This window comes from Leucoraja erinacea, chromosome 24 (genome assembly GCF_028641065.1).
Source record: "Leucoraja erinacea ecotype New England chromosome 24, Leri_hhj_1, whole genome shotgun sequence".
NCBI lineage: Eukaryota > Metazoa > Chordata > Chondrichthyes > Rajiformes > Rajidae > Leucoraja > Leucoraja erinaceus.
In genome coordinates, this window is record NC_073400.1 from 29,878,015 (window position 1) to 30,005,109 (window position 127,095).

At 40.8% G+C, this 127,095-nt stretch overlaps 1 protein-coding gene across 3 annotated transcripts; it reads right to left on the reverse strand.

The window, feature by feature from the left end:
- Positions 1–8,004: 8,004 nt before the first annotated feature.
- On the reverse strand, positions 8,005–112,416 carry LOC129708898 (AMP deaminase 2-like). Of its 3 annotated transcripts, none has more exons than XM_055654948.1 (18): positions 112,182–112,416; positions 51,048–51,178; positions 48,967–49,097; positions 45,621–45,689; positions 43,246–43,357; positions 42,102–42,288; positions 41,304–41,445; positions 40,313–40,402; positions 39,631–39,760; positions 37,740–37,934; positions 23,015–23,146; positions 20,906–21,069; positions 18,188–18,314; positions 16,985–17,148; positions 15,503–15,623; positions 14,392–14,565; positions 12,650–12,760; positions 8,005–9,597 (listed from the first exon to the last, which is right to left on the reverse strand). In XM_055654948.1, exons 1-18 carry the CDS (start codon positions 112,189–112,191, stop codon positions 9,397–9,399), a joined length of 2,391 nt encoding a protein of 796 aa, XP_055510923.1. In that variant the 5' UTR covers positions 112,192–112,416; the 3' UTR covers positions 8,005–9,396. The 3 variants fall into 3 exon arrangements, with proteins under 3 accessions (XP_055510923.1, XP_055510922.1, XP_055510924.1); XM_055654947.1 differs by lacking the exon at positions 112,182–112,416 and adding an exon at positions 95,891–96,113; XM_055654949.1 differs by lacking the exon at positions 112,182–112,416 and adding an exon at positions 74,090–74,339.
- Positions 112,417–127,095: the final 14,679 nt, after the last annotated feature.

Sequence of the window (127,095 nt, forward strand, 5' to 3'; positions counted from 1 at the left end):
CCCAGAGAAGCAATCCTATTAGTCCCATTTTGAATCTCCTGATTTTCTCTGTATTCCTGTAACTTATTCTCTCTCGCGCATTCCCATCAATTTGATTTGATTTATTGTGAAAGGTGGCAAAAGATAGGTGGGAACATACTGAAATATTTCTGCCATAGTAAGAATACCAAATGCAGGGTGGGGTACTTGTACATGTGAGTAAGCCCACCTGTTCAATGAAGCCCCTGCAGGAACCCACGAGGAATGAGGGTGGTTGAAAACAAAACCACACATTGCAACTGTATAATCACCAGCCCATTACTTGTCAAGGAATATTTAACAAATAGAGTTGGTAGTTAAAAAAGTGAAACCTCCTTATTCACCAGCAAACCCCCCCCCCCAGAAAATAATGAACACATTTTTGGATACCAACCCATTGAGTGCAAAATTGCAGATGGCACCATCAGAGTGAGATGGGTCTCGAATAATGACGAGACAGAGTAAATGATGGAGATAGAGGGGGTTGTAAAATGGTGTCATGACCACCACCTCTCCCCAAGACAAAGGAGATAGTTATTAATTTTGGAAAACGAGGTAGTGTACAAGCCCCAGTAAGCATCTCTGGTGCCGAAGTGCAGATGGTCGAGAACTTCCAAGTTCCTGTGAGTAAACATCACCAACGTTTTGTCCTATACCAACCATATTGCAGCGACAGCCCAGAAAGCACACCTCTACAACACCTCAGAAGACCAAGAAGGTACAGCCTGTTTTAACATCTCCCACCGATGCATCATAGAAACCATCGGTCTGTGTGCATCACAGCTTAGGAGGGGACTGCTCTGCCCAAGACCACAAAAGATTACAAAGAGTTGTAACCACAACACAGTCCATCGGACAAAGCAGCCTCCCTCTCCACCCTTATCAACTCCGTGTACACTCAGAGCTGCTTCGGGAAAGCAGCTAACATTATCAAGGACCATTTTAACCTCTGTCATTCCCTTTTCTTTCCTCTCCTCCTCTCGGGATAAAGATACAAAAGCTTCAAAGCATCAGAATCAAGAACAGCTTCTTCTCCACTGTTCTCAGACTACTGAACAGTCCACCTATAAACTGTGCCCCCCGATCTCCCAAACTACCTCTTGGAACCCTGGCACTTTTGTTCCCTGCACTTTCTCTGTCACTGTAACATTGTATTCTGCACTCTTTCATTTTTCTTTGCACTTCTTGTTTGATTTATATTTTGGTACACGTGGCAATAATAAAGAAATACAAGTTTCAAAAATTATGTACGAGCTACTGATATGAAATTTGCACCACAAAACTAGCTGCTTTGTACCAAGAAGTCAATAGACAATAGATGCACGAGTAGGCCATTCAACCCTTCGAGCCAGCACCGCCATTCAATATGATCATGGCTGATCATCCACAATTGGTACCCCGTTCCTGCCTTCTCCCCATATCCCCGGGCTCTGCTAGATTTAGTCTACATTGGAGATACAATGCACAACTGCATCCCAGGTGAAGACACCAATATTAACTACAGCTCGCAATACTTCCATTGTAGTTTACAATGCTAACCATGTTGAGCAAATTACGGAATACTTCAACAGAGAAAGCAATTAAGCACACATCTTGCTGTGGCAGGCTTCAACAAAGACCAAGACGTCAATTAGATATCTCTGCTATAGTTGACCGTTGAGATCGAGGAAGAATTTATTTTCTTTGTTGCTTTGTAAACATACTGGGTTGGTGATATTAGCAACAGTTTTTCACAATTCCCAAACAGAAATATTATGCAAAGCATCACTCTTTTACTATATGCAATTGACAGTAAACTGTATGGTTTAGCTCTAGTGCAACCAGAGATCCTCGTGTTTTCACGAGCAGCCTTTTCCGATCATTAGGTAAACAATAAAAGGACCGACGCCTTAGAAATTCATCCCCATCTTGGTTATACTAAATACACTATGTGGTGGTGGCTAATTCCATTGACTTCAAGGGAACTAATTTCAGAAGCAGAATTGGAATCTGTAGAGCAAATGCATTCCTAGTGAATCATCATGCGAGTATCTGTTGCACTGTCACATCTATGGGCAGGTTCCAAACCCTATTCACATTTTATTCTTCACGAGGAAATGGGGTAACGTACTGAGAGTCGCTCAACAAGTCTGACAGAAGTAAACCTACTGAAGTGGAAGTTTTGTTTTGTGTTAAAAACACATTGAGTTTAATTTTGATCATTAATCACAAAGCAGGAAGATTAAACTTCAAATGTATTTAACACTCGATAAGCAACTTGGAAGATGAGGGAATCTCTTAACAACCCTGCATGCCATAAAGCATCAAAACATCGTATGCACAAGTCCAGAAATGGGATAGAATATGTAGCAAGGAACTGCAGATGCTGGTTTACACTGCAGACACAAAAAGCGGGAGTAACTCAGCGGGTCAGGCAGCATCTCTGGAGAAAAGGAATAGGTGACGTTTCGGATAGAGATCTTCAGAAGAGAAGTCTCAACCAGAAACATCATCTATTCCTTTTCACCTCAGATCTTCCAGAAATGGGATGCCGGATTCAAAATAGTACTACGAGCAGTCCATTGCATTTTGCAGGGTTTCATGAAAAATTATGAGATTCTGACCTCTTGGGTTTAGCTTCACTGGGATCTTAGTCAGCTGGAAATTAGGATACTAGAGCTTTAATCGGGCATGGATATTCATACATCTGCCTGGGGACAAAACTCACCAATCAGTTAACATTTTCTTACCCATGCATAATAAGCTAGACATTATCAAAACCTAGTCACTATTATCATGCACAAACTGGAGATAGAGAAAAAGCAAAGCTGAAATAGAGTTGATAAGGACCAGAGTCAAAATATTAGCCATTTTTAAAGTTAACAAATCCAACATACATCATCTGCTTATAATATCAAAAACTAACGTAACTATCCGGTTTTCAATTTAAAAAAAGTGTGCTTTATTTTTCAAGCAGAAATGTGACCTATAGTGACAATCTAATAAATCAATGATCTAATTATTTTCAAATGCTTCCAGATTATTGCAATATTTCTAATTACCTGCGACATTAAGCGTTTTCCTAGTGATAGGAATGTTATTTAGAAAGTGCAACGTGGAAATTACAAGAAGCACGTACTATACACTAAATCTTAATAGATACAATTATTTAGTCAATAACTTGTGGGATTATGCTGAAGTTTTCTACAGTGAAAGGATTTCAAAGCCTACCTGGAAATAGCCTGTGGTATAATAAGTACCGTTTGGTTCTTTTACCTTCGCTATGAAACTAAAATAACATAATCAATTAATGTTGTCATGCTTGAAAGGGTTCAGAGAAGATTTACCAGGATGTTGCCAGGACTCGAGGGACTGAGCTATAGAGAGAGAGGTTGTGCAGGCGAGGGCTCTATTCCTCTGGAGCGCAGGAGCATGAGGGGTGATCTTATGGAGGTGTACAAAATCATGAGAGGAATAGATCATGTAAACGCACAGAGTCTTTTCCCCAAAGTAAGGAAATCGCGAACTAGAGGACATAAGGGGGAATGATTTAATGGTAACTTTTTTTACACAAAGGGGGGTGGGTGTATGGAACGAGTTGCTGGAGGAGGTAGTTGAGGCAGGTACCGTCACAACATTTAAGTAACATTTAGATAAGTACATGGATAGGATAGGTTTAGAGGGGCCAAAAGCAGGCAGGTGGCTCGTTGAGATGGGGCATTTTGGGTCACGTGGGCAAGTTGGCCCGAAGGGTCCGTTTCCTCACAGTGTCTCATGACACAATTCTCTGTCATTGACAGCTCCCCATATATTCTACAAGAAAGCAATTCCAATATTTATGCCCAGGATAAAGCTGCAACGGGGATAAAATCCAAGCAGGCCGGACTTCCGATTTTCTGATCATCACCAGAGTTATCCACACCCTGGTGAATTGTACAGAGTACCTAGAGTTTTGTTACCTTAAAATGAAGCAAATGGAATGCAAGATGGAAATTAGCTTGGATACTTTTTTTAAAGTGTAAAATCCAAAGCATTTAAAATCTCTTTCAAATGCACCAATTATTTTTTGAATTGTTCAGCCAGGACATGAAGTCTGTGTACATATTTCTGAGACAGTCCCCACACGAGTCACCTCACCTAACCCACCTCCCCCACTCGTTTTGTCCAGACAAGGTCCATGCCATTGGCTGTGCTCCCAAGTACAAACTACTCTTTGATCCATATAATGTGCTTTATAAACCGCACCTTATGCATTTCTAATAATCACTGAACAAATAGATTCTGTTAATCATTAACTACTAGAATGACATTACATCACTATCAGATACCATTAGCTATCTCCCTTATTGGAGGGTAGCTAATGTTACCCCACTTTTTAAGAAAGGAGGGAGAGAGAAAACAGGGAATTATAGACCAGTTAGCCTCACATTGGTGGTGGGGAAGATGCTGGAGGTGTCAATTACAAAAGATGAAATAGCGGCTCATTTGGATAGCAGTAACAGGATCGATCCGAGTCAGCATGGATTTACGAAGGGGAAATCATGCTCGACTAATCTTCAGGAATTTTTGAGGATGTAACTCAGAAAATTGGCAAGGGAGAGCCAGTGGATGTTGTGTACCTGGACTTTCAGAAAGCCTTTGGTAAGGTCCCACATAGATTACTAGTGGGGTACCGCAAGACCAATATACATTAATGAATTAGATGAAGGGATTAAAAGTAACATTAGCAAATTTGCAGATGACGCAAAGCTGGGTGGCAGTGTGAGGAGGATGTTATGAGGATGCAGGGTGACTTGGACAGGTTGGGTGAGTGGGTAGATGCATGGCAGATGCCGTTTAATGTGGATAAATGTGAGGTTATCCACTTTGGTGGCAAGAACAGGAAGGCAGATTATTATCTGAATGTTGTCAAGTTAGGATAAAAGGGAAGTACAATGGGATCTGGTTGTCCTTGTACATCAGTCACTGAAAGTAAGCATGCACGTACAGCAGGCAGTGAAGAAAGCTAATGGCATGTTGGCCTTCATAACAAGAGGAGTTCAATATAGAAGCAAAGTGGTCCTTCTGCAGTTGTACAGGGCCCTAGGGAGACCACACCTGGAGTATTGTGTGAAGTTTTCGTCTCCAGATTTGAGGAAGGACATTCTTGCTATTAAGGGAGTGCAGCGTAGGTTCACGAGGTTAATTCCCGGGATGGCGGGACTGTCATACGTTGAAAGAATGGAGTGACTGGGCTTGTATACACTTGAATTTAGAATGATGAGAGGGTATCTCATGGAAACATATATTATTAAGGGATTCAGGACACATGTTCACCATGTTGGGGGGAGTCCAGAACCAGGGGCCACATTTTAAGAATAAGGGGTAGGCCATTTAGAATGGAGATGAGGAAAACCTTTTTCACCCAGAGAGTTGTGAATCTGTGAAATTTTCTGCCTCAGCAGGCAGTGGAAGCAGATTATCTGGATGCTTTCAAGAGTGAGTTAGATGGAGCTCTTTAAGAGGGATATGGGGAAAAGGCTGGAACAGGGTACTGATTGTGGATGATCAGTGAATGGCGGTGTTGGCTCGAAGGGCTGAATGGCCTACTCCTGCACCTATTGTCTATTGTAACTGCTTGGCTTATTGATTGTAAGATGAATGTTGATTCATCCACAATAATTCCTCATTGGGTCTATTTCAGTCAAGTCCATGCCTGACCAACCTAAATCTGATTATCTTTGTTTCATGCAATTGAAAGCATCATAAATACACTGCATAGGATTTTACATCACAGCAGTCGAGTTCAACTTGTGTATAAAGTCATGTTATTGCTCTTTATGAAACACTAGCATTTATGGTTTCTTTTTAAACAATAAAAACCGTTCTTGCACCATGAACTAATAGGCCAAATGAGTTATTATTTAATTTACAAAACTTGCTCTTTCTAGCTTAATCTCAATGCAGAGACGTTGAGATTCACACGACCAATTGTGTTTTTTTTCTTTCATTTAATGTTAGATTCCATAGATGTCACAACGTTTAAGAAACATTTAGAATAGGTTTAGAAGGATGTGGGCCAAATTCTGGCAATTGGGACTAGTATAGATGGGGCATGTTGGTCGGCGTGGGATAGATGGGCTCAAGGGCCTGTTTTCGCTCTGCATGACTCCATATCCACCAAGGAGTGGGTAATAAAAATTCTGATGAGTTACATAAATAACAATGAAGGCTCTAATATTCACAAGAGTAAAGGTTCAGTAACTAAACCCATCCATGCATACGAGTTTGTCAGCACCAATCGTTGCATGCCAGGTTTTTTTCTTCAATATTTTAATCAATTAGCAAGATTTGATCAGAAAACAACCTATGACTTTGGTAAAAAATGGAACTGCACATGCAGAAAAGCAGTGTAAGTCATTTACAATAATACACAAGCAAGCAAAATAAATTTAAAACAACTTTCATTGCAAAACTATTGACAATTAGAACAATTATATCATTTATTCTTAAAATGCTAATTCCAGAAGAAAAAAAAATAAAATCTGACCTCGGACTCAATGAATCATTATCGTAATAATATGGGGATGGGAGGGAAATCTGTAACACGGATCAGTTCATGATTGCTGCCTCAACTCCATGGGCTTTACAAACAAGATCAACATTCAGAGACACAAGGAACTGTAGAAGCTGGAATCTTAAGGGGGAAAAAAAAATAACATGCTGGAAGAACTCAGTGGGTGGGGCAGTATTTGTGGAGGGAAATGGATTGACGTCTCGAGTCGGGACCAATGGAGTGGGGGGATTTTTTTTGGTGGAAGGATTAGCGAGGTTCGGGGTGGGGGGGGGGGGGAAGGAAAGGGAATAAATGGAAATATGACCCACGAGAATGGAGGAGCATGGTGGGGGGGGGGGTAGAAGAGGGCAGGGTGGCTAGGATGGTGGGAGAAATGGGTTAACACTGGTATAGGAAGGAAGGGGGAAGGATTAGGGGCTATGACATGAAATTGGAGAACTCATTGTTCATACCATTGGGTTGTAAGCTACCCAAGTGGGAAATAAGGTGCTGTTCTTTCAGTTGTATGTGGTCTCACGGGCAATGGAGACCAAGGACAGAAAAGGCAGGATAGGAGTGGGAAAGGAGAGTTAAAACTGGATAGCAACCAAGAGATCCAGCAGGCCATGACGGACTCAGCGTGTGTGTTTGTCAAAACAGTCGTCTAGTCTACGCTTTGCCTTCGTCAAGGTGGCAACATCGGCAGCACCGACTGCAATTGATAAGGTTGGAAGAGGGGCCTGTGAATCGCAGTCTCGCCTGGATGGCCTGCTGGGATCGTCAATCAAATTTGCATGCAAAGATTATATGATGCCATTTCTCTCTGGCAATTAAAAATGTAAATGTAAGTTTGCTGTGAAATAACAATGTGATTATTATATGTATCCTAAGGTACTGATGGAGATACAAGGAACCGCAGATCCTGACTTACAAAAAAGATTAAGTGCTCCAGTAACTCAGCGGGTCAGGAATTGTCTCTGGAGAACATGGATAGGTGATGTTCTGGTTGGGAATGGTCCCAATCAGAAACGTCACCTATTCATTTTTCCCAGAGATGCTGCCTGACCCGCTGAGTTACTCCAGCACTTTGTGCCTTCTGAGGTACTGTTGAGGGGCTGGCTGGGGGAGGTGGCAGGATGGAGGAAAAAGGGATAATGGAGCTCGTCAATGTTTAACAAGAATTCTCTGCAGCTCTGTGGCAGTATTGCATCAGAGAACAATAAGAGACTGTTTCATAGCCACTGATCATCTATTGGGCGAGTAACAAAGTTGTCGGGTGAACAGTGCAAATGCACTGACATTGATTTTTAAAACACATTGAGAATATTGGCCTTTGCAAGGCGATCGGGTAACAGGATTCTACACTTGTATGTATGCCAGGAAGCAGCAGTCTGATATAAGCAGCTTCAACAATAATAATAATACCAGGCAATTTGGTAACAGATTTAAGAGAGCCTACAAATGACTATCACTAATCACCAATTAATTAAAAACTCAAAACTGGACTTTTTCTTCTTTTTTTTTTAAAGAAGCCTGCATCATTTATTAATACACACACTGCAAATGACTCAGTCTGTGACTAATATTGAATGCAATACATTTAGGGCAACTGTCTAATGTTTATGAGATTGGAGTTGCTGGAAAATCACTGATGTCATGGATATGAGGTTATGGGTTGACCTGTTCTACATTAGTTTTGCCATGGACTGGGGACAGGAAACCATGAGGAATAGAAACTGATGACTCAAAGTCTTCTAAAAGTCTGGCATCCAATAAAAAAAAACAAGATGGATTCAAATATAAAACTGAAGAATAGATAGCCCGCAGAATGTCCCAGAGCACTCTATAGGTGGCAGATTACTTTTGAAATGTATTAAGTGTTAATCTTCTTGGCATGAATGAAAGCCAAATTAAGCACGGGAAGGTTCCATAAATTACTATGAGATAAATGACTTGTTAGACTCCTTTTGACAGTTGTGTTTTCAGGGATGAATATTGTACAAGCTCGAGGAAAGAACTACACTGTTTTGCTTTTATGTCCGTTAGACCATAAACTAAGATCGGTTGGGACGATGCTATATTTGACAACACCGATGTTTAATTTTTAGTACAGAAATAAACAGTCATCGTAAATAATGTGCTTCTAGGTAGCAGAGTGAGGTGCAAATTCACCACCTTCCTCCAATGCACAAAAAGCAAGTCGAGGCCAGGCTGGGCAGAAAGTTAAAATGATTGCTTGCAACGCTCACGCGACCACCCCTTATTAAAAACAATAAACATATATAATTGGGGTGTTCAGTATGCACATCATCAACAAAAGTAAAACCTATTCAATTACTAAACATCCAAGTCACATCATGCTTGTGGCAATGCCTAACATGCTAACTGGTGCTGCTCTGTTATTAATACTATCCAGAAGTTGTGTGTTACGGTCACAAGGTTGGGTGACAGCTCCTACACAGCCAAAGCAGGGAGGCAGCTCTTTTGGGGAACAGGCCAAAGGAATCGTCATGGCCGCAGTCATGAGAGAAGCAATGCGGTGCAGTGCAGATTTACCCAGCCACCTTGGACAGCCGTGACATTCAGTCAAAACCCTTGTCCAAAAGTGTAAATCAACTATATTTAAAATCATTCACAAGTTACTGTAAAAAACAAGCACAATGCTAGGTAGGAAGAATTGTGTGCATATCTGACGGTCAACTTTTCAAATCGTTTCAATTCCAAGTCATAATAGTTAATGATACAGTGAGTGTAAACATAGTTAGATTCTCTAGCACTCTACAGGTGTTCTTAAATAAAATGTTTTAAACAACTGTCCTTCGATATGACGACCATCATTCACTTATCATAATAGCAGCTTATCATTATTCAGACACTGGAGTCATGTTTATGGCTTCATTCTCCCACCGCTCCGCAGTGATTAATGCCTGTGTGATCAAGTTCAGCTCTTCACACAGTGTCTCGTGACGGTAGCCAACTCGGATATCTGGGACGTTAGTACGGCGGATGTCATTGCTCTCAATGCTCTCCTTTTGATAGTTCGGCCCCAGCCAGTATCTCTTTATCTAGGATGCAAAAAGAAATGTAACAGCACAGGCTCAATTCTTGCACCAGCAGTTTAGTTTAGATTAGGTTCAGTGCAATTATAAACTAAGAGAGTGAAACATAACAAGATATGTTATCTGCTCCAATTAAAAACTGAGGAAAAGCACAAGGACTGCTGAGAAGAATGATGAATTAGAGAAGGTAAATTCAAAGTTTAATTAGGTACAGAAAACACAACTAGAAAGAAAGGGAAAAGAGCAATGGATGAAAATTATTAAATGGCATTTAAAAAATATCTTCAAAATTTAAAATGCTAGGGAATTAAATCCTACAGGTTTAATAGTTAACTCTTAAGTTCCACACAATTTCACAGGAGTGCCAAATGAGCATGTTTGAATAGGTTTATTCCATGGATAAACACAATGCACTGCTTAGTACTGAGCCAGGCATTTCAGAAAGGTCTTTGATTAGTACTTAACCAAGTTCACAGATTTTCACTTGGAAGTGGCAAGCATCCTGCAACTGTTTGATGGCTCTGGGCCTGTACGCGCTGGAGTTTAGAAGGGTGAGAGGGGACATCATTGAAACTTATCGAATAGTGAAAGGCCTAGTTAGAGTGGACATGGAGAGCATGTTTCCACTAGTGGGAGAGTCTAGTACCAGAAGGAACAACCTCAGAATATAAGGATGTACTTTTAGAAAAATTAGGAATTTCTTTAGTCAAAGGGTGGTGAATCTGTGGAATTCCACCTAGCCCCCAAAATCTTTCATTGTCTATGTACATCAACCATCTATATTCTTCTGAATCTATCATTCTTGATTAGTAATGGTGTCAAACATTATGGAGAGAAGACAGGGCTTGAGAGGGAAAGATAGATCAACTATGATTGAATGGCGGAGTAGACTCAATGTGCCGAATGGCCTAACTTTGCTCCTATGACTTATGAACTCTGCCTTAAAGAGAATGAAAGGCCATTTCCAATACTCCTTAAGATGTTTTAGATACCACATGAATGCAAGTAAATGTGGTCATGTTAGTCAATTATTATCTAATCACAAAATAGTATTTTGTTCGTAGCTAATACATTCTGTAATTTATAATCTTCAATCAGTTAGCAAAACAAAATTGGCCAAGATTATTCAGGTGTACGACTCCCAGTGAATCTTTTTATTGTACATACCTTTTTTTTTTTTAAAAGATAGGAAAGAATTTAAGAGTGGGAATAGTCATTAAATTTCAAGATGTATAGTATTTGATGGCTTCCAAGTGAATCTCAATAAACAGAAACACATGCTGTGAAAGTAATGAGGCCTTTGAGAGTTAATTAGTTTCCCCTTAGGAAGTTGTTACTTGGAGTTATTCCCTCAGATCATTATAACATTTGAAAACCATCTGTCATTTAAAACAAAGCAGCAGTTTGAAGGTAGCAACATGAGAAAAGAAGCATATATTTTCCCAAAAAATAAAACAGCAGTTTTCAAATTGGTAAGTTCCCAGTAATAATGCTTGAATGGGTTTGCACTCGAGGATTGACTGCATACACACTATTTAGTTGAGGATGGATAAGTAAGAAGAAAGGATCAATTTAGACAGGTATTTCATTGTCAGGAACTCTGGTGGTGCGCAAATAGATTAGATTTTGTTCATTTGCAAAAAAATATATAGTTAGTGTAGATTGCAGATTTCTGTCTATATGTAAAATATTCATGTTAATAAGACATGAGCAGAATTAGGTAATTCGGCCCATTGAGTATGCTCTGACATTCGATCATGACTGGTCTATTTTCCCCCCAACCCCATTCTTCTGATCCCTCTAACATTTGACACCCTTACTAATCAAGAACCTATCAATCTCCTCTTTAAAAAATACCCAATTGCCTGGCCTCAGCCATCCATGGCAACTAATTCCACAGATTTATCACCCTTTGACTAAAGAAATTCCTCTTCATCTCCATTCTAAAGGTACGTCCTTTTCTCCTGAGGCCGTGCCTTCGGGTCCTAGACTCTCCTACCAGTGGAAACATCCTCTCCACTTTCACTATTCAGTAAGTTTCAATAAGGTCCCCTCTCATCCTTCTAAACCACAGCGAGTACAGGCCCAGAGCCATCAAATGCTCCTCATACATTAACCCATTAAACCCCGGGATCCCAGTATTCAGAATGCCAAGAGGTTTACATTTTAAGTGCAAAATAACCAAAGCTTAACCATTCCTCCCACTGCTGAACAATTAGGCAAAATATCAGAGCATCAGCCAGCATTCTCTGTTGACCAGACTCCTATTCCCTTCCTTTTAATTATGGAGGAAGACATACCTTTCATAACTCTCAGATATTCAAAATCAATTTTACACCGAGCCTGACAGTTAAAATCTGTAAAGTTTTGTCACAGTTTTGGGGCACGCAGCAATAACTTTGTGTAGCATATCCCACAAGGCACACTATAATGGCGACTATACCGTTTATTCTAGTAATGTTACACAATAGACAAATACCGGCCAGGACACAAGGCAGGCTTAGCCGTTCCTTTTATAGATAAAATGATTGCCTACCTAGACTGGAAAGCAGGCATCAGTTTAATTGATTGAAAGATGCACCATGGAAACAAGCTCTTTGGCCCACCAAGTCCACACCGACCACTGATCCCATTCACACTAGTTCTACATTATCCTATTTTTGTAACACTAGGGTCAATTTGCAGAGGGATAATTAACCTACAAACCCCCACGTCCTTTGGGATGCGGAAGAAAACTGGAGCACCTGGAGGAAACCCACGCGGTCACAGCGAGTGTGTGTAAGCTCCACAAGAAGAGGTCAGGATCGAACCCGGGTCTCTGGTGCTGTGAAGCAGCTGCTCTACCAGCTGTGCTGCTGCGCAGTCCCAAATGTTTCATTTGAACCATTAGGCCTGTAATGGCATAGAGCTCCCTATGAATCTTTAGTCCAGATTGTCTGCTGCAATTGAACTTCAACCCAATCTTTTGACCATGTAGAATTACTAATGCCTGTTTTGACAAACGCACAGTATCTCTAAAAAGCCAATTAAATGTGAATGACATCTTATTGCGGTTTACCTTGTAAGAGAAGCCGCTCATTAGGACACTATTCCGTGCCAGCTCGCACATGTCGCAAGAGCTCAGCTTCCATACTTGGGCAGCTATGCTATACTCTTCCATCAGTGGCTCCTGAGAGAAAGCAGACATTTTAAAATCAGAAGTAGTGGAACAAATCACACATTTAAAAAGACCAACAACATACAAAGATTTTTAATAAAAGCAAACTGCAGAAACATAAAATACCTGGTAGTTCAAGCTGGATTTATACGTATAGAAAGTGGATTCACTTTTTATATCAATGACCTTTCATCAGAATCCACCAACTTTTTGCCTTTTCTTGCTGCCTGTGCTGCTGATTATAGAGATTGGTTTCTGTTTTTAAGCTGAAGGACACCAAAGTGGAAGTCACATTCTGAAGATGATGAAAGACGATATTGGTCGCAACCACTTAAAATCGGAAAAAGGCTGCAGGACAATTTAAGATTATTCCAAGTAGTGTGGCATCCCACCACCTATTTTATTAGTTACTGCTTCTGAAACAATTCATTTGTTCATCCTGGTCCACCACTGATTTTACGGCAACTGGTGATCTAGCATCTCCTTTAGTCCAGATAAAATGGGATTGGTTTCCAATGGTGTTTGGCAATCCATGCAGATTCAATGGGCCGTGTCGCGTAACTCTAGGATCTAAATCTTCATTTTGACTTTGAGTTTGAGCTACAGCATGAAAACAGGCCCTTAGCCCACCGAGTCCTTGACAACCACCGATCACCTGTACACTAGTTCCATGTTATTCCAGTTTCACATCCTACACACGAGGGGCAATTCATAGAAGCCAATTAACCTACAAACTCGCACTTCTTTGGGATGTGGGAGGAAACTGAAGCACCCAGAGAAAACCCAAGTGGTTACAGGAGGAAACTGGAGCACCCAGAGAAAACCCACGCGGTCATAGGGAGAACTTACAAACTCCATGCAGGCAGCACCCAATCAATCAAAGACTTTATTGTCATACAAAAATAACCAACAAATGCAAATCTGAACGATATTTTGTTACATCTGGCTCACCGTGCAACGTAAAATAACAAAAGGATAAAATAGATAAAAAGATAAAATAGATAATAGTGGCAGCACATTATATGGAATTCAAGCTTCTTCCCCCTGATGGCTCGGCAGAAGAAGCTGTTGCAGAACCTGGCCGTTCTGCTCCTTATACTGCGATACCTCTTGCCTGAGGGCAGCCGAGTGTACAGTCATGGTGGAGATGTGTGGGGTATTTTATAATGCTGTTGGCCTTGGACAAGCAACGTTTGCACGCAATGTCCCAGATTGAAGGAAGATAAGTCCCGATGATTTTTTTCAGCCGTCCTCACCACTCTCTGCACGGGTTTCCAGTCAGAGGCTTTGCAGTCCCCAAACCAGACAGAGATGTAGCTGGTCAAAATGCTCTCTATGGTGCCCCTGTAGAAAGTGGTGAGAACGGGATGGGGGAGGTGAGCTCTTCTCATCCGGCGCAGAAAGTGCAAACGCTGCTGCGCTCTCTTAACTAGTGATGCAATGTTTTGTCACCAGGTCTACGGGTTCGACCCGTAGTCAGGATCGAACTCAGGTCTCTGCCGCTGTGATGCAGCAGCTCGACTGCTATGCCACATCAACATTTTATTAATGTTGTTGTCTATGACCTGGTTACATTGTGGCAAGAGGTTGGCTATTATACATAAACTGTAGTTAAGAATCTGGTAACCGTCAGCGATCTTTACCTTGGTAAAGTGAAACTGTAAAGGATCATCAGTGGAGAGAGACACCATTAGGCCACGGGAGAGATACTCCGGCAGTGGGTTTCTATGGTAACTCAGAAAAAGGCTGTTGTTGCTCAGAGGAGACATTGCAATTCCAATCTGATCCAGGTAGTACAGATATTGTAGCACTGGAGCCTGCAACAAGGACACAGAGAATCAAGGTTCCAGAAATGTTAGAACGCATTTAACTTGACACTTTCTACACAAGTGCATTTCTTCGTGAAGAATGTGTGCACTAGAAACTAAACAGGCCCATATTAAACACTGAACATGCAAAACAACGAGCAACTTTCACTATTCAGGCAAGGCTCAGGCAAGCAAGTTACGGAGTCTCAGGACTGTCAGATCTTTTTATATCCTTCTCCTGCCCCAGAGTTCCAATACGCTGAACAATTATGCCTTCAGTTCTCCAACATTTTCCAATCAGAAAACCAGCTGGAGAATATGACAGAAGGAACTACAGATGGTGGTTGTGTAATATCTATTTTCCACATGGAAGTGGAAAAGGAAAGTTACTGGATTGAGTCTTTGTTTGAAGCACTCAGCAGGTCAGGCACATCTCTGGAGAACATGGATAGTTGTCATTTTGAGTTGGAACCCTTCCTCAGTCTGTAGTGGGGGGTGACAGCTGAAAGAGGTGGGGTCGGGTCAAAGCCAGGCAAGAGCGATAGGTGAATACAAGTGAGAGGGTTTTAATTGGTAGATGGTTGGACAAAGGCCAAAGATGAAAGATAGTGAGATAACGAGAGAATGGGCGTGGAATGTAAGGCCAGAGGAAGGAATATAGGTGGAAGGGGAAAGGGGGACCGGATTGTGGGAGAAATGGGTAGCGCATGATGGGGCATAGGGAAGAGATGGAACCAAAAACATTTTTTTTTTAATTGGTTAGTTACCTAAAATTGGAGATTTCAATATTCACACATTGGGTCAGAAGCTACACAAGCAAAATATGTGGTGCTGTTCATTTTGGTTGTTTTCATTGACTGCACTTAGAACAAGTACCATATAATACAAAGATTTTTAGCTTTTACGATAAACACCTTGGGTGTTTGAGCAACACGTTTGTTCATACCTTTCGAAGCAGAAGTCCATGAGAGATATTCTGTGAAAGCATGAATCCTGATATGAGATGGTGAATGGGGCCAGCCTCTCCGCAATGTGGCCGTAAAACAAATGTGTTGAATCCTCTTTTCCTGCAATGGGAATAGCATTAATGATCACAACTCTGCCCTGACAATCTTCCAAAATTCAAGCATCAAACTTCTCACTCAAAAAGTTTAAAGGTCTTTGTTTGAATAGAATGGCTAAAAAAAAGGATATATTGATCGGATGAGAAGAGATCAAACTGGGAGGCGACACCTGTGGGGAACTATCACTACTTCAGGCATGTTGGACCAAAGCTTGTGAATGTGTTGTAAAAATCACATATTCTCAACTAATGCAGGAAAACTATTTTTCTTGAGTTACACCAAATACTATAATCAGTGGAAAAGCAAAACCCATTAATCATTTTAGTAGTAGCATATGTTTCTGATTGGGCATACCTCAAAGCAAATCTCAGAAAAACACAGAACTGTTAAGGGCTAACCATTATCTGTGACTATATTTTACAAACCTGTGGAAGAAACAGAAACCAAGATTTGCTTTGCGGAATTTGATTTCCTTTTCATTTCTCTCTAACAAAAGAATGTTACTTCATTCCTGCATTAATAAGGAATATACAGATTTTATCACTGCTGTATGGTCTGCGGGAGAATTTCATATCATCAGTTTGCATTCAGACTGATCGTAGGGGGAAGGAATTGGAAGCAAGAAAAGACCAGGAGTGCAATTCATTTTTCTTGAATTATATGAATCAACTAAACTTGACCCAAACCACAGGACTTAAATTATTTTCTCTCCCACATATGATCCAATGCAGAGGCATTTGCAGAAAAGGTTAAAAGAACATCCTATGCTGCATCTGTCCCCCTTATAATAATCTCAGCACAAAGGATAAATGGTAATACCAAGTAAATCCTTATCCTGTCCCAAATAAATTGCTGAGCTGGGTTGGTTTGCCAGTCAGACATGGTTGGCCTTGAACTAGAATGTTTTAGTGGATTAAACATCCAACTAAACCAGGCCTACACAATTAGGTACTGTTGGACTCAATTAGGTTTCCAGGTTCAGATTAGATAATTGCAGATGAGATTGCAAGGCAATTAGGACCCAGCCAGTGTCTGAACAGACGAACTTATCAACAAGGTACACAAAAATGCTGGAGAAACTCAGCAGGTGCAGCAGCATCTATGGAGCGAAGGAAATAGGCAACGATTCGGCCCGAAACGTTGCCTATTTCCTTTGCTCCATAGATGCTGCTGCACCCGCTGAGTTTCCCCAGCATTTTTGTGTACCTTCGATTTTCCAGCACCTGCAGTTCCTTCTTAAAGAACATATTAACAAGATGACTTATTTTGTCAGGGAAGTAGTAACATATAGATTATATGAACACGAGTAAAGACAATTCCCTTCAATACTCTAGGAACTGTAGAAATAGCGCGGAAGCTCTTACTTGCGGAGATGATTCAACACCGTCATGTTGGCGTACATATAGTAAAGGTAATAGGCATATGGTGGGTTATCATCTTCTGTCCAATTCACAGGCAATGGGCTGTCTGCTTTGAAAATTTGTTGTTCTGGTTTGGACTCATCATCGACACTATCAAAGCCCACAATCTGTGAAAGCATATCATCCCATTGATCACTTACATTTCTCCACATCTTTCCCTTTACAGCCATTAAAATGGTGGATGAACAAAGTTTTACAATTCTTCGTTAATTAATTGCGTAATCCCCTAAAGATAGCAATATTTGGTTGTATCGCAGTGGTCCCAGTGTGATACAGTGCAGTCCAGGGTCAGAGAAAAATTGAAATTTCCATAGGCCACCTAACACAGCAACACTCGAGTCAGAAATGTGTCTTATAGGTGCCTGTTTGGAACAAGTTGCCTGGGAAACTGGTAAGAGTAGACACAATAGCAGCATTTAAGAGGCATTTAAACAGTCACATGTGCAGGCATGGGATAGGCCATTTGCAGGCAGATGGAATAGTTTTAAATTGACATAATTGTCTGCATAGGCGTTGCGGGATAAAAGACCTGTCCTGCACTGTTCTACGTTTGATATTCTATAACAATGGTAAATAAAATTAATCAGTTCATGCAAATATTGAAATTTCCAAAAACACACATTGCAACAGGGTAGATGAGAATGAAAAGAAATAGTGACTAGACATTATTCTCAAACTAATCACACCATAAATCTACTCGGTAATAATCCGTTCCAAAAATGTTCAACTTTCCAAAGCAGGACGCAGAATTGTCCACTATATTTTTTCACTATGATTATTAAGTTCATTTAAATTGGTCTTTAAATTAGCTTATGATATTCAGCATCTTTTTATTTGTCAAAATATTAGCGCTACAGCCCGATCTAAGTGATCAGAGCACCCAACACAAGAAAGATTCAAATTGAACATAAAAAAAACTACATAAGATATTTCTCTCCAACAGATATTATTTACATCAAACAAAATAAAAATATTTAAAAACAATGCAGCTGTAAACGCCAACGTTGGTACTAACTAAACAATATTCCAACTAAACTGGAAGTAACTGGATTTTTACGAGAAACATAATGCAAAGTTGTTTCTGTTCCATTTCTTCTGGTAAATCTGAATAATAGCCATTGTCCCACTATTTTTTAATTTACTCACGTGCTGAAGGAACAGATGAAGCTCTGGGTGACTGCGAGGATTAATTGTCGCTTCAAAAATGGGAATAAATATGTTCTCCAACATATCTTGGAAGTTGCTCAGCTGTTTCTTTGTACGGAAGACATCGCTGAAAGCAATTGAATGCCAAGTTAAATAACTCATCGTTTCATTGATTTGACAGCATCCATTATCGCAGCAGACAGGTTAGATTTATACCAAAGCAATTATCCCAAATGGATTTAAACAAAGTAAAAGATTGGCTTAGAGTACATAATCAAATGCTTATTAATGTTCCTGTAAGATAGATCAGTAGTTGAACCCAACAAGTCCCTTGTGCACAGCAGCTCGTAAAGCTGAATGATGTCCAAGTTTATGCTATGAACAGATTACAAATGATTATTAATTGAAATAAAGATGGAAAGCTGACCCCGAAGAGCCATTTTGTCTTCAGAATTTGTTTGGATTTGCCTGGCAACAAATCACTAAACAAATGCATCCAAATAAAAACCATTCCAATAGCAAAGCTCACTTACACCATTGACCCCAGCTTAGTATATACTGCATTTTCTACATAATTCTACCAAAGAGCTGTGATGAACAATTTCCCTTTCTACAGGTTCAGCTACATGAACATTTTGCTGGGATAGCAGAGTGATGCAGCAGGTAGAACTGCAGTCTCACATCTCCAGCAACCCCGGTTCGAGTTTGAACTCTGGTATTATCTGCGTTGAAGTTTGCATGTTTGCCTGTGGCAATTGTAAATGACCACCTGTATAGGTGGTGGTGGAAGAATGAGGAAGAGTTGATGGATATGTGAAAAAGGATGGGTTATAGGAAAACAAGTGGGAAAATGAAATTGATCCTGTGGCTGGCATGGGCAATGATCTGAATCACCTCCTCTATTCCAGATGAAAATGTGTAAAAAAAAAATATGGTGTCTAAATATCACCAAAAAATCCATTTGGTTGAGAAAGTACTTCAGGCACTGTAAACTGAAGGAAACAACCAACTCTGCTTATTAATGGAGATATACACAAAGTGGTGGAGTAACTCAGCAGGTCAGGCAGTATCTCTGGAGAAAAGGACTAGGTGACATTTCGGGTGAACCTACCTGATCTCCTGGTTGCTGGACACTTTAATTCTCCTTCCCATTCCTCCACAGACCTTTCTGTCCTCGGTCTCCTCCATTGTCAGAGTGAGGTTAAACGCAAATTTGAGAAACAGCATCTCATATTTCAGTTGGACAGCTTACAGCCCAGTGGTATGAGTATTGATTTGTCTCACTTCTGGTAGCCCCGGCATTCCCTCTCTCTCTCTATCCCTCCCCCACGCAAGTCGCACCAGCTTCTCATTTTCACCCTACAAACAGCTACCAATGCCCTGTTTCCTTTATCATCGTTACTTTTTTTGCACATCATTCATTCATTGTTCTTTATCTATCCACATCACCGTCTATATCTCTCGTTTCCCTTATCCCTAACCAGTCTGAAGAAGGGTCTCGACCCGAAACGTCACCCGTTCCTTCTCTCCACAAATGCTGCCTGTCCCGCTGAGTTACTCCAACATTTTGTGTCTTTCTACAGCTTCTTCCCCTTTATAATGAGTGGTACTTCCATAAAGCCAAGGACACAATCCTGATCTTCCAATTTACCCCATTGTGGACATTGGACTTTTTCTCTGGAACTGTTATGCTACAATACTTAAAAACAACATTCTGCACTCTGGTACGTTTCTTCACGCTAGCTGTTCTGCATGCGTTTGGCTTGATAGCTTTTCATTCTATCTCGGAACAAGTGACAGTATTGAACCAATGCTCTGTCTTAAGAGCTCAATGCTCTTAAGACAGTGGAATTGGTTGTAGACTTTAGGAGAGCTCCCCCTCTCCTCACCCCACTCACCATCAACAACACCACAATAACATCTGTGGAGGTTTTTTAAGTTCCTCGGAACCATCATCTCCAAGGAACAAGTGGGGGGGGGGGCACCATCGACTCCACAGTCAAAAAGGCACAACAGAAGATGTACTTCCTGCGGCAGCTGAGGAAGCACAATCTGCCACAGGCAATGATGGTCCAATTCTATACGGTCATCGTAGAGTCTGTCCTCACCTTCTCCATCATGGTCTGGTTTGGCTCAGCCACCAAGCACGACACCTGGAGGCTGCAGCGAATCGTCCGATCAGCTGAGAAGGTTATTTACTGCAACCTTCCCTCCATTGATGAATTATACACTGCAAGGTCCAGGAAGCGAGCGGGCAAGATCATCTCTGACCCCTCTCACCCTGGCCACAAACTCTTTAAATCGCTTCCCTCTAGAAGGCGACTCTGGACTGTCAAAGCTGACATAAAAACAGCTTTTTTCCCCCACGAGTAGTAGCTCTACTCAATAACCAAAAATCTGTAGCCTCCTTTTGCTCTGGTATTTTATTTAATTCACATGTTTAATCAATAATGTTTTATTATTAATGTTTAACGTTTTATGTGTCATTCCTAACTGTCACTGTATGTCTTGTTGTCACTTGCGGGTGGAGCACCAAGGCAAATTCCTTGTATGTGAATACTTGGCCAATAAACTTATTCATTCAATACCAATACCAGTTTTCCACCTTTGGGGTCGAGGTCTATGTTAGTTTCACCTTTATCGAATCTGGTTGGACTGATGCAAGATAATGGTGATTTTAAAATAAATGTTATCCTTGCAGCAGATAATCATACTTACAAAAGCCGTGGCACCTGCACTAGCCAGCAGACATTGTTGGAATAGACTTTGTGCATCACTGCCCACTTTGCCAGTCGATCCCATTCATCCCTGGTGCGACCATAGATGGACAGGCGCAATTCTGCATTCTGGTACTTGCTTTCTTCGAGATCTTCCATCACCTCCTGCAGAGTACAAGATTAAAACTGACTTTTTACAGTTAATAGATGTTTTCAAGTCGGTTCATTCATTCATCACTGCAAATAAACCAGTACTTGAGGCCACCCTGACAAACAATTCTGTGGATCGCAAGTAGCAACAAAGAACTGTAGATGCTGGTTTATAGCAAAGATCGAGACAAAGTGCTGGAGTAACTCAGCGGGTCAGGCAGTTTCCCCAAAGATGTTGCCTGACCCGTTGAGTTACTCTCACATTTTGTATCTATCTGTGGATTGTTGCTGCTTTAATACAAGTTGCAAGATATCTTGGAGTGCAATTGTCCCTTTCTCCCTTCCCTCCCTCTTTGTATGGGGATGCCTGACTAACATCCGAGGCCTGACTAACATCTGAGACCCTTCGAGCACAGATAAAGAATTTAACACAAGATTAACTTCATAACTCAGCACTTCATGTATTCTGATCCCCTATTAGAACTATTAATTTCTGCTACAAGTTTGTCTGCATTCCTTTTTCATTCAATGGGTAGCAAGGTTAGCTACACAAGACACCCTATACTTTATCACCTGAAAAGGGCAGGGTTTCTTTACTTTATAACTGGCACTATATCAGTTTCCATGGGTTTTAGAAGTATGGCTCTACTGGCAATTAAAATTTGAACCAAACCCAAGATCATATTACAATCTCCAGTTTACATTTTAAGCAAATATGTGATGGGGATTTAAATTGTGTGTAGGTCGAAAGCCATATAGCAAATAGATCATTAAAAATTAAAATAATTGAACACATCTGTATTGCTACTAGGATCAAAAAGTTAGTCATACATCTCATTCCAGGGCCAAATCCAATGACGTTAAAAGCTATAAATGAGCAGTCTGGGAAATTTTTAGCTTCTTCACTTCTGTTACAACCCAGCAAAGACTCAATGGACTATATGAAAACATAGCACATATGGGAAGTGCCAGTTTCCAAGTGGAACTCAGACTCCTAACCAGGGATAGAAACGTAGTCACAGAACTAAAAATGTGGCAAAATACTATTTTTCTTGGAGCAGCAGTGTTTCAAATTGGAAGATAATTTATGGCCAATCTTAAACTGATGTAGTTTCAGAGTACCCATTGGGCAATGTATATATAATTTAATTTTGAAGATTTTTAAAAACATATTGTTTTCAAGAGAGAGTTAGATTTAGCTCTGAAGGTCTAAAGAAATCAAGGGATATGTGGAAAATGCAGGAACGGGGTACTGATTTTAGATGATCAGCTGTGATCATATTGAATGGTGGTGCTGCCTCGAAGGGCCGAATGGTCTACTCCTGCACCTATTTTTCTATGTTTCTACCAGAAACAAATTATCCTTAGTGCTCCTTATCTTTTATTTTTACATTTATAATCTGCATCATTCTAAAACATCTGCTCTCAGAAACAACTTTCTGTTCGGCAAAACCTCAGAAAATCTATTTTAGTTCACTACTGCTATTCAAAATAGTTATTCTTTCGAATATATTTTATTGGAGTGAAACAAGAGACATAGACAGAGATTATCAAGCGATTACCCATACATTAATGTCTTGATCTCAATTCTTGTCATTGGATGCAGTTCAGTTAAGGCCAGTTATTGCCAAGAAGGGGAAAAGTAATTGATGATTTACCTGCATCAATTATTGATGGAACTAGCATTAAGTAATAAACATGCATTTTAAAAAGGGGTGAAAAATTAAACTAGTAAAGATAATCAAGCACAATATATAATATTTTGCTCAAAAAAGAGAACCAGAATCATTTGTTTCTGGTAGAAGATTCCAAAAATATCTTCAAAATTAAATGATATATTCAGTGCTCAAGTACTCTGAAACAACATCTGGATAAGATTCATAGAAAACAATCTTCCATTTTGAAACACTGTTGCTCCAAGTAATATTCTTACATTACTGACTGCCACTGTGATTCTAACCTTTATAATGTGACCAAAGTACTTGCCACCGATGTAATTGTCAGTTTTGATGAAAATCTCACGAAGAATTGATTCTCCAATCGGGTTGTACTTAGCATTGAATTTATCGAACCGATGGAATGTATTCCGATCCTAGGATAGAAAAGCCAACATTTAGGAGGTCAAAACCGGGAGCTGCAAGTAGGGAACAAAAATATTAAACATCCTACCCATCTACCAATTTTCTAACAGATAAACATAAATAACTCAGGAGCAGTCTGGATATCACAGAGTTATGTTTTAGTTACTCCCCGGGAGAGCTCTATGCATCAATGAATAGAGCAGCTGCTGACATCTCTGTTGAGGAGATGCAGAAAGCAAAACCACAAAACACACAAGCAACAGAAAAATAATAGATAAATGCCATTCACATCTGCAAAATGCGGCAACAATTAAAAAAAACCCTTTGTTTTTGCGTAAAAAGCGATGAAATAAAACCGTTATTCAAATTTATACAAAAAAAATCAAAGTTAACTGGAAAATACCAATTTTATATTACAGTCATCATATCCAATTCTATTGTTAAGTAAATTATTAATGCCAACTGCTTGAATTGTAAAAATGATCTGTAATCAGTTTTCTGGATTTTAACTAACAACAGAAAGACTTACAAAGTTGAAAAAAGTACTATCTTACTTCTGCTTTGTTAATGCAATATATTATAGTGTCAGCTTAGAAATAATAATTGAATAATGTTTACAGCTGCATCTTTATTGTTGCCTTGTCATAATCCAACACAAGAGTTTACTCATTAGTCTTCTAGAATCCACTGGCATTGGCCTCCTTTAATTCCATAGTTTCTGGTGCCTCTATCACCCAATACATTTTACAATTTCAACTAAATCCAGGTTCAACATTACTTTCACTTCACATGGGAAATTCCATCTCTAAAAGTAAAGTCTGAATTTTTTCCAGATGTGACCTCCTGTATAATTACAGCATTCAGAGTCAATAGCATCCTGGCAGCAATTCCACCCATTCTATTGTGTTACAAACTCCGTGGAAACGGAGTTTCGTTTGAGCCTCTCTGAGGTTCAAATGACATGGAATAAATATTGTATTGTATTGTACTAAAGCAAAATATAGCCCTTACATTTTAGTTCAACATCTTTAGTATTCAATGCTACTGCTCAAGAAAAGTTTATTTCAAGAAACATTTTTTCCCCTAAGAAAAATCCTCCATTTTACAAGCAACAATTACAGCCACTAACATGGGGTGGGAGATTGCAACCTTCACGTGGTCCGCCCTGTTTCGACAAATGCAATCAACCTGGTGTGCACAATCAAATAAGATCAAATAGAATAAGTTGTTCTACAACTTTAGGCTGTGCACGCCATACGGAAGAAGAAGCAGCTACTAACATGAAACTCGAGTCTATTATCTTTGAAAATAAATGAAGGCTAGCTGAGCATTTTGGCAAACACCTTCATTCAATCAGCAAAGGTGACTCCGAGCTCATATCACGTCATTTTAATTCTCCATGTGATTTCAACTGGGACTTCGGTCTTTGGCCTCTGTGCAGTTTCAACACATTCTGATAAAAGCTTGAGAAACTGCTTAATTATCCATCTGGATATGTTGTAGTCCTTGGGGCATATGATATCATCATATTTCCCATCTTTCTTTGCGACATAAAAATACATCATTTGGCCCATTGAGACCATTTGGGCTTTCTGTGCAATCTTATTAATGTTATCTTCCCTGTAATCTATTCTCACACTCGCTCATTAACATCATCATCCCAATCACCCACCACCCATCTGCAGTACAGTAATTACTGGAATCCAATTAACCCTAGAAATACCAAGTCTTTCAGTATATAGCAGGAAATCGGAACTTCTGACAAATCCCGCAGAATCAAAGGGATTAAGTGCAAACTCCACAAACAGTAGGGATGATCAGAATCAGACTCAAGTTATTAGATCAGTTCTTTTCTCCCCATGATTACTACCTGATCCAGTAAGGTACTCCTGGATACTCGTTGGTCTCAGGTTTCCAACAACTACTATGTTCTGCATCTACAGCTCATAGTTCCAACATTGCTTTCTTTCTCACCCTCCCTCTCTCACTAACTGCTCCCATTTATCTATTAAATACATGCCACCAAAACATTCTGTCACCTTACTGTGGCCGCCGCATCACTTTGGAATGTGGAACCTGAGCACCTGGAGGAACTTGCAAACGCCACACAGACAGCACCAGTGGTCAGGATTGAACCTCGGTCACTGCAGTTGTGAGTCAGTAGCAATACTAGCTGTGCCACTGTGCTGCTTACCGTGTATTTATAATACGATTGTCAAGAATTATATGAGAAAAATAATTGCACTGTACATTGGTACATCTGACAATAAATTACCATTGAACCATTAATAGAATTGTAACTTAATCCAAGTACAGGGTAAGTAAGCATAAAATATAAGAACCAGGAAGAAAATAAAATGCAAGGGAAGGTCTAAGAGTGTCAGGAGAGACTAAATGATAAAGGAGGTCATGGCATCAGAGCAAGATAGAGAAACTGAAGATTGGTTCAGATGAAGTGTAGAGAAGTCTTACAATATAGAGTCGGAAGGAACTGCAGATGCTGGTTTAAACCAAAGATAGACACCAAATGCTGGAGTAACTCGACGGGTCAAGCAGTATCTCTGGAGAGAAGGAACGGGTGACGTTTCAGATTGGAAATCCTTCTCCCACTGTTACTCCAGCAATTTATGTCTATCTTACAATATTGAAAATAATCCAGGTCATCTTGATCTACTTGATTTGAGACCTCAGCTCCTTATCTTTATTGATTTCACAGGACTGAGCAACCTAGAGATTTCAATGACATGGCTGTTCTTCCAGACAGGCTGGGCTGCAGTGACTGTGCCTCAAATGGAGGATCTGGAGATTCCAGTCCCCAGCACATAATCCTCCAACATTTTCGCCACCTCCAACGGGATCCCACCACTCGCCACATCTTCCCATCTCCACCCCTTTCCACAGAGGCCGTTACCTCCGCAACTCCCTGGTCAACATCCCACCTAAACCACCCCCTCCCAAAGTACTTTCCCCTACAACCGCAGGAGATGCAACAACTGTCCCTATTACTACCCCCTCGACTGCGTCCAAGGACCCCGACAGTCTTTTCAGGTGATGCAGAGGTTTACCTGCACCTCCCTCCAACCTCATCTACTGTATCTGCTGTTCAAGATGTGGACTCCTATATATTGGTGAGGCCAAGTGCAGGCTTGGCGATCGTTTCACTGAATATCTCTGTTCAGTCTGCCTAAACCTACCTGATCTCCTGTTTGCTTAACTCCCCCTCCCATTCCCACACTGACCTGGGCCTCCTCCATTGCCAAGAGTGAGGCCCAGCGCAAATTGGAGGAACAGCACCTCATATTTCATTTGGGCAGCTTACATCCCAGCGGTATGAACATTAACTTCCAACTTGCTTTCCCTCTCTCTCTCCATCCCTTCCCTTTCCCAGTTTTCCGACCAGTCTTACTGTTTCCGACTACATTTTATCTCTGTTTGCTTTGTTGTTTCCTTCTCCCAGCTAACAATGATCTATTCTACATTTTCCTTGATTTCCATTCCCTTTGTCCTATTTTCATACCTTACCCTTTCTTATCTACGTCTTTCCCTCTCCACTGACTCTGTCTGAAGAAGGGTCTCGACCCGAAACGTCATCTATTCCTTCTATCCAAAGATGCTGCCTGTCCCGCTGAGTTACTCAAGCATTTTGTGTCTATCCCCAGAACATCTTAATGTGTTGCCTTCTAAGGCATTTTTAACCATCTCCAAAGATCACAACTGTTAAAAACATAGTTTAAGAGACTTCAAATAATTAAAATATTCTAAAAAGAATCAAATTTACTTCAAAATACTTTTAATTATTAAATTAATAAAAGATAAACATAAAAATAATTAAACTACAGACCTGAACTCACCACATTAATCACCAACCCTTACCATGACTTACTGATCACATTGCCCCATATCGCAAATTAAATCCCAAATTCATGATCAGCAGACTATTATTAACTCTTCCTACTAGAAGAGCAGATTTCTCTGCGTACTGAAATCATCATATGCTCTGCTGCTAAGCTGTTTTTAAGAATATAAAATTTACAATCAATGTACTTTCACAACCAAGTCCCATAACAAAAGGTCCCTGCCCAGGAGTTTAATGGCACTGCACTGCCTTTTTCAGTGCCGGCTATATGAAAGTCAACGTTTCCCAACGTGGAATGTGATTAGCTGGGATTTAAGTTCCAATTGTCTAATTCTGGAAACTGGTCTCCAAGGGTCACGGTTTACACCAAGGTTTATCGGCTACTTTACATATTGGCCAATGTTGCTTAGGTAGCATGGATCCAAAGGGTGTCAGTCATGGGGCACTCGGTATCCCACAAGGCTTTCAGAGAACTGCCTTCTCTGGAGCTGTGGAATTGACAGGATGCCTCATTTCAGTAAGTCCCAGCATGGGATTGGGATTCTAGTCCAGCTAAATCTGTATCTAAGTGGTCGATTTACCAACTCTCCTACAGGCCTACCTATCATCAGTTCTAAAATCCAATCCTCCATTCTCTCCACCATTTTAAACACACAAACTTTGTTCAACTCTTGCATCCGCTCCATCCATCAATCAGTTCTACTACAAATCATTTCATCCAAACTCCCCACGGAAACATCACCTATTCCTTTTCTTCAGAGATGCTCCTTGACCCGCCGAGTTACTCCAGCACCTTGAGTCTATCCCCACGGATACAACCTGCCTCTCTCAACTAAACCCTTTCTTGCCTACACAGCCAGAAGGCATTGACCACATGAAACAAACCTACCCACCCACCAACTCCCACGTTCAATCACAGACTCCCAGGTTACTGAACCCTTCCAGGGCTCATTGATCACGATCCTCCAACTAGCACCCAATACCCCATATGCTAACAATCCGTTATCCCAGACATCACTTCCGAACTAAAGCAATCCAAGCCAACACCGGTTTTCCTTGCCTTATAACAATGCCTGGACCCAGCATATATTTTATTTTCTCCTGCTCTGCACTGACACAGCAAGGAAAAGAGAAGGTCATCCTTAGTCACGGCTAACACCACAAACCTTTACGTCTTTGGATTGTGGGAGGAAACCAGAGCACCTGGGGAAACCCACGCGGTCATTGGGAGAATGTACAAACTCCATACAGATAACACCCCTAATCATGATCGAACCTGGGTCTCTGGAGCTGTAACACTGCAACTCCACCACTGAATCATTGTACTGCCCCACCCTGAATATTTCTCAGCAGCAAATAGTTAGATTAGGAATTAGTAATTAAATGTTTTGAAATCAGAGAGTTTATGTTTATATAAAAGCCTGAGCTCAATAGCTCAGAGGTTCTGGAAGTGAATGAGCTGATAAGAAACCAAATAGATTGTGAATGATGTTGACGGCGTCGGATGTGAGAATGTAAATACAAAAACTGGTACAAAAACTGACAGGCGGTTAGGCAATAACCTATTGAGCCATGGTTATTGATTTACTCGAGTTGATATGATAGCCTGGATTTTACAGTCAGTAGCAAAGCAATCTTTCTCGCATTTGACTTTGTAAATAAGTTTTTGTATGCTTTAGATGACAAACTTCAATTCTGGCCTAAATTTGTTGTATTCTTCAGGGAACTTAAATCATCAAAGATTTAGATAGTTCTGAATGAACGACAATTTTGACAGAAAGAACATAAAAAATATTCAGAAGCAGACGATTCAGCCCTGCATGCCTGTTCCACCTTTCAAGAAGAACATTGCTCAGCTTTAATCTCAGCATTGCTAGATTGCAGGGTGCCAGTTAAAGAAAGATTGGATCAACAGTTTATTTTCCTTGAAGCATAATGACCTGATAGAGGTATATAAAATTATGAGGAATTACAAGAGGCATGGATAGGGTATATATTAAGAATATTTTCCCGTGATGGTATGTCGAAAACAAAAGGGCATAGGTTTAAGGTGAAAGGATTTTTTTTCCTCAATCATTGTTGAAAACATTAGCAATGCAATGATGCTGGTTTCCGATGGGAACAGTGACGGACGCACAACACATCCCTGTCCTCCAGTTCCTGCGGACTTCCGCCGCTGGAAGTATAGGATTTTGGAGTGTGTGCTTTATCATCATTGCTTGCAATGCTATGTACGACATGTTCTACTGAAGTGTGGATGGGCGTTTGCTCTCCTGAAGCTCATCTGCCCTTTGACCGGTCTTGTTTTTGGTCCTGCTGGGGGTCCAAAGTCCCCTCCTCACCTGGCAAACCAGGTGGGGGAGATGGTTTAGTAGCCAACTATCCGACCATGGAGCAGGTAGCACGGGATTACATGGTACCCGTGGCGGGGGGGGGGGAAACTCCCCCCAACCTGAAGGAAAATAAAAGATAAAGGAAGACAAAAAGCGCTGGAGCAACTCTTCAGGTCAGGCAGCATCTCTGGAGAACATATTTAGGTGACATTTCAGGTCAGGTTGGATCAAGATTAGAGCTGAAAGCTACAATCAAAAATAGCAAATAACGTTCAACTTTAATTAATGAAAGTTTTATAGAACGAATTACTGAATAAACATGAGATAACTGGTAGCAATCCCAAAATCATTTAATGGGAAACTTATTTAAAGTTTGAAATAAAATTGGAATTTCCCGCCAAAACGTACTCTCCTGATCACTATTTAGGAGTTTAAGTACAGGGTGCATGCCTCTGAAATTCATTCCACTGACTTCAATGGACCATATTACAAACTATATATTTAGGTGTTACTCTGTGCATTGAAGGTTTGAAGAAGATCTAGACATCAATACTATGAATGTTAATTTATCCTTGGATGTTACAGGATTTGTTTTACTGAACCCATTTATTTGGTTTTCTCTTAATGCCCTGTAATTGTAACAATGATGTACAAGGATTTTTTAACCAAAAGGAGTCCCCTTATAGCAAGTCAATTGTTCCTCTTGTACAGATTCATTGAGGATGGTCTATTTTACCTCCCATCCTCACCACCCCAACTTCAATTTTAACCCTCAGTAAAGCCAATCAAATCAGATAAATTAAATATGTTGGTTAAAAAGTACCAGGAACACATCTAGGGCATGAGTACTTACTATTCATAGTACTGAGGCTTGAGTCTCCTTCTCCTTTCACAGGGAATCCATATCCTGCCAGAATTTAAAGAAAAGCATGCCATTTATAATCTAGAAGGGGAATTAACTTTATGCTATTCATACATAAAGATTAGAATTAAAGCATTAGTGGGTAAAAGGACACAGTGCAAAGAGACACAGACAAGAAATTTAAAGGTCCACGGAAGAAAGCTAATTTCAACTGGGACTGTAGCTTGATTTGCTTCCATAGCTTAAGAGATCTGAAATCGGAAAAAGCTCTGAGTTTATACTGCTGATCAGCACAGCCCTTTAGCAAAGCATGCACGGAATTATACAGCACAGAAACTGGCCCTTCAGCCCAACTCGTCCATGCCGGCCCCTTCTAAGTTAATTCCACTTGCCTGTGTTTGGTCCATATCCCTCGAAACCTTTCCTATCCATGTCCCTGTCCAAGTGTCTTGTAAACACTGTTATAATACCTGCAACTGCCAGAGGAGTTCATTCCATATACCCACCACCCTCAGTGAAAATGTTGCCCCCAAGGCTCTTATCAGTCCCCTATCCCCTCCCATCTGAAACTTATGTTACCTGGTTCTTGCCACTCCTACCCTGCGAAAAATACTCTGTGCATTCACCAAAACAATTCCTCTCATGATTTGAAACTCCTCTTTAAGATCACCGCTTAGTCACCTGCACACCAACGAGTGGAACATAGGTGCAGGAGTAGGCCATTCGGCCCTTCAAGCCAGCACCGCAAATCAATATGACCATGGCTGATCATCCAAAATCAGTACCCCGTTCCTGCCTTCTCCCCATATCCCTTGATTCCATTAGCCCTAGGAGCTAAATCTAACTCTCTCTTGAACACATCCAGTGAATTGGCCTCCACTACCTCGTGGCAGAGAATTCCACAGACTCACAACTCTCTGGGTGAAAAAGTTATTCCTCATCTCAGTCCTAAATTTCCTACCCCTTATTCTTAAACTGTGACCCCTGGTTCTGGACTCCCCCAACATCGGGAACATTTTTCATGCATCTACCTTGTTCAAGAATTTTATGTTTCCATAAGATTCCCTCTCATCCTTCTAAATTTCAGCGAATACAAGCCCAGTCGACCCATTCTTTCATCATACGTCAGTCCTGCCATCCCAGGAATTAACCTGGTGAACCTACGCTGCACTCCCTCAATAGCAATAACGTCCTTCCTCAAATTAGGAGACCAAAATTGCACACAATACTCTCACCAGGCCTTGCCCAACTGCAGTAGGACCTCCTTGCCCCCAAACTAAAATCCTCTCACAATGAAGGCCAACATGCCATTGACTTTCTTCACTGTCTGCTTACCTGCATGCTTACTTTCAATGACTGATGTACAAGCACACCCAGGTCTCATTGCACCTCCCCTTCTCCTAATCTGACACCATTCAGATAATGATCTGCCTTCATGTTCTTGCCACCAAAGTGGGTAAACTCACATTTATCCACATTATACAGCACCTGCCATGCTTCTGCCCACTCGCCCAAACTATCCAAGTCACCCTGCAGCCTCATAGCATCCTCCTCGCAGCTCACACTGCCCACCCAGCTTCGTGTTATCCGCAAACTTAGCGATGTTACGTTTAATTCCCTCGTCTAAATCGTTAATATATATTGTAAACAACTGAGGTCCCAGCACCGAGCCTTGCGACACCCCACTAGTCACTGCCTACCATTCTGAAAAGGTCCCGTTAATTCCTACTCTTTGCTTCCTGTCTGTCAACCAGTTCTCTATCCATGTCAATACCATGTGCTCTAATTTTGTACACTAATCTCTTGTGTGGGACCTTGTCAAAGACTTTTTGAAAGTCCAGATACTGCACACGCACTTACATCCTCAAAAAATTCCAAAAGATTTGACAAGCATGATTTCCCCTTCATAAATCCATGCTGACCTTTACCGATCCCAACACTGCTTTCCAAATGTGCTGCTATAATCGATTCCAGCATCTTCCCCACTACCAATGTAAGGATTACTGGTCTATAATTCCCCGTTTTCTCTCTCCCTCCTTTCATCCCTCCAGTCCACAGGAACTAATCCAGAGTCGAGAGAACATTGGAAAATGATCACTCACTCACTAACTCAAAAAGGCTGCCAACATCATCAAGGACCCACAACATCCTGGCCACACACTCATCTCTCCGCTGCCATCAGGTAGAATGTACAGGAGCCGGAAATCTACAACATCCAGGTTCAGGAACAGCATCTTCCCCACAGCCATCAGACTATTAAACACAACTTCAAACAAACTCTGAACTATAACAGCCTATTGCACTTTATCTGTTTATATATATATATAATATTCTATGGTATATGGACACACTGATCTGTTCTGTATTTATGCCTGCAATATTCTGTTGTGCTGCAGCTAGCAAGAATTTCATTGTCCTATCTGGGACACATGACAATAAACTATTGACTTGACTTGACAATGCATCCACGATTTCTAGGGCCACCTCCTTGAGTACTCTGGGATGCATACTATCTGGCCCTGGGGATTTATCTGCCTTCAGTCCCAACAGTTTACCCAACACCATTTTCTGACTAATGTGGATTCCCTTCAGTTCCTCCCTCCCACTAGATTCTCTGTCCCTTAGTATTTCCAGGTGATTGGTTCTGTCTTCACTGAGGAAGACACAAACAAAGTACTCATTTAACTGTTCTGCCATTTCCTTGTTTCCCCATTATAAATTCACATGTCTCTGACTGTAAGGGACCTGCGTTCTCCTTCACTAATCTTTTCCTTTTTACATTACATACCTATATAAACTTTTACAGTCATTTTTATATATTTCCTGCAAGCTTTCTTTCATACTCTATTTTCTCCCTCCAAATTAACCCCTTTGTTGAGTTCTACATTTCTTCCAATCCTCTGGTTTGTCACTTCTCTGGCCAATTTATATGTCTCTTCCATGGTTTTAACACTATCCTTGTGCCATTTTATTTGTTCGCCAGACAGGGATGAACAATTTCTGGAGTTTATCCATGCGGTCTTTAAATCTTCGCCATTGCATCACCACTGTCAACCCTTTAAGTATAATTTGCCAGTCTATCCTTGCCAATTCCCGTCTCATACCGTCAAAGTACCGTTTATTCAAGTTCAGGAACCTAGTATCTGAATTAACCGTGTCACACTCCATCCAAATGCAGAATTTCACCATATTATGGTCACTGTTGCCCAAGGGGCCTTGCACTACAAGATCGCTAACTAATCCTTTCTCATTACACAATACCCAGTCTAGGATGGCATGTCCTCTAGTCGGTTCCTCTACATATTGGTTTAAAAACCCATCCCGTATACATTCCAGGAAATCCTCCTTCTCAGCACTGTTACCAATTTGGTTGGCCCAATCTATATGTAGATTAAAGTCACCCATGATAACCACTGTGCCTTTGCTATACGCATCCCTAATTCCCTACTGCTGTTTGGTGGTCTGTACACCACTCTAACAAGCCTTTTCTGCCCTTGGCTATTTCGCAGTTCTACCCAGACTGATTCTACAGCATCCAAGCTAATGTCTCCTTGCTATTGCATTAATCTCCTCTTTAACCAGCAATGCCACCCCACCTCCTCTTCCTTTCGGCCTATCCTTCCTGAATATCAAATACCCCTGCATGTTTAGCTCCCAGCCTTGGTCACCCTGGAGCCGTGTCTCCGTAATTCCAACTGTATCATATGCCTTAACTACTAACTGCGCATTCAATTCATCCACCTGATTTCGAATGCTTCTTGCATTAAGGCACGCAGCTTTCAGGTTAGTTTTTCTTATCTCCCTTCTACCTTTTGCTTCTGTTCTCCTTTTATGACCCCCTGTCTCCTTTGATTGGGTCCCATTCCCCTGCCATTAGTTTAAACATGACCTTTCCTACACTCTCTTCACCGTTAGCTGCACGGTTACGCGTCCACGTTGTTGACTCCACCCCCCGCTTTTTAGTTTAAACTCACCCGTGAGGCACTAGCAAAGCAAACCTGCCAGGTCCCAGCTTACCCACTCTCTCCTTGTAGCTCAGGCCCTGGACTCCTGGCAACATCTTTGAAAATCTTGTCTACAGCTTAAAATCTTTCCAGCTTAATGCCTTCCTTCCTATAATAGGGCGACCAAACTGAACACAATAGTCCAAACGCAATCACACTAACGTTTTGTACAACTGTAGCAGAATATCTTAACTTTGATACTAATATCCTGAGTAATGGCCAAAGTCCCATTACCTTATTTACCACCTTATATACTAGTGATCCCATTTTCAGGGAACTGTGCACCTGTACTCCTAGATCCCTCTGTCGTACAACACTCCCCAGTGCCTTCCCATTCGCTGTGAAGGTCCAACTCTGGTTTGACTTTTCAAATGCCTCACACTTGTTTGCATTGAACTCCATCAGCCATTCTTCAGCCCATTTGCCCAGTTGATCAAGATCCTGCTGTAATTTTTGATAACCCACTTCACTGTCTTTGTTACCACCTACTTAGTCATCTCCAAACTTATTAATCATGCCATGCAAATTCTGATCTAAATTGTTAAATTGTATGAAGCAAAGACAACTTCAAACTGGTACATACTTCCCAAGCTCAAAAACCATTCCTTAACAACTGGAGAAGTATTGGCTGAATAATAGTTCAAGAATGTCTGCCCCACAGAGGCATTGGATAAAGTTCAGAGCAGAGAAGGAGGAAGATCCATACTTGTTGATAGAGTCATCAAAAAGATGGCATTGAATTTAAAGAGACATAGACTTGGTCAAGTCCTGAGAAAGACACCCAAAATAAGGAGCTGTATTGGGTGCCAAATTATACTATTACCCAGTGGGTTTTTTTGTGACAGAACATAATGTTCTGTTGTACATGCACCTCTAAAATGTTAAAAAGACTAGATTGACGTACAGAAGTCAACAGTGCCATGTGAACTGTTATATGTGTAGCAACACGTTTTTATATATAACGGGAACATTGCCAGTACTTATACTTCATGCTGCCTCAGCAAGGCCAGCAGCATAATCATGGACGAGTCTCACCCCGGTCACTCCCACTTCTCCCCTCTCCCATCAAGCATGAGGTACAGAAGAGTGAAAACACATTGCTCCAGATTCAGAGACAGGTTCTTTCCAGCTGTTATCAGGCAACTGAACCATCCTACCAACAACTAGAGAGAGGCGCTGAGCTACTATGCACCTCATTGAAGACTCCTCAGATTATCTTTAATTGGACTTCAGTTCGCATTTAACGTTATTCCTTTTATCATACACTGTGGACAGCTCAATTGTAAACAATGTAAAAAGCTTTTCACTGTACCTCGGTACATGTGGCAATAAACTAAACCAACTAACTCCTAGCTTCCAGTGACTATTTCCAGAGAAAGTAACCTATCCAGATGCATCACCGCTTGGTTTGGCAACTGCTCCGAACCAGATTGCAGAAAAATGCAGAGTTGTGAACGCAGCCCAGTCCATCACACAAACCAGTCTCCCAACATCAACTTATCTACAACCACCTGCCTGTAGTTATCACATCTTGAAGTTGACTGAAAAAGCATGACAAGTTTTAATCTAAAAATTTGTTTTGTCTGCAAAATTGTTTAATTTTTTTTGAGTATAATCCAAAAAAAAAGACCTTGTTCTTTCCATTATTGATACAATTTTGAAAAGAATACATCAACTAATTTGCTTTGTACGAGGTAATACAAAGGTATATTAAACTTCAAAAACATGTTTTGCTCAATTGGAATATGACAAAATGATCAGATCAATGAATGTTCAGGTAAAATAAGTTTAGCCCGAGTGTAAATAGGTAATAAACAAAAAGAGCGGATGAAAAAAAAATAAAATAGGATTGTCAGTTCAACGGATACTTTTGTTTAACAAAGACAAGTTTGCTGAAAATGGCGATATAGCTGTACAGAGTGGTGAAGGAGGTTGTGATTAAGCTAGAGAGGAAAGGTTTATATGAATGTAAGCAGGACTGAAGGATTGAGTTATAAGAATTGTTGAGCTCAGACGGTTTTCCCTGGGAGAAAGGATGCTGAGGGGTGACCTTATAGGGTTTTGTACAATGGTGAGGGGCAAAAATAGCATAGCCTTCCCCCCCCCCCCCCCCCCCCCCCCCCCCCCAAGAGTAGAGGAGTCTAAAGGTAGAAGCATAGCTTTATGTAAAGAGGAAATGATTTAAAAGGGATATGAAAGGAAGATTTTGGATGGTGGTTATATGGACTGAGCTGCCAGAGGACGTGATAGAGGCAGATACAATTACAACATTCAAAGGACAGTTGGATAGGTACATGGAATGGAAAGGTGCAAAGAAGAATGGGCCAAATGTAGGCCAATCTGATTAGCATAGTTAATCATCTTTGATCTTGGTTGTCATGAATTCAAGATGTCTTTGGATGAAAGGCCATTTTCTGTGACTCTCCGTGAGTAATTGCCATATTGAAGTTACTCCTTTGTTCCACATTAGGATAAATGCAAATGTTATTTTTTGATCCTTTTCCTTTAGGATTCGATTCCATTCTATTGTTAAAAATACTTATTACAAATTTCTCCAACAACAATTATTATAATTCATCCTTCATTATAATGGGGAGAAAAACTCGAGGAGAAAGATGTGCTACACTCAACACCCTGTTGAGAAAGAAACCATATTGGTTCTACCAGTCGTAACACAGAGATACAGCATGGAAACACCGTAGGTCCACTGTGATCACGCTGACTGTAAGTGGATCACACCATTTCTATATTATTCCACCTTCACATCCACAGGGACAATTTACAGATACCAATTAACTACAAACCCACATGTACTTGGGATGCAAAAGAAAACCAGAGCAGTCAGAGGAATCCCAGGAAGTCACACAGAGAATGTACAAACTCCACACAGACAGCACCCGAGGTCAGGATCGAACTGGGTCTCTGGCGCTGTAAGACAGCAGCTCTACAATTACACCATCCTTTAAAATCTTCTCATTGTCCTATCCTTTCCTTCCCACTTTCTCTGAACCTTCAAAACTGCTTATTTCTATTGTTTACTGGTTCTGGTCCTAAGTAATTGACCAAACCTTTTAGTCTGTTTCACTCTCCAGAAGTGACGCCAGATTGGAATGACCACCCTCATTTTTCATTTCAATTGCCGTGAAAGTGACTGACATAACAGTACTAGCTGAGAAATGGTGTTAGTGCCCTCCATAATGTTTGGGACAAAGACCCGACATTTATTTATTTGCCTCTGTACTCCACAATTTGAGATTTGTAATAGAAAAAAACACATGTGGTTAAACACAGCTGTAATTTCTACATGTTGAAACCAAAATGTATAAAAATGGCCTTTAATAAAATCTGACTATGTGCGCTTTAACAACATGTGATTATTTTCATTTACAAATCTCAAATTGTGGAGTACAGAGGCAAATAAATAAATGCTGGGTCTTTGTCCCAAACATTATGGAGGGCACTGTATATAAAACACATTTGAGAAATGCTATGGCCAATTGTAATTAATACAGCTTTTGGTGCCAGCTGCAAGCTACACTCTATGCATACCGCATGCATATCCAGTGTGTCCACACTGAGATCATACGCTGTGAGGTTCATGCCCTCAAAGACATCCTTCAGAGTCTGCCCTTTTCCATTTTCCATGTGAATAATCTCATCAGGGTTCTTCTTCATTGAACGCTTGATAAAACGGAGTAAGTGTTTCTGGTTCATGCAAGATGATGCATGAATGTGTGTATCAACCTGTCGGTTAAGGTAAAAGATTAAAAATAAATGAGAGAAATTCTCAATAAATCATACAATTGACAGAACATTTTAAACAGTCAACAGGAGTCTGGTCTCTACATTAATTAACTACCAAAATACCTATTATTGAAAACGTTTATTGCATAGAAAATGTTACAATGACTGAGAAATTAATATTACAATTTGCTTTTACAGCAGACCAGGGGAAATAGATCACAATCAAATACTGATTGTATACTGATATACAATATTTTATAATCAAAATGGATTTAACAATAAATTAGTAAATCCAATACAAACTAACTCCTTTCTTTCACTAAGTTGCTATTTTTTTATTCCCTTTCTTCAATTCCATTCTATTGTTAACAATAACGATTTAAAAGTTGTTCTGAACTAAAATGGCATCTCCTCATCCTTAACCATAATGGGAATAAAATCCAAGATAACAAAAGGCATATCAGTGATCAAGTGAGGCTGCAGTTGCACAGTGCCACGTGGACAATTGCTAACTGTGGCCTCATCCTATCCCTGATATTACCTTTGTTCTATTGATCCTCCCTTCACCCTATCTTATCCAAAACGTAAAACATTTCTTTCATCGTCTTTTATGTGAAATATTAACTCTGTTTCCCTTCCCAAGATATTGCCAACATACTTAGTGTTCTAAATAGCTAGTGTTTGTGTAAAGTTTAGTGTAGGTTAGTGTAACATTTTTATCTGCATTTTTTTTTGATTTCCATTAATTAATTTATATGCATTCTTTCCCATAAACCGTACTTTTGCACAAAAGACGACCTATTCAAAATTTTTAATTGAGCAATTTAAATTATAGTGGAAATTCAGGATAGATACGTAATGTTTAGCACATTTGAACAAAGCAGATTTCAATTAAGAGGTAGTTAAATGTTGCCAAAGTCACTTATAATGAGACAAGTGATTTCTACTGTACATATACTGAAAATATTTCAAATAATGGCACATTTACACAATTTATACTATGGTTAATTAGATCCTGGCACCTCCTTTAAAACATCCTCAAGATGTCCTTAGATGCAACAATATTATATAATAAATTATTTTACTTATAACAAAATAATGGAAAAAATAACCCTATAGTTAGCACCCTTCCAGTATGTTTAGTTTTAGTATTGGAGATATAGTGTGGAAACAGGCCCTTCGGCTCACCAAGTCCATGTCAACCAGCGATCACTCATACACTAGTTCTATTCTGTCCACTACGGACAATTTACAGTAGCCAATTAACGTACAAACCTGCACGGTCTTTGGAATGTGGAAGGAAACCAGAGCACCCGGAGAAAAGCCACGGGGTCGCAGAAAGAACAAACAGGCTCAACACAGAGAGTATGAGTAATCGGGATCAAACCCGGGTCTCTTTCATTGTAAGGCACTGCACTTACTGTGGCGCACTGAGGCAAATACTATGAACCAGACCTGGTTCAATATAGAAACAAAGAACCGCAGAAGGTTCAATGTCACTTCTAGTTCAATATTACTTCCTCCAAAGACCTACCATTCCACATTAAATACAGTGTTGACAACGTGCATCATCGGGGCTACATTTCTGCAGGGATGATTATAATTACTTGGGATGGAGTTTAAAATAGAATGATTGAGTCAGTGAAGAAGAAAGTAGAAGGATGAGTGAGTGAAAATTAAGTTTTCATATCCCTACTTTGCGAATATTGTAAAAGTCTCGATGTGGTACTTTCTTCTGGGCAGCCAGCTCCTTCATTTCATTCAACAAGACATGCATCTGGAACTTGGAACTTAGATACTGCAGGCGTCGATAGCAGAAAGATTTCCTGTTGAGAAGAAAGGAAAGTAGTTTAGCAAGCTGCACAACCACCCACATATTCTGAAAGAATAAGCAAAGTATTAAAGTAATGCATTTGAAATAATGGTGCTTCACTGATCATCTTTTACTTTGAAAGTTGGCTAGTGTCCATTAAGGACAGGATTCAACTTTACTGTAGGAAAACAGCAATTACCAATTTATTTTTGACAATGGAAGAGAAAAATATAAAACTTTTAAATGCATGTCACAAATGTATTATTTTTCTAATCTATTGATTTGTTTTCTCCCTGCGGGCTATGTGGAAAAATCAGGGGACTGGAACAAAGTGGTTAGTTCTACCAAAAAACCGACAGAATGAGATAAAAGGTTTTCATCCATTGGTGTCATTCTATTGTTTTATCTGTATTTACACAACTGTTAGATATCAATTTAACTGTCAGTTCCTTCTGCTTCGCACTATACACAATGTTGATATCAGACAAAACTAGATTAGTGTTGCCAATAGAAAAATATAATATAATGGCATAAATTTGTTTAGAGTCATTACTATTGCACTTACACTGGTCCATTGATTATTAATGCCATTAAAACATTCATGTCAGCAGTAAACTCCTGAAGATTTGGACAAGGCAGATCCACTTCTGTAGACCTAAACAAACCAGATTAAAATTCAGACTCAAAGTACATTTTATGTGCAGTTTTTATAAAGATAATATTTTCTAAGGATCGTTTAAATGACACTGTCACAGAGTATCGAGAACAAAAGATATTTGGATAGAAAGGTGTAGGAGGATAGAAAGGAAGTACAGATGCTGGATTACACCAAAGATAGACACAAAATACTGGAGTAGATATGCGGGACCTCTGGATACAAGTAATGGGCGACTTTTGGGGTCGAGACCCTTCTTCAGACTGAGAGTCAGGGGAGAGGGAAACGAGAGATATGGAAGGGTAAGGTGTGAAAACAAGAGATCTCAACCAGCGATGTCTGAAGAAGTGCCTCAACCCAAATCGTCACCCATTCCTTCTATCCAGAGGTGCTGCCTTTCCCGCTGAGTTACTCCAGAATTTTGTGTCTATCTTATGGATAGAAAGGGTTTAGAGAGAGATGCGCCAAATGGGACTAGCCCAGATTGCAAATTTGGTCGGTATGGACAAGGTGGACGGAAGGGATTGTTTAGCTCAATGAATCTGTAAAGCCCTCAGCTCTCTTATAGACACCAACAAAGATGGAAACGCAGGGGATGCAGATGTTGGGATCTGGATTTTTTTTAAACTGTGGGAGGAACTCAGCATTGGATGGGGGAAAGGAATTGTCGATTATGAGCGATGAGACCCCGGCGAGGGAAATAAATGCTGGCGTTGTCAGTGATACCCATATTCTGCAAAATAAGAGGAAAAAAATGTATATTGGTTCCTGGAAACAGCAAAAAAATGGGCAAACAGATGAAAGACCAACTGAAAATTACCTCGGGCATATCAGTGTCAGAATTAAAATACATTAAGCTATTTCACACTAGTTTAAAAATAATTTGAGAAGTTGTGATTACTTGTCCATTAAATTTGATTTAGAATATACATGTGTGACTCCATCGATCATTTTGCAGCCAAACCCAATATCCTCAGGCATTATACTTGGGTCACAATTTTTGTATGGGTGTTCCTCAGCAAATGGTGAGTGGAAAGATGAGTCTGCAAGACAATGGCGTAGAAAGATAAATACGCGGTTTTTATTTAGCACAATGTTACCCTATACATTATTAAGGATAATATCACGCCATATCAACCATACACGATTATAGTTTATGGATACAGCTTGGAAACAGGCCCTTTGGCCCACTGAGTCCACGCCGACCATCGATCACCTGTTCACAATAGTCCCACGTTATCCCACTTTTGCATCCATTCCCTACATACCAAGGGCAATTTATAGAGGACAATTAACCTACAAACCCACACATCATTGGGATGGGGGAGGGGGGGGGGGGAAAGATGGTGCACCCAGACATTACAGGGAGGTAAAATCAGATTTTAAATGCTTCTCTGCACTTTTTATTCCTATTGGACCATCCACCTCTGCAAGCATCTTCTGCCGTGTGGAAACAGATCGCAGTCACAGTTTCAATTTGCAAACTATTCATATTATGAGTAGTTCTCAGGAATGGAACCCTTCCGTAACCCAGGGAAGACCTGTATGTTCTGGCGCCTCTCACATTTACAAACTTGATCTTCCTGTTCAATAATACACAAATTACTTTGAACTGACTATTGGCAGCAATACAATCAGGTCACCTAATTTTCCAAAGGTAACTGCACGTGGCTAATAATTTTGCTTTGCCGGGCCTCACCTGGTGAAATGGGTGTATCTGGCATTTCATCGTATATATTTACATGACATTGCGTATCTCCCAGCTGCTCTAGAAACCTTTTCGTTGTTTTATAAAAGGTCTGCAAGGACAAAGCCATGTACTTTTCTCGAATAAAGAGACTTTTGACAACGCACTTGGCAGCATCAAGAAGATCAGTGAAGGGAACCTGTGGCAATGAACAGTACATTTAGAAACCATACTTGCGGGTGATGATCCCATTAGAAAATATGATATGCTTAAAAGTTGTAAATCAATGGTTTTTATATCCCAATGAAAATAAAACAAAATAACGTGAAACATTTAAAAGCTTCTAATGACTCAAAATAAGCTTCTCTGGCCTTGCAAAGCTCTAAAAAATTAGTACAGTTACATTAAAAAAACATCACAGTACTAAATCCAAGAATAGACAAGATCTTTCCCAGTAATCAAGATAATTTTGCTTTAGATGCAACTTGGAATATTATGATGGCACAGCTAATTCCCCATATGGGAGACATCATTTTGTACCCCCTCCCATCACTCCTCACAACCCCAACGAGTACCTAATACACTAGGATTCGTGTGATGGCTTTATTCAAAGTGGACAAATGTGATTAAACACCACTTCAAATGCTCAATGAACTTGATTACTAATAGGTTGTCTGCTGAGAATCTAATCTGCATCACAAATGAATATAGATTAAGAATGTCAGATATGAATATCATTCTCTGCACCTCATTGCATTTCTGAAATTGCAGACATCATACAAAATAAAAAACAGCATTTATTATTGAATAGTATGGCACACAGTGGCATCAAAGCTATACCAAAATGTTTCTTGAGACTAAATTTCTGTTTCTTCTGCAGAAACGCTCCACTCCAGCTTTCCTCTGTAAATAATATATAGCAAAGGGAAAGCCCCGAAAAAACGAGGAAGTGCAATTTCATGATTCAATTAAATAGAGAAACTTTCACAATTTGTAACCAAGCAAGGCAAAGTATGATGTTGCATGATCAGGCATCATATTTCATAAAAAGCTTGATAACTAATTTTCAAAATAAACCCTTTGCTTTACAGAATGGTAGATCAATGCAGCTAATCCTACCCAGTATTAGAAATATGCAAACAAAATTCCACCATACCCCACATTTATCTTCTCCTGATATGCTAACCCGCTGAAATTTCTGGGCAAGATCATGTTCTTGTTCTTCTGGAAACTTCACTGCCGCAGTATCAATTTGATCTTTGTAGTATCTGAGAAAAAGGTCCAGAGAATAGGTCACAACACATACCACATTACATTAAGTGTCTAGCCGAGTTTGCTGCATGGTACATCTCCAAGTCTTTTCATTTGCAAAAATAATTCAGGGCTGGAAGACACACGAGTTATTAGATTACATTCCATGGTGGGAATTCACAAATCACTTACATTTTAAACTGTTAAAATAATAACCAGAGATAATTAGTTACAAACTTAAAAACTCAGAAAATTGATATAAATCTAAAAAAACCTTGATAGACACCCTCCAAGCGAGCCCAATGCAACATTTACTTGCTCTTAAAGCAGTGCAAATCAGCAACTATCTTGAAAGCATCCATTTTAGCTAAATGTCAAGCAAAAGAAAATTCACAAATTGGTCTAATTAGTTTAGTATTCCCAAGGGCTTTGTAAATGGTTATTTTCCAAACAGCCTCTGCAAGTTGGGACTGTTTTAGAATACCTGATTGTAGCTTTCTCACAAAAGAAAGTACCATATATGCAGATGTCCCAAATAACAAGTGTGCAGAGAATTACACAGAAACTAGTTTTTAAAACTAGAATTTAATCCAACTGGCCTGCATTAATATTTGACATTGCACACAAGCATCCTCCCACTCTAAACAACCCTCTCCATTGTACATTTAAAGCCATAGAGCAGTCTTACTTGTGCACATAACAAGTTCCTATGAAATGCATCAACATAAGATGATGCTTCAACCATTCAGGTTTACAGTGAGCTTTTACCACTCTACCCAAAAATATCCTTGCTTCATTTTTCCCCATCTCTCTTTATGCTCCCTTGTAGAAAATGGCTGCCTTACCAAGCCAGAAAAGAATAGACCACTGTGTTGGATTTGCCTTGGGTCGTGTACATTGCAATAAAATGTTCGGGTTTAGGCCAGGTTAGGATGTGCCAGATTGGCCCTGTAGCATAGCTAGGTCACGCTGATTTTCACGATTTGCATGTTGTCCTATGGTTTTGATCAATATTTGTGTGGCATTATATCCTCATTAAAAAGGAATTGGAATCAATTATCATTGAAACGTGATCAGAGATACTGTAAAAACTTTGCATGCCATCCAGCAGATTACACTATTCATTATATATCAAGGTGGGGGAAAAAAAGAGGAATAAAAACAGAAACAATATAAGGTTACAGCTACATAGAAAGTGCAGGTAAAAAAAAAGTGAAGTGGCTTCAGAAGCATTAAAGAAAGATTGACTAAGGTATGAATGATGTTGATTTTGCTGGCTGCTTTCCTGAATCGACAGTAAATGTAAACAGGATCAATCAAGGGGAGACTGGTTTGTGTGAAGGCTGCATTCATATCTCTGCAATTTTGTGTGGTCCTGTGCAGAGTAATTGCCACTTCAAACTGTGAAGCATCTGGATAGGATGCTTTACATGGTGCAGCTGAATAACTTGGTAAGATACTGGAAACATGCCAAATTTCTTCCTCTTCCGAGGAGAGACTTCTTTGGTGTTGGTGTATTTTCTTGGCCACAGTGTGAAAATGGTTGGACAAGAACAAATTGTTGGTGATATTAACAGCTAGGAATCCAGTTATATTAACACCTAGCTTTTGATCATCTTTACCTCAACACAGGAGTGTATACGCCAACCTACTTTCTTATGCCGATGAACAGCTCCTTTGTATTGTTGGCATTGGGGGAAGAGGTTGTTGTCTTGGCACTATGCGCCTATGTTCTCTATCTCCTTCCTGGATTCCATCTAATCATTCTTTGAGATCTGGCTCACTACAGTAATGCCATCTGCAAACTAGTAAATTGAGTTGTTGGAGAATTGTGGACACATAGTCCTTAAATTTGGACTTGTACAACCGAGTCTAGAACCAGAGGACACAGCCTCAGGAAAAAAAGTCATGCAGACCACAATTACTTTTTCTTTTGGACTATATAAGGCACAGGGGGAAATATGAACATAATTGTATTATTAAAAAACAGCAGTCTTTAAAAACAACATATTTTAGTGTTAGCTGAGGTTATTAAACAGTGTTTCTGCCATTGGAGACCTTGATTAAATGAAAAAGGTCGATGGTCAAAGAACACTGGGTCCTAATGATGAAGCCAAATAAAAGTAACTTTTTCACTTATGTAAATCAACAGTCCATTTATTGAAACCTGAAAAAGTTCAAAAAGAAACAGAAAGCAGAGAACATTAATGACAGTTCAGTAGCTACACGACCGGTACCATGTGGAAGAGGCACTCCTTCGGGGAGCACAGGAAGACTCACTGTAGATCTGCAGCGCTGTCAATTTTCATGAAGTCCTGTTTGGCTCTGAGTAAAATTTCTGGTTCTAGTCTGGGGATGGCAGGCAGAAGCAAGGCAAAGATACAAGGAGAGAAAGGGGAAATGGAAGAGAGAAAACAAGCCTGTTAATCCAGATATGAGCAAATATATTTCTAACTGCAGTTCACATGTTGTGTCAACTCACAAATGATTTGAACAATTAAATGCAGTTTTGAATAATTTTCCTGCTCCAAACTTTAGCAGATAATAATCAAACTCCCAGATACATTCTAACTTATACATTGCATTGCATCGTGTTCAAATAATTTCTTATATACACTTAGGTAGACACAAAAAACTGGAGTAGCTCAGCGCGACAGGCAGCATCTCTGGAGAAAAGGAATGAATGGATGACGTTTCAGGTTGAGACCCTTCTTCAGACTGGTTGTTTGCACGGTTCCCAATACAAATTAAACTGGTTAATTACACTGGTAAGTCTTTCATCCGTGACCAAAATACTCACAACCTGAAGAAGGGTTTCGGCCCGAAACGTTGCCTATTTCCTTTGCTCCATAGATGCTGCTGCACCCGCTGAGTTTCTCCAGCATTTTTGTGTACCTTCGATTTTCCAGCATCTGCAATTCCTTCTTAAATACTCACAACCTTGTTCAGATGATCAGCATCTCAACAATATCAATCCTGAACTTTGATAGCCACTTAAAATAAACAACCAAAGTAATCAAAAACACATTTCAAAGCATTAGTGGGATCTTAGGGTCCACTTGCCATAGATTAACATTTATTGTGAGAGCACTGGAAGCTTACAACGAGAATGCACAGCAACCAAAATGGAAGCAAAGAACTCAACTGGGGCAAAACTGAGCAAACAGGAAAATATTTAAGAAAGAACTGCAGAAAGAACAGGAAAATATTATGATTTCTAAAACAGGAATTTGCATAACTTTCATGGAGGAAGTCTGTTAGGACCGAGATGAGAAAAAAAATTCACACGTGAATCTGTGGATATTCTCTGCCACAGAAGGTAGTTGTGGCCAGTTTGTTGGCTATATTTAAGAGGGAGTTAGATGTGGCTAAAGGGATCAGGGGGTATGGAGAGAAGGCAGGTACAGGATACTGAGTTGGATATCAACCATGATCATATAGAATGATGGTGCAGGCTCGAAGGGCCAAATAGCCTACTCCTGCACCTATTTTCTATGTTTCATTCAAATGCACAAACACTGTCAAACATGAGGACAGTCTACAATATGCATTCCTTGTTCATAATTAACTCAGATCGAGGCATTTACGAACTAATGCAAACTACTGAGAATGAAACAGCACCAAAGGTAAGACACTACAGTCATGATTCAAAATTCCATGAAATTTGGGTCACGACCAAGGGTCTATAGGTTTTTCAGTATATTTTTAATTAGATAACAATTCTGTAATCGATCTTTAATTATTTTATTTCAGGAGAATGTAACATCTCAAAATGAAATCAATATTACCTACAAATTGAAAAAAGGCAAAAAGAAAATGTAAAGGTACGCTATAGCAATTAACTCCAGATTACTGGTAAAATGTGTGATCAGACCAACTCACCCTGGATAATGAAATCTTTCAAATACACAAACATATAATGTTTGGGACAAAAAAATCATAATTTATTTATTTGCCTCTGTACTCTACAATTTGAGATTTGTAATAGAGAAAAAAAATCACATGTGGTTAAAGTGCACTTTGTCGGATTTTAATAAAATCATTTAAATACATTTTGGTTGCACCTTGTGGAAATTACAGCAGTGTATATACATAGTCCCCCCATTTCAGGTAACCATAATGTTTGGGACACAGCAATGTCATGAAAATGAAAGTAGTCATATTTAGTATTTTGTTGCATATCCTTTGCATGCAACGACTGCTTGAAGTCTGCGATTCATGGACATCACCAGTTGCTGGGTGTCTTCTCTATGCTCTTCCAGACCTGTATGCAGCCATCTTTGGCTTATGCTTATTTTGGGGGCTAGTCCCCTTCAGATTTCTCTTCAGCATATAAAAGGCATGCTCAATTGGGTTCAGATCGGCTGATTGACCTGGTCACTCAAGAATTGACCATTTTTCAGCATTGTAAAGCTCCTTTGTTGCTTGAGCAGTATGTTTGGGATAATTGTCTTGCTGTAGAATGAACCACCGGACAATGGGTTTTGAGGCATTTATTTGAACTTAAGGAGATAGGATGTGTCTATACACTTCAGAAGTTGTATCATCAAAGATAAGCAAGTCAGTACCTTCAGCAGCCATACATGGTCAAGCTATAACACCCACATCACCATGTTAATCTTCGTCTCATCTGTCCACGAGACCTTTTTTCAGAACTGTGGTTGCTCTTTTAAGTACTTCTTGGCAAACTGTAACCTGGCCATCCTATTTTTGCAGCTAACCAGTGGTTTGCATCTTGCAGTGTAGCCTTTGTATTTCTGTTCATGAAGTCTTCTGTGGTCATTGACAAATCCACACCCGAGTCCTGAAGAGTGTTTCTGATCTGTCGGACAGGTGTTTGGGGGGTTTTCTTTATTGTAGAGAGAATTCTGTCATCAGCTGTGGGGGTCTTCCTTGGCCTGCCAGTCCCTTTGCGATTAGTAAGCTCTCTTTCTTCTTAATGATGTTCCAAACAATTGATTTTGGTAAGCCTAAGGTTTGGCTGATGTCTCTAACAGTGTTACTGTTGTTTCTCAGTCTCATAATGGCTTATTTGACTTTCATTGGTGCAATTTTGGTCCTGAAGTTGATAAACAGCAATAAAAGTTTCCAAATGTGATGGAAAGACTGGAGGAAAGACTAGGTGCTGTGAGCTGTTTTACACCTGCATTAAGGAGGCAATTAAACACACCCGAGCAATTACAAATATCTGTGAAACATTATGGTGCCCTGAAATATGGGGGGGTGGGGGTAAACTATGTATAAACACTGCTGTCATTTCTACATGGTGAAACTAAAATGTATAAAAATGGCTTTTATTAAAATCTGACAATGTGCACTTTAACCACATGTGATTTTTTTTTCTATTACAATTCTCAAATTGTGGAGGACAGAGGCAAATAAATAAATGACGGGGGTTTGTCCCTAACATATGGAGGGCACTGTTTTATTTAGCTTCTAATCAAAATAAACTGAACTACTGCAGTATAACCAAAGATGGACAAAGTAAAACATTCATTTACTTTGTCCTACTGGTCTCTCAACTATTGCACAACCTCAAAATAACTAAATTCCAACTACAATGCTCTGCTTCATCTTATCTTGCAGAACAAACTAATTAAAAGAGTACTATCAAACTTCAACGTACCTCACATCCTGGCTGATCTGACGTTCTAATCGTTGTCGCCTCTCCTCCAGTTGCTCAATGGGACTCTCCTCAGGAAATTCATAGGGCGCTGTCCTCATGTCACTTTCCGTCAGGGATCGAGTGAACAGCTCCTGATGTATAAATAAGAAATAAAACAAAGGGTCAAATAAACTCTCATGTCACGCTTGATGTACGAAGATAACAACAGTTTGTGTTGTGCAAGGATAACTCATTTAGTAATAGTAGATACATATCCAATAATAATCAAAGTAAGAAAAAAAAACTAGATTTCCCAAAGTTCTGGCTTTGCCAGAAACTCAACTTAGCAAATCTATCAAAAGGAATTTATTTTTGTCATATCTCTCTGGAAAATTTATTTGTTAAATTGATATATTTAAAGACAAGTTGGACCAGATTTGGGACAATCAGAACAAAAGATAAATAGATTAAATAAAGATGATTAAGTAAGTATGATTAGGTTTTATGTTGGTCAACTAAGAAGAGTGGAAAGAATAATGAAGCTGAGAAATTCAATGATCTGAAAATCAAATGCTGTCCTTCACATTCACCATTAAACCTTCATTCTAACCAAGCATTCATTAATCTTTGACCATATGGCAACATCAAGCATCCATACCAACAGCTCACACTAACACCTACAGATGCATCATAGAAAGCATTTTATCGGGATGCATCAAGGCATGGTTTAGGAACAGCGCCATCCAAGACCCCAAGAATTGCAGAGAATTGTGGACGCAAACCAACCTACCTTCCATTGACTTCATCTATACTTCACGTATCCTCAGCAAGGCCACTAGCATACTCAAGGGCAAGTCTCACCCGGACACTCCCTTTTCTCCCCTCCCATCAGGCAAGAGATATAAAAGTGTGAAAACGCATACCTCCATATTCAGGGGCAGAGGAGGCCAATTCACTGGATGTTTTCAAGAGGGAGTTAGATTTAGTTCTTAGGCTAAAGGAATCAAGGGATATGGGGAGAAAGCTGGAACGGGATACTGATTTTAGATAACCAGCCATGATCATGTAGAATAGCGGTGCTGGCTCAAAAGGGCCGAATGTCCTAATTCTGCACCTATTTTTCCATGTTTTCTATGTTTCTTCCCAGGCAACTGAACCATCCTATCACCAATTAGAGAGAGGTCCTGACCTACCATCTACCTCATTGGAGACTCTCGAAATATCTTTAATCGGACTTTACATTGCACTAAACATTATTCCTTTTATTCTGCATCTGCACACAGTGAACTACTTGATTTTAATCACGTATGGTCTTTCCGCTGAGTGGATAGCATTCAACAAAAGCTTTCCGCTGCACCTCGGTTAACATGGTAATAAACAAAACTAAAATGAAACTCTTTCTTCTTCCCCTGAAAGGAGGAGAGTGGCAGGTGAAATATGAACATGCAAATCAGAATTTTAAGGGACCAAATGCCAATGTTTGTCAACATGGATGGAATACTATACAGGCAGCATGAGCTGGCTAGATGAGCTGAAGATGACAACCTTTTGTACACGAGGATATGTAATTGGAACTTCAGACCAGGATCAAATCGAATGCAAAAGCTTGCAAACAGTCCACTTCAGCCAAGATTATGCCACCGATAAGGATATAGAATTGTCATTGAGGTCCAAAGATGTTTCCCAATGCCTACCTTGAGAACCTAGAAATGTACCAAAATGGAATCCCAGAGTTTAGTTTGATGCTCTGTCATAATACAACTGCAAACAAATTTGAAATGCATGGATTTAATTAGGTTGAGGATGTAATAATAAGCCAAGTGTACGCAAAACAGGATATCAAAGAGAACTAAATTTAGCTAGAAAAAAATGATTCTGCAAATTGAATGAGATGGAAAAAACTAGGATAGACTAAGAAACATCTCTGAAAGTTCAAAGCAAATCAATCATTAATGCACCACCCTTTCAGAAAAGAAATCTTGTGCTTACTGTTCATGGAACAAAAAGTACTAAAGAGCTTTTAAAAGCTTTAGTCATGAAAAGCATTTTTTTTTGTGAAAAGAAAGCCTCAAACTGCAGCTGCTGAATGAAAAATTACCCACCTCTGCAATCTCCTTAAACTTTCCATCCATGGATGTAGGGAGATTGATTGGAAATGTTTTCAAAGAGAGTGGAGTGCCAGGTAATGACTGAGAGCAATGAATTTGCTTCAGAGTCCCGGTCTTGGGTAAACCTGTGAAAGCAAATAAAGATATTTTGATCAAAAGGTTCACAGCAATGAATCATCACCACAAAAAATAATAAAAATGGCATAATTAAAATACGAATGATAAACAATAACAGAGCTTGGCATTTATTCCTCACAGCCTAATTATCTAACCATTTCCTTTGCAAGAGTTAAAGGAAAATTAAACGTTTCATCAAAGTTCTCCAATAATCAGCATTATTACAGTATTCCCGAGCACTTATTATATGCAAGTTCCTCCAAACCAAGTAGTTTTAAATGTTCAAGGGCAAAAATAAATTCATACATTATTCTGTCAATCCTGATAAAATACAGCGAGAAGGTTTGTAAGCAAACATCAATCGAATAACTGATGGAAGTAAATGTACAAGATGAAAATGTCTTCTAAATTGTTTTCAATAAGCCTATAAATGAAAAGGGAATTTTATCTTAACTTGGACTCAATTGTTCTTATTCACTCCTCAAGTACGCCATTGGGGATCTGAGGGGTCCCACGATAATCTTGATATCAGAAAAGGAGATGAGGCAGCAACCAGCAAGCACAGACTCTTTGCGATTGGCAACATATTCCAGTACAATAAACAACCCATTTTGAATCATTAGAGGGGAGTAGGATGAGAATTTCCTGTTGGGATAGCTAGGTATGAGCACTTGTGCTGTTTTAGATTGAGCAACCGGTTACCATCAAACTTGGGAGCACAACTTCCAGAAACCTTAGCAAAACCTACACAAAGCAAGACGACTTGCCAATTTAGCAGATTAACCAGGGAGCATGGTCATCAATATCCTCCTGAAGTTGGAGATAACCATTCAGACAAATTAATGGAAATGTTAGTCACAGCTTCTACCTGCAAAATACACTAATACAGTATATCTGCACCATTCCTTTTCAACCTGTAGAAATATTACAATTGAAGTATTACAACACTTCAAAAGGAAATTATAGGATCTCGAAAGAATCGTCCAACAACCGAGTGAGGTGGAGGAAATTTGTCAATGGCCTATGCTCTCCGGAGGAGCAAAGGGCTTAAGAAGAAGAAGAAAAGGAAACTGGATACAGATACTCCCCAACTTCTTTATCAGTTTAGTTTATTGACATGTGTACCGAGGTACAGTGAAAAGCTTTTTGTTGCGTGTTATCCAGTCAGCAGAGAGACTTATACATGATTGCATTTGAGCCATCCACAGTTTACAGGTACCGGATAAAGGGAATAGCATATAGCGTAAATAGGCGACTGACATAAACTCGCACTTACGTAAACAATTCTGTACTCAGCCCCTAGTGCAATCAAGGATGTTTGTAATGTCCACACCACTGTACGATCACTCAAGTTTGCATTGGAAACAAGCTGGCAATGTCCCAGGCGCAGCCAGACATTGCTGACAGTTAATACTCTGTGTAATACTCTCTAAGTGAGTTATTTTGGTCAGGGGATGGAGATGGCAATTCTGACGCGTGAAATCTGACTTGCATAAGGGTGCTGTACAGCTCTATGGGATCATGGTGCTATTGCTAAACACCACAACACGACTGCTATAAATAAATGCAGATTGCCATCTTTGTCACTGTTAATACAAAGCAGCAATGAACCTGGAGTCATGTTTCAGGTTTTCCATAGCTGCTTATTCTTCCAGAATTGGCTCTGATCTTTTAATGACTAATTCAATCGGCAATTGCTGTTTGGAAAAAGGACACTAAGAAAGTTCAAGGAAGTAGCAAGTAAAGTTATATTTTTTGCAAATTTAGAGTATCATATATTTTGTAACGTGCAAATTCAGTTGCTGCATAATTTACACACTAATAAAAGTGCAATTAAACACCATTAATTGTGGGCCATTAAATATTTAAAAGTGCTCATAAAGTCTTTCACATTAAACAGCAATAAACAAATTAGCATTGTAAACAAAGCTGCTTGCTGAAGAGGAACTATGTTGCCTGCACATAACTGCACAACACATGGCTGGGATTGGAAATGTTTAGAGGAATATGGCAAAAATGGGACTAGCTTAGATGAGCATCTTGGGTAAATTTGGCTTGTTTCATCTATCTGGATCTCTTTTCGTGCTGTATGACATATGGCATCATTGAATAAGCAAGCTGACAAAAGCACAGCTGGCTGTCTTAAGTGTATGTATATACACCATGCAAAGGAATCACAAGCACAGGACTACTCCAGCTCACATTTATTTTAGACTCCATTGTCTACAAAATCATTTCCAGTTGGTAGTGCTAATAGCATCATGATTCAGTTCAAATAACATTTCATTATTTTTCCACGGTGCCTGATTTTTTTTGCGCAAGTTTTTAGTTTATGTTGATTTTTGTTGAGAGGGAAAAGGAATGCGAGCACAGGGTGGTTATATGGAACAACGTACCAAAGATAAATGTAGAGGTGACTGCAGTTACAATGTTTAAAACTAATCTACATAGAAAGGATAGAGGAATATAGGCTACATGCAGGCAAATGGGCCTAGCTCAGGCAGACACCTTGGTTAAGGAGCTGAAGGATTTTTATCCTTGCTGGAAAACTCTATGACTCAGGAATCTCAGCATTTCCATCAGGGCAAGCATTTATTGCCCTTCCCCAATTTCCCTAATTATAAGATTGTCATGGGACACCTTCTTGTACTGCTGAAGGACCCCCCCCCCCCATAGTGCAGCTGCAAGAACTTAGAAGTGAACTGCAGCCAGAGGTGTTCCCATTCCCTTCAATGGCAGAAGTTGACGTTTTGGGAGATACGACTTGTGTTTACCTGGCTGAGTAATCACAGAACAATTTGTAGATGATACATTCTGCAACCACCCTAAACATTCATTCCCTACACCACTAAGCAATGGTATGGGAGGGATGAAATGTTTAGGGTGGTTGGGGGCATACCAATTAAGCAATCTGCTTTAGACACAAAATGCTGCAGTAACTCAGCGAGTCAGGCAGCATCTCTGGAGAAAAGGAGTAGGTGATGTTTTGTGTCTATCTTCAGTGTAAATCAGCATCTGCAGTTCCTTCCTGCACAAGCAAGCTGCTTTGTTGTAGGTGATGTCAAGTTTATTGAGAGTTGTTGGTGCTGCGCTCATCCAGGTAGATAGAGCCGATGGTCACCCTTATGCTATTGAAGGCAAGAGACTTGGCAATGGTAACCCCATTGAATGTTAAGAGTAAGTGTTTTATTTTCTTGGAGCTGGTCATCAACTGGCATGTTTGTTGGGGAAATGTTACTTGCAACTCATCACCCCTTAAACTCTGTCGTCTAGGTCCTGCTGCATGCTGGAGTTGAATACTATGCAATCATCAGCTAACATCCCAACCCCTGACTTTATGATGAAAAGGGCCATTGATGAAGCAACTTCAGATGGTTTGGCATAACTCTTCATTGAGAAACTTCCACAATAGATAATAGGTGATTATTATTGCCTTCCACCACAGTGAGGAGGTGTTTGGTGAACTCACTGTGGTGGATGTTAGATTTGTGTTGATTGTGTTTTTGTTATTTTTTAATTATATGTATGACTGCAGGGAAACAGAATTTCGTTCAGACCGAAAGGTCTGAATGACAATAAACGAATCTAATCTAATCTAAAAGGTGTAGAAGTAGGCCATTCGACCCTTCATGTCTGATCATCCGCAATCAGTACCCCGTCCCTGCCTTCTCACCATATCCCATGACTCCACTATCTTCAAAAGCCCTATCTAGCTCTCTCTTGAAAATATCCAGAGAACGGCTCCCACCGACCGCTCTCTGAGGCATAGAATTCCACAGACTCACAACTCTCTGTGAAAAAGTGTTTCCTCATAAATGGCTTACCCCTTATTCTTAAACTGTGGCCCCTGGTTCTGGACTCCCCCAACATCAGGAACGTGTTTCCTGCCTCTAGCGTGTCCAAACCCTTAATAATTTTATATGTTTCAATAAGATCCCCTCTCATCCCACTAAATTCCCCAGAGTATACAAGCCCAGCCGCTCCAGTCTCTCAACATATGACAGTGCCGCCATCCCGGGAATTAACCTTGTGAACCTACGCTGCACTCCCTCAATAGCAAGAATGGCCTTCCTCAAATTTGGAGACCAAAACTGCACACAATACTCCAGGTATGGTCTCACTAAGGCCCTGTACAATTGCAGAAGGACCTCTTTGCTCCAATACTCAATTCCTCTTGTTATGACGGCCAACATGCCATTCGCTTTCTTCACTGCCTGCTGTACCTGCATGCTTACTTTCATTCACTGATGAACAAGGACCCCCAGATCCTGTTGTACCTCCCCTTTTTCCAGCTTGACACCATTTAAATAATAATCTTCCTTCCTGCTTTTGCTACCAAAGTGGATAACCTCACATTTATCCACATTAAACTGCATCTGCTATGCATCTGCCCACTCATCCAACCTGTCCAAATCACACTGCATTCTCATAGCATCCTCCTCACAGTTCACACTGCCACCCAGCTTTGTGTCATCTGCAAATTTGCTAGTTACTTGTAATCCATTCTAAATCATTGATATATATTGTAAATAGCTGCGGTCCCAGCTCCGAGCCTTGCGGTTCCCCACTAGGCCCTGCCTGCCATTCTGAAAGGGACCCATTAATCCCTACTCTTTGTTTCCTGTCTGCCAACCAATTTTCTATCCATGTCAGCACTCTACCCCCAATACCATGTGCCCTAATTTTGCCCACTAATCTCCTTATCAAATGCTTTCTGAAAGTCGGGTACACTACATCCACTGGCTCTCCCTTGACCATTTTCCTAGTTACATCCTCAAAATATTCCGGAGGATTAGTCAAGCACGATTTCCCCTTCAAAATCCATGCTGACTCGGACCGATCCTGTTACTGCTATCCAAATGTGACGCTATTTCATCTTTTATGATGACTCCAGCATTTTCCCCACCACCAATGTCAGGCTAACTGGTCTATAATTCTCTGTTTTCTCTGATGGCCTTTCTTAAAAAGTGGGATAACATTAGCTACCCTCCAATCCCCAAGAACTGGTCCTGAATCTATAGAACATTGGAAAACCCAGGATGATTTACCACAACAACCAAATATGCATTTTATTGTGTGAGGTATAAGTAGATGTTCATCTGTGATGTAGTAGACTCAATTTCAAGTTTACCAAAGTCTCCTTCTCAGTAAACTGGTCTACTAAAAAACAGAAAGAGTAAAACAAGTTGTTGACTTTACCAAATTATAATGATGTACTATGAAAGATCCAAGATGAATTTAGGATTCTAATAGTCTCATACTTAATTGCAAGCGAGACCATTTGGTCCATTAAGGCCGTACCAACTGGGAGCAATCCCACAAATCCCATTTCTCACTTAATTCATTATAATCCATTCTCTCATGACCTTCATCAGTCTCCAACATACTAATTATTCTACCATCCACCTACACTTGGGGCAATTGGCATTTCTAAATTGGCCAGCATATCTTAGAGATGTGGGAGAAAACCGGATCTGGGGTAAGCCCACCTACTCACAGGAAAAATGCTCAAACTCCAACAGGCAGCACCCGAGGTCAGGACTGGACCCAAGTCACTGGAGCTGTGAGACAGATACACTATTCCCAATGCCACTATATAGTTCCACATGATAAACAAAGCCGAACCCAACAAATTAATTGCCAACATCTCAAATAGACTTATAGTAATTAGTTTTGGCTTTGGCAGCAGACTGCTGTTAACTGTAATTATAAGAACATTGAAAGGGTAAAAATGGAATCCATCAAATTAAATTACAAACTAAATTGAAATGCAAGAGTGCATTTAGAATGTATTGAAAAGGCAGATCCTATTCCTGCGGTCTCAATGTATATTTAACACAGCAAGAGATGGAAAATACTGAATCACAAACTGTTAATATGCCACAGATTGTGTTAATGAACCTCGAACCTCGTTATTTTGATTTCTGGTTTTCTCCTGAAAAAAAATGCATGCGTCTTATTTAGAGTTTTCAAACGTTTTGACATGTAACATTTTACTTCTTTAAAATATCCATTCTTTTTGTTTTAATCCTTGTTTTGTATAATGAGATATAGTCTTTCTGGAGCTTGTGTGGAGCGGAGGGGCAAGTGCAAGGGTTTGGATTCACAGAAAAATGACATCGCAACTAGCCTCTCAATTTTTGTAGACCCACCCTCAATACGAAAAGGAATGCATCATATTTTTTTGTAATTTAAGCATGGAAACGTGCAAGACATAGTACATTATGTGTGAATCATATAGCTGTGAGATAAAGGCTTGTATCCTGGAAATTGCAAACCTTAGTCATTTAGCAGACAATAACCTTCTTATAGGAAGACTAAAGACAGAAACAGTGGGAGCTAGAGGAATAAAGGAGAAAGAAAGTGGAAGCCAATTGGCATATCCGAGCTCAGAACTACAGGTAGATATGTACAAAAGGCTTTGCCATTAAATCCATAACCCTCATAACAAGTGTTTAATATATATATATTTACAAAACTAGATGGAAAGGAAAAGGAACTGATTGAAGAGCTTTCAAGGTTAGTGTTGCAAGCGTTTTCACATATAAATTACTGACAAATACGCTAGCAATCACTTAAAAAATATTTTTACTTAAATGCAGGATAACCAAATATAGCATGTTTGTCAGCACACTATACTTTTGTCCGTGCCCTATACGTGGCAACTCTTTGCATACTTTGTGTATGGTATGCAAAACAAAGAATTTCACTGTGAAATGAATCAGTCAATCAAAACTATTTTTGAAGAAGGGTCTCCACCCGAAACGTTGCCTTCACTCCATAGATGCTGCCTCACCCATTGAGTTTCTCCAGCATTTTTGTCTACCTTCATTTATTTCAGGTTCCTTAAACATAAGGGCATAAACTGCTGGAAATGCACAAGCCAATGATTATTCTTTTTAGGATGTGACCCACAACACCCAAAGAATTATAAACATTATTTCACAGCCATCATTCTCATGTTTCAACTCAGTCTTCCTGTAGCAAGGTTATTAGCTGCTGAATTCAAACCATTCATGGCAAATCTGCTGTCCCAGTCTTATCTTTGTAACACCATGCCACACCCCATCTGCTCGTCACATGCATGTCATTCTGTACAATATTTTAATATATATACTAAATTATAGTATATGAATAAAATAAATCATACTGCAGAGCGGAAGAGTTCAAAGTATATTATTCGAAAATAATTCAATTAATTGGGCGTGCAGGAAGAGAGAAAAACACATTTCAAATAGCTTTATATATTATACAGCACTAGTACTAAAAAACTGTGCATCAATAAAATAGAATAATGTTCTTTGTAGTAATAAGCTCAAAAATGTTTCCATGGGAAATGAAATAATTGAGAATGTTTCCAGCGGGCTTATCCACACAATGTCACTGCCTTGTCCATTATTGGGACCAAGACAGTTTGTCAGCCTTACAACATAAGAGTTAATCACCATGTATCATACGCAGTGACAGGGGAATCTGCAAGTTCTGCATAGTCAGTACCAGAAGTTGCTCAAGTTACAATGCAACAACTAGAGTAACTGCATCTCTTGCAGCCCCAGTTACTTTATACAACTCGGAGTAATTAAAGAGTATTTTAATTTCAGCTATGTAACAGAATAAAGGGTAATTCAATTTCATTTTATGTAACACAATTTACATCCTGTGATCTACACAAAGTGTTTTCTTCCTGGCTGCGGCACTATGAAAATTTCCAACCTTGTTAAAAATGTGTGAATTATTAACAGCTATGATATGAAACCATTAGACTGTAATCAAATATCACACGGTGTCATAAATGCAACTCGTTTCCAAGATAACTTTGACAAGATACATTTTGCAATCCCAAAATAAACCAACAGCTTTGATTCAATAAGCTAGTGGATTAGACAGTTATTTATTATAACTGAGAAAACAATAGTGATCAAAAGGGAAGCATTCTGAACTTTTAAAAAAGTCTGATAAGATGGGAAAAATTGCTGTGCCATATGGAAGGACCAGGCTAGATTGATTATCTGAATAACATTTAGGAAAGGAGGGAGAAAGATTCCCGGTCCCGACCCAAAATGCCTACTGTCCATTTCCTCCACAGATTTTGCTTCATACCTTGAGTTCATCCAGCACTTTGTATTTGCTCAAGATTCCAACATCTGCTTTCCTTGTGATTCTACCATATAGTTAGGTGTGTTTGTTCTGCACTTCCAAAGAGACAAAGTCTGTTCAGTCTTTCCATACTTTACTACATCCATATTTAAAACTTTATTCATCCAATCAGCCATGATCTAATGGCATTGTACGATTAGATAGAATGGCTGGATTGCCTATTTCTATTACAATTCAACATACCGCAATACTTTTCAGAATGATAGTGCCTCCCACCTATGAGCTGATCACCCATTAGATCATTGCTCAGTACACGAAGTAACTGATTGTAATCTGGGTACACCTCATAAGCCTATGGCAGTTTTTATATCCAAAGAATGTAATGCTATTCATTCATTGTTGATCTATGAATGGCTTAATCTCGCTCCTTAAATTGACAGACTGTAGAATACTATTTCAATTGACTTGCTTTAAACACGTTCTAATTAAGGTTCATAAATCTGAATGATTAGCTCAGTTTCTGTTCTAGTTTCTAGTCAATGCCTACTACGTTCTGTTGTGCTGAAGCAAAGCAAGAATGTCATTGTCCTATCAGGGACACATGACAATAAACTCTCTTGAATCTTTCTTCACAGATGCAGCCTGATCAGTTGGGTAATTCTATAATTTTCCTTCATTTCTGATTTCCACCATTTTAGGGTTTTTTTTATTTTTGATTAACATCTGGACTATTTTAAACACTTTTTTCCTTTCAAATTGCTAACAGCGTAATTTCAAAGCTTTAATGTTTATTCATTTAAAAATCCCTATGCCTCCTTTACTAATCAGTTCCAGCTGGTTTCTAGATCCAACTAGTTGATGCAGATCAGGAAATAATCACTTGAACTAGTGTTGTGTCTGGTTTGAAATATATTTGAAATTAGCATCAACATTGACTTCTCGAAGCTGAATTCAAATAAACTGAAATGTTATGAATTTGATTCAAAATTACAAATTATAAGAAATAAAAATAATTGTGGTTAAGCTGTGTCCGTGACAGACATAATTTCTGAAAATTAGTATTTACTTACTGTTAATCGGGGCAATTTGCAGAATTTTTCTGCAAATGCAGATGGGCCAAAAACCCCTGATAAGAAATCAGGGAGTGTGAGAAAAACTGTGCTCACAAGTTTCATTCAATAAGGCAGGACTGACTGAATGAATCTGGCCCACTGAGGCAGAGGTCTGTCCCATTATGATAGAGATTTCACATCATGGATTCAGCAAATTCAGTATATTGTAATTTTGAAAGGCACTATACATGAAACCACTGCTAGAATTATTTTGGGGATTTATCATGCTCTTCATTAAGAACTATCATTATTAGCAGAAAAGTTAAATACTGCATTAACTTAAAAATCTGAAATCAAAATGGACGATGCTTAATTGAGTTAGGCTGCATCAGTGGAGAGGAAAAGGGTTTATGTTTCAGTTTAACGTTCTATTAGCACAGGAGTAGGTCGGAAATAAAATACATTTTTGGGTGTTGAGAAATAGGGGAAATGGAAGTAAAAAATAAAAGGGAAGGCTTGTCAAAGGTGAAGGAACAAGATGGAATGTTGCTGTCTCTCCTTTCCTCGTTTGACTAATCACTGTTAAGTCAAAAAAGGGAAGGGGACACAGTTTTGATCACATCAAACAGGTGATAATGAAGGACATCACACAATCTTGTTGGCCTGTCTATACATGGAACAACCTTTTCACTCTCAATATTCCACCAGGTGGCGCCGTCAGCGATGGCAGCCTCGCCAATGGTCTGTCTGTTGGTTCATCTTTTATGTCATTTTTAGTGTGTTTTAAAAAGTTTGTGTTAATGTTCTCTGGATTGTTTATGTGGGGGGGTCGGGGGGTGAGGGGGGGTCGGTGGGGAACTTTTTTTTCAAACCTCATACCTTGCCGGAGATGCGACTGTTTTCCGGATCGTATCTCCGGTCGCTCTGCGGTCTAACAGCATGGAGCTGGCGGCCTTGCTTGAGATGACTTTGAGCCCCATCGTGGGGCTGTGGACTTACCATCGGATCCCTTGCGTGGGATCGATGCTCCAACCGCGGCCTACGGAGTTCAACATCGAGGAGCTCACAGTCTCGGGTAGAGACTGATGTCGGTAAGCTCCAAAGTCGCAGGAGGTCTAACCAGCCCCGACTCAGGATCCGATCACCCAGCGCGTTGGAGCTGAGATCCCCCCGATGCGGGAGCTTGATCACCCCGATGTGGAGGACTCGATCGCCGGCTGTGGGACCCAAGATCGTCCCATAATTGGAAGGCTCGAGACCCCTGACCGCGGGAGGACAAAGAAGGAAAAAGTTTGAACATTTTTTTCTCCTTCTTCCATCACAACGAGGAATGTGGACGAGTCACTGTGATGGATGTTTATGTTAAAATGTATTTTGTGTGTTTTGTTGCTTTTTATTGGTATGACTGCATGGCAAATTAAATTCCTCGTATGTTGCAAAACATACTTGGCTAATTAAGTATGATTATGATATACAAGCCAGTGCTCCCATCTCAGCACTTCCAATGACAGCCCCCAGCCAGGCTCTTCCCAAGGAGCAATTGCTGAATTCGCACCGGGTTCACAACACCCAAGTTCCCTGCACAGCAGCAGAGGGCAATGTTTGTGCCAGGAGGCTCGCACAACAACTTGCAGCAACAAGGAAGGCAGGTGTTAGTCAATATTCCAGCATAGTAGTGCTGTCTGTCTGTAGCACATCTCAGTACACTAATGTTTTATTGAACTATTTTAACATAATTCTTTTAGCATTCTCACTTCTGGAATGCATCTCGAGTGCTAAACAAAATCACAATGCACTGGATGTAGCATCCAATCTAAATTCAAAATGACTACTATACTGACCGTATATAATTACGGTTATTTCTTAAACCACTGAAAAACTTCCTGCAGTTTATTAAGCATCATAATCAATTTGTGATTCTGTCTTTCCAGAGGCTTTCTCTCTGTTAATTTTCACAAGCCTTGACTGCTTGATTTCAATTACACAAAAACAGTGCTACTCTCTTGGCTAATTGACAAAACTAACCCAAACCAGGCTGAACAGATCAGTTTCTTTCAAATATGGAGATACCCTGCCAAGCCAGCCAACATATTTGTGTTGGCAAGCTACAGTGTCAGTCAATACATATTCTATTACAAGTATAGAGATATGCAGCAAATATTATAAGCAAAACAGTCCAGCAATTTGAGATTACAGCTGGTCACTTCCAAGAAAAATAGAGAAGGTTGCTTTACTGGATCGGATGACAAACTACGACAAGGTTGGGAATACCTACATCAACTAAAACATTAGCCCTTTATATATTCACAAGTTTTCTCAGTCAATGCCAAATGATTATGCATCTATTCATAATTAAATTACATGATACAATTTTAGTTGATCCACCACAAACACACAAGATCATATCAAAATGCTGGCTATTCTGAGGCAAGTGTTTTACATTCAAACTCTATAGAGTTCACCAAATGCAAGGCTTAAGCCAAGATGTCTGAAGAATGGTCCAGGCCCGAAACATCTCCTATCCATTTTCCCAGGGGTGGTGCCTAGCCCGCTGAGTTACTCCAACATTTTGTAACAATATTTAGTGTAAACCAGAATCAGTTAATTGGTACTCCATCCACCACTTTATATATTCACTCCGTCCATCATTAACACAATACACATCAGCAAAATATAAGAGCTTGTTAAGCAATATTTCCCAAGCCCATGATTTCTCCATCTAGAATGAGAACCCCATTTAGTAGCAACCAGCAAAATACATGCCAATGTATTAAGAGATCAGGAATATGGGCCTAAAACTTGCTGGCAGACCTAGGGCTGTGACAGTTAATGTGGGAAGTATGTATTTTACTTTTTGTGCAACTTTCTAACTAAATTAATAAAGCCTCACTAACTTGCTATATTATTAGTATCTCCCCTCCCCCCCCACCACCACTATTCCCCCGGCAACTTCTGATAAAGATGCCGCACGCCCCAGGTTGAACATAATTGATCTAGAACAACAAGGGTGGCAGATGCGTATAAATACCACTGTCTGTACTACATGTTTCCCTGCAAGTTACAAACTATTCTGATCTCACCAAACTGTTTTGTTCCAACCTCGTTGCTCGCTCAAAATCATGGAACACTTAACTGAACAGCACTGTGAACACTTTCACCAGGATGAGCCTGTGGTTCAAGAAGGTGGATCATCACCACCCTCTCAAGGACATTGTGAAGGTTGGACTATTCAATGATGCTTACATGCTATAAATGCTAGACGTGAAACTTTCAGCATTGTATTCCTGTTAAAATCAACAACTCCGAAAATACCTTAGGCTGCTGGAGGGAAAAAGAACCTTACAGCCATGGCTACTCATTGGCATACTGTGCAACCATATTTTCCAAAATAAAATTAAAATTACATGAATACATTATTTGTTCAAACAATGCCTAAATATACTTCATTAGAAACTGAGAACGCCTTCTTTGGACATCTCCAATAAAGCGAGTCTTGATTTTTCCAATACTTTACTGAAAAACAGTTACTTCATCGTGTTTGTAAATGAAAGTGCTTGCAGTATCTAACTTTCACACTGAAAAATGTTTATTTAGCATTTTATCCGGACAGCAGGTTTTCTGGATTACTGAAATACCTAAAACAAATTAGAAAAAAAAGTTTGTGTATTACACAGTTTATAATATTTCCCAGTTAACTCAGTAAAATTATAGACTGCTTGGGATCTGGAGCCCTGGTAATTTAGAAGGCAGTGCAGAAAGGTGGCGCAGCGATAGAGTCGCTGCCTTAATACAGCGCTTGCAGTGCCAGAGACCCGGGTTCAATCCCGACTACGGGTGCTGTCTGTACGAAGATTGTATGATCTCCCCAAGACCGCTTGGGTTTTCTCTGAGATATTCGGTTTCCTCCCACACTCCAAAGAAGTACAGGTTTGTAGGTTAATTGGCTTGTGTTTGTATATTTGGTATAAGCGTAAAATAATTGTCCCTAGTGCGTGTAGGCTTGTGTTAATGTGCGGAGATTGCTGATCGGTGCAAGCTCGGTGGGCCGAAGTGCCTGTTTCCGTGTTGTATCTTTAAAAACGCAAAAACATCATCCGGTGAGCCAAATGGTGAGCCAATGGGATTTCCAAATAGTCAGATAGTGGACTGTCAAGGTTTTACTTTATTTTTCATATCTTCCTAGGAAATAGTAAATTATCCCAGGTCATCTATCGCTTAATAAATGACTTATTTGGCCATTACACATTTGATGCTTTTCAGTGCTGGATCTTGTGACCATGGCAAGTTGAGGTTTAGTCACACAGTTAAATAGATACAAAACCTAGGTTGGTGTGATTGCAGAAAAACAACAGTATATATTTCAAATGCAATTTAATTTTAAGGTGATCTTATTGAATAATTCAGATTGATTAGTAGGACAGGGTGTTACAATCCCTAAGATTTCACTACAATTGACATTCTTGGGTATGACCACTAGGTGAAATTGCTAACAATCAGACACATCTTCAGTTGTGTACCTCAACGTCACTGGGTGTTTTCGGCCTTTTATCACAAGACACCCTCAGTCGAGGCAGACCCACCGCTGGTTGATCAGACCTGGGTGTCTTATTGTTAGCCTCTAGATGGTCACCTGGCAGCCCAGACAGCATCTTCAAAATAAGTTAGAGAATTGAAAAAAAAAAGGGGAAGTGTGGAATATCATTTTCTTGACCTGAAACATTAACTCCAGCAATCCAGAGGCCAGCTGAATTGACAACACATTGCTTCTGTTATGTATATATGTATTTTGCAGAACAGCATCTTTAAAAGTTTAATTTTAGAGACTTAGATTTTTTTTTTTAAAAGCAGGAGTAAGCACCGCCATTCAATATGTGGCTGATCATCCAACTCAGTATCCCGTACCTTTCTTGATACCCCCTGATCCCCAAAACATCTAACTCCCCTTAAATATAGCCAATGAAGAGGCCTACCCTCTATGGCAGCGAATCCCAGAAATTCACCACTCTCTGCGTGAAAAAAGTTCTTCTCATCTATGTTTATAAGGATTTCCCCTTTATCCTTAAGCTGTGACCCCTTGTCCTGTTTAACATAAATCTTCCTCATCTAGCCTTCCACCCCTTAAAATTTTTAACTCCAGCACTTCTCAATCTTTTTTGTGATTTCAGTGGTCAAATTTGAATTGATTGAGGTACATATCACATATTTTTGAATTTTCATTTTTGGGATCTATGCATTGCTAGCATTTTGTCTTTGATGTTCATGGTAGTCATGGTAATCCCCAGAGTTCCAGGAGCTTGCACTAGCAATGAAAAGGATGGGCACAATATTCGTAATTGAGGATAGAGGAGAGTTGGAGTGGAATCTAAATATGGCAGTATTAGCCTGTGTCTTGTGCCTTTTTGATGTAAAAGGCCATGGGTTTGGGAAGTGGTGCTGGGGCAGCCTGGGCAAGTAACTGCATTGCAGTTTGTAGATAATACACACTGCAGCCACAGTGTACCAATGGTGGATGAAATGACTGTTGAGGGCAATTGATCGTGTGCCAATCAAACAGGCTGCTCTGTTCTGGAGAGGCACGAGCTTCTTGAGAATATTGTTACTGCATCAATCCAGGCAAGTAAAGAGTATTCTATCATGCTCCTGACTTACACCTTATTGATGACAAAAAGGTCCTTTGATGTCCAGATTCGAGTCCACAAAAAATAATCTGTCTTTTCTGATTCATTTAAAGTTACTTTGAACATTCATTCACAGTACATCTGTGTTACATTTATTCATCCTACATATGCTATTTATCACCTAACATTAAATTATAGCTACTATTGATCTAATTTGACCATGCTAATTTGGTACATTTTTCCTCGTACTTCCTCAAATTTCATTATTCCATTAAGCGCATCAACAAATTTTATCATAATGACTCTTCTGAAGGCCACATTGTTTATTAGTAACCATTGAAAAAAGGTCATGCCACACCAAGGGCAGAAAGCCGTGTAATATTTTAGATCTGTGAAAGATCAAATGTGAACAGAAAGAAGTTGTAAATAGAGCAAGCCTGTCGAGCACTAGTATCTCCTCCATCCCTCCCATTAATGGCCTTAATCTAATCCTCTTTGATTAATAGTACTTTCCAGAATATAACAGTATTTTATTTTCACCATAGCTGTTCTTCACATCTGTTCATTCGGAGACTGTATGTCACCATCAGGCTAAAATTATCAACCATTATCCGGTGGGATATGAAAATAAAGCCAAGCACAGATCCACATCTTGTCTCATAATCTCAATATCATGGACTAAAAAAAGAATATTTAATGGTAATGCATTACTTACAAACAAAAGGGTACATTTCATTTGACATAATGCAAATTCTGATGTATTTTCATGAAGACAGAGATTTATAACCACGTATCCTTAATTTGCATTTTGCAGCAGGTCAAAACATCCAAAATGCATTCTAAAATGAGAAACACTGCAACATCCACAAAACATGCCAAGCTAATGCCTTCCAAGGTCACCTTTTCTACACTAACTAGGATACAAGAGATAAAAGGGAGTGTGATTTGATCAAAATTTGTAGCATGCATTTACTAAAGCAAAAATCTGCCATGTTAATATCTCCAGGCACTGTGCAACAAACAATGACGGTATACTTGTAATGTGAGAGGGGCAAAGTTTAAAGGAGATGTGGGGGCACAGAGTCATAGATGCTGGAGTGCGCTGTTGGTGTGATGGTGAAGTAAATGGGAGAGTAGCGTTTAAGAGGCTTTTAGATGGGCATATGAATATGCAGAGAATCAAGGGACATGCGTTATGTGCAGAAAGGATTAGTTTAATTTGGCATCATGTGCAACAGTGACACTGTGGGCAGAAGGGCCTGTTCCTGTGCTATATAACACCATGTTCGGCGAAGGGCTTGCCATGAAAAACCTTCGATGAATAGAATATGAAAATCAAGAATGACAGGAGTTTTATAATGAAACAAGTTGCCCAAAGCATTACTTGACAGAAAGGGAGAAAAATGATACATTTTCACTGTTTGAATGCACAAAAATATTCTAAATTGAATTCCCAGTGGAACTTCGCTCTACATAAAGCAAGCAGAACAAAAAAAAAAGTCAGATCCAATTTAAATCAGTCTGTGCTGCTGATCTCAAACATATTCCAACCTATTATGAAATTGAATACTAAATGCAGGATTTAATTTTAAATATTTACGATATCATTCATCTGTTAACATATTTTTAAAATTTCACAATAATCTGATAAAAAGATCGGAACTCTATGTAAGTTCACATATTTTCAACTTGAGCTCCATATTTCTGAGTCTGAAGAAGAGTCCCGACCCAAAACGTCACCCAGTCCTTCTCTCCAGAGATGCTGCCGTGTCCCCCTGAGTTACTCCAGCATTGTGTCTATCATCTATATTTTCATAATTGTGTTTACCTGCTGATTACACTCAGTGTTTTATAAATAACAAATAAATCTCCAATTTAGGCCATAACCCAAAAGGCCATAACCTGGGGGGTCAAGAGAGTTTATGTCATGGGTCCCAGATAGGACTATGAAATTCTTGCATTGCTGCAGCACAACGGGATATTGTAGTCATAAATACAGATCAGATCAGTGTGTCCATATACCATAGAATCTATCTATATCTATCTATACCAGTAAACAGATAAAGTGCAATAGGTTGTTATAGTTCATAGTTTGTTTGAAGTTGTGTTTAATAGTCTGATGGCTGTGGGGAAGAAGCTGTTCCTGAATCTGGACGTTGCAGATTTCAGGCTCCTGTACCTTCTACCCGATGGCAGTGGAGAGATGAGTGTGTGGCCTGATGGTGTGGGTCCTTGATGATGCTGGCAGCCTTTTTGAGGCATCGACTGCGATAGATCCCCTCGATGGTAGGGAGGTCAGAACCGATGATGGACTGGGCAGTGGTTACGACTTTTTGCAGCCTTTTCTGCTCCTGGAAGCTCAGGTTGCCGTACCAAGCCACGATGCAACCGGTCAGCAACCGTGGCAACTTAAAAACTGTCATAAGACTGTGTAAAGTCAATGTGGCTTTACAAATGCAAAATCATGTTGAACAAATCTACATGCTGAATCTGTATCTAGCAAAGTAGCTAAAGGAGAATTAGTGAATGTGATGAATCTGGACTTCTGGAAGGCCTCTGATAAGATGCCGCACAAGGATTTTTTTAAAAACGAAACATGTGACTGGGAAGCATAAATTGCTACGGAATGAGGATTGGTTAATTGAAAGGAAATAGAGAGGGTACAATTGGGCTATTTTTGGATTGGCAGACTTTGTCAGATGTCGCAGTGATCAGTGCCGGGCATGTGCTGCTAACAATCCATAATCAGTGATTTAGATGAGGAGATCAATGATCAAGTAAAGCTGGGTGACAGTGAGTTGCAAAATGGATGCAGAGAGGCTCGAGTGAGATTTAGTTGAGCTAGGTGATAGGGCACGTGCAATGAAATTTACAAAATTGATTCCTGGTCGGTTTCTGATACATGAAGAAATTAAACAAAATGGGCCTTTTCCATTCAGACTTCCCTCTAGCAGTTTGCTGCCCTCTACTCAAAAAGTCTGAAGAAGGATCCCAATCCGAAATGTCACCATATTCTTCAGAGATGATGCCTGACCTGCTGAATTACTCCAGCACTGGGTGTCTTTTTTTGTAATCCAGATATTCATGATGAAGAGCAAGAGAATTTCAGATATTAAGGGAATTAGAGATATGGATACATGAAAGTGGCACTAAGGAAAACATTAGCCATACATTATTAAATGGCAGAGCAAGTGCAAGGGGCCAAATGACCTACTCCTGCTTCTATTTCTTATGTTCTCGTGTCCCCACGGGGAATATTGCATTATTCTATTAATAATATTTCTCCAATGCATTTCCACAGAAAGTTTTTCTTTGTTTGATGTCATGAAAACATTATCTACATAGAGCAACAGTGAAGACAGTGTAAAGCAATCTGAAGAAATGTATCAGAACCTTATCATGCAGTGCACACTTCACCAACCAAAGGAAATTCTGAAATTAAAGTGTTTCTTCGCTCATTAGTGTGCAACTTAAATCTTTAGCAACCAGATCAAATTTAGTGGTCGTAAGTTTAAAAATCATACTTTAAATCTGTTACTCTTATGGAGGAACTCACAGGCATTTTTATTGTTACAATATTAAATTTTCAATCCATAAATGTCTACGTTTCAGCTCAAAATTAATGTCCAAAGTGAATATTTAAATTACTAAAAAGTCTCAAAATGTAAACATGTATTGCATACATTTACTTTGAATGTTTTATCTCATGTAACACATGTAGATTCGTAAGAATAATTTTAATTGTAAAAAAGTTCCCAAAAAAATCATACAAAAAAAGGTAAAGAAGCCCTTTGCAGATAAAATCATACTGATGCAAAGATCCAGCAGGCCGGATTATGCAAATCTCATGGCCAAAGAAATGTTTAGTCATGGCATTAGATGTACAAAGTATGTACAAAGCATCAGTGTTCCTCACCTACTATTCATAAGATTCCAATAATTTTCATAAAGAACAGAGGCTAGAAAATGGTTAGAAGAATCAGATGTTACATATCATCAAGCATGGCAATATTATAGCATTTGATAGTTAACAAATGTAATAATTATGTTTACTTGATTAAATTATACAGAGCTGGAGATGAACGCCCAGTCAATGGAAGTAACACTCATTTGTTACATTTTCAAATCAAAAGTCAAACACAAGAGTAATATGATAGAAATAAAAATGGATAGCTCTAATAACACATCCCATCTTTCCATGCTTGCCATACAATATTCTGTACCAACTATTCGAGTCATAACCATTTGCTGGTAACAATTCTGCAACTGTGTCTTTGAATCCATCTTTTGCTGCTTAACACGCCCATTCATTTTTTTTTCTTGCAACATCATTCCTCTCTCGTTTGACGCTCCTGTCTCCTATCTTATAAGAGCATCTATTTTTAGTTATTTCCCCTCCTGGCCATTTTCCAGGTCTCTATATTTGGTTAACAATTATCTACTTTATTTTCTGATTAAAATCACTTTCTCTGCACAGATCATGCCTGATCAATTTTTAAATGGATTTAAATGTTACCACCTTTCCCCTATTTCAAATGAACAATGAAAAAAAAGCTTCGCTGAGTGCATTTGATGAATTAATACGATTGGAAAACAAATCACATATACAGTCACATCACATATACAGTGCCCTCCATAATGTTTGGGACTAAGACCCATAATTTATTTATTTATCTCTGTACTCCACAATTTGAGATTTGTAATAGGAAAAAAAAAATCACGTGCGGTTAATGTGCACATTGTCAGATTTTAATAAAGGCCATTATTACACATTTTCGTTTCACCATGTAGAAATTATAGCAGTGTTTATACATAGTCCCCACATTTCAGGGCACCATAATGATTAGGACACACTAATGTCATGTAAATGAAATTAATCATGTTTAGTATTTTGTTGCATATCCTTTACATGCAATGACTGCTTGAGGTCTGCGGTTCATGGACATCACCAGTTGCTCGGTGTCTTCTCTGGTGATGCTCTGCCAGGCCTGTATTGCAGCCATCTTTAGCTTATGCTTGTTTTGGAGGCTAATCCTCTTCAGTTTTCTCTTCAGCAAATAAAAGGCATGCACAATTGGGCTCAGATCGGGTGATTGATTTGGCCACTCAAGAATCGACCATTTTTTAGCTTTGAAAAACTGCTTTGTTGCTTTAGCAGTATGTTTGGATTCATTGTCTTGCTGTAGAATGAACCGCCGGCCAATGAATTTTGAGGCATTTGTTTGAACTTGAGCAGATAGGATGTGTCTATATACTTCAGAATTCATTATGCTACTACCATCAGCAGTTATATCATCAATGAAGATAAAGTGAGCCAGTACCTTCAGCAGCCATACATGCCCAGGGCATAACACCCCCACCACCGTGTTTCACAGATGAGGTGGTATGCTTTGGATCTTTGGCAGTTCCTTCTCTCCTCCATACTTTGCTCTTGCCATCACTCTGATATGTTAATCTTCATCTCATCTATCTACAAGACCATTTCCAGAACTGTGGTTGCTCTTAATTACTTCTTGGCAAACGATAACCTAGCCATCCTATTTTTGCGGCTAACCAGTGGTTTGCATCTTGCAGTGTAGCTTCTGAATTTCTGTTCATGAAGTCTTCTGCAGACAGTGGTCATTGACAAATCCACACCCGACTCCTGAAGAGTGTTTCTGATCTGTCGGACAGGTGTTTGGGGATTTTCCTTTATTGCAGAGAGAATTCTTCTGTCATCAGCTGTGGAGGTCTTCCTTGCCCTGCCAGTCCCTTTGCGATTAGTAAGCTCACAAGTGCTCTCTTTCTTCTTAATGATGTTCCAAACAGTTGATTTTGGTAAGCCTAAGGTTTGGCTGGGGTACAGTTTTATTCTTCTTTCTAAGTCTCATAATGGTTTATTTCACTTTCTATGACACAACTTTGGTCCTCATATTTATAAACAGCAATTAAAGTTTCCAAATATGATGGAAAGACTGGAGGAAAAACTAGATGCTGAGAGCTCTCTTATTCCTGCATGCAGGGCCGGCCTTAGGAGGTGCGGGACCCAATTGGGAACAATTTTGGCGAGCCCCAGGTTCTCAGCCAAGGTCTGCAGAATCATAGAAATACAAACAAAGTCTATTATAGAATGGAAAGTAATCAAAATGTGCGCTTAAAAAGTGCCTGCGAGTTAATGGACCAAACAGATCGAAGCTACATTTTAATATAAAATTGCATACATGTAAGCCTACAAGTAAGAAACAAAATGTGTAGATCACCTCTGAAAAGTACATAGTTACAATACCACGTTTTAGTGACTGTGAAATGAAAAAATAAATTTATTAGATCCTGGAAAAACAATAACTATTGGTGAAAAACCACTAAAGGCATTAAATGTTGGGCTTCAGCCCTCCTGCTACCCTTTTGGGCTTCTACCACATCCTAACTTAGGTAGGTAGGGAGGGGTGGGGGGGAGGGGTGTGTGTGTGTGTGTGTGTGTGTGTGTGTGTGTGTGTGTGTGTGTGTGTGTGTGTGTGTGTGTGTGTGTGTGTGTTGTGTGTGTGTGTGTGTGTGTGTGTGTGAGTTGTCTGTGCATTGTGTGTGTGTGAATGAGAGAAGGGAGGGAAGGGAGGAAGGAGAGATGGGAGTAAGGGAAGTAGAGAAAGAAGGGAGGGAAGGAGAGAAAGCAGGGAGGGGAGAGAAGGGAAAAGATAGAGAGGAAGGAGAGAAAGAAGGGGGGGAGGGAAGGAGAGAAGGGAAAAGAGAGAGAGGGAGGAGGGAGGGAAGGAGAGAAGGGAGGGAGGGAAGAAGGGGAGGAGAGAAGAGAGGCAGAGGGCCAGCGGCAGGAGCGGATGCCAGGGTCCGGGCAAATGGGTGTGAGCCAAGGCCGAGGTTTGTAAACATTGCTCCAACCCCCGGCCCGGCCCTCCCTGTATTGTTCAACACATCTTCCCGGGGAGAGAGAGGGGTAGAGCCGGGGCTGTGTGCGTGATGCACAGCGACTGGAGGGATGGGAGCCCGGCCCCGGGACCGTGAACCACCTCCCCCTTCTCCATTCCCCCTCACACCCCCTCCCCGTCTATCCCCCTTAGGCGCAGGGCCCAATTGGGAGCAATCGGCCCAATCGGCTTAAGGCCGGCCCTGCCTGCATGAAGGAGGCATTTATACACACCTGAGCAATTACAAATACCTGGGAAGCAATGTGTCCCAAACATTATGGTGCCTTGAAATGGGGGAACTATGTATAAACACAGCTGTAATTTCTACATGGTGAAACCAAAATGGCTAAAAATGGCCTTTAATAAAATCTGATAATGTGCACTTTAACCACATGTGATTTTTTTCTCTATTACAAATATCAAATTGTGGAGTACAGAAGTAAATAAATAAAGGATGGGTCTTTGTCCCAAACGTTATGGAGGGCACTGTAGGTGCAATTGTGCATCAAATGCAACTACTTTGTGAAATGCGTTTTAATAAAATCAATAAAGCTACCTTAAAAATTCGCATTTTAAATCTGAAAATGTTCTGTAATTTTCAAATCGCACATTTAAGAATCTTCCCACAAAATAGAATGACCATGTTTCATCCACAAGTCACTAAAACTTTAAACAAGGCAAGCATTACATTAATATCCATGTATTCCATAAAAACAGAAATTAATGACACCTATTACACAGGATGCTGCAGCTAACCGCAGGATGAACGGCAGTCCGTCGCCTCAGACGTACGAGTAAAAGGTACATCCCCGCCGAATGGACGGGCTTTCAGAACTGGATTACAAATTCAGCCCAGAGAAACTCGGCATTCAGACACTCGATGGGCAAGTGGACATCTACAGCAAGTGCATCCACCATATTAAATCCTTTATGCTGCAATCACCGTTGCATAACCTGGTCAAAAAACCGCTACACTATTTAACCGCAAATATCAGTTACCTCTTGCAGTTAATAAATCAGTGCACATCAAGAGAAAGCTGCGGTTGAGCGAATGAGACCACGCAATGCAGAGACGAAGGCTATTCTGGTTTCATAGAGAAGCATTGCACGATTATATTGAACGTGCCTTCTCAGCATTCCGGGTTTAATTACCAAAATGCAGCATTGCAATACAATACCTGCAACCGATACATTATTAATTTTATTTTTTAGCACTACAGAAAACTGCAACTTTTTGTATTTGTACTACTCACCAAGAGGGAGGGAGAGAGATGGGGGAGGGGGTTGCGAGGCGATGCTGTGCTAGATTTTCTAGACTCGTTTCCTCTACTAGGTTGAAATTAATAACGAAATCAGACGAGACATGGATGGGATTATTGCAGTCATCTGATGGAAGCGGCTGGATTTTTTTGTGCTTTGCCAGACCCCGTTTTGTCCACGGGGAACAAGTCAGCAAATCAACGGAAGTCCTCAGCTTCAGCACCGAGCTGCTTTTAAACAGCCCGATGATAGCAACAATCACTGCCACCTTCCAGCTGACAGAGAGAGGAGGGGCTCGCCCAATCTACGCCCCTCTCAAGCCACGCACGATGCGCACACACAAACACACACTCAGTCCCGGAGAAGTTGCGGCTATCTATAATGCAGACACAAGACACTGCTCATACAAGAATCACGAGCAAAAATAAAAGTGCTGGAGGAACTCAGCAGGCCAGACAACATCTGTGGAGGGAAATGGACAGGCGACGTTTCGGGTCGTGATCCTTCGTCCACTTCACTTCACCGTGCAGGCACAGTTCCCGAGAAGTTGATGTATAATGCTGACACAATCGGCTGCAGTTGCACGAATCTTGAGCAAAAACAAATTGCTGGAGGGACTCAAAGTTTCAAGGTCAGTTTATTGTCACACGTACCAAGTAAGGCAGCATCTGTGGAGGGAAATGGACAGACGACGATTCAGTTCGTGATCCACCTTCAAGGCGCAACGTAGTCTGTCATTTCCCCCCAAGGCTGCAGTGTAGATCACAAAAGAAAGCCACGCCTACGCTCACGGCGATCTGATAAATAGCTCGATGTCCAGCGTATTAATTTCCCATCCACCCCGTGTCCTTCTAGTCGTACACATTCATTAACCTCGTTAAAAATCAGACTCTATGTCCATTTCCAGATAAGTATTGGCATTTGTAGTGCATCATGTGCAGGTACTTACAATTAGGTGACCAGGGTAACTTGTCATGTTTTCAAGAACAGGTATCAATCAATACTACAGACACACAGAACTGCAGATTTTGGAATCTTAAGCAAAATGTAAAGTTCGCAGACGGCCCCCACCCAAACATCGTCTGTCTATTTCTTCCACAAATATTGCCTGACTCACTGAGTTCCTCCAGTACTTTGCATTCTTAATCAACACTGCGGCTGGGACAGAAGGAATTGGCTTTTTAATTACCTCCCCAAATAGGGCCAGGAAGTCTGCCTGCTTGCCTGCAGGGTTTCAGTAGTGCACAATCTCAGTTTTAAGTCTCCGCCCATTTACTGCAGTGATGAGCAGAAATCCCTTCACTCAGTTATGAAACCCCAGGGAACATGGAATCAGTTTCAGTCCTGTGCTGCCAATACACACATACAAAATCCATTGACAAGTAATGCAAATCCATTCCATACTACACAGACAGAACAGATCCAAAGCCCTAGCCATCAGTCAATGAACACATTATTTAAGGGAGAGATCCATAAACTTTGAGAAAGTTTTGACACAGGAACATTTTCAGACAAAGGGTAGTGGGTGTATGGAACAATCTGATGGAGGAGGGAGTTGAGACAGGTACTATTGCAACATTTAAGAAACATTTAAACAGGTATATGGATAGGTCAGGTTTAGAGGTATATATGGGCTAACCACAGCCAGGTTGGACTAGTGTAGATGGAACACGTTGGCCTCAATGGGCAAGTTGGGCCGAAGGGCCTGTTTCCATCCTGTAAGACTCTATGTGAGCAAAGGGAGACAGATGTAGACTGGTCAGAAAGTGGAGCTGACGAAGAATTTCAAATAATGCAGCAGGCTCAAGGGAATGCATGACCTACGTCTGCTCCCGTTTCTTATCCACTTACATTTGTAATGTGCGATCCACAGTTAATTTTACGACTTTCTCAGAGGATTACACAAATATCAAAATTAATTTTTTTACTTGGTAAAATAAGTGCAAGCCTCAACATTAATTCTGGTGTATAATTAATGGTGTCCATAAATAGATGTTCAAAGAGAATTGGGAACTTTGTATATTTTACCTGCTTGGTTAACCGGGAACAACATTGAGATCTAGACATTCAAAATCAGGAAAATCCTTTTTGTTCTGTATGATTTAGATCAGCTGCCCAGATACCTTGTTTTTCTGATGGTTTTGGATTGGGTCAGGTTCATATCCTGATAAAACCTTTAAATTAAGGATGAGTTGGCCCAGCTCCGAACTTTATACAGGTCAGAATAGTTTGCTGAGTATCATAACATGCGCTCGCTATTCTTCACCAATATTTGATTGTTTGATTGATCGAAGGGTTACCAATTCCACGCCAATCATTAATCACTCATTCACACTAGTTCTATGTTATCCCACTTTCGCAACCACTCCTTGCCTACTAGGGGACAAGTTAGAGATGCCAATTAAGCTACAAACTATAAGGTATTTGGGATCTGGGAGGAAACCAGAGTACATGAAGGAAACCCACGCGGTCTTATGGAGAACATGCAAACATCACACAAACACCCAGCACCCAAGGTCAGGATCGAATACGGGTCTCTGGCACTGTGAACCTGCAACGCTACCAGCTGTGCCGCCCCAATTGATGGTTCATTCTCTATCTGAAAAATAGCATTTTGAGATTGTTTTATTTACGACAGGTTTGGATATGGAAATTGGTGGCTTGGGTGTGGAATATTATTTAGAACTGATAAGCCAGGTTGGCTATGGTTAGTTGAGGGTAGACACAAAAAGTTGAAGTAACTCAGCGGTACAGGCAGCATCAGAAGGAATGGGTGATGTTTCGGGTCGAGACCCTTCTTCAGACTTATGTAAGGAGAGTGGGCGGGACAGATATAATGTAGTCGGAGACAGTAAGACTGGTGGGAGAACTGGGAAGGGGGAGGGGATGGAGAGGGAAAGCAAGGGCTACTTAAAGTTAGAGAAGTCAATGTTCATACCGCTGGGGTGAAAGCCAATAAAGCGAAATACGAGGTGCTCTTCCTCCAATTTGCGCAACTGAGGTGTTCCATTGAGGCCACGGAGGTGTTCAGTTGAGGATAGGTTGTGAAAAAAATAGAACTCTGCTGCTTTTGTTATCTGCTGAGGGATGTAAGAATGGGGTGGGATGGGTGAGTTGAGTCATCATTTTGAATGGTATACCAATCAAGAAAAAGCAGGCGCCTTTTCCAGCCTTGAGGAGCTTTAGCCCGTGGAAGAGCAGATATCTTCCAACTCCCACTTAACTTGCAAGTCTAATATAATTAGGAAATTATAACAATAATGAAACCATGGAATGGCATGTTTTGATTTCATTTCGTCATTCAAGCAAATATTTAAGTTTTATTTGTTACTTATTTTGCCCATGCCTACATAAACATCTAATTAATTTTCTCATGGAAACTTTCCAGACAATAGTTATTTATGAATAGTTAGTACTGCACACAAAATATTTGGAGAGTTGCAATCCTTCCAAATTACAAACCCTTGTCCCAGGTGCGTAATGAAAAAAGGACATTCTTGGTATTCTGATATCAAGGTGCAATCTATAATCCTGCCATCTCCATCCTCAGCTACCAAAATATCTATATTTCAACAATACTTTGCATAAATAAAACTAATACTCTTACCTTGTTTAATGTTTACTCTTGAAAATATGTATTCAAAATATATAAAAGTAATATACAAATATGTGTAAAATTATTTAATTAAATTGCCATTATTACATGAGAATATTTGACAAAAGAATAGGCTTATGGAAAATCAGTAGTAAACTTAGTTGTTTACATACAATGCACTGGAAATGATACATGGCTCTTGCTACTCAGGTAATGCTCAATTTCAACACTGTCATTTTGATATGGAACAAATGTTCTTGTGGGGAGGAGAAAAAACACTCTGAACAATAAGGGTGTTTGATAAAAAATAACTACAAATGCTTCATGGGAACATTAGAAAAATCAAGTTCCCAATATACCTTGCTCTGGGAACTAGACTTTATTTATCAATGTTGCTGTTTCATTAAAACCATCCTTTGCAAAACATTAACATAGAGGTGAATGGTTTTGACTGGTGTCGGGCTCAGTGATCATAAATCATAAACCTTGTCACAAAAATCTATTAAAAAGAAGTTCCATGTAAATTAAATATGTCAGCATTAGGTTGTAAAATAGTAATGCTAAATGCATCTATCTGCATGCCCTGATGAGTGTTATCTATTCAAACATAACACTTGAAATATAAACAAAATAATAATGAGTAAAATACAGAAAATGTGTGTGGTGAGTGGAGGGGGGCAAGGGGCAGGGGGAAGAGAAGATTGATAAAATAATGCTTTGCCTGTAGGTAAAATAATATTTTTGAGGTATTACTCAAGGTCTCCCAGGTTTCCACCCCATTAATGTAATATTGAAATTGACTTTATTTAAGCCAGGCATCAGGATATTCCCCTACGATGTAGGTACCAGGATGTTTCCTCTTTCTTCATTCTAAGGACAAATCTCCACCCTTATTTGCAAATTCTAGTTGATCCAGCATTGTCTGGGTTTTATTAATTGCCAGTGTATGCAGTTCAATAATATGTGACAACTATAGGAATATTATATTTGTATAATATAATGTCCTTACTATTACAAGAATGGGAGATGTACAATGTACATTGGCGGTCCCTTGAGAGATTGAGAGATAAATTGAGTTTGGTGTACAAGACAAAGGATTAATGAAGATCAGCACAAGTAAGTAAGGTGGTGAAGAAGGCATATCAGACACCTTCCTTCATTAGTCAAGGCAAGGAATGTAAGTGCAAGTACAATTTTGTAAAACTTTGATTAGATCACAGCTGTACTGTAAGATGGTAGCCATTCTATGAGGACTCAAAGTCCACTCAACAGGATGAGAGGAGACTCAACAGGATGTTGCCTGGGATGGAGCCTTCCAGTTATAAAGAGACTGGTTAAGCTGGGATGGAGCCTTTCAGTTATAAGGCGAGGTCATGGAAAGAGCCTTCACGTCATGGACCTGTTTCCACCAATCCTTCCACCACTACACACAAGAAGCGCAAGACGCCATTGTATGCATATGCCGAGAAGTGTGTTCAATTCTGGCTGAACAATTTCTAATCTTGTGATGTGGACTCGATAAGAACAAGTTATAAGGAAAGACTGGATAACCTTGTAGTGTGGAGGCTGACTGGAATAAAAAATTAACAAGGACAGACTTGGGTAGATTATAACAGAGTTGTTTAAAACTAGGGGCATGGGGATAAGGGAAAGATGAAGACGTTTAGAGGGGATCTGTGAATGAACTTTGCAGAGGAGGGTTGCAAACTGGAATTAATTACTTGAATGGATGATGGAGGTACATCCTCTCACAGCATTTAAAAAGTATCTATGTAGTATGATGTGGAAGGCAGCAAAGACGTTGTAATCTGTTTAGAATAGTGGTATTATTTAGTTTATTAATACTTTTTGATATGTGCACGTACCATTGTTTATATTCCACTGGTGAGGTAATAATTAATGTGTTGTACCTAATTAAAGATTGTTTGCTAGTCATGTGACAGGAATATGTTAATCGTGTGTGTGTGTGTGTGTGTGTGTGTGTGTGTGTGTGTATGTATATATATATATATATATATAGGGCTGTGGAACAGCAGAAAGGATGTGAGAGCACTGTTTTTGTTTTCTCTTGAGAATGGAATGATTGCGCAGACTTTGTATCAAACTATGGTCCTGGCTAAGTAATATCAAGGACTATTGAAGATTTATGCACATTATCAGGAATACCAGAGTATGAATGGGCCTGTTTAGATTAATCATGTAAATTGTTTGCTCTTGTTACTAATTCTGTAAGAAACACATTTTCTGGAACATATTGGATCTGGACAATGTTATAATAAACTAAGTTTGCAAAAGTGTAGATGACTGCTTGAAATGTCTTGGCATAAAGGACTTTAGATCAGATTCTCATGTATGGTGGTATTTCTATGGATTAGATACTTGGTCAGCATAGACAAGGTGAGTTAAGGTATTTGTGCTGGATAACTCCACAATTAAACGTAACTGTAGTGAAGAGAAAAGTAGAACTACCAGAACTAATGTTACTAATTCCATACATCCTTGTTTTCTTGACTTTTAGTTAAGTATCTTTCATCAATATGCCTCTTGATCAGCATGTTAGATAAATCAATTAAGCGACTTTGATGGAGCGAAGGGGTTTTGACAGCTAAAAGCAAATCCACTGATGTTGGGCTGATTTAAAAACATTAGACAAGAGTTCAGAATTTGAAGAGCACAGATACCCCAGAAGGGATTACAGAAATAAGGAAGATTGTGGCAGTAATAAGATCTGCAAACAAGAATAAGGATTCTAAACTCAACACATTTAAGTTCATGGAACACAACTAATAAAACCTGGTGCGAGTGTCAAGACTTTAAAAATTCATGTTGTTACAATAAAAACCACTCAATCCTTTCTGCATTACATTTATGCCGGGGAAACTTCACTAAACTAAACCTTTGCAATGTGGGAGAAACTGCACTGACAGCAAGGGTCCACAATGTGTCAGCACTGAAACCTCCATCCCGCACATCTCAACGCAGTTCCTTCTTTCACATTAACAACCTGACGACTGAACATTTATGACGCGTGTTAAACATGAAATATCATTCAACTAAGGGCAGCATGGTGGTGCAGCTGGTAGAGCAGCTGCCTCACAGTGTCAGAGACCTGGATTCAATCCTGACCTCTTGTGCTATCTGTGAGGGGTTTGAAATGTTCACCTTGTGATCACATGGGTTTCCTCTGCGTGCTCTAGTTTCCTCTCTCATCCCAAGACATTTGGGGTTTGCAGGTTAATTGACCTCTAAAATGCTCCTAAAATGTGGGGAGTGGATGAGAAAGTGGAATAACCTAGAACTAGAGTGAATGGATGATCAATGGTTGGCATGGACTTGATGGGCTGACGGCCTGGTTACATACTGAATCTCTGAACTTGAGTTACAAGTCAAATCACGCTGAACTCTTGTAATTCTAATAGAAATTATTGAAAACATATCACTTTCATGCATTCGCAAACCAGAATGCTCAGTGGTGTGGAAACTCATCAAACCTCTCCATAAATCAATTACATAAAGTATATAGATTAGAAATTAAATTTGATGGTTAGTCAAATTTAGCCAAGTTCAGTGACTCTTTCAGAACACATTAAAACATGTAATGTTGCTTCATGAGCATGCACATTCTAATTTGGGATATAATTACAACCTTCTTCTTTTCCATAAGAAACTAAAGCACTCTTCAAAAATGGAAATAAGAATAACTTGAATACGTGACAAATATCAGCAAGTTTTGTGGTAATCAATGATTGGTTAACTGATCACTGCATTAAAAGCACATTGTAGAGGCACAAACGTCGTGAATAAACAATTTCTTTATTCAGGCATTGTAGGTAAGATATACATACACGTTTAGCACTAACATAATAATCATTGTTGCCGCTCACAGGCTGTTGCCTCGTGGGCTCGAGCTGGGCACAAGCTGAGGTAGCAGGACACTCTCATGAAAAGAGAGGAAGAGAGTGCGAGAGAGTCAGTTCTTATATACTAGGGCACACCTCTACACCCAGTGACCCTTCCCCGACTGTCGAGGGGGTTCACATAGCAAGAGTGGCCTAACCACTAGGTGCCACTACAGCATCACTATTATCCAACCATTGCCTTTCACCCAAACTTGGCTTTTGTTTTTAAATCAATTTTCCCTCCTTGTAATAATGCCCATTGAGATTGCCTAATCTCATTTTATCCAGTGCCATCCAGTTGTCAGAAGGGCAAGATTATCATTCCATGAAACTGGGTTTAATTTCCACCCAGATTCTGAAGGCAAAAGGCGTCTCAAAGGTGTTTGAATGCACTGGGCCTGTACCCGCTGGAGTTTAGAAGGGTGAGGGCAACACCTCATTGAAACTTACCGAATTGTGAAAGGCCTGGATAGAGTGAATGTGGAAAGGATGTTTCCACTAGTGGGAGAGACTAGAACCAGAGGCCACAGGCTCAGAATAAAAGGGTGTACCATTAGAAAGGAGATGAAATGGAAATGTCTTTAGTCAGATCGTGGTGAATCTGTGGAATTCATTGCCACAAACGCCTGTGGAGGCCAAGTCACTATATATTTTTAAGGCGGAGATTGACAAATTTTTGATTAGTAAGTGTCAGGGGTTATGGGGCAAAGGCATGAGAATGGGGTTGAGAGGGAAAGATAGATCTGCATGACTGAATGACAGAGTAGACTTGATAGGCCGAATGGCCTGATTATGCCCCTAGCATATAACGAACATATAATTTGTTTAATAACTCCACCTTCCCATTTTACTTTACCCATATTTACCACTTCCCTTTTTCCTATCACATGGTTTGAAGTGACTCATGACGATTTAGTCTGTTTTCCATGACACAGTAATGAGGAAACACTCCATAAATAAACATATTTAAACTGCTTAAAACAGTTGTTCACTTATTCTCCAATATCTAGCTGAACATGGCTATCACGCGTGCTGTGGATGCAACTGAAATCTAACAGCAAGTGACATTGAAACAATAATCTTTCAAAGAATTAAGTGAAAACAGTGAGGATCAGTAAATAGCAGCCATTTATCAATTTGCATGGGAACTTATTCATATTTAGGTTCCCCTTCACATAATCCCAGTTCATTTTGATCTGCAAATTTTACAGATCATTCATTGATATTGGCTAAGGGCCCAGGAACACTCCTTGCAAAAACGCTGACAGTAAATTTACCATACAGATTGTGATGGTTAACTAAGAAAGCCCACAACCTGCTTCTGCACAGTCCCCTGGAAGCACTGCCACCCACTATTTCAAATTCCTCCAATGTTTCCTTTGGTTTGGGCAAGTACAGTTATGTACAAGTAGTTCTGCCCTAGCACAATAGTTGCATTCCTATAAAAACCTTGCAATAGAATATCACATTATGGAAACACTTGTCAATGGGGGTAAAAGGGAGTTATGGGCTAGAGTTTCAAACCCCCAATGACCAAGTTATTTTCCTCAGACTTCACAAAAATAAAGGTCTTTTCAAAACAACATTTATTTTTGGTACAGCCAATTATAAAATGTACTATGTGACATTGTTTACTAGAGTCTCTTTAATAGATTAACAAATATTAATAGAAGTGATTGTGTATCAATTTCAATGGTAGTGGTAGAGGTAGGGACAATTACAACATTTAATAATTACTTGAATAGGTAAATGCATAGAAAAGGTTTGAGGGACATGGGCCAGGAGCAGGCAAGAGGAACTAGCTCAGTAAGACAACTTGGTCTGCTTTATCGAGTTGGGCTGAAAGGCTCTACTTCCCTTGAAGATGGTCGTCACCCACTTTCTTGAACTGCTCTAGTCTTTCTGTTGAAGATACATCTCCAGTATTATTCCAGGATTTATACTCAGCAACAAAGGAAAGGCATTATTTCCAAATCAAGAGTGCATAACCCAGAGGAATCAATAGGTGGCAGTGTTCCCATGTATTTACAGTCCGTATCCTTCATAACAGGCTGCAGGTTTACAAGTTCACAAGTCATTGGAGTAGAATTAAGCCATTCTGCCCATCTTGTCTACTCTGCCATTCAATCATGGCTGATCCCTGCCTCCTAATCCCATTTCCCTGCCTTCTCCCCATAACCCTTGACACCCGTTCTAATCAAGAATTTGTCTATCTCTGCCTTAGAAATACTTGGCCACAGCCCTCTGACTTGCTGTTCCACAGATTAACTACCCTCAAACTAAATAAATTCCTCCTCATCTCCTTTCTAAGAGCACCCTTTAATTCTGAGACTATGACCTCTGGTCATAGACTCTCCCACCATTGGAAACATCTTTCCACATCCACTCTATGCCTTTCATTATTCTGTGAGATTCAATGAGGTCTCCCCCCCTCAACCTTCTAATCTTCAGTGAGTTCAGGCCCAGTGCTGTCAAACACTCATCAAATGCTAATCCACTCATTCCTGGAATCATTCTTGTAAACCTCCTCTGGACCCTCTCCAGAGCCAGCACATCCTTTCAGAAATAGTACCCAAATTTGCTCACAGTATTCCAAATGCAGCCTGACCAGTGCCTTCTAGAGTCTCAGCGTTACATCTCTGTTTTTTTGTATTCCAGTCCTCTTGATATAAATGCTAGCAATGAATTTGCCTTTCTTACTACCGATTCGACACAAAAATTATCTTTGAGAGCCCTGCACCAACACTCCCAAGTCTCTTTGCACCGCTGATTTCTGGATTCTCTCTCCATTTAGAAAATAAACGACACCTTTATTCTTATTACCAAAATGCATGACTCCGCACTTTGCTATACTGAATTTCATCTGCCACTTATCTACGTACTCTCCTAACCTGTCCAAGTCCTTCTGCAGAGTCCTTGCTTCCACTACACTGCCTGCCCCACCTATCCTGGCATCATCTGCAAACATGGTCACAAAGCCTTCAATCTCCTTATCCAAATCATTAATATACAACGTGAAGAGAAGCGGCCTCACCGACCCATGCGGGACCCCACTAGTCACTGGCAGTAAACCTGAAGAAGTTCCTTTTATTGCAACACTTTGCCTTTTGCCATCCAGCCAACCCGCTATCCATGCTAGTATCTTTCCTTTAATACCATGGGCTCTCATCTTCCCTAGCAGCCTGACGTGCATTTATGAAAATCGAGGTAAACAACATTTACAGCCTCCCCTCTGTTTGCCCTGCTATTAACTTCCTCAAATAACACCAGTAGATTCGTCAGGCAAGATCTTCCCTTCACAAAATCATACTGACATCAGTCTATTTTATCATGAACTTCTAAGTACTGCCTAACCTCATTCTTTATAATTGACTCTAAAATCTTACCAACCACGTCAGGCTAACCGGCCTCTAGTTTTCGCTCTTCTACTTTGCTCCCTTCTTGTACAGCGGGGTGAAATTCGCAAATTTCCAATCTTCAGGAACTAGTGATTCTTGAAATGTCACAACTAATGCCTCCACAATCTCTGAGACCACCCACTTCAGAAAGCTGGGGCGCAGTCCACCCTCAGACCTTTCAGTTTTCCTCGCACCTTTTCCTTAGTAATCGCCACTCCACTAACTTCCACCCCCTGACTCTCTATGATTGCAGGCACACCTCTGATGTCTTGCACTGTGAAGACTGATGCAAAAAAGTTATTTAATTCCTCTGCCATTTCTTGATTTCCAGTTATCACCTCCATCATTCTCCGGTGATCCAACGACCACTCTAGCCTCTTTTACTCTTGATATATCCGTAGAAACTCTTGCTATCTTCTTTTATATTAATGGTTAGCTGACATTCGTACTTCATATTTCTCTCCGTATTGTCTTTTTAGTTACCTTTTGTTGTTCTTTAAAAACATCCCAATCCTCTGACTTCCCACTAATATTTGGTGGGGTTGCTAATGTAGCTTTGGCAAGTAAGTGCAGTACATTTGATAGATCATAAATAGTAAATGCAGAGTAGCAGTTTGTCAATCAAGCGGATTACTTTGTCCTGGATGGTGTTGAATATTTCCTCGTACTTCAGGCAAATTCCAGTGCAGTATATAATGTTACAACATTATAGGATTGGAGTATTGCAGCTTGGTTCAGCAATAGCTCTGTCCAAGATTGCAAGAAATTGCAGAGCACTGTACAGGTAACCCAGTGCATCATAGATCTGCCTCCCCACCATCAACTCCATCTGCACTTCACTACAGAATAAAATGCAGATGTTACATGAAAAGTCCAAGGTCTGCAATGTGGTAGGTTGAAGATCAGGACAGGACCCTCGCTCATGTGATGACTGTTCAGTAGTCTGAAAAAAGCAGGGGAGAAGCTATCGCTGAATCTTGTGGTACATGGTTTCAAACTTTTGTATCTTCATCCTGACAGGAGAGAATGGCTGGGGTTAAAAAGGTCTTTGATTACATTTCCCAAGGCAGCGTGAAGTACATGGTGGAGAGGCTGGTCTATGCGATGGACTGGGCTACATCTACACCTCTCTGCAATTTCTTGCTATCTTGGACAAATCTGTTACCAAACCAAGGTGTGATGAATCCAGAGGGGATACTTTCTATGGTGCATCTGTCAAAGTTGGTAAGAGTTAAAGGCATGCCAAACTTTAAGGGCCTGTCCCACTTTCACGACCTCTGCCGAGTTTGCCCTTGACTCATATTCGCAGCATGGTCGTCACAAGGTCGTAGGTAGGTTGTGATGCTAGTCGTAGGTACTCGTGGCATCAAGTAGGTCGGGGCGTTTTTCTAGCCTGGTGAAAAATGTCCACGAGTAAAAATGTCGTGAATTAGGTCGTGAAAGTGGGACAGGCCCTTTAAGTCTTCTGAGAAAGAGCGTTGATGTATTTTTGGCCATAGCTTCAATATGGTTGGTCCACAACAAATTAGTGGTATTTACACAGGAACTTGAAACTTTTAACCATATCTGCTTCGGCTCTATTGATTCTCAGAAAAATTTGTAGTAACCAAACAATGCAGTCTTCATTAAGTGACCATGTAGTTCACTGTTTTTCTGATAGTTTGCCATTTCAGTTCAAACTATTTATTCAGCTTTTATTCCTGATCTCTAAAGAACACCTTCTATTTACTTGTATTTTCATAGGCAGATTTGCAAGGTTCAACAAGAGTTCGCTTTTAAACAAGTGAAGTATTGTTAAGATTCCCGACTTCAACAAAAATTGCAACCAAGTATCCTTTCTTGGCACAGGAATAAAATTCCAATTAGGAGAACCCACTCACTTGGGAAAGCGTGTAGGAAAGAACTGCAGATGCTGGTTTAAATCGAAGGTAGACACAAAATGCTGAAATAACTCAGCAGGACAGGCCACATCTCTGGAGAGAAGGAATGGGTGATGTTTTGGGTCAAGACCCTTCTTCAGAGAGCATTCGTTAAACGATTAATAATTTACCTTAATCCAGATGATATTAAGTACAAATTAATTATCAGTACAAACTGAGCATACTTTAAAAACAATCTTGACCTGGATTCAACATTCTAACCATTTTCTATTCGTCATGTGGATACGTTATTCTTGACTTTTAGAAATCATTGCAAACAGTACAGTACCTTATTTACCTTGCACATCAGAAGTTGAGTTATTAGAATAAAACCAATAGCTTTCATAATAACTTTACTGTTACATCATTAAAACAGAATTTAATGAATTCAATTTCAATTTGCCACGGTAAGTCTGGAGTCACATGCCAAGAACTCCAAGCCCATTTGATCGCAATAAATATGCTGCATGGCAATGATAGTGCACTGTAATCTGCTCCTAAAATTCAATGTCATGTCTTGAAATTTCAACAGCTAAATACACTGCTGTTTAGTGTGTTTAGTATCAGAGTAGTGTTTCAAGTAAAAAGTCTTTGTATATATCATTCTAATCAAGATTCATAATTTGAAAAAATGTTATTGCCACTTATGTCAATGTTTTTGGCAACCAGTGACCTTCAGGTGTAAATGTTCACCTTGGAACCAGGATACTATGGCCACACCAGCAATCAATTATCAGAAGAAAAAAAATAGCAAATAAATAATGTACATAATATCCCTGAATTTTCATAATTCTTTTATAATCAGATTCTTCGTTCAGCTAAATCTTTGGATTCTGTTTTGTCTCTTTATCCTTTGCCTTGGGACATTAAAACATGAAAATTATTGAAAAATAATTGTCAAAGCCACTACCAACCCTCGCCTCCCTGCTAACATGTTGAAAGAACAATTCTATACAATAAAAGGTGAGAAAAGGTGAAATAAATTGAACCAATAGCGAACAAATTCAATATCTAACAGATATACCCACTATAAAGAGACCAATTTCACCCAATCAATACATGTGATATGCCACCCAAATATTATAAAAGAAGCAGAATGAGACCTCTATGAAAAGTCAATTGCAAAATTGTTATTATTTTTTAAAACTTTGAAGTAACACCAGGATTTTAAAGGAATAACTGGGATAAGGAATATTATAATTGCGGCAAAAATTAATGGAGCTCGGATTAATTAATAAGGTGGTTAGACACTATATCAACTATTCAAGGTCACATATATCTACAGTGCCCTCCACAATGTTTGGTACAAAGACCCATCATTTATTTATTTGTCTCTGTACTCCACAATTTGAGATTTGTAATAGAAAAAAAAAATCACATGTGGTTAAAGTACACATTGTATAAAAATGACCTTTAATAAAATCTGGCATTTTGGTTACACCATGTAGAAATTACAACTGTGTTTACACAGAGCCCCCCCATTTCAGGACACCATAATGTTTGGGACATGTGGCTTCACAGGCGTTTCTAATTGCTCAGGTTTGTTTAATTGCCTCCATAATGCAGGTATAAGAGAGCTCTCAGCACCTAGTCTTTCCATCACCTTTGGAAACTTTCATTGCTGTTTATCAACATGAGGACCAAAGTTGTGCCAATGAAAGTCAAAGAAGCCATTATTAGACTGAGAAACAAGAATAAAACTGTTAGAGACATCAAGTCAAAGTCAAATCATTTCACTGCAACTTCAGGTGCATGTGACGAATAAAATTGACTTTGACTTTTGCCTTTGAAGTACTTTAAAGAGCAACCATAGTTCTGGAAAAAGGTCTTGTGAACAGATGAGATGAAAATTAACATATCAGAGTGATGGCAAGAGCAAAGTATGGAAGAGAGAAGGAACTGCCAAAGCATACCACCTCATCTGTGAAACACGGTGGTGGGGGTGTTATGGCCTGGGCATGTATGGCTGCTGAAAGTACTGACTCAGTTATCTTCATTGATGATACAACCGCTGATGGTAGTAGCATAATGAATTTTGAAGTGTATAAACACATCCTATCTGCTCAAGTTCAAACAAATGCCTCAGAACTCATAGGACCGCGATTCATTCTACAGCAAAACAATGATCCCAAACATACTGCTTAAAACAGCAAAGGAGTTTATCAAAGCTATAAAATGGTCAATTTTTGAGTGGCCAGGTCAATCACCCGATCTGAACCCAATTGAGCATGCCTTTTATTTGCTGAAGAGAAAGCTGAAGGGGACTAGCCCCCAAAACAAGCATAAGCCAAAGATGGCTGCAATACAGGTCTGGCAGAGCATCACCAGAGAAGATACACAACAACTGGTAATGTCCATGAATCACAGACTTCTAGCAGTCATTGCATGCAAAGGATATGCAACAAAATACTAAACATGACTACATTCCTATACATGACATTGCTGTGTCCCAAACATTATGGTTACCTGAAATGGGGGGACTATGTATATACACTGCTGTAATTTCCACATGGTGCAACCAAAATGTATAAAAATGATTTTATTAAAATCTGACAACGTGCACTTTAACCACATGTGATTTTTTTCTATTACAAATCTCAAATTGTGAAGAACAGAGGCAAATAAATAAATGATGGGTCTTTGTCCCAAACAATATGGAGAGCACTGTATTTACTCTGATGCTGGGTCATTGAATACAAAATAAATTCAGTGTATTTTAAGGATTACCAGGTTGTTACAGATGACAATAATTCCTCTTAATGCTACTGTACACTATCAGTTTCAAGTACTGCACAGCTGTCGGTCACTACTAAAGATACACCATCCAGCTTGTATTAAAAGGGATTAAAAAAGCTAAAACAACATCAATGTTTCCATCCGGTGGGATTTGGGCGATCAACTGCAATCATTTCCATACCAATGGGAGCTCTCAAAATAGACTGATTATCAATTGCCATCTTTCTGGTGGCAGTAGCTTATTGGTGCCAGCTGGATTTTTTTTTTGTCTTGCAATACCTATTTTTAAACTTGCCATAGTGTCAAATATTGACACAGGCTACATTTGAAAAGACATGTAGAGGTTATTCAATACTAAACTGAAGCACTTGTATGTTATAAAGTATCCACAAAGTATTCTGTCATTACCTCATGATACTGAGAATTCTCAACATTTGAAAATAATATCAACGCCTAGTTTATTTATTAGGCAGAACTCAGCACCATCAATTGAACAGATTAATGTTTCCAATGCTTTATGTTAAGTGCAGGCAAGAGAGATTGTAAGCCATCTCTATTTATAATTAGCCCAAAAAAAACGAGGTAGAAAAAGGCAAAATAGATAAAGCAGTTTGTAACCTTTATGTTCAGGACAAGCCCAACACAGGAATCGGGAAAACAAAAGTTAAATACTACAGTTATCTGAAATAAAACACTGCCAGAAATACTCAGTGGTTAAAGAAATGATATGTAAGATTTAAATAAGAGTCATTCGCACAGGCCAAAAGGGACCAACCTGACATTTGAAAAATTCAAGTGCAGGAAAAAGAAGAATGCAATGCAGGTAGATAAAAGTGCTGGAGAAACTCAGTGGGTGAGGCAGCATCTATGGAGCGAAGGAAATAGGTAACGTTTCGGCCCGAAACGTTGCCTATTGCCTTCGCTCCATAGATGCTGCCGCACCCGCTGAGTTTCTCCAGCACTTTTGTCTACTTTCGATTTTCCAGCATCTGCAGTTCTTTCTTAAACAATGCAATGCAGGTCATGTACTTGGATTTTTAATGGGCCTATGACAAAGTAAATGGACACAGAATGGACACATTAAAGTCAGGCACATATAGCAAAATGAATTGCAAATTGGCTGCAAAACAGATTACGGCCTATTATTTAGCCAAACAATTGGATATTCCCAAGTGATCGACTATTATTTATAATTTACATTAATGGTTCAGCCTATGCAATTCGATGTACCACTTTAAAAACTTTCAGATGACACCAAGGAGGAAGTATGCTGACAAAATGCAGGAAGTCTGCAGAATAGGAAGTAATTCTACAGAAATCATGAGACGATGCATTTTGCTGTAAAGAATAAGACTGCAACTGCCGGGTAACAAAGCATACAGATAAATTATCATATGCAAAGCATGTGGGTTAATAAAGCCAAGCACAAGCTTCCATTTTCAGGCCACGGTGCAATCAGTCAGAATGCTCTCTACCGTGCACCTGTGGAAGTTTAGGAGAATCCTCTTCGACATGCTGAATCTCCGTAATCTTCACAGGAAGTAGGGTCGCTGATTTGTCTTCTTTACAATTGCATCGGTGTGCTGGGTCCAGGAAAGATCTTCTGATATATGCACGCCCAGGAATTTGAAGTTATTGACCCTCTCCACCATCGTCCCGTTGATATAAACAGGATTGTGGGTCCTTATCCTTCCCCTACTAAAGTCCACAATCAGTTCCTTGTTCTTACTGATGTTTAGAGCCAGGTTGTTGTGCTGGTCAGTCGGTCGATCTCACTTCTATACTCTGACTCGTCCCCATCTGTGATTCGTCCAACCACAGTGGTGTCATCGGTGAACATGATGATGGGGTTTGCACTATGACCGGCTATGCAGTCATAGGTATAGAGTGAGTAAAGCAGGGGGCTGAGTACGCAGTCTTGAGGTGCTCCCGTAGTAATTGTTACTGAGGATGAAGTGGTTCCTCCAATTCGAACAGACTGTGGTCTGTGGATGAGGAAGTTGAGGATTTAATTGCAGAGTAAGCTAACCAGTACTCTCTTTCATCTTAATTATGTTCCAAACAGTTGATTTTGGTAAGCCTGTTTTGCTGATGTTTCTGACAGTTTTATTTTTGTTTCTTGGTCTCATGGCTTATTTGACTTTCATTGGCACAACTTTGGTCCTGATGTTGATAAACAGCAATAAAAGTTTCCAAAGGTAATGGAAAGACTGGAGGAAAGACTAGGTGCTGAGAGCTCTCTTATACCTGCATTAAGGGGGCAATTAAACACACCCGAGCAATTACAAACACCTGTGAAGTCATGTGTCCCAAACATTATAGTGCCCTGAAATGGGGGGGGGACTATGTATAAACACGGCTCTAATTTCTATATAGAGAAACCAAAATGTATAAAAATGGCCTTTAATAAAATCTGACAATGTGCACTATAACCACATGTGATTTTGTTCTATTACAAATCTCAAATTGTGGAGCACAGAGGCAAATGAATAAATAAATAAGTCTTTGTCCCAAAGATTATGGAGGGCACTGTACCTTCTTCAAGCCAAGTCACACAGTATTGCAAGTGTTTCACGAAATGATCTATAATGCCCATATCATAAAACCACAAGTTACAATGAATATGGTGATTACTGATGGCAATTATTTGGTTTAACATTTGTTGCAAAATGTTTTTACTTATCTGTCAACCGTTGTTGTTACTAACAATAAACAATTTCCCACTTCTCTATAAGGCTGCCTATCAAGCAAATAAAAAGTGAGAGAAATTTTATGGTAACATTGAACATTTTGTAGGAACTGATGCAGAGTTCAGGATCTTGTATTAGGATTTGAATTATTTTGTTTCTTATGGATTATTAATTTTTAAAAAATTAAACACTTAGGATTTGGTTTACATTTATTTTGCATCAATAAAACTGGCAATATATTTTGCAATGTCAACCCTGTATTTTGTGAAATGTTAGGTTTCAAAATGTGGCAATTATGTGCAATTGCAGACCAATCTTGTTTGCTTGTAAAGAAATCGAATTAGTAAAAGCAGAGATAAAAAAGGCTTTAAATGCCTTTATATTTATTGCCAATACAATGTAGTTGCAATTTATTAGAGACCAAACATTGGCGCATTTGACTAAAGATTTAAGTGAGCAAAAATTGTTGATTTTGCCGAACGATAACAGCACACAAGCCATTAATAAAAAAAAATAATGAATATATCGAGCACAATGAACAAGGAAACAAGAATATGCAAATGTTCCATGTCGGTGCTAAGATTCTCCTCATTTGGCAGTCCTTGTATTATGACAAAATAAGATTTTGATTACCATTTCTGCAGTTTGAAAATGACGACCGATTTTCAGAGCTAAAACAGTGCTCCAGAAGGGCAGTCCGTGCTGGGTAAATATTCTAGATGTTATCAAACATAGACAAAAATGGTTAAAGCGTCGGAGTCAAATCTATGTGGAATTAAATGTCAGGATAGAGGTGTCAAATTTTTGAGGGCATAGCTTTAAGATGAGAGGGAATGACCAAAGGAGATTTGTGGTGGGATTTATTTTTTACAGTGGTAGATACATGGAATAGGCCGATCTTTGGAAAGTGAACCAAAATGTCCTACACGTTACCAAATGGCATCACATAAAGTAATACATTAAAAAATTATTGTCAGAGATTAATCTTATTCATTGCAATTTTCCTACCTACAGAACTATAATGCATGTCTGCTAAAGATATGAACATTCTAGCTTTTTAAAATTCGCAAGAGTTTGTAAGATAAAACTGAGTTATGAAAAAAATGCTTTTGTGTGAAGACACACACATGACCAGTCATATTTGACCTCAGACCCTAAACAAACATTGTCTGCATAACATATATATTTCACTAGATAAACTTTGATAAAAATATGAATCATACACAGTACAAAACAATATACTAATTTTTAGTCCTACACGTGACCAAGAATGCACTTGCAGGGGAGGTGGTAGAAGTATACACGACATTGATGTTTAAGAGGCATTTAGAGAAGTACATGAGCATGCAGAGAATAGGGGATTATAGACTAACTGCAGGCAGATGGGGTGAGATTAATTTGGCATCATAAGTGGAACAGACATCAAGGACCATAGGGCTATTTCTGTGCTGCACTGTTAATAAATTTCAACTGAGCTAGTGCTGAGAACAAATTCTATATAGATTAAGAGCAGAATATTCAACCTGAATTCTTGTACCCGATCACTGAACATAGTGACCTTTGGAGATGCATATGTCTGGGAAGAATGGTACTCAAATCAAGGTTAAATAAATTAACAGCTTGATGACATTTATCTAAACTAATGAGTGATTGTTTTGGTAAAGTTTCAACATGCAAACTCTACAGACTTAAAAAAGTGGACAAGTGTCTCAAAATATCGCAGCATCATTATCTATGTTGTGTGTTGTGAAGCAAGGTAAAAGATTACCACTACAATTATCTGATCAGTCTGATAGGAGGTCAATGAGTGAGCAACTTTGTAACTTTCATACATATCTGCGCAGGTCCACATTCGTCAATACAATACTCATGATTGAAAATATTAAGCTTAAATCATGTCCAGATCACTAATAATTATTATTTTGTTAACCCATCTTTATGCTTTGTATGGAACTGATTTTTAAATTATGTAAAGCACTTTGGGGTCAATGAAAATTGACTATAAATGTGCTATATAAATAAATTTATTATTATTATTATTATTATTATTATAAATTTATAATAATATGAATACTTTTAAAATTACAGCTCCATAATGCTCCAAGATCCCAAATCTCCTCCAAATTTGCCCTCCTGACTCAAGACCTAATTCCCTTCTTAAATCTTAATTTTGAGCCCCAGAATTCCCTTTTCAAATCGCTCTGCTTCTCTTGTCCTTTAGGCAGGGCATCCTTTAAAATGGTTTAAGTTATCTGTTCTGGCTTGCTGCCAAACTTTGTTTGTCAAAACACTAAGGGATTACTATATCGGTTCAACATTATTGTTTCAGTAAATGCGAACTAGCAGTCAGGAATACACCAGAATGGTGAAGTGCATAAATTGAATGACCCAGTCCATTCTCCTGAAAGGTCATTTACCCACAACAATACCATTAATTCTGTTTTACTCTCCCTGCCTGGTGTTCTAGCAGTTTCTGATTTTATTATAGATTTTAAAACAAATTGCCAGAATGTTTTTTAAATCAAATCTTCTTTGTCAATATTCTTCATTAAAGAATTCGATTTACATTTTGTGAACATGGTAATACTTCGAGTTTTCCTACAACCTAAAAAATCTATTTACGTACAATTTGTTTTTAATAGTTGGTCTGATATCGATGCACAACAGCAATGACATTACAAATAATCTGGCTAATATAGAGTTGATTCGTTGTGGGGTATTTAATTCTCCAATATTCATAACAAATATCAGATCTGCCCCCTAATATGGTTTATAGGGATGACACAAAGCTTGTCCATCTCCAAAATTAAAACGCATTACAGCAGTAACAGGGACACAGATGAACCGTAGTGCAAGCAATTGGTTTACAAACAAATCAACATACAACCAGCACTGCAGATAAATTATAAACAATTAGCTAACAGAATACATTGCAAAAAGAGGAAGGAAAATGGCTTGCATCTTTTCAATCATGGATCAAACATCACTAATTATGGTCTGGATGGGTTTTAATATAAGAATTAACCTGCATTCGACGTGTAATTATTCACTAATCATGTCTTACATCTCTAATTTTAGGCTGAAGATGCCTTCTGTCTTTAATTTTTGGAGCAAAGATCCCTCAGATCTTTTCATTTGATGAAGCCCAGATGCCTTGTAATTAATCGTGGATTAAATGCCACATTTGGTCCGTTCCTACTGCATAAGGAATCAGCATCCCCGATAATCTGACCGGAAGCAGGTCTTCTATTTCTAAAGAAATAAATCAACTAAAACGGTATTTTTATTTTTTTAAGAGTAAAGGCACAGGGGTAAATAGCAAACAGGGGAATGTTGAGCAACAGTGACAGCCACTGCAGCGCAATTCAGTCTCGTATATCTTTAAAATTGACACAAAATGCTGGAGTAACTCAGGGGGACGGCAGCATCTCTGAAGAGATGTTCCGGGTCGAAACCCTTCTTCGGACTCATAAATCTAATGCAGGTCAATTGCAATATTAAAGCTGTACAGTACAGGGTGTTTAATGCTGAAAGTTGACCTTTACCCGAGGACTCACCCACGGACTCGGCGCTTTGCAGACTGCTCCTGCCGTGGAGTCGGGGCCGCAGTTTCTTGGCTCGGATGGGGATGGGGTCTGACATGTTGTCTCCAGATGAGGATCCTTGCGACTGCGAGGATGAGGATGAGGAGGAGGAGGAGGAGGAGGAGGATGATGCTCCTCGTTGACGCCAGGCGCTGCTCCACCAACAGGCGAGGGACCGCTTCCACTTCCCGCCCCCGCCCACCAGTGAGCAGGCGCCCGGCGCCGCACGAGCGGGCGGCCCAACGGCCGGGCGTGGGCGCGGGCACGACACGGGCGCGAGCACAGGCCGCGGGCCCGCCGTCGCCCCTAGCAACGGGCCCAGCGCCCGCCGCTGCAGCCCCCCGCTCCTCCTCATCAATGTCGCGCTGCAGGTAATGGCCGCCAGGGCTCGGGAGACTGGGAGTGACGCTCTGACCCCCGGGGACAGAGGGAGGGAGGAAAGGAGACCGGGAATGAGCTCTGGACCCTGGGGACAGTGGGAGGGAGAGAGACTGGGAGTGAAGCTCTGCCCCTGGGGACAGAGGGAGGGAAGGAGGGAGGGAGGGAGGGAGGGAGGAAAGGAGACCGGGAACGAAGCTCTGGACAGAGGGGGGAGGGAGGAGGGAGGGGGGAAGGAGACTGGGAGTGAAGCGCTGATCCCTGGGGACCGAGGGAGGGAGACTGGCTGGGAGTGAAGCTGGCACCCGGGGAGAGAGCGAGCGGAGTCCTGACAAGGGGAGATACACTGGGGGGTGAAACACTGAGGAAGGGAGGGGATAGAGGGAGGGGGATAGAGGGGGGGGGATAGAGGGAGGGAAGGAGAGCGGGAACGAAGCCCTGACCCCTGGGGACAGGGGGGAGAGAGAGAGACTGGGAGCTCTAACCCCCAGGGACTGAGGATGAGAGACTGGGAGTTAATTCCTGACCCCCAAGGATAGGGGGAGAGAGACTGGGAGCTCTCTCCCTGGGAGTCAGAGGGGGACAGGGAGCGAAGTCTTGACCCCCGGGGTGCAGAGGGAGGGTTGGAGCCTACGAGCGAAACTTTGGGGGGGCAGCAGGGGTAAGAGACTGGACTGGGCAAGAGACTTGGAACCTGCTCTTGTGCCCAGGTCTAGGGTGTGGGGGAGGGGGAGGGGGAAGAGGAAAAGAGAGCCCGGCAGAGTTAGATTAAAATAAACTGAGAAACTTGCAGGTTCAAACTTGGAGACGATTGAATCTCTTAAAAATCAACTTGTCAGTCCAAACTCCAGAATTCTTGAAGTGCTGCAGGTTCAATCAGATTCCCCCGAAGAATACGATGGTTGCACGTTGTAGATCCAACTCTATTCACAAGTTTTATTTACTTGTGTAATTCCTTACATACCCAATTTAAAAATAGACCCTTGATGGTTTAAACACGGTAACAGGCGTTCCTGTCACTGTGTTATAAGAACCCTTCTGTATTATGTACTTTGGCAAACTTATCCCAGGCCAGAAATATACATGTAACACAATAACACAGTAACGCAAGGGCAATGAAAAAGTTGGGGATAACTTGGCACACCAGTAACCAGAAGGTTTGGGAACAAGATCCAATTATCCCATTGTTCGAATTTTAAAAAGAAAGACTTGCATATCTATTTCCTATTGCTATTCACATTCCCTTCAGGACATTCTAAAGCACTTGATAGTCATTGACATACATTGGAAATGTTGTCACTTAGTAAATGTAGCAGATTATGCACATGAAAAGTTCCTGATATTGTAAAGATAACCACATATCACTCTGCAATTGTGCGGTGATTACGTTACTGAACCAGCAGTTTGAGTTCTGAGCACAAGTAGCATTTTTGGAATTTAAATTAAAAATAAATGCACAAGCTAATGAAGAATGTCAGCAAGAAGCACGAATCTGCTGCCGCACTGTCCTAATGTCCTTCAGGAAAGGGAACCAGTCATTCTTATCTGATCCAGCTTACATAACTTCAGACCTGCCAATATAAAGGACTTTTAATTGCCTCCCCAGTTTAGTCATGTAAATGAGGTTAGACAATTCAGGCCAGAAAATACACAAATGCTGGAGTAATCAGCGGGTCAGGCAGCATCCTTGGAGAAAATGGATGTTTCAGGTCACGACCCTTCTTCAGACAAAGGGTCTCGACCCAAACCATCACTTATTCACATTCTACAGGGATGCTTTCTGACCAACTGAGATACTCCAGTATTTTGTCTTTCCTTGGCAAACCAGCATCTTCTCCTCCTGGTTTCTACAATAAAGGCTGGAATCTTGTTTTAGGAGATAAATATATAGAGGGATAACTATTGAGCACAAGACCACTATTGGCCAGGACTCCCCTGTTACAGAATAGAGCTGCTGAAGCTATTCCCTCTATGAAAACATATGTGACCTTGAGTTAACATCGCATCCAAAACACTGCAAAAAGGACGTATCTTTATTCAATCATTTATGACGACATGTCGAACAACTTCAGAATCTTTTTGTGCTGTGGGAAAACTCAGGTAAATAAATGATCCGGATTATATGTTTAACAATAATAATAATTTTAGATGTTTTTGGAGGAAATCATCAGAAATAAAGGAATAGTTGTGTTTGAGTCTCGGTATGACAATCTAAAGTATGATTCAGTTAACACTGAAAATCAGTAAGGTTTACCACAGAAAACAAGAACCTGGTGATGAATTCCGCAACCGAACAAAGAATGTAGTCCAGACCAATAAGTTTACAATTATATTCCAACCAAAATCACTTTAACTATTTGCAGTGGTGACATTATGGTTGAAATATGCAGTTCAATAAAGGTCCATTACTGTGTGGTTATATAAATAATTGTGCAACTCAGTTATCAGCAACAATTAATCAATTAAAACATTAAAACTTAATTTTATTCACCATTTAATGGACTGTAAATTAGAATTTAAAATTGAAGTGTGTTATTTTGGGAGTGTGGGGGGCATCTTTGAAATGCAAATTTGCAATAGAGATCATTGATATATTTGTTTTGGTAAGATTTTGTGTTTGGGGGAAAATTATCTACATAAAAACATTATCTCATTTATTGATATTGAATAAAGAATGAAGGGCAATAACCTAAAATGTGTGGATGGCTTAAAAATCCCACTCAGTTTGACAACATTGCTTTAGTGCTCGTAAAGGCTTTGTACTCAAGTCCTCCCCCTTGGGTTTGAAGATCGGTAGAGGTCCACCATTTTGTGTCAATTCTTTATATGATAACACCAATAGCATTAATCTTTCAAATAAAATGAAACATGCACAGCTGCCATTTAATATGTTTTCTTTATTAGAACTCCCAGATGCTGACAACTGTTGTGTATTTTATGCTCTTAACTGCTGTTCTACTGCAGTAATGAAGGAGTGATGTTGAAATATGCTAGTATACCCAGTCAAAGCTCAATGCACTGATTCTAGGTGTTGTTGGTGAAGAACGTGAAATAGTGTTGTCCTAGACAACATTCTTTGTTCAATGGAGATTGGTAGTATGATGGCTAAGTTAGTGAGCCATAATTCAAGAGATTTAGGTCAAAGTTCTGGAGACTGAGTTCAAAACAAACCATAGCAACTGGGGAAATAAAACTGCAAATGTTAAAAAAAAACGTAGAACCAGATTATCGTAGAAACTAACCTTGCTGGATTACATCCGATAGGAGAGGGGATTTATCACCCTTGCCCAGTTTGGCTTTCATGTGACTGAACCAACAGCAGTATGCTTGACATACGACAGTATGCTGCCTTATAACCATATAACCATATAACAATTACAGCACGGAAACAGGCAATCTCGACCCTTCTAGTCCGTGCCGAACACATAATCTCCCCTAGTCCCATATACCTGCGCTCAGACCATAACCCTCCATTCCCTTCCCATCCATATAACTATCCTTATGAGATGCCTCAAGTTCTTTCAAGGAGTGGGTATTTAAAGTTGGTCTTTACAGTATTCTGTTATTCTGTGGCACTTGGAAGATACATGGATAGGAAAAGTAGAGGGATATAGGCCAAACGTGGGCAAATGGGGCTAACTCAGAATGGCAACTTGGTCAGCATGGAGGGCCTGTTACCATGCTGTGACAAAATAAACATCCATCTTATGTGAAAAATATACTTCTAGATGCGCTGGGACGCATCCTCAGTGATGTGACCTGGGTCATCGGGTGTTTCGGGTCTCACAACATCAGACACCCTCGCCCAGACAATCCAGCCGGGGTTGATCAGGCTCCGACTTGCTTCCCAGCAGCAACCGCCCACGGATCAGCCATCTTAATAACTACTCTGCACGGGTTGGGAGACTCTAGTGCGTGGAGGGACTGGGCTCTGTGGGGTGAGTCCTGGCCGGGCTCCTGTGTCTCACCAGGTTCAAGGCCTGTGCGCTGCACCTCCTTCTCCTTCTCCGAGTATATCATTCTCGCCTGATGGATCTTTAGGCCACGGTGGTTCATTAGGCCTTTCCGTAGCTTTACTGGGTGTCTTTCTCACGAAAGACACGGACTGGTGTGCTAACCCAGCCTGTCCCGGGTGCCGTCTTTCCGTGCCGTCAACTGTCTCTCCAGTAGTCACCAAACCATTCTTGGTTGTCACCCAGTCTATTCCTAGGTACCACTGACTGAGCCAGACTTCAGTGTGAAAAATATACATCTCCTAGATGCGCTGGAACACATCCTCAGTGACGTGACCTGGAGTCTTCGGGTGTTTTGGGTCTCACAACATCAGACACCCTCCCCCAGGCGTTATATTAAATGGTTATGAAATGACTGCCGCAATTACACAAGAACTGGATTTTGTCACATGACACATCCTGCCATATTTCTCAGAGACAGGATAGACAAGACCACTGCAATACAGCCATTACAAGACTCTGAAAACAGGGTCAGTCTTTTTTGTTAAATGAAAGGGAAAGAAAAATAAAAGCAGTATTTCACAGTAACTAAACTGCCTATTACACACAAAATTAAGCCAAACTGATCATCAGTTCCCCTTTTGCTAATTACATGGATAGTGTTGCTATGGCAATGGGTTGAATTGCTAAGTGAACTTGCTATATAATCTTGCCAAATCCCATTGTGCAAATATTTTTTTGGATGATTCACTTGTATCAATTGAAGACAGTCATTTAAAAAAAATATACACCTCTCCATCCACAATTTTTTTTTGCCATCTGCATAAATTGGTTTAACAGTCAGTCTTCTCCCCGTGTACTGTTCCTGACAATTTATCATGAATAGAACATTTCATTTTTATTTATTCTGTTACAGAAAGCAGCATAAATCTGTAAAGCTCTCTTCATCCTGGTTCATTGTTTCCCAGCAGATGACAAGACCTCAATAACACCTCCTCATGTACATAATGCAAAGGTAGGCAAGATCATAACTGCTCATCAAGTACTTCAAGTTCTACACAATGAGGACATTGGCTTCAATGTATTTATGCATAAAATAATTCCACCCCTCTTGCATAAAAATCTTCGTCACTTTCTATCTACTTTAGCAACAGTAACTTCAATTTACATAGGAAAAGTCCCCAAGGCTTTCAAATAAATCATTTCACACAAAATCTACCAAAATCTAATTGGGCAAATAACAAAAATATTTTCTAAAGAAGTAGCTTTGATAAAGTAGATAAAGAGAGAAGAGTTTGGAAGGAAATTCCTGAGTTGAAGGCTTCTGACAATTTTAATATATTGAAGTGAGGGTGGAGGGGGAAGGGGTGTGAATTTTAAATGGAGGGATTGTTTAAGCAAGCATAGACATAATGGATAAATTGGACAATGTGGTTTGGGACAAGAAGAGCAGAGGATTTGATGTCTTTGTTTATCAAGCGTATAACAAAGGAATCCACGCAAAAGGAATGGAATGGAATGCTTTATTGTCACACGTGACTAGGCACAGTGAAATTCTTTGCTGCATACCCTATATATACACAAATAGCAGCCACTTACGACACTGACAAAGTTACAAAGCACGCCGGCTCCTCCTTTTGTTTCCCCCCCCCCCACACAGTGGTTCTCCCAGGCCAGGTCCCCATTGTCCTTTGTGTCCGTCCATCCCCTATTGTCCATTGTTCTCCCCCCTTCTCCCTCACGCTCCGCCGACCCAGACTCCGACCCGCGAGGCCCAGCTCCTCCGTCCGACCCGCGAGGCCCTGAAAGTGTGCTGGAATAATCAATGGAGGTACAAAGACAAAGATAAGGCTTTCTCGATTTAGAAGCAAAGAACCACATATGCTGGTTTATACCAGAGACACAAAGTCTTGAATAACTCAGCAGATCAGGCAGCATCTCTAGAGAAATAGGATGGGTGACCTTTCGGGTCGGGGCCCTTCTAGTTTGAAGAAGGGTCATGACCAGAAACGTCACCCATCCTTTTTTCTCCCGAGGATGCTGCCTAACCCGCTGAGTTACTCCAACACTCTATTGAGAGCTTTCACTTGTTGAAACAAGGATGGAGTCAAGGGATGCCACAGAGATGGGAATAGGAAGCCTGAGAATATCTTGGATGTTTGGTTCAAAACTGTTTTCAGGCCATACTTGACACCAAGGTTGCAAACAGAATCTGACAGCTGAAAGGGAGGCCAACGTTCACACTGTCAGGTTCACACATTATATAATGGTGATGTAATTACTGGACTCAAACTATGTGAACGAACTTTCAATTACTTGTTGATTTTACAGCATTTGTTCACCCTCCATGGTACATACTGTTATGACGAGCTGTTTTTTTCTCAAGCTTACAAAATTCGTAATTTAGGTAATATACAAGGCTTTTTATAGAACATGATACTTAAAAAATCCTTCTATAGAAATGAATCTGCTGTACTTTTCTAGTTTGATTTGTGTGACTACAAAACCAGAGTAAATGTTGGATTTTAATCTGTAATGGTTTTATTCAATGTTAATAATTAATTTTCTCGCTCTATTTCCCCATTCCTGAGCCAGCACTTGTTTGGGACTGCCCTCTGTGTTAGTGATTTCCATTATTAACTGAATCAAGTGAAATACACTTGTGGGATTAGTTTACAGATAACGAGAAAGTTGCAGTTTTACAATTCATTCACAATGCTAATTGAGACAACTAAATTACTTACTGTGCTCATTTATAAGAAAGTGGGGTCTTAATCTATTTGTTATCTCTAAAAGCAGCAGCAAATATTTCTCACAGCCCAACAGTCACCATTGTTTCTGGTTATTGACAGTCAGGACCCCAATTGTCTTCCAGCCACTTTCAATGAACTCATTTCTGCTATTGAATCCTATGTTGCAACAAAATAGAAAATGCTGCACCAAACCACATACAGTTAGTTGCGTGCTTTTTGTACAGTGGTGGCTTTGGCACTTTCATTGTCATTCTAATAATCCTAGAATATAGACAAATAGATCAGCTGTTAAACCTAACATGAGCAACATTAAAAAAGAAATATTTTGTTCCTTTAACAGCCTTGAAATATTCCAACCTAATTTATAACCAAATAAGCACTATTTCAGGCACAATCGGGTCTAGTGTTCAAGGAAATGCAGCAGCTAATTTGGATGCAATCAGCAATAAGATAGAGAGTGGTTGCTTGGAGAGAACATTAGGGAGAACCTCTCAATAAGGCTTATGTTTAAGATCATCTCAAAAACAGCACCTTGGTTAATCAACCGAGTAGTGTACTGGTCCAGTCTCATATAAATCAGGTTGTCAAATGATGAACAAGCTCAAAGGGGCGAAAAGACTTTCATGTTCTCGTTTCTTAGTCGGAGTTATACAGCATGGAAAGAGGCACCTTGACCTAACAGGTCCATACCAACCAGTTTGTCTACCCGAGCCAGTCCCACTTGCAAACACTTAGCTATATATCTCTAAACCTTTTAATGTCATGCACCTGTACAGTCCAAATGTATTTAAAACACTCTAATTGTACCCTCCTCAATCACTCCCTCTGACAGCTCATTCTACATGCCTACCTCCTTCTATGTGCAAAGGTTGCCCCCTCAGGTCTCTTAAAGCTTTTCCCCCTCACCTTAATTCTATGCCACAATTCTATACCTTAATTCTAGTTTTAGTCTGTAGACATATTCATGCCCTCATGATTTTATATATTTATAAAATCATCCTTCAGTCTCCGTTACTCCAGAGAAGAAACCCCCAACCTATCCAGTCTGTTTGTAACTCAAGCCCTCCAGTCCCAGGAAAAACCTTTCAAATGTTTTTTGCACCCTTTCTACATAATGGCATTCTTCCACTAGCATGGTGACCAGAACTGTGTTCTCACTAATGTCTTATACATTTGTAACATGATGTCCCAACTCTTGTACACAATGCCCTAACTGATGAATGCAAATATGCCAAACACAACCTTCAATCACCCTGTCTACCTGCGTCTTTGGAGTCCATCAACCAGAAAAGCTCAGTTCTAAAGATAATCTTTGGAGGTTTTATCTAATTCATTCTTTTACTTTACGAGCACACTTAAAACAAAATAACCAATCCAGTTCAGTCACAGACAACAGTTTCTAAATAGAAAACTTTAATTTGGGAAATATGTAGTCGGTTGCAGGCAAGTCTAAAATACGTAACATTTGAGCTCCTGAATCATTATTAAACTACAAAACAAGATCATTTGTGGAAAAACTGCAAGATTCAATCTATCGAATGGAAAACTATGAAGATAAAAATGGACATTGATGTAAGGGGTAACCCATCTTAAAACTTGTTGAAATATATCTTCTGTACTGTATTATAAGTCAACGGAATCAAAAGCAGCTTTTGAAAAGAACAGGTTGTAGGATAAATGATCTACTTGCATTGAACAACTGCTGATATGATTACATATCATAAATGTTCACACTTCCCTTCTCCAACTGCTGACTCATCTCAGGGTAAAATTCCCCATGTGCAGAGTCTCTATTGCATTTCAGACCATTGATTGTCAGACATTTGGTCTTCAATTAAAGAAAAGAACAACAAGGTCAAAGTACTCAAGGGCAATCATGTTTACAGCCACTAATGTGTATTATGACATCCTGCATAAATGTCAGGGATAAGAAACATGGCTGTTTGCCTATGCTATGCCAACAGCAAGGATTTGGGTGCAGCAAGTTAGAAATTATGTAGTTAGGTGCAGCGAACAATTAGGAAGGTGGAAGGGTAGTACGTTGACCACTATTGAGTAAAGGAGCAGGGATTTGAGTACAGGAGCAGGGGTGGCATGCCGAGCTGTAGGAGGTCTTGATGAGACTCCGCCTGGAGTTGTGTGCATTTTTTGGTCTCCGAGGAAGATGAGAGTGCAATGAAGGTTTACCAAACTGATTTATAGGTTAGCAGGATTAACTGTTTGAGATAATCAGGTTCACTGGAGTTCAGAAGAATGAGAGGGGATCACAAAGGAACCTATACAATTCTAACAGGAAAAGACACAGTGGTGGAGTAACTCAGCAGGTCAGACAGTATATCTGGAGAATGTGGATAGGTAAGGTTTCAGGTCAGGATCCTACTTCAGGCTTGTGGGGGTGGTACGCACCTCCTCAATGCTTTTGTCTCACAATTTGTCTTTTCATCTCTTTGGCTTTGTCCAACCATCTGCCTATCAAACCCCCCCTCTCACTCATGTATCCACCTATTACCTGCCATGCTTATCCTGCTCCTCCTCTCTTCCAGCTTTCTTGCACAATTGTAATCTAGTTTCTGAATCGTTGAGGTCTGATACACTCAACATTAACCTGCTCTGCTTACAAATGCGTGTAATTTTACACAATTTTTCTGAAATGCCACAGGTGAAGAATGTTTTTTAATATTCTCAAGAGTGCCTTTAAATATATTACTCACCCCCTGATACATTAGAGTTCAGGAAAGGAAGTACTAGTTTGCAGCATTGAGATAATTATACAATTCAGGGAAATTCTTCAGCATCACAGAAGCACTCTAATTACAGTGCGTTGTTTTGAGCTTTCAAAATTTGCTGTTTTAATGGGAGGTTTCCGAAACAAATAAATTTACTAAACTTGCAGAGTGTGGATGACAAACAAAATGGTACAGTTCCATGCCTCCCACGTAAGTCTGAGGTGGATGGGTGGATGATAGATATTAATGGGAATCAAAAAAGATAATTTTGATCTGGCCATTATTAAACTTCAGCTCAGATGCACTATTGTAGCTAGCTGCCTTTTTAAAATGGGAGATACCAGCTGGAAACAGAAGCTGACCCAACTTGTGTTGCTTGATACTATCAAGAGAGAGCATGAAATTGTGGAGAAGACTACAATCGATGGTGAACACACTTCCACTGCATGGGAGTGGATGTTGCATTGTGGCAGCTGTAAGCAGAACTGTGTGTGACAACATTTGTCAGAAAGAACTGCAGATGCTGGTTTAAATATCGAAAGGAGACACAAAATGCTGGAGTAACTCAGCAGGACAGGCAGCACCTCTGGACAGTAGGAATGGGCAACGTTTCGGGTCGAGACCCTTCTTCGGACTGATGTCAGGGGAGTGAGCGGGACAAAGATAGAATGTAGTCGGAGACTGGTGTGAAGAACTGGGAAGGGGAGGGGATAGAGAGGGAAAGCAAGAGCAATTTGAAGGAAGTCAATGTTCATACCGCAGGGGTGTAATCTACCCAAGCAAAATACGAGGTGCTGTTCCTCCAATTTGCTCTGGGCCTGTCTCTGACAATGGAGGAGACCCAGGACAGAAAGGTCAGATTGGGAAAGGGGGGGGAGTTGAAGTACTGAACCACCGGGAGGTCAAGTAAGTTAAGACGGACTGAGCGGAGGTGTTCACGTTGATTAGATACATCAAAGTGAAGACTGGTTGATCAAAGCGCCAAAGAGCCCAAGTAGAATTAGCAATGATGAGCAATGTAGAATGCAATTTGTACATCTGAGCTGCAAAGGCTCAGCATTGTGGTAGGTTAAATGTAGTTCAGCTCGGTCGATCCCCAACTGTTGCAGGTGCAGCACAGTTGAAAGCCATAGTGATGCGTTACACAACCACAGAAAACCCAATGTGCATTTTTGCATTGTCTTTATTTTGCAGTCTTTTTCTTTCCATTGTTTATAACATAATGTATGTAAATTTTTTGTTTTTGTGTATTGTCTGAGCCTGAGATGCTGCTGCAAAAGCAACATTTTCATTGTACCTTTCCTCACTACTTGTGCATATAACAATAAACTTGACTAAAGTTAGAGTCTGAGATGGTGGCAACAGTGAGGTGACTTAAGGGCCTGTCCCACTTATGTGATATTTTCGGCGTCTGCCGGCAACTGTTAAAGTCGCAGTAGGTCGCCAACATTTTCGGCGACCTGCTGCGACTATGACGGGTGCCGGCAGTCGCCGAAAAAAATCTCGTAAGTGGGACAGGCCCTTTAGAATGACCAGCCTTCTGAAAAGTACTTTTACAGCAGTGTTCCAGATGTGGGATTGAAAAATCAGAGGCCAAAAAACTATTAGGCAAATGCGCTTTAGGGAAGATAAAGGAAATATGGTGCAAGGTTCACCTGTAAAGGCAGAAAACAGGCAGTTGAAGCACAGTAGCTCTGCAGACGATCACAAGCTCAGTGAGTTCTCTGCACTTATAATACATCGTCTGAGCTCAGCACCTCCAGACGACTGGATTGTGGAAATTGCTGCTCTGCTGGAGTAAAATTCCAGTTCAATATCATGCATAAAGGTGTCGACACTCCAAAACACCACTCAAGCCAAGGAAAACGCATCATATAAAAAGCACCATTGAATGCCAGTTGAAGCTGATGCAGTAACTAAAGGGCCTGTCCCACTTGCATGCGATTACATGCGTTTGGCGCGACCAAACGGAAGCGGATTTCACGCGAAGTTCGCGCTAAGTACGTGCTAAATACGCGCGTGACGTCATTTGCGTCATACTCACCAATCAGCTGGGCAGGAGGCTGGCCGACTAAATTCGGGCGTCACACATCACAATCCATCTCATTGAGGTCAATAGTTAATTAAGGAATTAACAGTTCACCCACAGCGAAAAAGAGTGGTGATAAGATGAATTTCTTTTGACTTCTGATTCCCAAAATCTTTTTACTATTTACAAAGTACAAGTTGGAAACTTAATGGAATACTCTCTCTTCTCCATTAAAAACTCCAGAGTTCATGAGCAACCAGGACAAATCAGCCCACTTGATTGTCATCACATTGATCAGCCTAACCATTTATTCCCTCCTCTACTGGTGCACAGTAGACACCAGATAGAACACATTTCTATGTCAGAACGGAAGAAAATGTGAGCAGAAGTATATCCCTGTCCCGAATTCCTTCTCTGTGCCAGATCTCTATCCCCCAATCTTTCAAAAATGTATCAACCTTCCGTCTAAATATTTCTTATGAGCAACTCTCTAGGGCAGACAATTCCAAAAGTTCCATGTGGACACAATGAAATGCAGGTGCTGGAATCGTGCATAGACGCAAAAGTAACTCAGCAGATCAGGCAGCATCTCTGGAGGAAATGGACCGGCAATGTTTCGCTGCGGATTCTTCTTTAGACACCAGTTCCAAAGGTTCAGCGCTTTCGAAATGTGCCATGGAATCTTTCACTTCCATCTGGCATTGCAGACGGGGTGGAAGATTGCAACCTTCACGTGGTCCGCCCTGTTTCGACCAATGCAATCAACCCCGTGTGCACAATCAAATAAGATCAAATAGAACAAGTTGTCCTGCAACTTTAGGCTGTGCACGCCATACGCAAGAAGAAGAAGAACCATTGCAGACATGGCTTCACTCAAATGGCAGATCAGAGAAAGGTGGGTTTTTTTTTTTACATCTTCTGTGTACATTTTGGATCCCCAATGCACTTTGTCCATTGTCATTTAATAAAGATATTCTATTTTAAAAATTGCCTCTGCTTCCATCTATTGGCCACAGTGTACATAGCATATTAGTGTTTCTTCCAATTAAACAAACTCCACCCTACATTTTACCCGGATGCATATTTAATCTTGTTGAAGAAGGAACTGCAGATGCTGGAAGATCGAAGGTACACAAAAATGCTGGAGAAACTCAGCGGGTGCAGCAGCATCTATGGAGCTAAGGAAATAGGCGACGTTTCGGGCCGAAACCCTTCTTCAGACTGATTTAATCTTACTGAGGCACACCAACAACTAACACTATCATCAAGATTGGGAGATAACCAAGAACTCACGAACTGGAACTATTATGCTACAATGCTGAGAAACTATATTTTGTACTCTTTCTCTTCGCTCTATCTATTCTGTTTGATTGTATTTGTGTATAGTATTACTTGATTTGATCAGATAGCACACAAACAAAGCTTTTCTTAATACCTGTACTTTAATAAATAGTACTGGACAATAATAAACCCAGATCAAAAAGCTGGACCAAAATCCTGAGGCAATTCATTAACATTTTATTTGGCAATATTAAACAATGGCTAAGGACACTCTCGACAAAGGGTTTGATCATCAACTTCATAAATCCACCCATGTTGCTGCAACTCAAGCCTCTCCTAGTGGGGTAAATAGGTCACACCTTATGGCCCAGGTTTTAGTCCATCTCCAATGGCATGGCTAATTTCTACACATTACAACACACAATGTGACAGAGACACAAGAGACTGCGGACGAGCAAAATGCAAACTACTGGAGGAACTCAGAACGTTAGGCCGCATTTGTGAAGAGAAATGTGACCAGGGTGAAATTCTGAAGGCACACGGAACCACAGATACTGGAATCTTGAATAAAACAAAAAGTCCTGGAGTAACTGCAGTTTTTCTACTTGGTGAGACCACACCTGGAGTATTGTGCACAGTTTTGGTCTCCTAATCTGAGGAAAGACATTCTTGCCATAGAGGGAGTACAGAGAAGATTCACCAGACTGATTCCTGGGATGGCAGGACTTTTATATGAAGAAAGACTGGATAGACTCGGCTTGTGCTCGCTAGAATTTAGAAGATTGAGGGGGAACTTATAGAAACTTACAACATTCTTAAGGGGTTGGACAGGCTAGATGCATGAAGATTGTTCCCGATGTTGGGGAAGTCCAGAACAAGGGGGTCACAGTTTAAGGATAAGGAGCGAGATGAGAAAAATAAAATCCACACAGAGAATGGTGATTCTGTGGAATTCTCTGCCACAGAAAGTAGTTGAGGCCAGTTCATTGGCTGTATTTAAGAGGGAGTTAGATGTGGCTCTCGTGGCTAAAGGGATCAGAGGGTATGGAGAGAAGGCAGGTACAGGATACCGATTTGGATGATCAGCCATGATCATATTGAATGGCGGTGCAGACTCGAAGGGCCAAATGGCCTACTCCAGCACCTATATTCTATGTAACCCAGCAAGTCAAGCAGCATCTGTGCAGTGTAATCATGTATTGGCTTGCTGCTGACTGGTTAGCACGCAACTAAAGCTTTGCACTGGACCTCGGTATACGTGACAATAAACTAAACTAACTACACACATGGATAGGCAACGTTTCAGGTCAGGACCCTTCTTCAAACTGCAGCGTTCTTGCTGCATGCATGCTTGTGAACGTGTCCACAGTTGCATCCACCCATGCCTGAGAGGAGATGATAAGACGTGGGAACTTTTTGTTCAGTCTACTTTCCAACCCACAGCCCACACTATAAGCTCCCACTCAATTAACCCTTCTCATACCAGTAGAGGTAATAAGATGTTTCAATCCCTGTAATGTCGGCACTCTTGATATTGGCAGTGGGATTAGAGTGGTGAAAGGTAGGGTAGGTACATAAGAAATTGAAGCATTCACCCCTTCTACTCTGCTATTTGATAACAGTGGTTGTACTGATCCAAGTTTCAACATTTTCTCACCTGACCTACGCTTAGGCACATGACTATGCAAGGAATGGAGTTATGTGGAGGCAGATAGGAGTCAGTATTGACATCACGTCAGGCACACACATTGTGGGCCAAAGGGCCTGTTCCTGTGCTGTTCCATGTTCTCCATTCAATTCCATTTACAAACCCTTAGTAATTTGTTAAAATTCATGATTCAAGATTCAAGATTGCATACCAACAAGGCCAGCATTTGTTGACCATCCACCATAGAAACATAGAAAAATAGGTGCGCGTGTCGGCCATTCAGTCCTTCCAGCCAGCGCCGCCATTCAATATGATCATGGCTGATCATCTAAAATCAGTACTCCTGTTCCTGCATTTTCCCCATATCCTTTGATTCCTTTAGCCCCAAGAGCTAAATCTAACTCTCTCTTGAAAACATCCAGTGAAATGGCCTCCACCGCCTTCTGTGGCAGAGAATTCCACAGATTCACAACTCTCTGGGTGAAAACGTTTTTACTCATCTCAGTCCTAAATGGCCTACCCCTTATTCTTAAGAGACTTAAAAGTCTCTTAAATGCCACCATTGTATTTGGCTCAACCACCATCCCTGGCAGCATGCTCCCGCGTAAAGAAATTGCCCTGCACATGTCATTTAAACTTTGCCCCTCTCACTATGCCCTCTAGCTTTCATATTTCCATCCTGGGGAAAAATATTCTGACCATCTACCTATCCATGCCTCTCATAATTGTATATACTTCTTTGAGATCTCCTCTCAACCTCCAGGGTTCCAGAGAAACCTTTTCCAATCAATGACCATTCCCACTTCTGGCCAAACTATGGAATGTCATTGACCAAGTAGATGACCACAGGAGTTGTGTCACTGTCTGAAATCACTGTACCATAAAGTCATAAAATATAGAAACATGCCCTTCGGCCCAAATTGCCCGGCCAAGGTGCCCCATCTACTTTCGTCCCACCCGCCCCTGTTTGGCCCATATCCTCAAAACTTTTCCCATCATGTACCTGTCCAAATGCCTTTTAAGTGTTGGCTTGGAAGCAACTAACAGCAGATGCTGGTTAATACACAAAAGGTCACAAAGTGCTGGAGTAACTCAGGTCAGGTAGAACCTCTGGAGACATGGATAGTTGACCTTTCAGGTCAAGACCATTCTTCAGTGTTGGTTTGGATGCTTTTGGTATTGATATTGCGTAAAGATTTTGAATCCTTCATTAAGCTGAGCTGCACATTCTTTTGGCAAAACTTCCTCCAAACATCTCAATACAAACTAAACTCAAGACTGGAGGGCTTTTTTTCTCTCTCACTCACACACACACACACACAGAGAAAGTAAACCATGAGAGAAATGTTTGCAAAATAATCAGCTTTGGATCAGTCCTGCTTCAGTAACATTTACAAGTGTGTCCAAAGTCCTGTTATTCCAAAATCACCCAGTACTGGGCGACCGTGTTTTTCCACAAGGCGGTGGCATTCCATAATTTGTGATGTTTCACTCACCCCTACTCATGGTGGAAACTTTTCTCCAAACTGCAGGCGGACGGAAATGTTGACAAACGCACCGAGAGCAACCTCTTATTGCCGCCGATCAATTACATCCCCAGCCAAGGCCAGGTAACATGCCAGTGGCCCGTGAAACCGATCAGACGACCAGAGAGATCACAGGCAGATTCTGGCGGATTGAGAGCATTCGCTCGGAACTTGCCCGGCGCAGGTTCCCCTTCCGCTAAATAAAAAAAAATTCTCCGGGTGTGGCCAGAAATGCATCAACTAATCATTCCTGCCCCAGCGAATGTTAGGCAGTAAAACAAGTCGCTGTAACCCGAGATATCGCAGCCGGAATGCAAATAAAAAATAAACTAGTTACCAATTCACGCTGAGAAATGGGCCAAATGCAGGCAAATGGAACTCGCCCCGAGGCAACGTGGACGGCATGGACAAGTTGGGCCGAAGGGCCTGTTTCCTCGCTGTTTCTCTAGTCCAAACTAAACTAAAGTCGACAAAATGTGTCCAAATGTCTTTTAAATGTACCAATTGTACCCTGAACTTCCGGCAGCTCATTCCATATGTGAAAAGCATGGCTGCAAAATCCTTGACAATCCTTTCTGCACCCTTTCCAGTTTAATTACATCCTTTCCTTATATGTTTAAGAAGGGACTGCAGATGCTGGAAAATCGAAGGTAGGCAAAAATGCTGGAGAAACTCCGCGGGTGAGGCAGCATCTATGGAGCGAAGGAAATTGGCGACGTTTCGGGTCGAGACACTTCTGCCTTTGCTTATATGGTGAACAGATGGTGCACAATATTGAATGTTCCACAATACTCCAATTTTCAGTGATTAACCTTCAAACCCACACCCCCCCTCCAGCCGACTATTTTCCCCCTTTCTCTTTGCCCCATCTGGATGCACACCTATTTATCCCTTTCCCTTAACCCCCATCCCTTTAGACCCACATCCCTTCTTCTGCTGTCCCATTTCATGTATCTTCTCTCCTTATCTCGCTAGCTTTTGTATTTTTATCTATGATTCTTGTCCAAACATCTGCTAATCAGTGGGCCAAAGGGCCTGATTCCATCCTGTGTGTCAAAACTCAACGATACAGAAAGCTGATAGATTTGATTGGCCAAATGGTTCATTCTGTGCAAAATTACACCAGACAATGCCACAAGATAGGAAAGATGACATCATATGCACGGTCTATTGATGAGTAGTTACGCCAAAGTGCTTGACTATATCTCCAAACCCCAAAATTCTTCTGGCACCCAAAGGTCTATCCATCTCAGTCTTCAACACACTCAACAGGCCAAACCCAAAACTTACCCAACGTAGCAGCATGGTGGCGCAATGATAGAGTTGCTGCCTTACAGCGCCAGAGACCTGGGTTTGATCAGACTATGTCTGTGTCTGCACAGAATTTGTATGTTCTTCCTATGATTGCATATATTTTCACTGAGTGCTCCGGTTTCCGCCCACATTTAATCAAGTATTGTCTTTCCGCTGACTGGTTATAGATAGATAGATAGATAGCCTTTTATTGTCATTCAGACCGAAGTCTGAATGAAATTGCAGCAGTCATACATATAATCCCAGAGTATCATAAAGGACATTTCCCACCCCGGACACTCCCTGTTTGAACTGTTGCCGTCAGGCAGACGGTACAGATCTACAAGGACAAGGACGAACAGACTAAAAAACAGTTTTTACCCCACTGCTATAAAAGCACTAAATGTAGCCGCCAAGGAACGCAGGGGCGAGACATACTAAGGGACTGTGGTACACTGTGAAATCGACAGAAGGATGGAGGGTTGGGTGTTTATGCGTGCTATTTTCATGATATTTATTTTAGTTGTTTATCTTTTAATATTTTACCTTGTACGTATCGTTAGCTTTTAGAAATGTTTGAATGGTGCACTGACTGGCTGACATTTTTAAATTTCGTTGTACATAGTTCATGTTACAATGACAATAAAGAAACTATTCTATTCTATTCTATTCTATAATACAATACAATAAAACAACAATAAACACATATTAACATCCACCACAGTGAGTCCACCCAGCATCTCCTCACTGTGATGGAGGCAAAAGTCTTAAGGCTGCAGTCTCTTCCCTCCTCTTCTCCCACTGCGCTGGGGCGATACCCCCCCCCGGGCGATGTTAAAAACAGTCCCGCGGCTCAAACACCGCGGCCCGGGGTGGTTGAAGCTGCCGCCCACCAGTTCTGCAGACGCAGCCGCTGGCCCGCGGCCGAACCCTGGACTCAGGCCACCACCGCCAGAACACCGTCCCAGCCACCCTCACGTGAGTACTGCGCCGTCTTCAGCCTCGGGCTGGGGCCGCCCCGACTTGGGCGCCGGACCGGGCCGCCCCGACTTGGGCGCCGCTTCTCCCCCGGACCGGGCCGCCCCGACTTGGGCGCCGAACCTCCCTCGGGCTGCGAGCGCCGCACCTCCCCGAGCTCGGCCGCTCCGACGGGAGCCTCGTTCCACCCTCGGGCTGGCCGTCCTCATGGGAGCGTCCCAACCTCTTCCAGCCCCGAGCCGGACCACCCTCACGGGAGCGAGCTCAGGGCGAGTCCTGACGGTGCTCTGCCTCCGGAGCCTCGAGGTCGTCAGTTCCATTAAGCCTCATCGCAGACGGAGGCTGAGAAGGGGAATACGACAAAAAGGTCGTATTCCCCCGCAGGGAGAGACTGCAAACCCCATTTCAAACCCCCCCCCCCCCCCCCCCAAAAACACAAACTAAAACCAAAAAACTAGACTAACCAAAACAAAATAAACAACATAAAAAACACAAAACAACGGGACTGCCGGTAAGCCGCTGCAGCCAGAGCCGCGCCGCCACTCCGAAGTGTAGCACTGTACCTTGGCACACGTGAAAAAAAACTAAAACTCAAACATTCCAATGATGTGCAGATTCGTAGGTTAAATGCCTTCAGTAAATTGTCCCTAGTGTGTAGGATAGAACCAATGTGAATGGGTGATCATTGGTCATAGAGTGATACAGTGTGGAAAGAGGCCCTTCGGCCCAACTTGCCCACACCTGCCAACATTTCCCAGCTACATGAGTCCCACCTGCCCGCTTTTGGTCCATATCCCTCCAAACCTGTCCTATCCATGTAACTGTCTAACTGTTTCTTTAATGTTGGGATGGTCCATCCCTCAACTACTCCCACCACCCTTTGTATGAAAAAGTTACCCCTCAGATTCCTAATAAATCTTTCCCCCTTCACCTTAAACCTATGGCTTTGGTTCCCCTCACCTACTCATGTGCATCTACCCAATCTATTCCTCTCATGATTTTATACACCTCAATAAGATCACTCCTTATCCAGCTGCGCTACAAGAATTAGGGTCCCAGCCAACTCAAAAGAGAGTTAGATAGAGCTCTTCGGGGTAGCGGAATCACGGGGTTTGGAGAGAAGGCAGGAACGGGGTACTGATTGTGGATGATCAGCCATGATCACATTGAATGGCGATGCTGGCTCGAAGGGCCAAATGGCCTACTCCTGCACCTATTGTCTATGTATCTATGTACTCAATCTTTCCCGATAGCTCAGACCCTCTAGCCCTGGTAACATCCTTGTAAATTTCTCTTGACCCTTTTCAGCTTGACAACATCTTTCCTACACATGATGCCCAGAACTGAACACAACAGACCTGGTCAGCAAGGACTCGGTGGGCCGAAGGACCTGTTTCCACGCTCTACACTACACTAATCTAATATAAATATCATTGAGGAAAATGATGAGGCTATGTTACAACACTGGTGTAATTTCAGTGACTGGCATGAGGCCCTGCTCAGTTATGTAATTCGAGTTTTGCCCTTGGCCAAGCCATAGATGGATCCAAGTCAAGTCTAGTTTACTGTACTGTCACATGCACAAGTACAGTGAGCTACCAGATGCAAAAACAATCTTGCTTGCAGCAACGCCACAGGCAAATAGACTAACACACACAAAATCATCTGAATCTGAATCTGAATTAAAATTGAATCTGAATCTGAATCTGAAATTAATCATAAATTATGTAAGACATCTAAATGAAAAAAAACAAGATATCAGCACAATACACAATTTAAATAAAACGTCCATGTTAGTGCAAGAGTTGATCCACGGTACTCTATTATCTAGGTAGGATTAGAACGGCACAGTGCCACAATGGTAGAGTTACTGCCATACAGCGCCAGAGACCTAGGTACAATCCTGATGACGGGTCCTGTCCGTGTGGAGTTTGTACGTTCTCCATGTGACCCGTGGGTTTTTGCTGGGTGTTCTGGTTTCCTCCCACACTCCAAAGGCATACAGCTTTGTAGCTAATTGGCTTTGGTTCAAAAAAAATTCAAAAATAGACTTTATTCAAGTAATAAATATATACAATACAGAACCATGCAAAAAAATTAATCCGACATTCTCGGAAACTATATAAACATTTAATTCTGTTTACACAAATTACACAAATTTAACCCTTGCCGCTCCTGTGGCCCACTGGCGTGGAATCCCTTCCCTTATTTTTGAGGGGCGTCTCCATCACACCCTGCCCCCCATGTCCAGCAGCGGAAGGACCTTAGACTTGACCACAGAGCCTTGCTGTTGGCTGTGCCAAGCTTCAATGCGTCCTTCAGCACACACTCCTGCAGTCTGCATTCAATGAAAGGTACAGCATGGAAGTAGACCCTTCCCCCCTTTGCGTCCACGCCGATCTTCAATCACCATCACACTAGTTTTATGTTATTCCAAATTTTCCAGCTCATGGAATTTTAATGCCCCATCTTACCTATTTGATGTAATATCAAAATTAAGACAGGACCAATCAAATATCTAAAGTGGCACATTTTCCTATTGCCCTATATTTGGCAATGCTTGGGATGTTAATTGTTTGTCGAGGCAACAACATGTGATGTCCTTTGAGAGTTGGTCATGACAATAATGGAAATGCAGAAAAGCACAAGCAGGGACCTTTAAGATTAACGCAGTTTGTAGTGCAAGATGTTGCTGCCTTCAAACATTGCTGATTGCATGCTGTATTATCTCGGAACTGATTTACGCAACATATTAGCTTAATGCTTTGTTTATATTATCGTTGACTAATGTATTGCAGGAGTGACGGAGAGATTCGAAATGGACAGCTGGTGCTAAAACTTTCATGAACATAGCCTGTCATACCCTGTCTGCCCTTCATTATTGGTTATAACCTTCAGTAATATTGTGCTCTTAAGGGAAAACCTATTGCTGTCATGTATAGTTCACAAAACTTTGTTATAGTTCACAAAAAGCTGGAGTAACTCAGCGGGACAGGCAGCATCTCTGAAGAGAAGGAACGGGTGACGTTTCGGGTCGAGACCCTTCTTCAGACTGGTTAGGGATAAGGGAAACGAGAGATATAGACGGTGATGTGGATAGATAAAGAACAATGAATTAAAGATATGCAAAAATGTTACGATGATAAAGGAAACAGGCCATTGCATGCTGTTTGTAGGGTGAAAATGAGAAGCTGGTGCTACTTGGGTGGGGGAGGGATAGAGAGATAGAGAGAGAGAGGGAATGCCGGGGCTACCCGAAGTGAGATAAATCAATATCCATGCCCAAGCAAAATATGAGATACTGTTCGTCCAATTTGCATTTTGCCTCACTCTAACAATGGAGGAGACTGAGGACAGAAAGGTCTGTGTAGGAATGGGAAGGAGAATTAAAGTGTCCAGAAACCGGGAGATCAGGTTGGTCCACGCGGGCTGAGTAAAGGACTTCCGCGAAACAATCGCCCAGTCTGTGTTTGGTCTCGCCGATGTAGATGAGAGAATCAAGGGGGGAGGTATAGTGACAGGTGTTGCATCTTCTGCGGTTGCAGGGGAAGGTACCTGGGGAGGGGGTGGTTTGGGTGGGAAGGGATGAGTTAACGGAGGGAATGGTCTCTGCAGAAGGTGGAAAGGGGTGGAGATGGGAAAATGTGGCTCGTGGTGGGATCCCTTTGGAGGTGGCGGAAATTTCAGAGGATTATATGTTGTATGCGAGGGCTGATGGGGTGGAAGGTAAGGACTAGGGGGACTCTGTCTGTTATGACTATGGGGAGGGGAGCAAGGGTGGAGCTGCGGGGTACTGAGGAGACACGAGTGAGGGCCTCATTTATGATGGGAGAAGGGAACCCCCGTTCCCCAAAGAATGAAGACATCTTGGATGTCCTAGTACGGAACACCTCATCTTGGGCGCAGATGCGGCGTAGACGGAGGAATTGGGAGCAGGGGATAGAGTCTTTGCAGGGAGAAGGGTGGGAAGAAGTGTAGTCGAGATAGTTGTGGGAGTCGGTGGGTTTTTAATAGACTTCTGTCAATAATCTATTTCCTGTGCTGGAGACGGTGAGATCAAGAAAGGGGAGGGAGGTGTCTAGATGGTCCAAATGAATTTCAGTGCAGGATGGAAATTGGTGGTGAAGTTGATGAAGTCCATGATTTCTGCATGGGTGCAAGATGTAGCACCGATGCAGTCATCAATGTAACGGAGGTAGAGTGCAGGGATAGGGCCAGTGTATGTTCAATGGACCTACCAGGCACCGCCCTACCTGTGGTTATTTGTAGCTGGCCCCGACTCCTCCTGGTCTTTACTGGCCTCCAGCTCTTCACCTCAGCAAGCCCCCCCCACCCCCTATTTTTAGTCTGAAGAAGGATCCCAGACCCCAAACCCGAAACGTCACCCATCACTTTTCTCCAGAGATGCTGCCTAGCCCGCTGAGTTACTGCAGCACTTTGTGTCCTTCCATGTATTGTCTCTACGCTGACTGATTTACATGCAACGAAAGATTTTCACTGTACCTCGGTACACATGACAATAAACTAAGCTAAACTCAACTCCATCTCTGAGCCAAGCATATATGTATGTATATGTATTCACACAGTGGAGTTATCCTGAGGGTTTAGAATTCTTCATTCAGATCAAGAGAGCTGACTTTGACAATGTAATTGTGAGCAGGTTGGCTTGTAAATGCCACACTCCCACAGGAACATGCCCGGTGCATCCTCCTCTGACTTCTAAAAGGAGCTGCTGCTGCTGCCACACAAAACTGCCATGCTGCCAACCACACAACTGCAGCAGCTGAGGTTTCCACGTGGCTTCCTGTTTATTCAACACAATGCAGTGATGTTGGGATTGGTGTCAGCCTGTCACTGTAAACCCTGCTTAAACACAGGGGCATCCAGATCATTGAACAGGGGGAACTTCTTTACTCAGAGAGTGGTAGCTGTGTGGAATGAGCTTCCAGTGGAAGTGGTGGAGGCAGGTTCGATTTTATCATTTCAAAATAAATTGGATAGCTATATGGACGGGAAAGGAATGGAGGGTTATGGTCTGAGTGCAGGTTGATGGGACTAGGGGAGAGTAAGTGTTCGGCACGGACTAGAAGGGCCGAGATGGCCTGTTTCTGTACTGTGATTGTTATATGGTTATTGTGCAGTTCCTCTTGCAAGATACTCCCTCACAATGATCATATGTCTTGTGCCACAGATTTCATAACTCCCTCGGTATTTAATTATGCGTGGTATATCGGTGCAGCTGGTAGAGCTGCTGCCTCCCAGCAGCAGAGACAGCGGGTTCAATCCTGACGTCAGGTGCTGTCTGCGTGGAGTTTGCACGTTCTCCCTGTGACCGCGTGGGTTTGCTCCAGGTGCGGGTTGTAAGTTAATTGGCCTCTATAAACTCCCCATCGTGTATAGGGAGTGCATGAGAAAGCGGGACTTTGGGCCGAAGGACCTGTTTCCACGCTGTTTGACTCTAAATGATAACATTTCCAGAGGGCTTCACGCATTCAGGTCGAAGTCTGACCAAGACGGGTGAGAGATTAGTGTTGACACCTTTATCATTCTCTGGAAACACCTGCTGGTTGGGGCTAAACTGTGGTTACAGAGTGCAGCTTACACCAATACACAGACAGGATAGAGCAGTTGTGTTGTTGCAAAATGCTTCTCCATTGCTAAGGTTACGCGACCACAGAGAATGATGTTTTTCTGCAGAGACAAACCTTTCTGCCTGCAACCTTTGTTCCCCAGATTGATAGTGAGTTATTCCCCCCCACCGTTGAAAAGGTTTACTGTCTCATTTACAGAAAAGGCAATATCTGAGGAAAATGGGAGAGGAGGTACCACTGATGGATGAGACAACCCATCCCCCCGAACCACTCCTGTGAAGCAGATCCCATAGACCTTGTGTAGAACAAGGGGTCACAGTTTAATGATAAGGGGGAAATCTTTTAGGACCAAGATGAGAAAAACATTTTTCACACAGAGAGTGGTGAATCTGTGGAATTCTCTGCCACAGAAGGTAGTTGAGGCCAGTTCATCGGCTATATTTAAGAGGGAGTGAGATGTGGCCCTTGTGGCTAAATGGATCAGGGGGTATGGAGAGAAGGCAGGTACAGGATACCGAGTTGGATGATCAGCCATGATCATATTGAATGGCGGTGCAGGCTCGAAGGGCCGAATGGCCTACTCCTGCACCTATTTTCTATGTCTATGTTTCTATGAAGAGAACTGCAGATTTGGTTTATACCAAAGATAGACACAAAGTGTTGGAGTAACACAGCGGGTCAGGCAGCATCTCTGGAGAAAAAGGATGGGTGACGTTTCGGGTCGGGACCCTTCTTCAGGCTGAAAGTTTTGTGGAGGGAACTTTTCTGGCCTTTTCTCCAGTTCCCCTACAGTTCCTCTACTTTCTCATCAAACTCACAATCCACATCTTAAACACACAAAAACTCACTGAGCAAAAATTGGCAAGCAGTAAATCTATGAATGGAACGAGCTGCCAGAGGATGTATTGGTACCACAACAGCATTTAAAAGACACTTGGGTACATGGATAGGAAAGATTTAGAGACTGATGGGCCAATCATGAGTAAATGGGATTGAGTTAGATAAGGCATCTTGGTTGGCATGGAAGTATTGGACCGAAGGACCTGTTCCCGTGCCGTATTACCCCACAACCAACATCACTGAAAGAAGAATTATTTCACAAGTTCCCCAACTTATGATCCTTCTTGTTAAATAAGATCTGATATTAAAGATCCATTCATTTGTACAGTGTCTTTTTTGTCCATTTTCCGCCCTTCTGCCAATGAAATACTTTTTGAACCTCTGCCATTGTTCTTATCTAATTAGATCATTTGTGCATAGCAAGCTCCCAAATGTAGCTACATAGTCTCCAACTTTGTGAAGTAACCTCAACAAATTATTTCAGTGATGTTGGTGATAAAAGTCACACAGCATGGAAACAGGCCCTTCGGCCCAACTTGTTCATGCCGTCCAAGGTGCCTTATCTAAATTAATCACATTTGCCCAGAATTGGCCCATATCTCTTTAAACCTTTCCTTCCATGTGTTTGTCTGTTTTATTCTACATTCGTGCAAGTTGTTTTTGTTGGCTACAGAAGGACAATCAATAGCTAAGAATCCACTTTGATCTCACCCACCACAACAAACAATCAGATATGTTCTCCCAGTGATGACAGGTCAGGGAGAAATGTTGGCCAGCACATTGGTGAAGCTCTCCAGAACGTTTCCAGATGGGATTACGGTACGTCACTGAAATATCAGCCAACATAAAGCTTGCAGCTGTGGGTCAGAGCTATAGAGTCCCACAGCACGGAAACAGGCCCTTCGGCCCAACTTGTCCATGCCGACCAAGATGCCCCATCTACACGTCCCACCTGTCTACGTTTGGCCAATATCCCTCTAAACTTCCCGATCCATGTGCCTGTCCAAGTGCTTTTTAAATGGTGTTATGTTACCTGCCTCAACTTCCTCTGCTGTCAGTTCGTTCCATGTACCATCCACCCATCATGAAACAACGTTATCTAAGCCAGAAAATGCACAGCCGTTAATATTATTCTTCAGCTGCAAACGGTCACACCACCTGTCCCTGGGAGATCACAATGCAGTGAGGATGTTCACTTGAGAATCATAGTGATAGTTGGCAAAGAATGAAACATATAAATAGTGCCAGGTTGATCACGGGTGGCAGTGTAAAGCATTTTATAGCAGTGAGCATCCTGCTACTAAAAACAGTTCACCCGTTGTTCCTGCATTCACCCTGAGGCTCGCTATTAGATGCAACATTTAACTTCCAGCATCTACTCCATTCACCAAATCCATTCGGTATCTAGAAGGCCAACATAGCCCAAACTCACTTCAAAGTAAAATAAAATCACAAAATGCGGAGAAGGCTCCTGACCCGAAACACAAAATAATCCATGTTCTCCACAGATGCTGCCTGACCCGTTGAGTTACTCCAGCATTTTCTGTCTTTCTTTAAAAATCAGAAAATGCAGAAAACACTCAACAGGTCAGTCAGTATCTGTGGAGAGAAATACAAAGTTAGTTTCATATTGAACATGCTTTCTTCATCAAATGAACAAAGCGGTTGGCAGGGATTTGGGACAGGCAGCAATCTAGTTTAACTCAATGGGTCTTAACAAAACATTTAGGCAGGTACATGGATGAGAATGGTTTCGAGGGATATGGGCCAAATGCAGGCAGGTGGGACGAGTGTAGATGCACATGTTGGTCAGCATGGGAAAGTAGGGCCAAAGGGCCTGTTTCCACACTGTATAACTCTATGACTCTATTAACCTGACCCTACACATGTCAAAATAGGACATTATTAGATGGTAGAAGCAAGGAACTGCAGATGCTGGTTTATTCACAAAAGTATACAAAGTGCTGGAATAGCTCAGCAGGTGAGGCAGCATCTCTGGAGAACATGAATAGGTGGCGTTTCAGGTCCCGATCCAAGACGCATGGTTCTCCAGAGAAGTTCCAAGGACCACTGCAGATGCCTGGTCTTATTCACAAAAGTATAGAAAGTGCTGTCATTGAATAGCATGTCACGCATGTCAGCCAGTCAGTGCAGCATCTCTAAAGCTAAGAACACGGTGAATAAAGGTAAGGGTAAATCAGGTCACCGACAAATCCACACACGCATGTACGTACCTGTCGATTTCTCCAGAGTCTGCTGCTTGCGTTCCTTCGACCACATTTAGTGCTTTTATGGCGGTAAAAACTGCTGTAGTCTATTTGTCCTGTCCTTGGATCTTAACCAGATAGAAATTAGGTGCAGGAGTAGGCCATTCGGCCCTTCGAGCATAGATGTTGGAGACAACCTCAGCATTCCAACACGACAGTAGCTGGAATAACTTGAATCAATGAAACTCTGAATCTTTCCTGTACAGCTCACCAGGTCACCGATTTCCATCCACTTAGAAAACAAGCCCGCAGTTTTATGACGCCAAATGAAACAAACACCCCATGCAACCATAAGAAAAACATTTTGGGTCAATATCCTTTCATTAGACGCATCCCGAGGCACTGTCTGGGCTACTCATGACTGCAGCATCTTGCTTTTAATTTAGATTCCCAACACCCAGTCTATTTCAAGGTTGTTTGCACACAGGGATATCAGCAACCCTGCCCAAAGAGGACAAAAAAAATATAAGTGGCAATCAAGCCAGGATTGAAGAGAGTTAACAATGATTGCTGGTACACAAAAATGCTGGAGAAACTCAGCGGGTGCAGCAGCATCTATGGAGCAAAGGAAATGGGCGACGATTCGGGGCCGAAACCCTTCTGGAAATAGGCAACGTTTCGGGCCGAAACCCTGAAGGGTTTCGGCCCGAAACGTTGCCTATTTCCTTCGCTCCATAGATGCTGCTGCACCCGCTGAGTTTCTCCAGCATTTTTGTGTACCTTCGATTTTCCAGCATCTGCGGTTCCTTCATAATAACAATGATTTCTATTATGCAACAGCATGTAGCAACACTGAACCCATGAGAATTATGATGTTTCTTCAGAGTTTATGGATCTGTTCCACTGTACAGGACAAGAGCAGCTTTAACTTATTCAGCAACTTCTGAATACAAAAGACTCCATGCATCTACTAGAGTGGCAAGGTCACTAAAATGCTAGCTGCTCGTTCCAAATTTCATCTTTCACTCACACAGCTCATAACTCATCCTCAGGGGCCGCAGGTTATTACTGTGGTTTTTGTTGCCCTGTTTCATGTGGTTAGTGTTAGTACACTGGAGTCACGCATTGCATTTTGCAGGCTGCCAATAGGAAGGGGGACTTTGTATACAGCGGGCAGTAAGTGGACATATTTGATGATGAATACATCAACTGGTAACGAAAGCTGAACCATCTAAGGGATCGACAAGAGTCGCTGCCTCATGAAGGCAGCACAGCATCATCGGAGACCCACACCTTTTTCTCACAGAGAGTGGTGAGTCTGTGGAATTCGGTGGAGGGATCTTATTGAAACATATAAGATTATTAAGGGTTTGGACACGCTAGAGGCAGGAAACGTGTTCCCGAGTTGGGGGAAGTCCAGAACCAGGGGCCACAGTTTAAGAATAAGGGGTAAACCATTTAGAACGGAGATGACGAACCACTTTTTCACACAGAGAGTTGTGAGTCTGTGGAATTCTCTGCCTCGAGAGGGCGGTGGAGGCAGGTTCTCTGGATGCTTTCAAGATAGAGCTAGATAGGGTTCTTAAAAATAGCGGAGTCAGGGGATATGGGGAGAAGGCTAGAACAGGGTACTGATTGGGGATGATCAGCCATGATCACATTGAATGGCGGTGCTGGCTCGAAGGGCCGAATGGCCTACTCCTGCACCTATTGTCCATTGTCACCCTGGCCACGCTCTCATTTCAATGTTTGGGAATGTTTGCTTGCTCCATGGCTCTTATTCTTTGGAACGCAGAAGGTTAAGGGGGGACTTGATAGAGGTCTTTAAAATGACGAGTGGGAGAGACAGAGTTGACGTGGATAAGCTTTTCCCATTGAGAGTAGGGAAGATTCAAACAAGGGGACATGACTTGAGAATTAAGGGACAGATGTTTAGGGGTAACATGAGGGGGAACCTCTTTACTCAGAGAGTGGTGGCTGTGTGGAATGAGCTTCCAGTGAAGGTGGTGGAGGCAGGTTCGCTTTTATCATTTAAAAATAAATTGGATAGTTATATGGACAGGAAAGGAATGGAGGGCTATGGTGTGAGCGCAGGTATATGGGACTAGGGGAGAATACGTGTTCGGCACGGACTAGAAGGGTCGAGATGGCCTGTTTCCGTGCTGTAATTGTTATATGGTTATGACTTTAAAATGATGCAAAAGGACATCAGATCAACCGTTATCTAATCAAGGAAAGATTTAGAACATTCCGTGGGCCTATGAAGAGGACAACCACAGCATTCCCATCGAAGGAGACTCAAGGTAATGCAGATGCTATAATGTTGCACAAACACAAAGTGCTGGAGGAATTCAGCAGGTCAAGCAGAATCTGTGGATGGAACGGACAGGCCCACATTTCAGTCGGGGCCCTTCTTCAGATGGATCTTAGCAGGGGGAAGAAGCTGGGAAAGAGATGGGGGCAGGTCAAAAACATGTGGCAGATGGGTGGACGAAGGCTAGAGATGAAAAGGTGATAGAAAGGTGTCTGATCAGAAGAGGAGTGGAAATATAGAGCCAGAGTGAGGGATCTGAGTGGAAGGGGATGGTGAGAGGAAATAAGAGGCGGGATAGCGGGAGAAAGGGATGAGCACCAGAGTGTGGGAGGAGGCACAGGAAAGGGAAAAGGCAGTGAGGCGTGACTTAAAATTGGAGAGTTAAATGGTCATATTGTTGGGTTGTTCCTAAGTGGAATATGAGGTGTTGCTCCTCCAGTTTGTGTGTGATCTCCAACCTGCCAGAAGCTTGCAGTCCCTGGTTGGGGACCGGTTTCGGAACCTCCAAGCCGCAGGAGTTTCGACCGTCCTGATGCGGGAGCTTAGACTGCCCCGGCGTGGGAGCTCGATCACCGGCTGCTGATGGTTCAACTCCCCTGTCCACGGGAGAATAAGGAGGAAAGAAGTTAAGACTTTTTTGTCTTCCCTCACAGTGGGGAATGTGGAGGAGCAGCTGTGGTGGATGTTTATATCAAATTTTTATGTAGTGTGTCTTGTTGCTTTTTTGGTATGACTGTATGGCAAACCAAATTCCTCTTATGTTGCAAAACATACTTGGCTAATAAATTACGATTATGATTATGAAAATATTGTTTCCAGTGTTTTTTTAATCTGGGACTTTGTGGCACCCATGTGAATTTCTGCACAATTTTTGTGGCTGTTGCTCCTTATTTTTCATTTGGCATCGGATGTCAATTCTACATATTTGCAACCTGCAACAGAAATATCCTCAGGTTGACTGGTTAGTTTAGAGATACAGCCTGGAAGTAGGCCCTTCGCATCTTTACGATGTGGGAGGAAACCGGAGCACCTGTAGGAAACACACACAGTCACAGGGAAAACATGCAAACTCCACATCATGAAACTTTAAAAAAAAAGATTAAAAATAAACCGAGTTACAAACACAATACGAATATGCTGGATTTTATTGAAATCACTGGTAGAATATTTTCTCGTTTATTCGCTGAATAGAATAACACAACTCAAAACAATCACATTCTGTAACTTACTTTATATGCAATAGTTAAAACTTCTAAAACAATGCAAGGTTATTATTATTTTGTAGTTAATCTTTGCCAGTTTGTGCATAGGTCCATCATCTAAATATTAATTCTCGAGGGGAACTAAGAGCTTTGCTTCAAGACATCCAGAATTCCCACATGGCCTAAAGATAATCTGATAAGCTCGCAAAAATATAACCCTCTTAGACAAGGTGCTGGAAGACAGAATTATTCTCCAGCAAATAAATCATAGACCTGAGTACCAGAAGTTAATAAAACCCTACTTCAAGTTTCCAATCTGAGGATTAGCGAGTTTGATCAGCTCTAAAGTGATTTAGTTCAATTTAAAAAAAATTATGAAATCTCTGGGATGCATCCCTGTAGTGCTGAAATCAAAAAAAAAAAAATCTATATATTTAAAGCCATGATGTAACCAAGAAA

What these genes read in the sequence shown, in the direction of transcription:
- LOC129708898 (XM_055654947.1), bottom strand. Translation starts at nt 95,975, where the DNA reads ATGTCAGACCCCATCCCCATCCGAGCCAAGAAACTGCGGCCCCGACTC. An exon ending in ACACACTGGATATGCATGCG is followed by an intron (nt 23,147 to 37,739) that starts GTATGCATAGAG and finishes TTTCTATCCTAG; the next exon opens with GATCGGAATACATTCCATCG. An exon ending in ACTTTGGTCACATTATAAAG is followed by an intron (nt 21,070 to 23,014) that starts GTTAGAATCACA and finishes TGTACTCTGCAG; the next exon opens with GAGGTGATGGAAGATCTCGA.